Source organism: Salmo salar, chromosome ssa25 (assembly GCF_905237065.1).
Source record: "Salmo salar chromosome ssa25, Ssal_v3.1, whole genome shotgun sequence".
NCBI lineage: Eukaryota > Metazoa > Chordata > Actinopteri > Salmoniformes > Salmonidae > Salmo > Salmo salar.
Window position 1 is genome coordinate 36,876,958 of NC_059466.1, and position 144,179 is coordinate 37,021,136.

General features: G+C 44.4%; 2 protein-coding genes across 5 annotated transcripts; both read left to right on the forward strand.

Annotated features, from left to right (window-relative positions):
• The first annotated feature begins 13,762 nt into the window (after positions 1 to 13,762).
• LOC106586707 (SUMO specific peptidase 7) lies at positions 13,763 to 31,723 on the forward strand. 4 transcript variants are annotated; one of them, XM_014174259.2, is made up of 23 exons: positions 13,763 to 14,046; positions 15,712 to 15,873; positions 15,996 to 16,067; positions 16,303 to 16,418; positions 18,602 to 18,853; positions 19,075 to 19,160; positions 19,486 to 19,634; positions 19,783 to 20,188; positions 21,876 to 22,006; positions 23,270 to 23,401; positions 23,515 to 23,548; positions 23,799 to 24,023; positions 25,656 to 26,110; positions 26,250 to 26,380; positions 26,989 to 27,105; positions 27,192 to 27,311; positions 27,429 to 27,521; positions 27,595 to 27,812; positions 28,233 to 28,288; positions 28,400 to 28,443; positions 28,530 to 28,598; positions 28,669 to 28,819; positions 29,075 to 31,723. In XM_014174259.2, exons 2-23 carry the CDS (start codon positions 15,811 to 15,813, stop codon positions 29,237 to 29,239), a joined length of 3,285 nt encoding a protein of 1,094 aa, XP_014029734.2. In that variant the 5' UTR covers positions 13,763 to 14,046; positions 15,712 to 15,810; the 3' UTR covers positions 29,240 to 31,723. The 4 variants fall into 4 exon arrangements, with proteins under 4 accessions (XP_014029734.2, XP_045563447.1, XP_014029736.2 ...); XM_045707491.1 differs by having other exon boundaries at positions 25,656 to 26,008; XM_014174261.2 differs by having other exon boundaries at positions 15,712 to 15,858.
• Positions 31,724 to 32,385: 662 nt separating this feature from the next.
• impg2a (interphotoreceptor matrix proteoglycan 2a) lies at positions 32,386 to 93,581 on the forward strand. The gene is made up of 19 exons (XM_045707437.1): positions 32,386 to 32,443; positions 41,112 to 41,138; positions 41,228 to 41,476; positions 49,656 to 49,822; positions 51,631 to 51,656; positions 51,808 to 51,840; positions 54,743 to 54,780; positions 58,188 to 58,393; positions 62,967 to 63,025; positions 73,920 to 74,173; positions 77,768 to 77,826; positions 79,655 to 81,004; positions 81,239 to 81,493; positions 81,666 to 81,885; positions 85,856 to 86,066; positions 88,642 to 88,826; positions 89,641 to 89,846; positions 90,129 to 90,208; positions 91,061 to 93,581. Exons 1-19 carry the CDS (start codon positions 32,386 to 32,388, stop codon positions 91,119 to 91,121), a joined length of 3,744 nt encoding a protein of 1,247 aa, XP_045563393.1. The 3' UTR covers positions 91,122 to 93,581.
• The last annotated feature ends 50,598 nt before the right edge of the window (positions 93,582 to 144,179 follow it).

The window sequence follows — 144,179 nt, forward strand, 5'->3', positions numbered from 1 at the left end:
CTTAAGATAGCTAGGTGGGACAACCACATATCACAGGCAGAGAAAGTACATTTTCCTCAATAACGTAGCCGTCAGTAGAGTCAGGGGTCAAGTGCTGGTTTATTTAGTTATAAACAAAAAAAAGTGAGGAGGAGGATTGTTTAAGATACTGTTTGAAGAGGTAGGGTTTCAGATGTTTTCAGAAGATGGACAGGGACTCTCCTGTCCTAGCTTCAGTGGGAAGCTGGTTCCACCATTGGGGTGCCAGGACAGAGAAAAGTTTGGAGTGGGCTGAGCGGGAGCTGCCCTCCCGTAGGGGTGGAAGTGCCAAGAGACCTGAGGTGGCAGAACGGAGTGCTCGGTTTGGGGTGTACGGTTTGAGAATAGCCTGAAGGTAGGGAGGGGCAGTTCCTCTTGCTGTTCCGTAGGTAAACACCATGGCCTTGTAGTGGATGCGAGCTGGGTGACATGAGAGAACTTGGGAAGGTTGAAAACCAGGTGGGCTGCAGTGTTCTGGATAAGTTGCAGGGGTTTGATGGCAAAAGCGAGGAGCCCAGCCAATAGCGAGTTGCAGTAGTCCAGACGGGAGAAGACAAGTGCCTGGATTAGGACCTGCGCCCCTTTCTGTGTGAGTTAGGGTTGTACTCTACGGATGTTGTAGAGCATGAGCCTGCAGGAGCAGGTCACAGATTTGATGTTTGCAGAGAACGATCAGGTGTTGTCCAGAGTCACGCCAAGGTTCTTTGGACTTTGGGAGGGCGACAGAGTGTAGTGCTCAACCGTGATGGAGGTCTTGAGCATGCAATCCTTCCCTGGGAGGAAGAGCAGTTCCGTCTTGCCGAGGTTGAGTTTGAGGTGGTGGGTCGACATCCAAGTGGAGATATCTTCCAGGCACACGTAGATGTTTGTCGCCTCCTGGAGAGACCATGTGAGGATATGTCCGGTTTTTCACATGATTCCGTTGGGAGAGCTTTCCAGTTCTCTAATACTGAAATCAATGCCGCTTACTTCATAAGCAAACAACTAATAGAACACATTTCATATGAAATATAAGCTAGGTTTATACATTTTGCAGACTCATTTTTATGAATAAAAATAACACCATAATCTACAAACTAACCATTTTTGTCATGTAATGTTGATTGATTTCAAGATTTGAACCTTAGTTGTCTTCTTTCCTCCACAGTGCTTTAGCTCACTGCACCACAATGTGTTGACTTCTGTATAATGTCCTGATCTCATTATCATACTTTTTTTACTGTATGATGTATTTCTGTTTTTCTGTTTTGTATATAATGTTTCGATGTCTAGATGTTCACCTATGTCTAGATGTTTTTGGGACTACAGATGGAAATGAGCTATTGGCTAAATCTGGTGCTCCGCATGTTTTCAGTGCTCTGAGACTTAGCTTATGTTTTGTTGTGCATTATCCGATGGATAAGGGGGTGCTCCCTCTGCTATTTCCTGAAGTCCACGATCATCTCCTTTGTTTTGTTGATGTTGAGTGTGAGGTTATTTTCCTGACATCACACTCCGAGTGCCCTCACCTCCTCCCTGTAGGCCGTCTCGTTGTTGTTGGTAATCAAGCCTACCACTGTAGTGTCGTCTGCAAACTTGATGATTGAGTCGGAGGCGTGCATGGCCACGCGGTCATGGGTGAACAGGGAGTACAGGAGACAGCTGAGAACGCAACCTTGTGGGGCCCCAGTGTTGAGGATCAGCGGGGTGGAGATGTTGTTTCCTACCCTCACCACCTGGGGGCGGCCCATCAGAAAGTCCAGGACGCAGTTGTGCAGGGCGGGGTTGAGACCCAGGTCTTGAGCTTAATGATGAGCTTGGAGGGTACTATGGTGTTAAATGCTGAGCTGTATTCGATGAACAGCATTCTTACATTCTTACAGGTATTCCTCTTGTCCAGATGGGTTAGGGCAATGTGATTGCGATTGCATCATCTGTGGACCTGTTGGGGCGGTAAGCAAATTGGAGTGGGTCTAGGGTGTCAGGTAGGGTGTAGGTGATATGATCCTTGACTAGTCTCTCAAAGCACTTCATGATGACGGAAGTGAGTGCTTCGGGGCGATAGTCATTTAGCTCAGTTACCTTAGCTTTCTTGGGAACAGGAACAATGGTGGCCCTCTTGAAGCATGTGGGGACAGCAGACTGGGATAAAGATTGATTGAATATGTCCGTAAACACACCAGCCAGCTGGTCTGCGCATGCTCTGAGGACGCGTCTAGGGATGCTGTCTGGACCGGCAGCTTTGCAAGGGTTAACAAGTTTAAATGTTTTACTCACGTTTGCTGCGGTGAAGGAGAGCCCACAGGTTTTGGTAGTGGGCCATGTTAGTGGCACTGTTTTGTCCTCAAAGCGAGCAAAGAAGTTGTTTAGTTTGTCTGGGAGCAAGTGTGACGACCCTCCCACTCTGTCTGCCGTATTCTCTCTTTTTGTTCTTGTTTCCTTGTTGGGATGCCGGTGGGCGGAGCTGGGAGGGTCGTCAGCTACATGGGAAACACCTGGGTCCGGGTGTGTCCCAGGATAAAGGCACCTCTTCCACATTCATTGAGGAGACTTTCTCCACGCAGACACTTTGTTGATTTTGGTTGTGTAGTTTTGTGGCTTTTTGGTTATTTGCTTTGGCACCTTTCAACACCCTGCATTATTACATTCAGGTATGCAAAACACTCACTTACATTACTGATTACACACACCATTGTTAATTACTTTTACTTTATTTAATAAATATATATTTTGATACTCCTTGTCTCCACGTTGTCTCCCTTTTGTTGCGAACTCTGAGCCGGTTCGTAACAAGTGGGGGCTCATCCGGGATCTTGAACGGATTGTGTTTGGGAGAAAACGTGGATGTATGTTAAATTCTGTATGTGCTTTGTTTGTATATTTTGTTAGTTTGAGTTTGGTGCTCAGTACTGGTTGCTTTTGTTTGTTTGGTTTGTGTGTTGTGTTGGAGAGAGTACATTGGTTAGTTTCCAGGCCCCTGCCCAGCCTGGAAACGCTTGTTCTACTTGCTGTTGGGACATTGGTCTGAGGAGGTGAGTGCAATCAGCTGTGTACCTCAGTGGGAGATTTGGATAGGGTAGTGAACCTTACCACCCGGAGCTATAGCCTTTTTCCCCTGATAGGTTTACTGACATGTTTCATTTTGGAATATGTTGGGCATTGTTAATGTTTGTTATTTTTGTGTGGTGTCTGTGGACGGAGCAGTTGTCTCGGGGGCACATCCGTGGCTTGGTGGAATCTACCAGCGTGCTGGGGGGTTACTTCCTTGCCAGCGGGCTACAGTGCATAATTACCCACTGCAAATCTGCATAAAGATTAGGGTTGAGTTATTGTAGGTTTTGGGGAAGCTCCATATCTCATCTCTTTTCTGTGGTGCCCGGTGTGATTGTATTTTCTCTTGTGGACTGGTGTGCTCAGCAGAGGGGTTGAGTGAAAAAAAACTTCCTCCTCCCCAGACCTCAGCAACCTTTACACAGGAAGCAACTTTTAAGAGGAAAGAAGAAAACGAGACCAGGAGGGAACAGACAGGAAAGACAGAACATGACAACACCAAACAACGGTCAGTCCGTAAATATTCAGGAACAGGGCGCACGAGAGAGCGCATCAGCAATCACGTTATCAGTTGAACTATTCGGTCATTGAAAAAGAAGCGCTAGCACTCATTTGGGCGCTACAACACTTTGAAGTGTATGTTGGGTCGGGAGTAGTACCTATTGTGGTCTACACCGACCATAACCCTCTCACCTTTTTCGGGTCCATGATGTGTCCTAATCAGAGGATAATGAGATGGTGTTTATTTTCACAATCCTTCCATCTGCGGCACATCCGGGGAACTGATAACGTGATTGCTGATGCGCTCTCTCGTGCGCCCTGTTCCTGAATATTTAAAAGGACTTGAGTTCTTGTTTGTTGTTAGGATCACACCATGACTCGTTAATCATAAAGGCATACACCCCCGCCCTTCTTCTTACCAGAGCGATGCTTGAAGAAACCAGGTGGCTGTACCGTCTCTGATAAAGTATCCTGAGTGAGCCATGTTTCCGTGAAACAGAGAATGTTACAATCTCTTATGTCTCTCTGGAAGGCAACCCTTGCTCGAATTTCGTCTACCTTGTTGTCAAGAGACTGGACATTGGCGAGTAGTATGCTCGGGAGCGGTGGGCGATGTGCCCATCTACGGAGCCTGACCAGAAGACCGCTCTGTTCTACGGCGTCGTTGTTTTGGGTCGGCCTCTGGGATCCGATCCATTGTCCTGGGTGGTGGTCCAAACAGAGGATCCGCTTCGGGAAAGTTTTATTCCTGGTCATAATGTTGGTGAGTTGACGTTGCTCTTATATCCAATAGTTCCTCCTGGCTGTATGTTATAAGACTTAAGATTTCTTGGGGTAACAGTGTAAGAAATAATACATAAAAAAAAAATACTGCATAGTTTCCTAAGAACGCAAAGCGAGGCGACCATGTCTGTCGGCGCCATCACGTTTGTGTGCTTCACACCTTCTGTGTGAAGGTGTGAAGTTTAGGCTTGGTGTTTTTACTTTACAGTAATGTCGTTTTGTAAATTTTGTCAACTGTAATTCCGTGTCTTACAACAATATATCCCTTTATTGTATTCACCATAGAGCGGAGGATGCAGAGGGTTTGGATGATGCCGTTTGGGAGCCAGCCCTCCCCAGCTAGCACCCCCTGCCGGTCAAGGTCTTCATGCTATGTCAATCACCCCGTCTGATGGTTCTACATCCACCACTCGACAATGGCTCCACTCCTCTTCAACCACCCCCACTGCAAGCCCTGGCACCACTCCTCTTCAACCACCCCCACTGCAGGCCCTGCCACCACTCCTCTTCAACCACCCCCGCTGCAGGCCCTGGCACCACTCCCCTTCAACCACACCCGCTGCAGGCCCTGGCACCACTCCTCTTCAACCACACCCACTGCAGGCCCTGGCACCACTCCCCTCTCTGCAAGTTCATCTGGATGTGCGGGGGCAGGGATGAGATCTAGACCTCAACAGAGAAGAGGGAGAGGCAGTGGAAGCAGCACAATAGAGAGAGAAGCAGAGGGAGAGGCAGTGGAAGCAGCACAATAGAGGGAGAAGCAGAGGGAGAGGCAGTGGAAGCAGCACAATAGAGGGAGAAGCAGAGGGAGAGGCAGTGGAAGCAGCACAATGGAGGGAGAAGCAGAGGGAGAGGCAGTGGAAGCAGCACAACAGAGGGAGAGACAGTGGAAGCAGCACAACAGAGGGAGAGGCAGTGGAAGCAGCACAACAGAGGGAGAGGCAGTGGAAACAGCACAACAGAGGGCGAGGCAGAGGGAGAGGCAGTGGAAAAAGCACAACAGAGGGAGAGGCAGTGGAAGCAGCACAACAGAGGGAGAGGCAGTGGAAGCAGCACAACAGAGGGAGAGGCAGTGGAAGCAGCACAACAGAGGGAGAGGCAGTGGAAGCAGCACAACAGAGGGAGAGGCAGTGGAAGCAGCACAACAGAGGGTGAGGCAGCACAACAGAGGGAGAGGCAGTGGAAAAAGCACAACAGAGGGCGAGGCAGAGGGAGAGGCAGTGGAAGCAGCACAACAGAGGGAGAGGCAGTGGAAGCAGCACAACAGAGGGAGAGGCAGTGGAAGCAGCACAACAGAGGGAGAGGCAGTGGAAGCAGCACAACAGAGGGAGAGGCAGTGGAAGCAGCACAACAGAGGGAGAGGCAGTGGAAGCAGCACAACAGAGGGCGAGGCAGTGGAAGCAGCACAACAGAGGGCGAGGCAGCACAACAGAGGGAGAGGCAGTGGAAAAAGCACAACAGAGGGAGAGGCAGTGGAAAAAGCACAACAGAGGGCGAGGCAGAGGGAGAGGCAGTGGAAAAAGCACAACAGAGGGCGAGGCAGAGGGAGAGGCAGTGGAAGCAGCACAGCAGAGGGAGAGGCAGTGGAAGCAGCACAACAGAGGGAGATGAAACTGAGGATGTGCCATATGGTCCTTGAAGATGATGAGGAGACAGAACAATTTAAGTTTAAACCCAAACTACCTGAAGGCCCACAGTTGGTTAGTGATGAAACATACACCCCCTTACAGCTGTTTCAGCTCAACTTTACCACCTCTGTACTGGGAACACTATGCTCAACTACATTTCCTTGGTGGTTTACATGGGACTGGTAAAGGTATCAAGACTAGTTGACAACTGGAGAAAGTCCCCACTCTATCGGTTCGACTTCCCCACCTCCATCGTGAGTGAAAACCGATTCTTTGCCATCAACCATATTCTTTACATCAGTGACCCACAAAAGGATCTGGAGAATGACCAGAAGAAGGGGGCTGCAGGGTATGATCGTCTTGTAAGAGCCCCTTTATCATGACATGGTGGAGGCATGCAAAACCTACTTTCTGTTCAAAATCTATCTATAGTTGAAGCAATATATGAAAAATAAGCCAACCAAACGGGGCTACAAGCTCTTTGTGCTAGCTGATTCAGCCTCTGCCTACACATGGAACTTCTTCGTCTATGAAGGCAAGGCGATCACACCCACTGGGAAGGGCCTTGGTTATGACTGTCATGCAGCTGATGGACTTCCCCTTACATGGCAGTGGGCAATTTTTATACTTGTCCCATGCTTTTCAAAGACCTCTTGAAAACAAATAGGGGCTTGCGGCACCATTCGTCCTAACAGAATCAGTTTCCCTAAGACCAAGGTAAACGACTTGACAAAGACAGCAGAGAGGGGACCATATGTTGGATCAGGACTGACAAACTGCTTTTTGTGAAATGGAAGGACACTAGGGGAGTAACCATGCTCACCACACAGCATAAGGCATTCAATAACTACCAATGTCTCAAGGAGGGTGAAAAGTGCCAATGGGGCATGGGTGAGGAAGAATGTCCCTGTTTCTGTGATGGACTACTAATGCCAGCATGGAAGGTGTCGACCTATCTGATGCTCTGATAGGCTACTACCAGGTCCTCCACAAGACCAGGAAGTGGTATAAGACTTTTTTCTTACCACTTTGTGGACATTGCTACAGTAAATGCTTTCATTCTCCACAAGCAGATGGCCAAAGCAAAAGGTCAAACCCCTCTCTCCCAGTTGGCCTTCCGAGAGCAGCTGGTGTTGGAAATGGCTGAATTAGGGGCCCAAAGCAACCTCACAACCATCACAAGACCCCCCACTCAAGGTGAGCGCCACTATCCAACACATATGCCAAAAGACTTAAGGAAGAACTGAAAGCATTGCACAACACATAAGGGTGAAATCCCAGATCTTCTGTCCAAAATGCCAGTTTGCTTTTTGTTTCCTGGCAGAGAGGGACTGTTTCAAAGACTATCACAACATGCACAAGCTATGGTGAAAGTAATATCTAATAATCTACACCTGGGATGTAAAACCAACACGAATGCCATTTGTAAACAGTTCAGCTTTTTTTCAATTTTTGCACCTTTTATTGAAGGATACGTGTGTAACCAGGTTTGTGTTTGACAAGACATTTTTTATAATTTGTTTTATTTATATCTGTTGCTTTTATGTTGTTTTTGTAAACAGTTAATTTGTATGTGGGACCAATACATTGGATATGCCTAGGCTAAATGTTGAGGCACTTTGGAGACACCTCAATGTTTGAGAGAGATTGGTATTGTAGAAATTTAGGTTTTATAGTGAAAAAGAACTTTTAGGCACACCCAGTGTGCAAAAACAGTGGAATTACCATATTCGGACACATTGGAGAGGTTGAAAGGACACTTGAATGTACCCTGGATATCCCATAACTCCACTACAAAGTGTGAGTGAGGTTGATATGGTAGAAATTGTGTTTTTATACTGAACAAATAGCATTTAGGGATTGCAAATATGTAATAGCACTGGAATTATCTAACTTACAGACATATGCCAGTTTGGCGATGTTTAGGGACACTGGAAACGTCCCGTGACCACACCTGACACCACTTACTAAAACATCTGCCCATTTCTAGTTAGGTCTATCAATCCCATTTCTGAGAACTTGAAGCCCCACCTGAGGGACCACTGCTCAACTTCACTAATCCCTTCTTTAACTCTTCTAGCTGTATGGGTAATATGTCTCTCTCTCTTCCACAGAGCCCCATCATCCGCAAACAATGATCTCCAAATATCAGGTCTCACCTGGGAGAATACATCAATCATAATGGAGAACAAAAAAGGACTAATGACACTTCCCTGGGGGGTACCATTATCTACCTCATAGCTTTCTGACATAGAGCTCCCCACCCTCACTTGTATTGATTGCCCAAAAAGAAAATCCTTTATCCAGTTAAAAACCCTTCCTCCAACCCCCCATGATATCCAGCTTGATAAGTAGGCCTTCCTTCCACATCATATCATAAGCCTTATCTACATCAAAGAAAACTGCTACCACCACCTCCTTATTTGCCTGTGCCTTCCGTATGACTGACTCAAGGCACAGCATAGGATCCATCGTTCCCCTACCTTTCCTGAACCCACTTTGATCTGGTGTTATTAATCCTCTACTCTCCAGAAAGTAAGTCAGCCTTTCTGTCATCATCCTTTCCATAAGTTTACATACATGAGATGTCAACCCTATCGGCCTATAGCTTGAAGGACTAGTAGGGTCTTTCCCTGGTTTCTGTATCGGCACCACTACAGCCTGCTTCCAACTTCCAGGCAGTTTCTCTTCCTGCCTCACCTTAATGTAAAGGCCAAATACTTTCCCCATTGCAGTGTCACTGAGATGAGCCATAATGATGTAACATCTCATCCTTCCCAGGAGATGTTACCCCAGCTTTAGCTAATGCTCTCTTCATCTCAACCAATGTAAAAGGGGCATTCAATGTATCCCCCACCATCTCTCTTTAATCCAGGAGAGAGATGGTTCTCCTCAGACCCTCTCTCTCCCACGTTGCCCCTCTTCTGTCAGATTATTTGAGCTGTGCACCTTCACAAATGCCTGGGCTGACATCTCTGCCTTCTCCATATCTCTCACTGCAATCTCCCCACTTTTCAGCACAGGGAGATCCAAATCTCATCTGACCCCACTCATCCTCATAATCATCTCCCATACCTCTCCCACAGGAGTGGTTCTGCCTACGTTTCCACAGAACCGGCGCAAATACTTCCTCTTAGCTGTCCTAATGATCCTCCTTACTACTGCTTGTGCTTGTTTATACTGAATCAGGCGCTGGTAATTATGGAACCTTTTCAACATTCTGAAAGCCCTGTTCCTACAGTTCAATGCTTCTCTACACTCATCAGTCCACCAAGGAACTGAGTTACTCTTTCTCCCCCTTGTACCCATAGGAATCACCTGCCTTCATCTGAATTGAGATCAACCTGAGATGGCTCCTGTTCACTCAACTCCTGAAACTAACCCCACTCCGCTTCCCCAAATATCCATCTCCTCAATCCATTCCCTACTGAATCTTCCACCCTCATTCCTACAGTACACACAACGGGATAGTGACCACTACCCTCTGTAGATAACTCCAAAACCTCCCAACTACATCTGTCTGCCATCGAACTGGAGATCAAAGTAAGAGCCAGAGCAGATTAAAATTCAGTTACTGGGTCAGTCCTGGTTCCCCGGCCGTCATTAAGACTCACAAGCCCTTTCTCATCCAGTAGTTCCTCAAACACTTGTCCATTTACATCAGTCCGAAACCTTCCTCAGAGCGTACTGAGCATTAAAATCCCCACACCACATTACCTGTCTCCTATCTTGACCTTCTACATTTCCAATGGCCATCAACTCTAGTCTCTTACACAGGTTGTAAAAGTTCACTATTACCATATTCCCCCCCTCCCTATCACACCTCTACCGCTACACACTCCTGTTTCAACTCCCTCTCCCACACACTTATACGGGATCCCCCGCAGGTAGCCTAGTGGTTAGATCAAGTCACTGAGCTGACAAGGTAAAAATCTTTTGTTCTGCCCCTGAACAAGGCAGTTAACCCACTGTTCCCCGGTAGGCCATTGTTGTAAATAAGAATTTGTTCTTAACTGACTTGCCTAGTTAAATAAAGGTAAAATAAAAATAAAGGTAGCACACCACCCTATCTCTACGGACTGCAACATAACCTTGTAATACAACATCTAGAGTAGGTTTAAGCCATGTCTCCTGGAGACATATCACGTCATGTTTGGCTGGTAACTCCTCAATAAATGTTTTGAACTCTTGCCCATTAGCCATCAAACTTCTGGCATTCCATTGAAGGAGAAACACCATTGTGAAAATTAACCAATACATGATTCCTGGCAGGACTGATTCTCAATCTTATTGAGATCATCCTGTACATGATCCCAAAATACCTCACTGCCTGCTCCACTATGATCTGTATCTTCTTACTGTTCCATTGTCATTTTTCTGTGCAATTGATTGCTGCTGTCACAAATGTAACAGCCTTCCTCATGTCTACTAACATTGTTGTGTTCTCCCCCATTCTGCTCCCTACATCATGCCCAACCTGCATCCCAATCTGCCCTGGAATACCTGCTCTTCTAGGTGCCCAGATTGTTTCTCTGTGAACTACCTTCACTACTTCTGCATGCAAGAATTTTCACTCACTCCTCACCTTCTGCACTTCCGCCCGCTTTTCATCACTGAACAACCCCCATACCTACACTATGGGCTCCCCCACAGTTACAGCACTTTCACTGGACCCCATCTCCACATTCCCCATATGCATGTTCTCCCCCACACTTTGCACATATCCTTTTGCATTTACTCACCGCCGCAACTAGCCCAAACCTCGGCCAGTTATTGCAAAGCAATGGTTTTGGAACATATTATCGCACATAGTAACTCATATACCCAATCCTACTTTTTTCTGGCAGTACCAGATCCTCAAAGTTTAGAAGCACTGACAAGCTATCCACCTTCTTCCCATCTTGTGCTATCTGGATGCGCTTTGCTTCAATAAGAGAGCCTCCCTTCAAGTGGTCCTTTATTTCTTTCATGTTAACAATTTCTGGAACTCCTGTAATAACTCCCTTCACCCACTGCCGTCCAGTTTCATCCAGCATGCTACTATCAACCACACGTTTACATACCTGCTTGAGTTTGAGCGGCTTCTTATACTGTTTAGCATTGAAACACAACACCACCAAACTTCAATCACAAATAACTTTAGCATACACAACCTCTTCTACTTTACTGTCCAAATCCCTAGTCAACGCGATCTGACTCACCGCCATGACTCCACCTTGGTCCTTAAATTTCACCAACACCTTGAACTACACTTCTCTCAGTACAACACTGCGAACCGAAACTCCCTCATCAGCACTACCCTCCTCTGACTAGACCTGCGAAGGCTCCACAGGCTTCCTCTTCTTCTTAACCTTTACTCTTTCTACTCTACCTCCACCTTTTTCCACTCCACCATTACACTCCATCCTGTCCTCCTCAACTCCTAACCCCCTACATTTACATTCATTTCTGCTTCAGTCATAGCCCAGTGTTGCTCAAACTCCTCCACCGGATTTCTTCATGTTTAGTCAATACGAAAAGTAAACTCTGACTCAAAATGATATGTTAATAGAAAAACTGAAACTTGACTAAGCTTGTGTCAGCTGTTCGTAGCTACAAATGCACACCTTTGCCCATCCACGAGGATGATACCCAATAGGAAGCACTTTAAGTCAGCAGGTACAACACAGGAGCACTGGTCGCTGCCGGCTTACTATCAACTCGTAGTGCAGCCCAATCAGCCATACAAAACGGTCTTGAGTGGCAACAAATCTGCCCAATTAGCTGATTCGCTGTCCATACACTCACACCCACACCCACTCGCCCATACTCCGGTCGTCATATTGGGTTACAGCTACCCATGCTTTAATTGAATTTATTTTTATTTGAAATTCCATACATACAAAAATACAAATGTGTCACATTTTTTTAGAAGGATGTATAGATTTTTGTATCACAAAACATCACAAACAGATAAACAGAAACACATACAGGGTTTTTACATTCAAAGAAATGTGAAAATCTTAACAGTATCAATTGATTTCAATACCTTCTTATTCTTACAGAGCATACTAAGTCTACCTTAAAAAATATTGAATAAGATGTTTTTGTTTTCTTAAAAATATCATTTTATGGATGTGATATTTAGCAAGAACTTTAATAAAATGTATCACAATACTTTTCATTTGTGGAGAATCTTGGACTATCAAAAACAAGAAGAACATCACAAGCTTGCAGATGGATGTCCCCACTAAATATTTTACCCCAGTCCAGTCGAGGATCCATCCAGAACATATTCACAAACACATTGGAAAAACAAATGCCCAAGTGATCTTTTCGTTGGATGGGTATTCTCTGTGAGTTATTTAAAGTGTTTCCCTCACTTTGTTTGTGAGCGCATATTTGTGTGATAAAATCCATACCTTTGGCCAATTTACAACATATTGCAAGTTCCACCAACATTTTTGCTATTGGAACATCACTGTCATAAAAAGCTTCTCTTTGAATGAATTATATATATTTTTGTTTATCATTAACTGGGACACTGTTAATTGCTATGGTTGACGGTGATGGATCTGTATTGAACACAGTTTGTTTCAAAAGTGTTAGAACACCACCTGGTATTGCTTAAGACACCATGTCATATTCCTTTGGTGAGACAGGGAGTTCATACATTCTTAAAAACTCACTGTATGTATATAGGTGTCCATCTGAGTTCAGCAGCTGGCCCACAAGTAAAATGTTCTTTCTAAACCAATGTTCTAAAAACAGCGACTTGTTTTTATATTTTATGATAAGATTATTCAATATAACATACTTATGAGGGGGGAAATTATGTTTGTATAGAAGGAACCAACAATGAAGCATTTGTTTGTGGAAATCAGCCAGTTTAACAGGACGTTGTTCACCTGCTGGACATTGCAAAAGGAAACTTAAGCCACCAAATTCATTGAAATTAAGATTTGGTACTGTAAACCAAAAGCTGTTTGGGTCCTTAAAGTATCACTTTATCCATGAAATCTTTAAGACTTAATTAAAACACATTAGGACTGCCCACACCTTTTTTAAGAACATTTTTTTTCTTCTTCACATTGTGAGGTTTATTTTTCCATATAAAGTTAAACAGTGTCTTATCTAATTGGGAATGAATAGATTTGGGACTGTCAAGACAAGAGAACACATAAGAGGTTCTAGACATCTCTTCAGCCTTAGTCAGCAAAACTCTTCCTTGAATGGACAAATCTCGGCCTAACCATGAGTTGAATTATATATATATATATTTTTTATAGCTCAGACAACTGAGGAAAGATTAAGGTTCTTCCCTCTCAGCTACCCATACTTGATTAATTTCCAAATAGGCTTTCTCCAACGACCCATGGCGGAGTTTAAGCACAGATAGAACAATTAGACAGATATTTGGTTGGCGTTTCCACTTACTACCAAATATGGTGGTGAGAGCACAGCGGCCGGCAGTGGGGCAAGATGGATTTTGGCCGACATTCTGCTAATTTTGTAATCGATGAATCATTTAATCTCAATACAGTTTTCTGTTTCCAAAACTAGAATATGTTACGAACAGAGTGGACTACGTTTTGTAGACTTTACCCTTTGCCATTTTCTTTTAAAGATTGCGTTGTTTGGAAGGACTGCAAGGGCAAATTGATTTATTGCACATGCGTACTTCACAGAATAGGCGTTCCCTAATGGAAATATGCAAATATATGCTGAACGCACCAATAGGCTCACGCTAGGTCGTGCTTGGCTCTGCCTACTCTGATAAATTTTCTCCCATTGGAAATGACAGGCTGTGGTCTATCTTGGGTTAGTTATAAAAATCTTTGGTTTAAGTGCCTGCAAAAATATGGCATTATTATTCCTCTCTCTAGATCGTCCACTTCCGGAAACACCAGGATGTTCTTCTGTCCAGGAAAAGCGTGAAAACATCTACAACCTGTGCGAACAACGCAACGTGTAACTATTTATGAATTTATAGGCGTTACAGTTAATCAGCGAGATGATTTGGAGTGTACGGTAGCTGTTTACATTTCCCTTATCCTCGCTCTTTGGTCACGTTTGTGTATGTTGCACTAACTCGCTGTATTATTGAGTAAGTATGAGAATCGGGAACAAAAGTTGATGTCTGCTACTGAGCTAGCTAAATTAGCTAGTTTGCTGGCTAAATTTCAGGCAGGCAGGTTTTTGCCAGGTTTTATTAGCTAGCGTGTCTGTGCATAGCTGGATAATATTGTAGAATGTCAAAGGGCAACACGAAGATAACCATTACATGAGCAGTATTTAACTTCAGTGAAATGCAAGTGCAAATTCTAGCGACCTGAGGGCTAGCTAGAAATTGCTAGTAGCATAGCATGCAAATTCAGAAAATAAATGTGCACCAGTACCACGCGTGACAAGATGCTGCTATTCATGTGCTGCTATTACAAGCTTATAAACAATGTTTTTTTTTTTCCTGGCAAAAGCATTATGTTCAAAGTACAGAATAAAATAATAGCTCTTGCATGTTCCTAGTGATGCTACAGTCACCAATGTACACTATATTTACAAAAGTATGTGGACACCCCTTCAAATGAGTGGATTCGGCGATTTCAGCCACACCGGTTGCTGACAGGTGTATAAAATCGAGCATGCAGCCATGGAATCTCCATAGCCAAACATTGGCAATAGAATGGCCTTTCAACATGACACGTCATAGGATGCCACCTTTCCAACAAGTCAGTTTGTCAAATTTCTGCCCTGCTAAAGCTGCCTCGGTCAACTGTAAGTTCTCCTAGGTTGCAACACTCACTACCGAGTTCCAAACTGCCTCTGGAAGCAAAGTCAGCACAATAACTGTTAGTCGGGAGCTTCATGAAATGGGTTTCCATTGCCGAACAGCCGCACACAAGCAGAATGCCAAGCATGCGCAATGCCAAGCATGCGCAATGCCAAGCATGCGCAATGCCAAGCATGCGCAATGCCAAGCATGCGCAATGCCAAGCATGCGCAATGCCAAGCATCTGCTGAAGTGGTGTAAAGCTTGCAGCCATTGGACTCTGTAGCAGTGGAAACGCGCTCTTTTGAGTGCTGAAGCACGCTTCGCCATTTGGCAGTCCGACAGACAAATCTGGGTTTGGCGGATACCAGGAGAACGCTACCTGTCCCAATGCATAATGCCAGTTTTGTGGAGGAGGAATAATGGTCTGTGGCTGTTTTTTATGGTTCGGGCTAGGCCCCTTAGTTCCATTGAAGGGAAATCTTAACGCTACAGCATACAATGACATTCTAGACGATTCTGTGCAACAGTTTGGAGAAGGCCCTTTCCTATTTCAGCAGGACAGTGTCCCCGTGCACAAAGCGAGGTCCATACAGAAATGGTTTGGCGAGAATGGTGTGGAAGAACTTGACTGGCCTGCACAGAGCCTGATCTCAACCCCATTGAACACCTTTGGGATGAATTGGAACACCGACTGCGAGCCAGGCCTAATCGCCCAACATCAGTGCCCGACCTCACCAATGCTCTTATGGCTGAAAGGAAGAAAGTCCCCACAGCGTTGTTCCAACATCTATTTGAAGGTCTTCCCAGAAGAGTGGAGGCTATTATAGCAGCAATGGGGGGGATCAACTCTATATTAATGCTAATGATTTTGGAATAAGATGTTCGGCTTGCAGGTGTCCACATACTTTTGATCATTTAGTGTATGTGGGATTGTGCGCTTGTAAACTGACAGGTATGAAAGTGAATGTATACTGTACATATCATGTGTGTCTGCTGCAGAGCTTGTTTGCTGCGTCACAATCGCTGCCTGGATTGGTGACAGGAGGCCCTGGAGAAGGAGTGGCCTGAGGTCAAGCCCTAAAGCCCCAGAGCCTGGTCATGATGGACCATAAGAGAGCTCTAACCATTTCACTGGCCGTTGACAAGGTGGATAACTCTCAAGTATGTCTGGCCTGCCTGGCTATATTAGTCCATTGTGATTCCTAGTCTTTTTCTCAGCCACTATGCAATTACTATAATCAACAACAGTGAGAATTTTAACAGTACCACCTTCTGCTTTTAAGATGGGAAGTCCACTAAAAATTCCCAAGACCCTTCTTTCTTCAGAGTTGAGATGTGGGAATGAAGAGTCACAGGTAAATGTTATTCTCTACAGGTCACCTTTCTCTTTCTCCTCTTGAATGTGCAACCAGTAACTTTTCTTGCCCCCTGTGGCCTCCCTACGAAGTGTACAACACACGCATACACCCAAATATTAAAATGATAGAAAAGTAAAGAAATGACAGATTGCGCCTTTAACCTTGTTCCCTGAGGTTTGTTATTGTGATCTGGGTAGTGGGTCAGTAACTCTACCTCCATTTCTCCCAACAGATTCACTGGACCCAGATCGCTGGAAACAGAATCAAACTCCAAAAGTCTTGTCAGCAGAATGGATCCATCTCTATGGATCACGGCCAAGCGGCATTAGGCCAAGCGGCAATGGACTGGTGAGGAGCAGTATTTATGGAGCCACAGATGGAGTTATGTTAGGAAGCAAACCTAATTAGTCTGGTTAGGTTAGACTTGTTGACGGTTCATAGATGATTTTGCTCCATAACACGGTCAGTTATTAAAGCTGCAATATGTCACTTTTTGGGCGAACTGACCAAATTCACATAGAAATATGTTATAGATCTGTCATTCTCATTGAAATGAACTCTAAAAAGCAGTAGATTTGTTCTTTGTGCACCATTTCTATGCTTCCTGTTCTGAAGTTTGGTTTTGTACACCAGCTTCAAACAGCTGAAAATACAATATTTTTGGTTACGGAAAATATATTTCACATCGGTTTAGATGGTACAATGATTTTCTACACCATACTTGCTTGTTTTGTCACATAAACTGAAATTAGAATTAGAATTTTAGCAACCAGGAAATGGTGGAGCGATTTCTGCGTAGTGCATCTTTATCTGTGAACTTATTCGGTCCCATTGCAAGGTAAGGATGAATTAATCCACTGTCATTGAGTGCAGTTTTCCGAACATTCACCAGATGGAGCTCTTCCCCTAAGCACTTTTCTCAGAGGTACAGTGCATTCGGAAAATATTCAGACCCCTTGACTTTTTCCACATTTTGTTTTGTTACAGCCTTATTATAAAATTGAGTAAGTAGTCCCCCTCACCAATGTATACGCAATACCCCATAATGACAAAGCAAAAACAGGTTTTTAGAAACTTTTGCAAATTTATTACAAATAAAAAATGGAAATATCACATTTACATAAGTATTCAGACCCTTTACTCAGTACTTTGTTGAAGGACCTTTGGCAGCGATTACAGCCTCGAGTCTTCTTGGGTATGATGCTACAAGCTTGGCACACCTGTATTTGAGGAGTTTCTCCCATTCTTTGCAGATCCTCTCAATCTCTGTCTGATTGGATGGCGAGCGTCGCTGCACAGCTTTTTTCAGGTCACTCCAGAGATGTTCGATCGGGTTGAAGTCCGGGTTCTTCCTGAGCCACTCAAGGACATTTAGATACTTGTCCCAAAACCACTCCTGTGTTGTCTTGGCCGTGTGCTTAGGGTCGTTGTCCTGTTGGAAGGTGAACCTTCGCCCCCAGTCTGAGGTCCTGAGTGCTCTGGAGCAGGTTTTCATCAAGGATCTCTTTGTACTTTCCTCTGTTCATCTTTCCCTCGATCCTCACTAGTCTCCCAGTCCCTGCCGCTGAAAAACATCCCCACAGCATGATGCTGCCACCACCATGTTTCACCGTAGGGATGGTGCCAGGTTTCCTTTCTCCTAGGCTGAGAGGAGACTCAGCCTAGGAGAAATAGTTAAATATCAGTGCTTGTGTGAAATGTATTTTGTCTGAGTCCAGCTGTATCGAACCTTTGGGAAGAATTAAACTGGGTTAAGCTTCTCTAGTGTCCGTGAGTTATTTACTCTGAAAATTAGAACCTAACACAGGTGACTACCTAATGAAGCTGGTTGAGAGAATGCTAAGAGTGCAACGCTGTCATCAAAGCAAAGGGTGGCTTCTTTGAAGAATCTCAAATATAACATATATTTAGATTTGTGTAACACTTTTTTGGTTACTACATGATTCCATATGTGTTATATCATAGTGTTTATGTTTTCGCTATTATTCTACAATGTAGAACATAGTAAAAAATAAAGAACCCCTGGAATGAGTAGGTGTCAACTTTTGACTGGTACTGTATGTAAATAAGTTCTTTTAATTATTATAATTTGTTTAAACATTTGCAATCATTTCTAAAAACCTGTTTTCACTTTGTCGTTATGGGGTATTGTGTGTAGATTGATGATACATATTTTATTTAATCCATTTTAGAATAAGCCTGTAACATAACAAAATGTGGAAAAAGTCAAGGCGTCTGAATACTTTCCGAAGGCAGTGTAGCTGACATGCCCAGTGTACCCCCACTACTGATACTGTTGAGCTATAGCTGCAGCAGCAGTGCTTATCTTTATCACACACACACTGCCTGGTCCTATCAACCCCATTCCTCCCCCTGTAGTCTCACGAGCCGTTTCCCTATTGGTTAACTTTAAAAGAGATGACCCAGAATGGCCATCAAGATATTACATTTAAGTCATTTAACAGATGAGGTCATGATGACACATATGGGTCGTAGGGATCTAAAGGTTCTGACTGGTTCTGTTCCTTCAGCACGCAGCTCCAGTTGGTTCTCACGGACGTCCTGAAGACGGAGCAGGGGCAGGCCTACCTGGACAGGAAGATGCGTGGCAAGATGACAGGAATTGGAGAGAGGAAGAGAGAGTCACGGATGGGGAGCGGGCAAAGGAGGGTGTCTCAGAGCAGCAGAGAGGGGAGGGAGGATTGTAGAGATTTTACAGCACACAGAACGAGACCCCATGACCACCCCACTCCCACCTCGACCCCGATCCGCAAGGAGAGGAGGTAATGCTTGGTTAAATGTTGCTGAATTCCGCTGGGCTGTTGGAGAGTGGACGCTGTATGCAGATTAATTTATGTAGATGATTACTGTGGAGTCTTAAGTGTAGGGAACATGTCTTCCCTTTTAGGATGTCAGTGAGCGATTTTAAGAGTTAAAACACAGCACAAGGTAAGCATGCAGTGGAATAATTGTTTCTCTGTGACTTTCTTTCTCTCTTGTTTAGGTCATACCACAGTTGGGGATCAGAGGAAGACGAGGAGGTGAAGGAACTTTTAATAGGAGAGGAAAACATCAAGGACCAGAGATGCAGTGAGTCCTCCATCACACACATACACTCCCCCTGCTACTGCGTTCCCTATCCCTGCCTCTCTGAAGGTTTTCCTTATTGGAAAGGATCTGCGGTATTCCTGGCCTCAATCCTGCTGTACATAAACAAACCCTTTTACTTTTATAGAGCTGTAAAACAAAGACCTGCTGAATGTGCTTTTCACCTCTTACTAACACATACACACATACACACACAGGCAAAGTTGATTTAATTCTATGTTATGGTAATTTGTTTTCCCCTATCTGCTGCACTACTTTCTGGAGAGTAGTAACACGTTTATTGTTTCACCGTCTCTCTCCTCTGCAGACAGTAGTGTGTCAGGGAGGCACAGTTCACGGGAACCCCTGGAGGAGGTGACCTTTACTGAGGGGGACATGCACCAGGAAAAGCCTTACCCACAATCCACCAGGACTAGGAAGGCAGAGTCAGGTTCACGCGAATCCACACATGTTGAGGTAGAGTCTTCGGGTAGAAGTTACTTAAATACTGACATTAAAGTTGACTGACTTTAAGGCTGAAGCCAAGAACCTGCAAGCTGCTAACCAAACCATTAGACAACCTGCCCTGGGGCTAAAGTAACACCCTATCTCTCCTTGTTTCTAGAGGGAGAGTCGGAGGAGGGAGTCTGGGCTCTACAGTAATGGACAGGTGAAGGCTGGAGGGATGAAGGATGGAGTGGCGGAGGGCTTGACCACAGACGCCTCCAGGAGCTCCAGAGGGAGCGTGCTGCGCCTCTCCAGAGATGCCAGAGGCGAGGGAGGACTGCCCCCCAAACAGCTGTGTCTGGAGGGGATGAGGGGCATAGACACTAATGTAGCATCCATAGAAGTAGAGGTGGACCCCTCAAACTTTGACGGGACCCTGATGGTAGTCACTGTGGGGGAAGACAGGGAAGTTGCCAGCCCCTCTAACACCAGCTGTGGAGGGGTTAAGGAGAGGAGAGGAACCCTGAGGCTGGGCATGTCCTCCAGCCAGGATAGGACGCCCAAACTCAGTCCTGTTGAACCCAGTGAGTATAGAGCTACGTATAGGCTATCATATTGTACACTGCATATCTGCACTCCGTGTGTGTGTGTGTGTGTGTGTGTGTGTGTGTGTGTGTGTGTGTTTCTCCTGACTCTCTCATTGAAACAAACATACACAAATAAACCAACACACAGATCCCCCAGCCTTCCCTCCTCCTGGAATGGCGTCATCATAATATAGTCTATTTCTCTGCCTCGGGCACCGACCCTAACATGCTGACCTTGCCGCTCGCGTTGCAAAATAAATGTACACATACATGTTATTCAATCATTTCACCCACACTGCTAGTGAGCTTCTACGTAGCTTGGCGCTAAAATATAAATTGATTCTATTTGTGACGCTTGACACGCTGCAAGTCCTGCCTCTCCCATCTCCTCATTGGTTTTTATGAGCATATACCCACCTGGGTGATTGAAAGATGAATTGAGGTCCACACTCCAGTCCAGTTGGTGGTGGTAACGCACCTTAAAGTTGGTTGCCAACCTCCATATAAAGTCCACAGAAGAAGAAGACTGAAGGAGGAGGGATTACTAGAAACTAACTAGGTTTACCGTTTTATCTGTGGATTCATTGTTGGAGTAGAGGACCTTGTGCATTTCAGGTAAAATAACAACTTAATGTTTATATCCCAGGACAAATTAGCTAGCAACAGCAAGCTAGCTGGATAAATTGCCCTAAATGTTTAATGCTTTTCGACCTGTCCCCAAATTAATATAGTTGGTTCAGAGTTACATGCTGACCAGATCACTCGCATGTTCATATTGTCCACCCACACCAGATGCCATCAGGACACGCAGGTTGAAACATCTGAAACAGCTATATTCATTTGGGGACAGGTCGAAAAGCATTAAACATTTATGGCAATTTATCCAGCTAGCTTGCTGTTGCTAGCTAATTTGTCCTGGAATATAAACATTAAGTTGTTATTTTACCTGAAATGCACAAGGTCCTCTACTCCAACAATTAATCCACAGATAAAACGGTAAGCCTAGTTAGTTTCTAGTAATCTTTCCTCCTTCAGTCTTCTTCTGTGGACTTTATATGGAGGTTGGCAACCAACTTTAAGGTGCATTACCACCACCAACTGGACTGGAGTGTGGACCTCAATTCATCTTTCAATCACCCACGTGGGTATATGCTCATAAAAACCAATGAGGAGATGGGAGAGGCAGGACTTGCAGCGCGTCACAAATAGAAACAAGTTCTATTTTAGCGCCTGGCTACGCAGACGCTTGCGAGCAGTGTGGGTGCAGTGATTGAATAACATGTATGTGTACGCGACGCTAGCGGTGTGGTCAGCATGTCAGCCCCCTCACACACAAGCACACATACTGTCTGTCTGTAACACTGGCCGCTGGGTCTGTGCTTGTGACTGTCTGTGTCAGTATGCCCAGTGTGTTGAGTGCATTTCTGTGTGTGTATCTGACTCTGCCAGTATTGCCTATTTAACATTTTAATTTGTTTGTGTACAGTACATGTCTGAAATAGCACAAGCTGTGCCTTACAACACTGGCATTGCTATGGTTACTGCCCCCCCAACATAGCAGGATTACTGCTGTCCCCGTCTTTCCTTCACAGTGCATTACACTACGGTCATCGTGTGAGAGAGATTATAATTGGGCTGATATATACAGTATTTCACTGCAACGTGTTTAATGTGTGTATTCTAGTCGTTCTCTCCAGTGATGAGGAGGTAGTCACCCCGTCCCACAGTTCAGTCCTTTGGCCACAGACTAGTGAGTCGGAGTCCCAGAGAAACCATGCTCAGGAAGACAACGTGGTGGAAGAGACGGACTTTCAGGTGGGCAAAAACAACTTCTTACATATGACATCATAAAGGACAGAATAATCTCGCAATGGATGACACCACAAAGGACAGAATAGGGGTCTCACAGTAGATGCAGCAAAGAGATCAATCGAATTTTACCAAATCAATGGAAATTCCATGGCAATGCCACTCAGGTGTCCTCCCGTGGGGGAAAGATTAAGAATGTCCTCATTGCCCCCATCAAAATGAACCTAGGCTACATTTAGGCTATTGGTTATATGTGCATTTCACACTATTTTGGGGTAAAAATCTGTATAAAGCTTGTATGGAGGTCAACCCTAATACATGTTCTGTTATCGTCACCAATCAACTGCATTACACTTAAAAACATCTTAAAGTACCACCACCAATATCTATATGGCTAGCTATGCTACCAGCTTATATGAACAGGAGTTAGGATATAGCAGATATTTTTTTCTAACCCCGAAAAAAAACATTTTTCTAAATATTATGCAGCGAACATAGCGAACATAACATCATTTTAGTAATCACCTGTTAGAACACAGAAATCATGACATATTTGACGAATATCCACTTTGTGCACCAATGACGTTCTTTCCCCCACGCTCTGCGTTCCATTGACCTCGTTACTGCATGTATGGGTGACATCACAAAGGGCAGATCAGGGAGCGCTCACAATAGATGACGTCACAAAGGGTTGGGAACTGGGCAGATTCTGTGACATAAAGGGCTTAACCTGGCCTGGATGATTTCACAAAGAAAAGCACAGATGGATGGGATGTCACAAAGGGCTGACTAGGTTAAAATATGTCATAAAAGAAAGCAAATAGATACGGGTGATGTCACATAGGGCTGCTCACAGAGGAATCTGGGTAGAGGCAGGTGGTGGGAAAAGGGAGGGTGTTTCATGATTAGACTGGCCCTATGGGGCAGAACCACCACCTGATGCCTGTCAGGCTTTATAGGCCAGAGTGGGGATACTGTAGCTCCCACGTACTGCAGTCAGCCAAAACATAGGAGGACAAGCCAAATGCCTTCTGCTGCACTACATACAAGTGAACACACATCATTTAAACCTATCCGCTGATTAACTAAGTCTCTCACACGAACCCCTTCTATGTCTCATTGCTTATCCGGATTCTCTTGTGTCCTCGTTATCAGAAAGCATGTTTGTTGTGTGCTTGCATGCATACACACGTGTTTGTGTGTCATTCATCAATGTGTGTGTTGCTCATCAATGTGTGTGCTACTCATCTGTGTGTGTGTGTGTTCCAGGTGATGCCTGTGGTGGTGACAGGGTTTGGGGTGGCCAATTTCCCCAGCACTGAGGACTCTGAGGGTATGGCCCTAACCTTCTCTGCCCTGCACTGTGGGGGGGTCCGAGGGGAGGCCAGCGGAAACCTCATGGTAAGGTTCTGCACACTGTGCTCCAACTGAGGAGAATGGGTACAGTACATTCTAGAATAGGCATGCAATACACTGGTTATGTGACATGGGAGCCTTTCTTTCATCCTCTGCAGATCACAAACCACAGAATCATCATACCAATTAAAGGTAACCAGCACCCCTGGACTTTGCTTGTGTTCTCGCCACACTGTTGACCATACAGTCCTGGTCCTCTATTTAAACTTGAATCATTAATCATTTTCAATTATTACTTGGTCCAACCTGAACATGACCGTGTGTGGTCGCTAGCCCATCTGTGCCCTGTCTGTGACCCAGGGCTGGCGGTGGTGGTGTGGGGTGATTGTGTGGTGGCCTAGATTGTTAACCCCTCTCTCCCCTCTGTCTCCTGCCCCCTCAGGCCAGGTAGAGGTGATGGTGACTGTGGAGCGCTGTCAGTTGTGGAAGTACAGCGTCTGGGACAGGGAGGAGCTACAGGAGAGAGGGCTGGGGTGGGAGGTCAAGGGAGAGATGGGGCAGCCTCCCCCCGCCCTCCTCCTCCTCTACGTTTCAGACGCCCAGGCAGTCGCCGTCCAAGAAGACCTGAGGGAGCTGTCAATCAAACAGGCCTTAGAACCACCCACTGGTGAGAGCCTGCCTTTTGGAACCAAATTGTGTGTTAGTGTTGCACGGTATACCAAAACTTTTTTGATAGTAGAACGTGAAAAAAATGGTTCAGTACTAGAATCGTCACAATGTGTCTCACGTCGTCTATTGATTGAGAAAGGATCATGCGTGTCATCGTAGCCGATGTCCCCTCTCATACTGACTCTAGTCTGTCCTGAGGAACCACTGGGAGTCTGGACTGTATCATGTTATCTCCTCTCTCATACTGACTCTAGTCTGTCCTGAGGAACCACTGGGAGTCTGGACTGTATCATGTTATCTCCTCTCTCATACTGACTCTAGTCTGTCCTGAGGAACCACTGGGAGTCTGGACTGTATCATGTTATCTCCTCTCTCATACTGACTCTAGTCTGTCCTGAGGAACCACTGGGAGTCTGGACTGTATCATGTTATCTCCTCTCTCATACTGACTCTAGTCTGTCCTGAGGAACCACTGGGAGTCTGGACTGTATCATGTTATCTCCTCTCTCATACTGACTCTAGTCTGTCCTGAGGAACCACTGGGAGTCTGGACTGTATCATGTTATCTCCTCTCTCATACTGACTCTAGTCTGTCCTGAGGAACCACTGGGAGTCTGGACTGTATCATGTTATCTCCTCTCTCATACTGACTCTAGTCTGTCCTGAGGAACCACTGGGAGTCTGGACTGTATCATGTTATCTCCTCTCTCATACTGACTCTAGTCTGTCCTGAGGAACCACTGGGAGTCTGGACTGTATCATGTTATCTCCTCTCTCATACTGACTCTAGTCTGTCCTGAGGAACCACTGGGAGTCTGGACTGTATCATGTTATCTCCTCTCTCATACTGACTCTAGTCTGTCCTGAGGAACCACTGGGAGTCTGGACTGTATCATGTTAACTTCTGTGCAGCCTGAGAGGGGAGTTAACACACTTGAGTAATGCAACACAGCATGTAGAAATGTTGAAACTGTTCGCCAAACAATGTCCATTACAGGCTAGAACACTTTACAATGCAAGAAGATACTGCTAGCTTCCAACTTTGTAGGCTAGCTTTCCTTGCTGGGCTAACAGCTGAAGCTAACGTCAGTTCACTACCTTAGTACCATCACGCAAAATATGCTGATTGTCGCCAAAAACCATAGTCAATGTTGGAAACGTTGTTCATTCACATCTCTCCTGTCTCTCACTGTGTGTGTGTGTGTGAGTGATGTCATTAGGTCTTAAAGAGACGCGCTCTTTTATAAAAGACATTGCTTTGTCTATGCAAATGTTGTTGATCAGTAGAGTAAAATAAGTCCATTCAATGATGACCATTTATGTTATGTGCTTAGATTGATTGTATAGTTGATTCATTAATGCATACATGGCTGTCTATGAAAAATGGACGTCAACATTTCAAGTGTGGTATTGAAGTCTACAGATCGTCTGGAATAAGTGCCTTTCTAATACGCCAGCTTTTTGTTGTTGCAGTGTTATTGTTTTGGTGTGGTGATACTGAACCTGGTATCAAAGTCAAAGTTCTGGTCTTGTGACAACACTAGTATGTGGGTAGGTGGGTGTTTGCTCAAGCTGGTGTATGTCCATGTGCTATTCAAGTGTGTGTGTGTGTGTGTGTGTGTGCTGATAGGACCGGCCAGCCCCTTCCTCCTGCTGACTCTGCATGCCCCTCTAGAGGGGGTGGAGGGGGCTTTACTTCGCTCCATCCTCGACATCATCTGTCTCAACAACGCCCAGCGCGTCGACGCTGCGTGTCTCTGGGGGAACGCTCCCATCAACGGGGCGGTGGACCTCCACAGTCCTCTCCTGTCATTGGATGACAGTCTGGCGCTGATCGGTAGAACCGGACTGGACCACCAGCTGCTCTCCCTACTGGGACAGAACAATGCCGAGCCTGTCACAGAACCCGACCAGGACAGAGACACACCCGGGCCAAATCTGGACGCTGTGGAGAGAGAGTCACAGACACCACCAGAGACAGAGGTACAGGCAGAGGTACAGGCAGAGGTACAGGCAGAGGTACAGGCAGAGGTACAGGCAGAGGAGGAGGAGCAGAGGGAAGCAGAGAGCGTACCCCTCGCTGAGGTTGGTAGTACTTTGTGTGTTTGGGTGTGGAGACTGATGTCATCAAGCTCAACCATAACAAACCCTAAGCTCTACATGAATGATCAAATGAACAACATGTAACCTATTACACTTCCTCTGTCGTTTGTCCCCCCTCCAGGAGAGTCCAGTCCAGCCCAGACCCGTGTACACAGTGTGTCACAGCAGAACCAGAGGCTCCTACTCTGTGTCCCTGGGCCCGAAGCCAGGCTCCAACTGGACCCGATACAAGCACCAGGGTCCCACACGCAGGCAAGCTACACAACTCCCATGATTTGTTGATTCTTTGAAACAGGTGTGTAAGTGCAGGGCTTGAACAAAAGCCTGCACACCATATTGGTCTACAGGACCAGAGATGGAGACCCTTGCTGTAGAGTAGTGCTTCCCAAACTGTGAGGTCGGCAGGGCAGGCGCATAAAATAATAATAAGGAACTTAGTCCGGCTTTAAACTTGAAAGTTGTAATGTAGAATGCACAAGGTGAAATTGGTAGTGCATCATCAGTTCCTCTTGTCATGTTAGTCATTGCATAGCTTAGAGAGCTATTTATAACTGGTCAGAATTGTCCAGATCAACTAGCCCATGTCAGCTAACGTTTTTTTATCACATGAATACACATTAGACATGGCAAAATGTGTAGTATTGCAGGAAATGAGCTTTAAACCTGCAACATTCTCTCCACCAACAAGAGGAGTGTGAACAGTTTGTGTCATGAACAGAGCTTCTGCCCATAGAAATAGATGCGGGGGGAGGATGTTCCCCAATGCTGGAGAGGGAGCCGGAGGGAAAACGTTTGGGAACCCCTGATGTAGACCATCGTTAGTGTAGATATGTGGTTTCACTCTCTCTGATCCTTCTCAGGTTGATCCAGTTTCCTCCACCGCCTTCCAAAGGAGGGATCACCGTGACAACAGAAGATCTGGAGTGCCTTGACAACGGCCAGTTTCTGAATGATGTCATCATCGACTTCTACCTCAAGTGAGTGACATCGTCAGTTTGGTGCATGGAGGACAGTTTCAACAACATGGAGGAGTTTCAACCTGTGCATGTCTCTGTCCCAACAGGTATCTGCTTCTGGAGAGGGTTCCGCAGGATGTGGCTGATCGCTCTCACTTCTTCAGCAGCTTCTTCTACAAGCAGCTCACTCGCCGAGACAATGCCAGTGAGGACAGTACCAGCGTCTCGTAAGTGTGTGTGTGTCTATTTTAGTTGATCAATTATGGATTTGTATCTTTGTGTTTTGTGTGTTTTTGTTTGTATGTGTGTGTCTCTTGACGTGTGTTTGTGTTGTCTGTCCCCAGAGCGCAGCGGAGGCGGCATCAGCGGGTGAAGACGTGGACACGACATGTGGACATCTTCAAGAAAGATTTCCTGTTTGTGCCTGTCAATCAAGAGTGAGTGACACAGACACACACACATCAATAAATAAACTGTGTGGCTCATAGTGCTTTCTTCCTTATATGACAGAGCCCACTGGTACCTGGTGGTGATCTGCTTCCCTGGCCTGGAGCAGCCCCAGTGTGAGGAGGGGAGCAGCCCAGCCTCGCTGAGGGGAACAGGGGGAGAGAAGCCAGACGAGGCCCAGGCTGAAGAGGAGGCCTCTGGGTACAAAAAGCTAAATGGCATCAGTGAAGTCACCCCTGAATCAACTAGCACTGACAACCAGGACAAACGGACAGTTACAGGTATGTGTGTCTTAAGTCCTCTCATCCTGTCTCTCAGGATGTTACATGTCTTTATGTCAAACTGACATAATAGTCAGACATTAGTGAACATGTGCGTAGGTTTAGGAGTATAACTGTAATATATGTTTTAGATAGATACGCAGGGTAGGATGGAGTCAGAACCGTGAGGGGAGAGCTGCTCAGAACTCCAGTCACAGACAGAAACACAGAATGAGGCTGGAACTCAAGAGGCTTTCATCTACATGGTTTTTTATGATGCATTCCATTCTTTATATCACTGTGTTGCAATAACATCCACAATGACAATAGCAACAACTACAATAGGAACAGGGCTGCTGTTAGGAAATACTAGTGCTGAAGTCCTGGGATTTAGCAGCAGGAGGAGGATAGTTGCTGATCCTGCTGCTGTTTTCTCTCTAGTTTCAGATGGTGTGGTACAGAGTGACTCAGTACTCCAGCCACCTCCTGGTCCTCTGGTAAGACATCACTCTCTTTAGGAATCTCTGTTACTTCTCTATTTCTCACATTCAGTTGGTTTCCTTCTCTCTCACTCTGTCGTCTTTCTTACATTCTGTCCTTCTCACTAGGACTGCACTGAGAAGACCTGTCACAGAGAGACCATCTGTAAACGGTGAGTGGATGACCACACACACACAAAGAAGGTGTGTTCTAGAGGTCTTAACTATATGTTTATATGCACATCTCTTCTCTCCTTAGACCCTGTATTCTCCTCATGGACTCCGTCAAGTTCTCCCTCCATGAGCGCGTCTTCAAACTCTTACGGGAGTGAGTCTACTATTAAATGGAATGTTGTGTGTGTTGTACACTTAATGTACCAGCTATCTCTGTGTGCCAGGTACCTGCAGTCGGAGTGGGAGCTGCGTCGGGGCTCTGTGCGCGAGTTTAGTTCTGAGCAGATGCAAGGCTCTCACTGTAAGGTCCCCCTACAGGACAACAGCAGCGACTGCGGCCTCTACCTGCTGCAGTACGTCGAGAGCTTCCTGCAGGTAACCGTACACATGGAATAAGAACATGCATGCATAGGAATTCACACGCTCCCACCTGTAACCAGCCTGGTATTGAACTCTTGTCGTATCTGATCAACTCATGACTCCGTTATCCAACGGAGCTTAAGCTTGTGTCTTCAGGTCTCAGACAAGGTTGAGTGTTTCTCTTATGAGACCATACTCACCAAACACATACGCTGACGTACACCTACATAAGACTTTTCTCTCTCTCTCTCCTACCCTTTCTCCCTTTAGGACCCTGTGGTGCACTTTGAACTCCCCCTGTGCCTAGAACGCTGGTTCCCACGGCAACAGGTGAGGAGGAAACGAGACGAGATCAGGGACCTGGTGCTACACCTGTACAGACACCAGAGGGGCACGGTGGGGAGTATAGGAAATATGGGAAATTTAGTCAGTTAGGGCATGGTGGGTAGTATTATGACTGTGACGATACCAGTATCCCAATATTTTTTCCATGGCAAAAATGAAAACACGAAGCAGACCAAACACTTTGGACCTTTAAAAACCTGCTGTATGTAAAATATTGTGTTCTATATCTTGGAAAATGAATAAATGTGACTCTGGGTGACAACATAATGATGTTTGTTTCCAACATTGGGGCTGTTTTCCTAAAGAAGTTAAATCTGCTTCGTGTTTTGTTTCTTTGACACGATACTAACGAGTGTCACGATACTGGTATTATCCTGGCCCTAGGTAGTATAGGAAACATGGGAAATGTAGTCGGGCACGGTAAGCACCTTGGCTGCATTCCAAACACTTAACAGACACACCCTCTCCCCTCAGCCCTCAAATTAAGTGGACACTTCTGATGGCGTGTCATGACGTCTGGCGAGTTTACACTTGCAGGCAAGGGTCGAGGGAGGGAGGAAGGAATGAATTTTAAGTGGACTGCCCTTGCCCGAAAATTCGTCACTCGTTTGTCCCACAACAATTGTGTTTTCAGCCACCGGTGGCTTGTGGGTGCTTTTATATGAGCTACAGTCAATTATGATTTTATGTCTACTTATATTAACTATATAATTATTAATATACGCCTACTGTATGATAGCTAGCAAACTAATTAGCAAACTAAGGTTAGCCTGTCTTGCTGGGACTTCTGAAGAAAGAAAATGTTCTATTTCTACAATTTCCAAAAGATAACCAAACAAAAACAGATGTACTTTTACTAGACGTGTTTGTGCCATCATGTGCATTAGTAGCACCATTTCTAACTTATTTACATTCGTTTTTACTTACACTTGTATGTTGACTTCTCCATATTGACGTTGAGGTTTTAAGTTTTGGCTGACTTTTCTTAGCGGATGTGCAATCATCGCAAATTTAATTATGGGGCGTTACAGGCCCGAAGTGAACATAATTGTACACTTGCAAACTCAATTAAAAACGAGGGCTTACGTTTTGAACTTCCCTTGCTTGGCTAATCGTTTGGGCCGAAGGCCAAGAAGGTGACGGGGATTCCCCCGAGGGCATAAGGCAAGGGTAAGTGGAGGAGGGTGTTTCTTTTATGAGTTTGAAACGCAGCACTTGAGATTCTGCTCATGCTGAGCAACCAGTAAATTTACATTTCAGCCTGATACATTAAAATATTATTTAAGCTTTTATAGTTGTATCACTGGCCAGCTGGGCCATTCAAATTACATGCAGATGTCTCATGTCAACCTGTAATTTGTCACTAACGTCAAAGGCTGTTGCATTAATGATTTAAATCTCTCCTAGGATGAATATGAAGGACTTTCTGCAGTAGCTGTAGAGTGTCTGCTAAATATGAAGGACTTTCTGCAGTAGCTGTAGAGTGTCTGCTAAATATGAAGGACTTTCTGCAGTAGCTGTAGAGTGTCTGCTAAATATGAAGGACTTTCTGCAGTAGCTGTAGAGTGTCTGCTAAATATGAAGGACTTTCTGCAGTAGCTGTAGAGTGTCTGCTAAATATGAAGGACTTTCTGCAGTAGCTGTAGAGTGTCTGCTAAATATGAAGGACTTTCTGCAGTAGCTGTAGAGTGTCTGCTAAATATGAAGGACTTTCTGCAGTAGCTGTAGTGTCTGCTAAATATGAAGGACTTTCTGCAGTAGCTGTAGAGTGTCTGCTAAATATGAAGGACTTTCTGCAGTAGCTGTAGAGTGTCTGCTAAATATGAAGGACTTTCTGCAGTAGCTGTAGAGTGTCTGCTAAATATGAAGGACTTTCTGCAGTAGCTGTAGAGTGTCTGCTAAATATGAAGGACTTTCTGCAGTAGCTGTAGAGTGTCTGCTAAATATGAAGGACTTTCTGCAGTAGCTGTAGAGTGTCTGCTAAATATGAAGGACTTTCTGCAGTAGCTGTAGAGTGTCTGCTAAATATGAAGGACTTTCTGCAGTAGCTGTAGAGTGTCTGCTAAATATGAAGGACTTTCTGCAGTAGCTGTAGAGTGTCTGCTAAATATGAAGGACTTTCTGCAGTAGCTGTAGAGTGTCTGCTAAATATGAAGGACTTTCTGCAGTAGCTGTAGAGTGTCTGCTAAATATGAAGGACTTTCTGCAGTAGCTGTAGAGTGTCTGCTTCGGTGCTTCTTTTAAGCAGAGGCATTAAAGGGGCCTTCCACTGAAATTCAACAGTTTAACAGGTTCTTCTTTACTGTTTCAGTGGAACGTCTCTTTAAAAAGTCTGTCCCCTCTGCACCTTATAGATAGGCCCTACATCCCACCACTATAGCCTCGTTTAACATGAGATCAGACTGAGTCTCGCATTTATTATTTTACCCGTGTTTTACTATTTATTTGTCCCCTAGGTGATTTTATTGTAACTTATGTCAGTTAGATTTTTACGTGTGGATTTTGTTTCTAAAATGTACGTTTTGATAACTGTGTTTTGAATATAAAATGTAATAAATACATTTGTAGACTGAATTACAGCAATTCATTTTCTGTTCATTTACCACCGATTCTCTGCAATACTCTGACATGTTGAGTCGCCACTGTTCCTCCACACCCAGCAGAGGGTCTACTGCGCTTGGCTGAAGTACCCTCAGGGTAGAACCTCCACATACACACATGCACATACACACATGGATGCCAAGAGACCTAAGATTTCAGTGTAATGCTGGGGGTAGGGATTTTGTAGGATTTAGGAAAGAGACTGGCTTGTCCAGAAAGAACCCTTAGCCATAAGCAATTGTTGGTCTGATTTATGTGGTGTGTGTGTGCAGGTGTATGGGGTATGATACTTCAACATTTTGCAGGATCCCCTGCTGTCTTGTAAGATGGTTACACAACCTCCTGGTTAGTGTGAGATCGCGCTCACATTTAAACAACACTACAGCCCGAACTGGACGGACTGAGGGCGGGCGGATATAAATATCCAGGAATAGTATTGTTGCTTGCCGGGAGTTGAATGGCGATTCCAGGTCAAAGGTTAGCAATCTTAGTTTGTTTAGTGCTACTGTAAGTGTTTGTGTCAGTAAGGGAACGTAAGAGGAAAACCTGATTGGAAAGATGATTAGACATTGAGTTCTACATGGGTTCCAACTGTCCCAATCACCCCCATTCACTGGGAGGTCCCTCTAGTCCTTATGCAGATAGACTTCCTCAAGATTCTTAGGAATTATGACATCACTGTCTACTTTGTTGGTAACATCCCAGATTGTTGTTGACATGAGGCTGTCCAGACACCAGTCAAGGTCTCATTGTCTCTCTGAGAAGGTGAAAGGCTCTATTTGGTTAAATCTCTGTTAGAGTTTAGACCAGTGCTCCTGTTGATGGTCCCAGGCAGCTCTAGAGTGGGTGAACCAGATAAGAACCACAATGTTCCAAACCTCTGTTAGAAAGATAAAGAACAACAAACATTAAACAGTCAGAAAGAGTTAACATTCAACACTAATTTGATTCAGTGACGCGTTTGTTATTCCTTTTCTAGTTTTAGTCAGTTTAGCGACTGTGGCTACGTCATTGTATGGGGTAACCGGTCTCATACACCACAGATCTGTAGCACTTAACTCAGTGATCCATGGCAGTCATTTTGTGCCAAAACACTGTCCACATGCCAGCTATCAATGCAGGATGCTGTGCTTCTCAATTGCTGCCCAGCTAGATCTCAGGTTACAGGGTAAGGAGCTCAGGGCATTACAGAGTGAGTCACCATGTTGCAGCAGAATGGTCCTGGCTCTCCAGCTATTTGTTTGGCCCACAGCCTGGGACACAATTGGAGACTATTTAGCCACTTGGCACTAAAGAGTTCAAAGACGCGGAACCTGAGGTGACCTGATAAGATCAGAGTCAGCAATATAAAATAGCTCCACTTTGCTCTCTGATTGGCTAGATGGAATTCCTGCCAAGTTGGCAATGGAGGTTCCAAAACAATTGCATTGCAACTAACGAGCTTATCTATGGTGAAACAAATCCTCCCCAAAACCAAAGATTTCTATATACGTCACACACAGGTGATGGCCTAGTAGGTTACTGTTGTACAGCAGAGTGGTTGCGTGCAACAGTAAGTGCTACAGTAAGTTGATTAGCTGAAGTTCATTTGTCTGTCCACCCACTGGGCAGCAAGTAGCCTAGCGGTTAAGAGTATTGGGCCAGTAACCGAAAGGTCGCTAGTTTGAATCACCAAGGTGGAAAAATGAGCAAGGCAGTTAAGCCCCAACCACAACTGCTCCCTGGGTGCTGATGATGTTGATTATTTTCAGGTCTCTCCAGAGATGTTCGATCAGGTTCAAGTCCGGGGTCTGGCTGGGCCACTCAAGGACATTGACTTGTCCCGAAGCCACTCCTGCATTGTCTTGGTTGTGTGCTTAGGGTCGCTGTCCTGTTGGAAGGTGAACATTCACCCCAGTCTGAGGTCCTGAGTGCTCTGGAACAGTTTTTCATTAAGGATCTCTCTGTACTTTGCACCATTAATCTTTCCCTCGATCGTGACTGTCTCCCAGTCCCTGACACTGAAAAACATCCCTAGGGTGGTGCCAGGTTTCCTCCAGAAGTGACGCTTGGCATTCAGGCCAAAGAGTTCAATCTTGGTTTCATCAGACCAGAGAATCTTGTTTCTCATGGTCTTAGAGTCTTTAGGGGCCTTTTGGCAAACTCCAAGCGGGCTGTCAAGTGCCTTTTACTGAGGAGTGGCTTCTGTCTGGCCACTCTACCATAAAGGCCTGATTTAGTGTAGTGCTGCAGAGATGGTTGTCCTTCTGGAAGGTTCTCCCATCGCCACAGAGGAACTCTGGAGCTCTGTCAGAGCGACCATCGGGTTCTTGGTCACCTCCCTGACCAAGGCGCTTCTCCCCCGATTGCTCAGTTTGGCAGGGTGGCCAGCTCTAGGAAGAGTCTTGGTGGTTCCATACTTCTTCCATTTAAGAATAATGGAGGCCACTGTGTTCTTGGGGACCTTCAATGCCTCGTCACAATCCTGTTTCGGAGCTCTACGGATAATTCCTTCGACCTCATGGCCTGGTTTTTTTTCTCTGACATGCACTGTCAACTGTGGGACCTTATATAGACAGGTGTGTGCCTTTCCAAGTCATGTCCAATCAATTGAATTTACCACAGGTGAAACATCAAGGATGATCAATGGAAACAGGATGCACCTGAGCTCAATTGTGAATCTCATAGCAAAGGGTCTGAATACTTATGTAAAAGCTATTTCAGTTTTTTTTTTATACATTTGCAAAAACTTCTACAAACCTGTTTTCACTGTCATTATGGGGTATTCAAATCAAATTGTATTAGTCACATGCGTCGAATACAACAGGTGTAGACCCTAACCGACAATGCAGTTAAAAAAAGGATAAGAATAAGAGATTAAAGTAACAAGTAATTTAAACAGCAGCAGTAAAATAACAGTAGCAAGACTATATACAGGGGAGCACCGATGTAGAGTCAATGTGCGGGGGCACCAGTTAATTGAGGTAGTATGTACATGGAGGTAGAGTTATTAAAGTGACTATGCATAGATGACGACAGAGAGTAGCAGTGGTGTAAAGAGAGGGGGGGGGGGGGCAATGCAAATAGTCTGGGTATCCATTTGACTAGGTGTTCAGAAGTCTTATGGCTTGGGGTAGAAGCTGTTTAGAAGCCTCTTGAACCTAGACTTGGTGCTCCGGTACTGCTTGCCTTGCGGTAGCAGAGAGAACAGTCTATGACTAGGGTGGCTTGAGTCTTTGACAATTTTTAGGGCCTTCCTCTGACACCGACTGGTATAGAGGTCCTGGATGGCAGGAAGCTTGGCCCCAGGGATGTACTGGGCCATTCGCACTACCCTTTATAGTGCTTGCAGTCAGAGGCCGAGCAGTTGCCATACCAGGCAGTGATGCAACCAGTCAGGATGCTCTCGATGGTGCAGCTGTAGAACCTTTTTGAGGACCTGAGGACCCATGCCAAATATTTTCAGTCTCCTGAGGGGGAATAGGTGCTTGGACCATGTTAGTTTGTTGGTGATGTGGACACCAAGGAACTTGAAGCTCTCAACCTGCTCCACTGCAGCCCCGTCGATGAGAATGGGGGTGTGCTCAGTCCTCTTTTTCCTGTAGTCCACAATCATCTCCTTTGTCTTGATCACGTTGAGGGAGAGGTTGTTGTCTTGGCACCACACGGCCAGGTCTCTGACCTCCTCCCTATAGGCTGTGTCATCGTTGACGATGATCAGGCCTTCCACTGATGTGTCATAGGCAAATTTAATGATGGTGTTGGAGTCGTGCCTGGCCGTGCAGTCATGAGTGAACAGGGAGTACAGGAGGGGACTGAGCACGCACCCCTAAGGGGCCCCTGTGTTGAGGATCAGCGTGGCGGATGTGTTGTTACCTATCCTTACCACCTGGGGGTGGCCCGTCAGGAAGTTCAGGATCCAGTTGCAGAGGGAGGTGTTTAGTCCCAGGATCCTTAACTTATTGATAAGCTTTGAGGGCACTATGGTGTTGAACGCTGAGCTGTAGTCAATGAATAGCATTCTCACATACAGTTGAAGTCGGAAGTTTACATACACCTTAGCCAAATACATTTCAACTCAGTTTTTCACAATTCCTGACATTTAATCCTAGTAAGAATTCCCTGTCTTAGGTCAGTTAGGATCACAACTTTATTTTAAGATTGTGAAATGTCAGAATAACAGTCGAGAGAGTGATTTATTTCAGCTTTTATTTCTTTCATCACATTCCCAGTGGGTCAGAAGTTTACATACACTCAATTAGTATTTGGTAGCATTGCCTTTAAATTGTTTAACTCTATTTCAGGTAGCCTTCTACAAGCTTCCCACAATAAGTTGGGTGAATTTTGGCCCATTCCTGCTGACAGAGCTGGTGTAACTGAATCAGGTTTGTAGGCCTCCTTGCTTTTTCAGTTCTGCCCACCAAATTTCTATTAGATTGAGGTCAGGGCTTTGTGATGGCCACTCCCAATACCTTGACTTTGAATGTGTTTAAGCCATTTTGCCACAACTTTGGAAGTATGATTGGGGTCTTGTCCATTTGGAAGACCCATTTGCGACCAAGCTTTAACATCCTGACTGAGGTCTTGAGATGTTGCTTCAATATATCAACATAATTTTCCTGCCTCATGATGTCATCTATTTTGTGAAGTGCACCAGTCCATCCAGCAGCAAAGCACCCCCACAACATGATACTGCCACCCCCGTGCTTCACGGTTGGGATGGTGTTCTTCGGCTTGCAGGCCTCCTCCTTTTTCTTCCAAAAATAAAGATGGTCATTTTGGCCAAACAGTTCTATTTTTGTTTCATCAGACCAGAGGACATTTCTCCAAAAAGTACGATCTTTGTCCCCATGTGCAGTTGCAAATCGTAGTCTGGCTTTTTTATGGCGGTTATAGAGCAGTGGCTTCTTCCTTGCTGAGTGGCCTTTTCAGGTTATGTCGATATAGAACTTATTTTACTGTGGATATAGATACTTTTCTACCTGTTTCCTCCAGCATCTTCACAAGGTCCTTTGCTGTTGTTCTGGGATTGATTTGCACTTTTCGCACCAAAGTACGTTCATCTCTAGGAGACAAAACACGTCACCTTCCTGAGCGGTATGATGGCTGCGTGGTCGCATGGTGTTTATACTTGCGTACTATTGTTTGTACAGATGAACGTGGTACCTTCAGGCATTTGGGAATTGCTCCCAAGGATGAACCAGACTTGTGGAGGTCTACAATTCTTTTTCTGAAGTCTTGGCTGATTCCTTTTGATTTTCCCATGATGTCGAGCAGAGGCACTGAGTTTGAAGGTAGGCCTTGAAATACATCCACAGGTACACCTCCAATTGACTCAAATGAGTCTATCAGAAGCTTCCAAAGCCTTTATATCATTTTTTGGAATTTTCCAAGCTATTTAAAGGCACAGTCAACTTAGTGTATGTAAACTTCTGACCCACTGAAATAATCAGTCTGTAAACAATTGTTGGAAAAATGACTTGTGTCATGCACAAAGTAGATGTCCTAACCGACTTTCCAAAACTATAGTTTGTTAACAAGAAATTTGTGGAGTGGTTGAAAAACAAGTTTTAATGAATCCAATCTAAGTGTATGTAAACTTCCAACTTCAACTGTAGGTGTTCCTCTTGTTCAGGTGTGTAAGGGCAGTGGTAAGTACAATAGAGATTGCATCATCTGTGGATCTGTTGGGGCGGTATGCAAATTGGAGTGGGTCTAGCGTTTCTGGGATGATGGTGTTAATGTGAGCCATGACCAGCCTTTCAAAGCACTTCATGGCTACAGACGTGAGTGCTACGGGTCAGTAGTCATTTAGGCAGGTTACCTTAGTGTTCTTGGGCACAGGCATTATGGTGGTCTGCTTAAAACATGTTGGTATTACGGACTCTGACAGGGAGAGGTTGAAAATATCAGTGAAGACACTTGCTAGTTGGTCAGCATATGCTCGTAGTACTCGTCCTGGTAATCCGTCTGGCCCTGCGACCTTGTGAATGTTGACCTGTTTAAAGGTCTTACTCACATCGGCTGAGGAGAGTGTGCTCACACAGTCTTCCGGAACAGCTGGTGCTCTCATGCATGTTTCAGTATTATTTGCCTCGAAGTGAGCATAGAAGTAGTTTTGCTCATCTGGTAGGCTCGTGTCACTTGGCAGCTCTTGGTTGTGCTTCCCTTTGTAGTCTGTAATGGTTTGCAAGCCCTGTCACATCCGATGAGCATCAGAGCCGGTGTAGTACGATTCGATCTAAGTCCTGTATTGACTCTGCATGTTTGATGGTTCATCGGAGGGCATAGCGGGATTTCTTAAAGCTTCCAAGTTAGTGTCCAGCTCCTTGAAAGTGTCAGCTCCTGCCTTTAGCTCAGTGCAGATGCTGCCTGTAATCCATGGCTTCTGGTTGGGGTATGTACGTACAGTCACTGTGGGGATGACGTCATCGATGCACTTATTGATGAAGCCAATGACTGATGTGGTGTACTCCTCAATGCCGTTGGAGGAATCCCGGAACATATTCCAGTCTGTGCTAGCAAAACCGTCCTGTAGCTTAGCATCTGTTTTATCTGACCACTTTTTTATTGATCTAGTCACTGGTGCTTCCTGCTTTCATTTTTGCTTGTAAGCAGGAATCAGGAGGATAGAATTATGGTCAGATTTGAGAAATGAAGGGCGAGGGAGAGCATTGTATGAGTCTCTATGTGTGGAGTATACCAGAGTATTCCTCTGGTTGCACATTTAACATGCTGATAGAAATTTGGTAAAACGGATTTAAATTTCCCTGCATTAAAGTCCCTGGCTACTAGGAGCGCCGCCTCTGGGTGAGCGTTTTCTTGTTTGCTTATGGCGGAATACAGCTCATTCAATGCTGTCTTAGTGCCAGACTCTGACTGTGGTGGTATGTAAACAGCTACGAAGAATACAGATCAAAACTTTCTCGGTAGGTAGTTTGGTCTACAACTTATCATGAGATCCTCTACCTCTGGCGAGCAATAGCTCAAGATTTCCTTGGATATTGTGCACCAGCTGTTATTTACAAAAATACATAGTCCTCCACCCCTTGTCTTACCAGACGCCGCTCTTCTATCCTGCCGGTACACACAGTATTGTGTGTAGATAGATGAGGAAAAATGTTTATTTCATACATTTTAGAAGAAGGCTGTAATGTAACAATGTGGAAAAAGTCAAAGTGTCTGAATACTTTCCAAATGAACTTTATGCATAGCATGAAGCCATGGCATCTATGGGTCAAAGGTTCACAGTGCGATGCTAATCTAATTCTAATTTCTGTGTGTGTGTACCCAGGTTGTGTATTTATAACATATGTGGTAATACTGGGACCTGAATTGCTTGACCTTATCCGCGGTGAGGCTCCGTAAATACAGACAGCACCTATTTCGCCACTGATAATTTGTTTTTATTTTTATTTAACCTTTATTTAACTAGGCAAGTCAGTTAAGAACACATTCTTATTTACAATGACAGCCTACCAGAAGTCAAAAGGCCTCCTTCGGGGGCTGGGATAAAATAATATAGGACAAAACACACATCACAACAAGAGCGACACCGCAACACTACATAAAGAGAGAGCTAAGACAACAACATAGCATGGCAGCAACACATGACAACAGAGCATGGTAGCAACACAACATGACAACATGGTAGCAACACAACATGGCAGCAGTACAACACGGTAGCAGCACAAAATATGGTACAAACATGATTGGGCACTGACAGCACAAAGGCCAAGAAGCTAGAGACAACAATACATCACACAAAGCAGCCACAACTGTCAGTAAGAGTGTCCATGATTTGGTCTTTGAATGAAGAGATGGAGATAAAGCGGTCCAGTTTGAGTGTTTATTGCAGCTCGTTCCAGTCGCTAGCTGTAGCGAACTGAAAAGAGGAGCGACCCAGGGATGTGTGTGCTTTGGAGACCTTTAACAGAATGTGATTGGCAGAACGGATGTTGTATGTAGAAGATGAGGGCTGCAGTAGGTCTCTCAGATAGGGGGGAGTGAGGCCTAAGAGGGTTTTATAAGTAAGCATCAACCAGTGGGTCTTGCGATGGGTATACAGTTTACAGAGGACTATAGAGTGCAGTGATGTGTCCTATAAGGAGCATTGGTGGCAAATCTGATGGCTGAATGGTAAAGAACATCTAGCCGCTCGAGCGCACCCTTACCTGCCGATCTATAAATTGATGTTTCCGTAATCTAGCATGGGTAGGATGGTCATCTGAATCAGGGTTATTTTGGCAGCTGAGGTGAAAGAGGAGCAATTACAATAGAGGCTACTAAATTTTTTTCGTAAATGCTTCTCCAATTTCATTGTGCAGTGAACCAACTTTACTGGACCAGTCTCGTTGACACAACAATGAATGATCAAGGGGTTGGCTAAAGCACAAACAGATCTGGCCATGGCATTATGGGCACGATCTCAATTGCATACCCCTTGTGTCCTCTCTCCTCGTCTCCTCAAAACCCATCGGATGAGAAAACCAGAGGTCCCTTCCCTCTAACCTTCTCCTCCAATGGGTTTTGAGGAGATGGCGAGGAGAGAGGACGCGAGGAGTATGCAATTGAGATTCTCCCATGGTTGAGCTCAGTTTCCTGGTCTAGGTCACATGTTCAAGAAGAACGCCTGACCCTATAGGCTATATGAGGGATAAAAACAGCGCTGAGCGGCTCAGATCATAAAGTAAGAATTAATATTACCCCCAGATTTTGTCCGCAGGATGATTCTTAATTGAACCACTGGTGATGTAGGCTATCCATTAGTTCTAATGACAGTCTGAAAAAAAAGGCCTCAGCCAGCCCCAGCCTTGAGTTGAGGTTAATTTTGACCAGGATTGTCTGCTACCTGTCTTCATTAATGGAGGAGCCTATCTTTGCACTTAAAGCCATATCTCTCTGCGGGTGGCCTCTTCTCTCTTCACTCCTCCCCCCTTTCCCCTCTCTCCTTCCACATTCCCCTCACACTAAGCACCCTTTCCAGTATTACACCAGTATCTTCTTGACAAGCTGCTATAAAGGGCTTAGCAAACAAGATTAGATAACAAAATCTCTCTCAATGGGCCATCTGCCTAGCTGAGCCTGAGCCCTGGCCGGGAGCTGTTCTGTAGCACCACGGGACACACCTTCCTCAGCCGACGTAAGCAAGGAGGAGAGAATCACTTCAGAATGACTGGTTAAAAAAACAGATACATTTTCTGGATTCTGAACTATGCAAACTCATAAGGAGGGCCAAACATTGTTGTTGTACGATTCCAAAGGAAGTACCTGTCCTGTCAACGTGACCCCTTTTCAACCCTTCGGAGTTAAAACTACTAGGGATTTAAGATGTTGGACTCTTCATTGAAATTGCTTTTGTGTACACTTTCTTTCATTTTAGCGTTTGAACTCTTGGGAATAAGAACAGGTATGTATGCAGGCCTAACAAACAGTCAAGCTACACTTTCACAATTAAGATGGAGTTGTTGTCTAATGTGTTTTATCGTTTTATCACAGACGCTGCATCTGGGCAAGGACCTCTTCCTGACGGACAGGATCTATATTACAAAACAGTTAGAATATCACCTATTCTATCGGTTCCTCAAAGCATAGTTCAGTCACCTCTCCTCAAGGTCTCTCACAAGGACCATGGCGCTATCCCTCGGCAGAAGCGCAACGTGCTTTTCCCCAGCGGGGTCAAACTTTGTGCTGAAGAGAGCATGCAACAATCCATCGCAAATCACCTCAGCTACTTTCACCTGCGAGGTAAGACCACCACCACTCACCTGTATGTATAATGATGGAGGAAGAAGTGGCCCTCCCCAAATCCGAGGTGGCAAGTCTGCGCGTGGCCCGTTCCGTCAACCCTTACCCAGACCATAGAGAAGGCCTACAGAGGCTTCAGAAATTATTCACACTCCTTGACTTTTCACACATTTTGTTGTGTAAACAGCCTGAATTTAAAATAGATTAAATTGAGATTTTGTGTCACTGGCCTACACACAATACCCCATAATGTCAAAGTGGAATTCTGTTTTTATACATTTTAACAAATGTATTTAAAATGAAATGTTTAAATGTCTTGAGTCAATAAGTATTCAACCCCTTTGTTATGGCAAGCCTAAATAAGTTCAGGAGTAAAAATGTGCTTAACAAGTCACATAATAAGTTGCATGGGCTCACTCTGTGTGCAATAATAGTGTTTAACATAATTTTTTTATGACTACCTCATCTCTGTACCCCACACATACAATTATCTGTAAGGTCCCTCAGTCGAGCAGTACATTTCAAACACAGATTAACCCACACACCAATGACTGTTTCCAATGCCTCGCAAAGAAAGGCACCTATTTGTGGATGGGTAGAAATAAAAAGCAGACAATTAAATATCCCTTTGATCATGGTGAAGTTATTAATTACACTTTGGATGGTGTAACCATATACCCAGTACAGGTGTCCTTCTTAACTCGGTTGCGGAAGAGGAAAGAAACCGCTCAGGGATTTCACCATGAGCCCAATGGTGACTTTAAAACAGAGTTTCATTGCAGTCATAGGAGAAACTGAGGATGGATCAACAACATTGTTACTCCACAATGCTAACCTAAATGACAGAGTGAAAAGAAGGAAGCCTGTACAGAATATTTCAAAACATGCATCCTGTTTGCAATAAGGCGCTGAAGTAAAACTGTGGTTCAGGAGTGAAATAACTGTATGTCCTGAATACAAAGTGTTGTGTTGGATTTGCCTTAAACATAACACATCACTGAGTACCACTCTTCATATTTTCAAGCATGGTGGTGGCTGCAACATGTTATGGGTATGCTTGTCATTGGCAAGGACTAGGGAGTTTAAATATTTTTTAAATAAATGAAATAGAGCTAAGCTCAGGCAAAATCCTACAGGAAAACCTGGTTCAGTCTGCATACCAACAGACACTGGGAGAGCTCAGGCAAAATCCTACAGGAAAACCTGGTTCAGTCTGCATACCAACAGACACTGGGAGAGCTCAGGCAAAATCCTACAGGAAAACCTGGTTCAGTCTGCATACCAACAGACACTGGGAGAGCTCAGGCAAAATCCTACAGGAAAACCTGTTTCAGCCTGCATACCAACAGACACTGGGGGACATATTCACCTTTAGGCAGGACAATAACCTAAAAAACAAGAATAAATATACACAGGAGTTGCTTACCAAAATTACATTGAATGTTCCTGAGTGGTCTAGTTACAGTTTGACTTAAATCGGCTTGAAAATCTATGGCAAGACATTAAAATGGCTGTCTAGCAATGATCAATAACCAACTTGTCAGAGCTTGAATAATTTTTAAAGGAATAATGTGCAATTATTGTTCAGTCCAGGTGTGCAAAACTCTTAGAGACTTACCCAGAAATACTCACAGATGTAATTGTTGCCAAACGTGATTCTAACATGTATTGACTCAAGGGTGTGAATACTTAAAGTACCAGTCAAAAGTTTAGACACACCTACTCATTGCAGGTTCTTTTTTTGACTATTTTCTACATTGTAGAATAATAGCGAAGACATCAAAACTATGAAATAACACATATGGAATTATGTAGTAACCAAAAAAGTATTAAACAAATCAAAATATATTTTATTTTTGAGATTCAGGCTGTAAGACAACAAAATGTGGAATAAGTCAAGGGGTATGAATACTTTATGAAGGCATTGTATATGCTATAGTCACCAGCCCTAAAAACAGGTGTGTGTCATCACCGTATTGATATTTGGGTCTCAACCTAAAGTATTTTGCCTCTCCAACATCCAATTTTCAGGCAACATCTGCTCTACTTTAGATTAATTTCCTGGCAAAAAGTATGTCACACTGAAGGTTGCACTGTATGTCACACTGTATGTGAGGATAAGCCCATTTAGAGACTTGAGCCAGGTAGCAGCACCTACACAGAGGGGGAGGGAGAGACATTCCTGACTCTGAGAAGGATGTTGGGCGTGAGCAGGCAGGTTAAAAGTAATTCTCAGAACATGTGTCCAGCCACTCAAGGTGAGAGAGAGAGAGAGGCTTAGGGTTTTGAGAGGGAGGAGCTATTGAGTTGGTGGAGTGAGTGAGTCTGTAGGGCCTGTAGTTGGACTAATCAGTGGTCAGTGTGCAGGATAGTTCTGTATGGGATTTCAGTCTTGTGGGCTACCTGGCTGGACTAAGTTAGAGGGTTGTTAACATTCCCTCCTTGGCTTTTTGGCTAACTCTGGAGTCTCCAGTCTCCGCACTTTACAACTCTACATAATAAAGCATTTATAAAGGATTAGTAAATCATTTATTCATCATTTATTTATTAATTACTCTCATAATTGTAAATGTTGGTAACCTAGTTATTCATACATTTATAAACAACTTTTAAAGTATTTAATAACGATTCATAAGATCATTCACAAGATGTTTAATATACAAGTAACTTCCAGAATAATGGAAACACGAGAGTAAATGAGGGATACAAAGTATATTGAAAGCAGGCGCGTCCACACGGGTGTGGTTCCTGAGTTAATTAAGCAATTAACATTCCATCATGCTTAGGGTCATGTATAAAAATGCTGGGCAGGCCATTATTTTGGCTACCGTGGCTATACCCCCATAGCAGGATAATGCCCCCATCCACAGGGCACGCGTAGTTACTGAATGGTTTGATGAAAGTGATGTAAACCATATGCCGTGGCCGTCTCAGTTACCAGAGCTTAACCCAATTGAACACTTACAGGAGATTCTGGAGCGACGCCTGAGACTGTCACGTCCTGACCATAGTAAGTTGTCATTGTCTATGGTAGAGTGGTCAGGGCGTGACAGGGGGTGTTGATATGTTTTTGTATGTCTATGTTCAGGTTCTAGTTGTTGTATTTCTATGTGGGTTGTTGTTTGGCATGACCTCCAACTAGAGGCAGCTGGTTGTCATTGTCTCTAATTGGAGGCCATACTTAAGTTGATGTTTGTCCCACCTGTCCTTGTGGGTGATTATATTTTGAGTCGTGTGTTTTTTTTCCTCTCTGCGTCACGGTTTGTTGTTTTCTGGTTAGTTTAAGTATTTATGTATTGCATCACGTTTCACTATTAAATAAAGATGTGGAACTACGAAAACGCTGCGCTTTGGTCCGCTCCTTATAACAGCCGTGACAGAGACAGCGTGTTCCACCACCATTAACAAACTCCAAATGATGGAATTTCTCGTGGAAGAATGGTGTCACATCCCTTCAATAGAGTTCCAGACACTTGTATAATCTATTCCAAGGTGCATTGAAGCTGTTCTGGCTCATGGTGGCCCAATGCCCTATTAAGACACTTTATGTTGGCATTTCCTTTATTTTGTCAGTTATCTGTCGGTCCTTATGAACCATTTAATAATCATTAGTTACGTTTTTTTTTGTAGGGGCTATTTACACTTTAGAAATATTTTATAAATGTTTTGAGTGTCCAGTGTAATTTCTCACAAAAAGATGGACATGCCGTTGGTAGACATTCCAGCAGTATCTGATGCTCAAAATGGCCCTTAGAACATATCAATGGTTCAACAATAAGCACACAAAATATATTGAAACTTTTATTCCAAAACAGTCCCACTGTTGTAATAGTGTCATACGTACCTTCAGACACACTGAGTATGCTGAGTAAAATACAGTTTTTAGTCCAAAAATGCTAACATAAGTGTTTCTTGGCAGCAGCGGATGGGGGCATTGTCTTAGGGCCTAGCCTTTTGTGGGCCCCAAGATGCATTTAGTTGGGGAGCCCCCTGGAAGTCAGGGCCCCTGGGCAGGTGCCCTGCGTGCCCGGTTGGTAATTCAACCATGATCACTACAAGTTAGTTTACTAGACTACTTTACCAATTTATTAAAAAGCTTTAGCTGACATGGCAGTGTTAATCTCGTAAACAATAACTGATGAAAAATACTCGCCAACGACCTACTATAGAGATGAGATGCTCTGGGGAAAAAAAGCATAACTATTACAAATTACTTTTCATTTTAGTTTACGAAAATGGGATGAGACAAGAATTCCATGTGATACTAATGAACATTATATTTGACATGAAGCTCCTATTCATCAGTTTTGTTCAATGCTTAGCATGCATACAGAATAGTTTATGCAATCCTCTCATTTGGAAAAATGTACATTTTTCAGTTGTGTTGTCTAATTGAGCTGATCTGCCCGGCTCTCCCTCAGAGCTCCCAGGCGGTCACTTCTGTCACTCGTCAATCTTTTGAACTGATGCAAACCCAGAACACTTGACTTGTAACTAACCTCAACTAGAAACAATGTTTACTCTCTTACTTTCATATAGGATATTTTTGCTTTGATCACAACAGAAGCTCTATATTCCCATGTGCGCTGTTATTCATTCATCTGTGTTGCTGCTCTTGCAAGTTGCAGTGTCTTTTTGTTGCTATTTGTCTGCGGTTAAAAGACTGAAGCACTGGAAGATTTAAAGGTTGTATACAGTATGTAACATTTCTACCTGCAAACCATACATTAAACATGTATACCTCAATCACATATCAGTAGTAATGAAATAACAAAAACCCACTAGAGTAAAACGATCCGGTCCAGCCAGCTGTTGTGTGTAGGCTACATCTCCCTGTTGTATGATTAGTTCGCGGTCGCGAGGTGGCCAACTTTAGCAAAACATTAACGTTACAACTCTTCCTCAAGTCCTTGCAACAGTTGTTTCACAACAGTTTTTGTGAATAAAATGTTAGATATATTTCCTTCAACGTCCTGTCCTGTGTGCTTATTCTTTTACCATTGACATGTTCTAGAATATTTTGAGACCTTATTAAGGAGCATCTGGTATTGTTGGAATGTCTACCAACGACATGTCCATCTTTCTGTGAGAAATTACACTGGCCACTCAATACAGCACACAAAATACTTAACTAATGATTAGTAGTAAATGGTTTATAAGGACCTATAATAAACATCAATGCCGTTCTGACGTTGCTCGCCCTAATATTTATATATTTCTTAATTCCATTATTTTACTTTTAGATATGTGTGTATTGTTGTGTATTGTTAGATACTACTGCACTGTTGGAGCTAGGAACACAATCATTTCGCTACACCCACAATAACATCAGCTAAAAATGTGTATGTGACCAATAAAACTTGAATTCATTAGATTTTATTTGAATGGAGCACCGATGAATAAATTATTTACAAATCCATTATGAATGCTTTATTATGTGCAGTTATTATAAAGTGCTACCAAGCTATTCCAGGATGTTTTCTTTGTACAGTAAATAAATTAATAAATAAAATAATGACTTTCAAGAGATTGGTCCAATTTGGCAACCAAGACTTTAGTTTCAGCCCAGCACTAACTAACAGACCTGATTCAACTAAACATCTGCTCATCAAGACTTTCCTCCAGCTGGACTGGAACAAATCCCACCCTGTAGCTCTTTAGACCAGGGCTGTGGTTGGTGAATGTGAGAGTATAGATGCAGGTAGGTGAGGTAAGCACAATGATTGATGAAATATAGTGCAATATTATATAGGTGCACGGCCCCTCCCATGTAGATGAGTTGAGTTGGGAAGAGAATAGTTGGGACAGCATTATGGTTTTGGGCAGATACTTTGCTGTATGAACTCATCTTTATCCGTATTAACCCAGGGAGAAGGTTGATGATATGGGGATGGGGGAAATACACTGCTAAAAAAAATAAAGGGAACACTTAAACAACACAATGTAACTCCAAGTCAATCAACCTTCTGTGAAATCAAACTGTCCACTTAGGAAGCAACACTGATTGACAATAAATTGCACATGCTGTTGTGCAAATGGAATAGACAACAGGTGGAAATTATAGGCAATTAGCAAGACACACCCAATAAAGGAGTGGTTCGGCAGGTGGTGACCACAGACCACTTCTCAGTTCTTATGCTTCCTGGCTGATGTTTTGGTCACTTTTGAATGCTGGCGGTGCTTTCACTCTAGTGGTAGCATGAGACGGAGTCTACAACCCACACAAGTGGCTCAGGTAGTGCAGCTCATCCAGGATGGCACATCAATGTGAGCTGTGGCAAGAAGGTTTGCTGTGTCTGTCAGCGTAGTGTCCAGAGCATGAAGGCGCTACCAGGAGACAGGCCAGTACATCAGGAGACGTGGAGGAGGCCGTAGGAGGGCAACAACCCAGCAGCAGGAACGCTACCTCCGCCTTTGTGAAAGGAGGAGCACTGCCAGAGCCCTGCAAAATGACCTCCAGCAGGCCACAAATGTGCATGTGTCTGCTCAAACGGTCAGAATTAGAATCCATGAGGGTGGTATGAGGGCCCGACGTCCACAGGTGGGGGTTGTGCTTACAGCCCAACACCGTGCAGGACGTTTGGCATTTGCCAGAGAACACCAAGATTGGCAAATTTGCCACTGGCGCCCTGTGCTCTTCACAGATGAAAGCAGGTTCACACTGAGCACATGTGACAGACGTGACAGAGTCTGGAGACGCCGTGGAGAACGTTCTGCTGCCTGCAACATCCTCCAGCATGACCGGTTTGGCGGTGAGTCAGTCATGGTGTGGGGTGGCATTTCTTTGGGGGGCCGCACAGCCCTCCATGTGCTCGCCAGAGGTAGCCTGACTGCCATTAGGTACCGAGATGAGATCCTCAGACCCCTTGTGAGACCATATGCTGGTGCGGTTGGCCCTGGGTTCCTCCTAATGCAAGACAATGCTAGACCTCATGTGGCTGGAGTGTGTCAGCAGTTCCTGCAAGAGGAAGGCATTGATGCTATGGACTGGCCCGTCCGTTCCCCAGACCTGAATCCAATTGAGCACATCTGGGACATCATGTCTCGCTCCATCCACCAACGCCACGTTGCACCACAGACTGTCCAGGACTTGGCGGATGCTTTAGTCCAGGTCTGGGAGGAGATCCCTCAGGAGACCATCCGCCACCTCATCAGGAGCATGCCCAGGCGTTGTAGGGAGGTCATACAGGCACGTGGAGGCCACACACACTACTGAGCCTCATTTTGACATGTTTTAAGGACATTACATCAAAGTTGGATCAGCCTGTAGTGTGTTTTTCCACTTTAATTTTGAGTGTGACTCCAAATCCAGACCTCCATGGGTTGATAAATTGGATTTCCATTGATTATTTTTGTGTGATTTTGTTGTCAGCACATTCAACTATGTAAAGAAAAAAGTATTTAATAAGATTATTTCATTCATTCAGATCTAGGATGTGTTATTTTAGTGTTTCCTTTATTTTTTGAGCAGTATACTTTGGGTCCAGGGATGAGACAGAACACTCTTAGAAAAAAAGTGCTATCTAGAACCTAAAAGGGTTTGCGGCTGTCCCCATAGTTGAACCAATTATTTGCTTCCAGGTAGAACCCTTTTGGGTTCCATGTAAAACCATTTCCATAGAGGGTTCTACATGGCACCCAAAAGGATTCTACCTGCAACCAAAAAGGGTTATACCTGGAGCCAAAAAGGGTTCTCCTGTAGGGACACACGAAGAACCCTTTTGGAACCCTTTTTCGTAAGAGTGTAGATGTAGGGGCAAAGTAGTGAGGGTTGCGTAGGTAGCTGCAGGTCATTGGGTTGGTGACATGTAAGCTGATTTATGGAGAAGGGTTACATCACTGGTTTGGCAGTGGCATGACAGTGGAAGAGTGATACTGGGGTCAGGCAGATAGGCACACAGCATGCCTGCATAACCACAACCCTGCTATGGCAGGGCTAAACATGGAATCAGTTAACTCTGACCTGGCGGGGGGGATGTACTGTAACACTTATAGTCACACTGTGATCGACACATGAGCTAATATGCCAGCTAAGATTTACCTCAGGGGTCACAGCTCTAGAACTAGATGGCCACAGCCTGCGTACTGTAGTTTTCATCAATGCCCCTTGTAATCCTCAGAGACAGAAAGAATGGGTTCTTTCGCCAATATGTGACCTGTGTGTGGTGTGTGTGTTCAGTGTGCCAGGAGACGGTGTGGGAGGCCTTCAAGATCTTCTGGGACCGCCTCCCGAACCAGGAAGAGTACCAGATCTGGATGAGCCAATGCCTGGACGGCACAGCCACCGCTCTGGCGATGGGCAACAACTTTAGCCAATCAAAGGAGCTCCTGGCCCTGGTTGAGAGTGTGAGTCTCCAGTTTCCATGAAATTACCATCATCATGTACAGTACCAGTCAAAAGTTTGGACACACCTACTCATTCAAGGGTTTTTCTTTATTTTTGCTATTTTCTACACCGTAGAATAATAGTGAAGACATCAAAACTATGAAATAACACACATGGAAACATGTAGTAACCAAAAAAGTGTTCAACATGTCAAAACATATTTTAGATTCTTCAAAGTAGCCACCCTTTGCCTTGATGACAGCTTTGCACACTCTTGGCACTCTCTCAACCAGCCTCATGAGGTGGTCACCTGGAATGCATTTCAATTAACAGGTGTGCCTTGTTAAAAGTTAATTTATGGAATTTCTTTCTTAATGTATTTGAGCCAGTCAGTTGTGTTGTGAAAAGGTAGGGGTAGTATACAGAAGATAGACCTATTTGGTAAAAGACCAAGTCCATATTATTGCAAGAACAGCTCAAATAAACCAAGAGAAACGACAGTCCATCATTACTTTAAGACATGAAGGTCAGTCAATTCGGAAAATGTGAAGTTTCTTCAAATGCTGTCGCAAAAAGCATCAAGCGCTGCGATGAAACTGGCTCTCATGAGGACCGCCACAGGAATGGAAGACCCAGAGTTACCTCTGCTGCAGAGGATAAGTTAATTAGAGTTACCAGCCTTAGAAATTGCAGCCCAAATAAATGCTTCACAGAGTTCAAGTAGCAGAGACATCTCAACATCAACTGTTCAGAGGAGACTGCGTGAATCAGGCCTTCACGGTTGAATTACAGCAAAGAAACCACTACTAAAGGACACAAATAAGAAGAAGAGACTTGCTTGGGCCAAGAAACACGAGCAATGACATTAGACCGGTGGAAATCTGTCCTTTGGTCTGATGAGTCCAAATTTGAGATTTTTGGTCCCAACCGCCGTGTCTTTGTGAGATGCAGAGTAGGTGAACGGGTGATCTCTGCATGTGTGTCATTCCCACCATGAAGCATGGAGAAGGAGGTGTGATGGTGTGGGGATGCTTTGCTGGTGACACTGTCTGTGATCTATTTAGAATTCAAGGGACACTTTACCAGCATGGCTACCACAGCATTCTTGCACACGCCATCCCATCTGGTTAGTGCTTATTGGGACTATAATTTGTTTTTCAACAGGACAATTACCCAACACACCTCCAAGTTGTGTAAGGGCTATTTGACCAAGAAGGAGAGTGATGGAGTGCTGCATCAGATGACCTAGCCTCTACAATCACCGACCTCAACCCAATTGAGATGATTTGGGATGAGTTGGACGGCAGAGTGAAGGAAAAGCAGCCAACAAGTGCTCATCATAAGGGAACTCCTTTAAGACTGTTGGAAAAGCATTTCAGGTGAAGCTGGTTGAGAGAATGCTAAGAGTGTGCAAAGCTGTCATCAAGGCAAAGGGTGGCTACTTTGAAGAGTCTAAAATATATTTTGATTTGTTCAACACTTTTTTAGTCACTACATGATTCCATATGTGTTATTTCGTAGTTTTGATGTGTTCATTATTATTCTACAATGTAGAAAATACTCAAATGTGGAATAAGTCAAGGGGTAGGAATGCTTTATGAAGGCACTGAATATGCTACAGTCACCCGCCCTATAAACATGAGGTGTGTGTCATCACTGCATTGAGTATGTGTGTCCAAACTTTTGACTGTCTGCAACTTCTACATCATTATTCATCCAAATTGTGATGGCTTTCAGCTGTTATTTTGTGTGTGTGTAACTACTATATTCACGCTTCAATCATTACTTACTGTTGTGTCATTTCTGTCTTCCATCTTTGCCATTTCAGAGAATGTTGCTGACAGGGTTAAAAAGGTAAAGTATGTAATCCTGTCATAGTTACTTTCATTGCTATTGTAACATTTCTTGGAGCGTATTCACTGTGCATTACTCTTGTCTTACATGTGTGTCATTCTTTTCCCCATTACTGCTCTCTCTCTCTCTACTCCTGCTCCACCAACCGTAGTGAGCCCAACAACTCACGGCTACATACGTGCAGGTAAAGTTCTGAAGGTTCTTCAAACTTACCTGGCCATATTACTCCTCATCCTCTCCCCCATTGCTGTGGCCGTACATTTCATTCGGGAAAATATTCAGACCCCTTGACTTTTTACACATTTTGTTATGTTACCACCTTATTCTAAAATGGATCCAACAAATAATAATCCTCATCAATCTACACACAATACCCCATAATGACGAAGCAAAAACAGGTTTCTAGAAATGTTTGCAAATGCATTCAAAATTAAAAACTGAAATATCACATTAACATAAGTACTCAGACTCTTTACTCAGTACTTTGTTGAAGCACCTGTGGCAGTGATTACAGCCTCAAGTCTTCTTGGATATGACGCTAAAAGCTTAGCACATTGTATAAACAGATAAACGGTTTGTACTGTATCTCTATGGCTGCAGATACATGGTATCTATCTCTGTGGCTGCAGATACATGGTATCTATCTCTATGGCTGCAGATACATGGTATCTATCTCTATGGCTGCAGATACATGGTATCTATCTCTATGGCTGCAGATACATGGTATCTATCTCTATGGCTGCAGATACATGGTATCTATCTCTATGGCTGCAGATACATGGTATCTATCTCTATGGCTGCAGATACATGGTATCTATCTCTATGGCTGCAGATACATGGTATCTATCTCTATGGCTGCAGATACACTGTATCTATCTCTATGGCTGCAGATACATGGTATCTATCTCTATGGCTGCAGATACATGGTATCTATCTCTATGGCTGCAGATACATGGTATCTATCTCTATGGCTGCAGATACATGGTATCTATCTCTATGGCTGCAGATACATGGTATCTATCTCTATGGCAGCAGATACACGGTATCTACAGTTGAAGCCGGAAGTTTACATACACTTAGGTTGGAGTCATTAAAACTCATTTTTCAACCACTTCACAAATTTCATGTTATCAAATCAAATGTAATTGGTCACATACACATGGTTAGCAGATGTTAATGCGAGTGTAGCAAAATGCTTAGTTTTGGCAAGTCGGTTAGGACATCTACTTTGTGCATGACACAAGTAATTTTTCCAACAATTGTTTACAGACAGATTATTTCCCTTATAATTCACTGTATCACAATTTCAGTAGGTCAGAAGTTTACATACACTAAGTTGACTGTGCCTTTAAACAGCTTGGAAAATTCCAGAGAATGATGTCATGGCTTTAGAAGCTTCTGATAGGCTAATTGACATCATTTGAGTCAATTGGAGGTGTACCTGTGGATGCATTTCAAGGCCTACCTTCAAACTCAGTGCCTCTTTGCTTGACATCATGGGGAAATCAAAAGAAATCAGCCAAGACCTCAGAAAACAAATTGTAGACCTCCACAAGTCTGGTTTATCCTTAAGAGCAATTTCCAAATGCCTGAAGGTACCACATTCATCTGTACAAACAATAGTACGCAAGTATAAACACCATGCGACCACGCAGCCGTCATACCACTCAGGAAGGAGACGCGTTGTGTCTCCTAGAGATGATTCTACTTTGTTGCGAAAAGTGCAAATCAATCCCAGAACAACAGCAAAGGACCTTGTGAAGCTGCAGATACAAAGTATCTACCTCTATGGCTGCAGATACATGGTATCTATCTCTATGGCTGCAGATACATGGTATCTATCTTTATGGCTGCAGATACATGGTATCTATCTCTATGGCTGCAGATACATGGTATCTACCTCTATGGCTGCAGATACATGGTATCTACTTCTATGGCTGCAGATACATGGTATCTACCTCTATGGCTGCAGATACATGGTATCTACCTCTATGGCTGCAGATACATGGTATCTACCTCTATGGCTGCAGATACATGGTATCTATCTCTATGGCTGCAGATACATGGTATCTACCTCTATGGCTGCAGATACATGGTATCTACTTCTATGGCTGCAGATACATGGTATCTACCTCTATGGCTGCAGATACATGGTATCTACCTCTATGGCTGCAGATACATGGTATCTATCTCTATGGCTGCAGATACATGGTATCTACCTCTATGGCTGCAGATACATGGTATCTACCTCTATGGCTGCAGATACATGGTATCTATCTCTATGGCTGCAGATACATGGTATCTACCTCTATGGCTGCAGATACATGGTATCTATCTCTATGGCTGCAGATACATGGTATCTATCTCTATGGCTGCAGATACATGGTATCTACCTCTATGGCTGCAGATACATGGTATCTATCTCTATGGCTGCAGATACATGGTATCTACCTCTATGGCTGCAGATACATGGTATCTACCTCTATGGCTGCAGATACATGGTATCTATCTCTATGGCTGCAGATACATGGTATCTATCTCTATGGCTGCAGATACATGGTATCTACCTCTATGGCTGCAGATACATGGTATCTACCCTCTATGGCTGCAGATACATGGTATCTACCCTCTATGGCTGCAGATACATGGTATCTACCTCTATGGCTGCAGATACATGGTATCTACCTCTATGGCTGCAGATACATGGTATCTACCTCTATGGCTGCAGATACATGGTATCTACCTCTATGGCTGCAGATACATGGTATCTACCTCTATGGCTGCAGATACATGGTATCTATCTCTATGGCTGCAGATACATGGTATCTACCCTCTATGGCTGCAGATACATGGTATCTACCCTCTATGGCTGCAGATACATGGTATCTACCTCTATGGCTGCAGATACATGGTATCTATCTCTATGGCTGCAGATACATGGTATCTATCTCTATGACTCCACTACAAGTAGAACACCTGATAGTTTTGTGCTTCTTAACTATTATAAGAAAACATTTTTATAATTTGATTTGATTGGATCTCTGAGTGAAAGCTCTTAACTGTGAGTGACTGTTGTTGTTCCACAGCACCCCGACTACAGCCACAGAACAGGAGGCCCAAGGAGGTCAGTGTCACACACACACACCTTTTATACCTTCTTTATCCCTCCATCCTTTCTCTCTCTGTTACCTCTTTCTCTCTCTCTCTCCATCTCCTTCTCTCTGCTCTGTGACGTGCTCAGACCGGTAATAGCCCACTATAGCTGTCTAATCCACATTAGTAAGCAGCGCCCCACATTACGGGCTCAAGCCAAGCAATGCCTCTGACTATCGATGTCTTGTGGTACACATAGTGCTGTGGCAGTCATTACATTTCATCAGCTGGTTATTGTTGTGCAAAAGACTGTCGGTCTCATGGTCATTTTACTTTTAATTAGCATAAACACACGTTTAGCATCTCCAGTCCTCCATGCATACAAACCGCATACAAAAGTCTAATATATCAATTTAATATACACCATCACAATAAATCCATTATTTATTTTAGTCAGGTCTAAAAAACATTATGATACGAAGAAAATGTATTTCAGAAGAACAGAATATGAGTTGGCCTACTGTATGTTATCTGGCTATGCTCCGTGCCATTTAGCTGACAAGATCATCTTAGAAGTCCCATGCTATTGTATTATGTTATATGATTATATAGTAAGAAGAATATAATTCAACTTAGCTGAATAAAATAGAAAGGATATTTTCCCATTCCAGAGCGAGTGCACATATGAAGTGGTTATGTTGAGGTAAAAGTGATCATTTGAAACAGGTTCTATAAGATAGATTTAGAGTTATTAGGTAACTTTAGTTTTGAATGATACAAACCTTAGAAATAAAAACATATATGGGCTGCATGATGCGACTACAGGCTCTTGATGATTTGAGAAAGTCGCAAAAAAAGCTTGTGCTCTGTTCCTTGCCTCAGGCTGCACAGCTCTTCTCTCATCAAGTGCTCATATTTTCATCCATCAGACTATTCTCAATTGAGTCTTGTCTTTACTAATATGTAAAATTAGTTTAGATTTAGAATGGCCCATTATGAAATGGGCAGGAACAGGAACAAGGGCAGGGGTAAAAAGACATGTCATCCATATGCACTGGAATAGTGAATGGAGGCCACTTTCCTGCTGGTTCGTTCTCAATCATGCTGGGTAGGCTACTCTGGTTATTTCACTCCACGCATCAACCACTGTTTGAGGAGCATACAGCCTCTTGCTGCATAACAGGTGATATTCTGCCCAAACTCTGCATGCCATGGGCTCTCCGAACCTGTTCATCAATAGTAAAAATGTTTCACAAGAAACATATTTAATTCAACTGTTGACAGACCCTCTTTCTGCGCGCTTGAGAATGGAATGAAGAGATAGGGGAGGAGATGGAAAACATGTTGGTGAGATATTCTGTAGCTAAAGGTAATGTGTCAGCCTATTAATTATGAAAATATAAAAAATGCCCTCAAAGGCGATTACTAGAATTTGTTCAATTTTGAAGTATACAGTGCATTCAGAAAGTATTCAGACCCCTTGACTTTTTCCACATTTTGTTACGTTACAGCCGTGTTCTAAATTTGATTACATAATTTTTTCCCTCATAAATCTAAACACAATACCCCATAATGAAAAAGACTTGACTGGAGTCCACCTGTGGTAAATTCAATTTATTGGACATGATTTGGAAAGGCACACACCTGTGTATATAAGGTCCTACAGTTGAAAGTGCATGTTGGAGCAAAGAACCTGATGGTTACTCTGACAGAACTCCAGAGTTCCTCTGTGGAGATGGGAGAACCTTCTAGAAGGACAACCATCTCTGCAGCATCCCACCAATCAGGCTTTTATGGTGGAGTGGCCAGAAGGATGCCACTCCTCAGTAAAAGGCACATGACAGCCTGCTTGGAGTTTGCCAAAAGGCACCAAAGTACTCAGGCCATGAGAAACAAGATTCTCTGGTCTGATGAAACCAAGATTGAACTCTTTGGCATGAATGCCAAGCGTCACATCTGGAGGAAACCTGGCACCATCCTACGGTGAAGCATGGTGGTGGCAGCGTCATGCAGGGACTGGGAGATTAGTCAAGATCGAGGGAAAGATGAACGGCACAAAGTACAGAGAGAAAACATGCTTCAGAGTGCTCAGGACCTCAGACTGGGGTGAAGGTTCACATTCCAACAGGACAACGACCCTAAGCTCACAGCCAAGACAACGCAGGAGTGGCTTCAGGACAAGTCTCTGAATGTCCTTGAGTGGCCCAACTGGAGCACGGACTTGAACCCGATCGAACATCTCTGGAGAGACCTGAAAATAGCTGTGCAGCTCCCCATCTACCCTGACAGAGCTTGAGAGGATCTGCAGAGAAGAATGGGAGAAACTCCCTAAATACAGGTGTGCCAAGCTTGTAGCGTCATACCCAAGAAGACTTGAGGCTGTAATCGCATCCAAAGGTGATTCAACAAAGTACTGAGTAAAAAGTCTGAATACTTATGTAAAGGTTTTTGCTTTGTCATTACAGGGTGTTGTGTGTAGATTGATGAGGTGAATAAAAATCCATTTTAGAATTAGGATGTAACGTATCAAAATGTGGAAAAAGTCAAGGAATCTGAATATTTTTCGAATGAACTGTAGGCTAAACCAATTCTGTACCAAAGACATCTTAAATCAGTTTTAAAATAAATACAAATCTGCTGTGCGTAAACTGCGGTAGGCTATGTATTGTATAATGGCACAATCATTATTTTAATTCAACAGAGCCCTGAGTACCAGGCCATTAGGACATGATGGAGGGACAATAGAGCGCTGAGTATCAGGCCATTAGGACCTGATGGAGGGACAATAGAGCCCTGAGTACCAGGCCATAAGGACCTGATGGAGGGAGAACAGATCCATGAGTACCAGGCCATTAGGACCTGATGGAGGGACAACAGACCCCTGAATACCAGGCCATTAGGACCTGATGGAGGGACAATAAAGTGCTGAGTACCAGGCCATTAGGACCTGATGGAGGGACAGTAGAGGCCTGAGTACCAGGCCAATAGGACCTGATGGAAGGACAATAGAGGCCTGAGTACCAGGCCATTAGGACCTGATGTTTGTGAGTGAGTTGGTTAATACCAACACATGTCCTGAGTGCATAAAATAAGATTACCATGAACAGTCACATGGAATTTCACTGCGGCCATGACTCATGACTCTCTTTGTGGCGGTAATATGGTCACCTCAACAGCCCTAGGTACACTTACCAGGATTTGTCTGAAGAACATACTGATCTGGGTCTATGCTACTGGTCTGAATTCTGAAGTTGACGATAATCCGTATTTTTCAATCCCACAACTTTGTGCAGGCTTTTGTTCCAGACCATTACCAATGTACCTGAGTCGGCTAATTAACTAAATATAAAGAGCTTGATTAAGTTGAATCAGACATCAGTGTTGTAAGAAAAGTGTTGCTTTCTTAAAAACACCAACCTTTCTCTCCCTAACCCCCAGAGGTCATCATAGAAGGGGCAGAGGTGGAGCTTCCCACAGAACCCACCAATGACATAGAGATGGAAGTGTTGGTGCGGCCCACGCGGGCCCAGTTGGAGCAGGTGGTTGAGCTGAGTATCTTGCTGAAGGGAGAGAGGTACAGCGATGCTCTAAGAGACACTGCCAGCTTCCAGTACCAGACACTCAACCAGCAGTTCATTGACAAGGTAAGACTCAGAAATGTCTGTTTCCCTCTTTATCTCTCTCCTTCTCCCTACCTCCTTCACTCATTCCTACTTCACATTCTTTCCTCCCAACATGATATCATAGGAAATCGTTATCCTGGCCCGTTTAAAAAAAAAATAGAAGAGGGGTAATGTTTTGATGATGTTTTTCTCAATACAGTGCAATCAGTGGGAAAGATGAGTTTCACAGGGTTGACAATTTTCTTGTTATTCTCCTCTCTCCCTCCTCTCTCTCCCTAACCTTCCTTCACCCTCTCCCTCTTTCTCTCCCCGTCCCTCACTCACTCTCCCTTCTCTCTCTCCCTCCTCCCCCTCCATTCTGTCTCTCTCTTTCCCTCCCTCCCCTTCCTCTCATCTCTCTCTATCCCTCCTCTCTCCTACCTCTGGCTGTATGTTGACTCTCTCTCTCCCCCTTCTGCTTTCTCTCCCCCTCCTACCCCTCTCCCTCTTTCCCCTCTCTCCTCATCCCTCACTCTCCCCCTTCTTTCTCTCTCTCATCGCCCTCCATTTTCTCTCCCTCCTTTCCCTCCCTTCCTCCCTCTCCTCTCATCTCTATCTTTCTCTCTCTCCCTCCTCTCTCTCTCCCACCCTGTCTGTCTGTAGACAGACATAAAGGCAGACAGACACAGACAGTCAGACAGGTAATTAGGCAGACAGGCAGGCAGACAGACAGACAGGCAGACAGACAGACAGTTTCAAGTTTTCAAGTCGATTGAAAAAATGTGACCAAAATCCTCCTCAGAATTAATTCAATAATTCATAATAAGGATCTTTGTTTCTGGATCTGCAAGACCATTGTGTCCAATGGAGGTCAGAAATGATTTTGGGTCGATTGACTTCAAATTACATATGCTGGGTCATGATAGTCCCCTGATCCCAAATATGTACAATTTGGGAAGATTAAACCTTTTTAACCCTTTGAAACCACCCCTATGATCCCCAATTAAATACTTCCCTCTAGTCGCAGGAAGCTGAAATTCAATGTACGGCCTCCGTGGGACACTTTTTAACGATGCCCTGTGTTTCAAGTGTTTACATTAAGAATTTACCATTCTACAGAGGATGGAAGACTGTGTGTTTGTGTAACTGCAGGGAGAGTGAAGGACCATGTTGAGGATTCCTGTTGCCACAGGAAGCTGAACCTCAACACAGGGCATCCCTATAAGGTCACGATTGGATGTGTACAAGGACGGTTAGCTAGCGCAATCGCAGGCAATGGGGGCATTATGGTTATGGGAGGGGTGTAGGTAATGCTTTTCTATGGAAGAAAGCCCTTAATCTCACTGGGACAAAGTTTTCACTGTGAAGAGTAAATTTCGCATGGTAGGCTTGCGTTCATCGGAAGCGTCTGTTGAACGAGACCATACATGAATTTTGCTTCTGTCCTCAACTGTTCTGCCAATGTCACTCAAAAACACATTACCTCTAGGCCAGGCTTCAAGTGAGGCCTACCTTTCTGCCATATAGTGGGGAGAGGGGCAAATTAATTGAAATTTTTATTACGGTTAGGGTTATGTCTAGGATTGAGGCCCTAACCCTCGCTTCATGTCCACTCCCAGCTCAACCCTAACCCTAGCTTCATGTCCACTCCCAGCTCAACCCTAACCCTAGCTTCATGTCCACTCCCAGCTCAATCCTAACACTAGCTTCATGTCCACTACCAGCTCAACCTTAACCCTAGCCTCAACCTAATCCTAGCTTCATGTCCACTCCCAGCTCAACCCTAACCCTAGCCTCAACCTAACCCTAGCTTCATGTCCACTCCCAGCTCAACCCTAACCCTAGCCTCAACCTAACCCTAGCTTCATGTCCACTATCAGCTCAACCCTAATTCTAACCCTGACCCTCACCTTCGCTTCATCTCCACATCTTGGCTCAACCCTAATGCTAGCCATAAGCCAACACTAACTTCATCTCCACATCTTGGCTCAACCCTAATGCTAGCCATAACCCAACACTAACTTCATCTCCATATCTTGGCTCAACCCTAATGCTAGCCATAACTCCACACTAACTTCATCTCCACATCTTGGCTCAACCCTAATGCTAGCCATAACCCAACACTAACTTCATCTCCACATCTTGGCTCAACCCTAATGCTAGCCATAACCCAACACTAACTTCTTGTCCACACCCCAGCTCAACCCTAATGCTAGCCATAACCCAACACTAACTTCTTGTCCACATCCCAGCTCAACCCTAATGCTAGCCATAACCCAACACTACTTCTTGTCCACATCCCAGCTCAACCCTAACTCCAAAAGCTGAGCCAAGATGTGAAGGCCAATGTGTTATGGGTATGGTTGGGGTTGAGCCAGGATGTGGACAGCTAGGGTAAGGTTTAGGGTTGAGTTTAGAGTTTGTCTGTCTTTCTTCCTGCCTGTCTCTCTGTCTGTCTGAGTGGATATGTGTCTGTATGTCTGTGTATGTCTGTGAGTTTATATGCCTGTCTATCATTTATTTATTTATTTATTTATGTCTGTCTGTCTGTCTGTCTGTCTGTCTGTCTGTCTGTCTGTCTGTCTGTCTGTCTGTCTGTCTGTCTGTCTGTCTGTCTGTCTGTCTGTCTGTCTGTCTGTCTGTCTGTCTGTCTGTCTGTCTGTCTGTCTGTCTGTCTGTCTGTCTGTCTGTCTTTTTTGCCTTGAATGCAATGTATTGACTTACGCTCCAATACCCTTGATGCATATCTATGCGTCAATATCCTGTCTGTGAAGGTGGGAAAGTGGATAAAAAGTTGGAGGTGGGAGTGAGAGGATGGGGGAAAGAAGGAGGGAGATAAAATGGAGAGGGGGAGGAGGGAGAGAGGAGGGAGAGGGTGAAGTTAGGAGGGGGAAAGAGAGAGAGAGTGGAGAAAGAGGGAGGTAGAGAGCAAGAGAGGAGCGTCATGTCTCTGAAGTCTTTCTCTATGTGTCCATTTTGGGATGTTAATCTCCTCATTAAATGCAAGGTATTCACTTACACATCAACCATCTGACACTCATCTTTTCCAATTGACTGCAATTTGTTGATAAACATCAACCCTGTGACAATCTTATTTTCCCAATGACTGTAACGTATTGAGGAAAACATAAACACTGTGACACTCGTCTTTTCCCATTGACAGCAATGTACTGAGAAAAACGTTAGCTGCATTTGACCTTTTTTGCAGAAAATGTGCCAGAATGAGGTTTTAAGGCTGCTAATGGGCTGTTCCTTTCTCTTTCAGCATTCCTTCTCGCATTTCTCCACTTCACTCCTTTACAGTACTCCTCTTATTTCTTCCACTCTTTCCTTCTCCTCACTATCCTTTCATCTTGCTCCATCTGTCATCTGAATCTCCTCTAAATCTTCTCTCTCATCCTCCCTCAACCCTTTTCGACTCTCTCCATCCCCTTTCTCCTCTTCTGGCATCTTCTAATCCATCACTTTGTTTGTAGGCTCTGAGGCTATAGTTATTCATTGTTAATTTCAACACACAGTCAGGGCACTATAAAGAACCCACACAGTTTCAAATTCCCTTTATTTGACTGTTTGTATACACTAGGCATACTCTGTGTGAAAAGATGCTGAAAGTTAAAGTTTATGATGTGGCTTGAGGCCGCAAGAGAGACTGGAATAGAGAAAGCAGGACACACACACACTCACACACATATAACTTTCCTCCACCATCAAGGCTTTTTGACTGAGAACAAATGGGTCAGACATTTTACTGCTGCTGGGAAAATAAGATGTTTTTGACTATCCCCTGGAAGCCGTTAATGTGCTCATTATTACTCTGTCCATAGCCACTGGAAGTAGTTCGAAGGTTGGGGTGCTGACAATTTTTTTGTTGCCATGGCAGGGGGCTAATACAGGACTATTAAAAGCCCAGTGCACGGTGCAGCACCTTCAGCACCCCTAATTCCCACGGCTATGACTCTGTCTTGAACTTTTATCACTCTGTGTATGGAAAGGGGGAGGGAGATAGACGATGAAAGAAGGAGAGAGACAGAAGACGGAGGAGGAGAGAGACGGACATGTTCGGAAAAACACAATCTGACGATTAAAGAAGTTGGCTGTGTTGCCAAGTGTGTCAGAATAATATTGATTGCAAAAGCTGGGTATTTGCCACATTGATTGGGAAAGGTAGAAGAGGGTGTTATGGCAGGGTTGTTGGCACACTATTAAATGTAATTCAACTTTATCACTGAGGAGGTATTCCACAATGCTGGGTCCATGAGTCAGCAAAACCATGGTTCTCTTCACAAAACAGATCTAGCAACAAGGTTTAATCAGAGGTCTGAGTGAGTAGTCACTAGATGGCCATGCTAGAAATCAAATCAAACCAAATTGTATTGGTCACATACACATATTTAGCAGATGTTATAGTGAAATGCTTGAGTTCCTAGCTCCAACAGTTCAGTAGTATCTGACAATTCACAACAATACACACAAATCTAAAAAGTAAAAGAATGGAATTAAAGTAAAATAATGGAATTAAAGAGCTTAAAGGGTTAAATAAATAAAAAGAGGACATAAACTAGCAATATCCTCAGAATGAACTGTTGAACTCACGTTGTCCTCGTTGTGTTTGCAGATAGAAGATGCTCTGGGGGGACTGCCAGGCTTGAAGAGTGTGACTGTGCTGGAGTTCAGGTCAGTCTCTACTGTAGTGGTGTATTAGCCTGGTCCTGGTCACATTTGGATGTGATTTAGTTTAGCCAACTCCCTTAGCTATCATTGGAATGCTATACTGTACATATGTATGGCATGACAGCAATAATGGTGTAGGCCATTGATTTGATACACTGACCTGACCTTCTCACCTGATCTTTGTCAAACATAATTTCTTTAGATAAAGTGTGTTTAGTTGTCCCCCTCCATGAAATCAGGGAGGGGACTGTGGATCGGTCTCAGTCCATCTGTCCGTCCGTTATTCACAAGCGATATGTCATACATGACTGGCCTGATTTTGACAACATTTGGGTGAATGATGTGTCTTGTCATAGAGATCCAGCATTTACAAAGCAAGAGGAATAACTGGGCCCAAAATCTGTCTTCTACAGCAGGTGGCGTTATTTCTTTGGCACATGACGTGGAGTAGCCTACAGGGAGTGGATTAACTCAGGAGGCTGGCTGGCCTGGCAACATCTGCCGAGCTCACCAGGCCAGTTAATCAAGTTTTTATATGGTCCGCTTGGGTCAGTAGGCTACATGTTAAAACTCCAACACAACAACAAAAAATGTATTGGTATTTAATCCAGCATTTTGTTATCAACCAGCATTCGGTTTCCAAGCGGAGGTAAGAACGTCAAAACCTTCCCTCTCAGTCTCGAGTAAGCCCGCCTTGCGGCGGGAAGCGTATCAAGTCAGAGTTGAACATCGGCACGCGCATTCAAAAGTCCTCCACCTGCTTTAGTCTTTTTTCATATCAGACACAGAAAGATTTACACAGGCCTACACTATGGAGCTGCTTGCTTGTCAAGACAAAAACATTATTTACACAAATCTCTTGTTGGCCTAGTAATACTATTATGTAGTCTAGGCCTATATAATTATTTAGAAACCAGATGAATTCCGAAGCTGTTCATGAGATATGTTGTTTATTTATCAGCTTAATATAACCTGTCTGGTAGCAAGTGTATGCAACTCCGCACACACCTGATTGGTGCAAGGGAAGACATGTGTTCTAATAAGCCCAGTCGCTGCACAATATTCCCAAATGCAATCTTGGGAAAATACAACAGTTTTTGACTGCAATTATTGAAAGGAGCAGGATCCCAGCTTTTCAGTGCTGTATGATTTATTCCTCAACTCAAATTGTTGTGCAATTGCCAGCGTTTTACAATCTTGAGTGTCTGGCATTACAATAAAAATATTGAATGGAGGGAAGCGCATCAGCCATTCGAATGCATAAACGGTAGGGCTATAGAGTACACAGGAGGTTGGTGGCATCTTAATTGTGGAGTACGGGGTCATAGTATTGGCTGGAGTTTAAAGATAGGAATGGTATTAAATACATCAAACACATGGTTTCCTGTGTTTGATCCCATTCCATTTACTCCATTCCAGTCTTTATTATGAGCCCGTCCTGCCTTGATAGAGTACCACAGTATGAGTTATAATACCCATAAAACCTAGAGGTCAAACGGGGAGGTCATATTTAGAGTGTGATCTATTTTTATTTATTTAATTTTGTGTATTTTACCTACTTTTTCTCCACAATTTCTATCTTGTCTCATCGCTGCAACTCCCCAACAGGCTCGGAAGGCGAAGGTCGAGTCATGCGTCCTCCGAAACATAACCCGCCAAACCACACTTCTTAACACCCGCCCGCTTAAACCGGAAGCCAGCCGCACATGACGACCGGCGTCAGCCTGCAGGCGCACAGCCCGCCACAAGGAGTCACTAGAGCGCGCTGAGCCAAGTTAAGCCCCCCCCCAGCCAAAGCCTCCCCTAAACTGTATGACACTGGGCCAATTGTGCACCGCCCTATGGGACTCCCGATCACTGCCAGTTGTGATACAGCCCGGGATCGAACCCGGGTCTGTAGTGACACCTCTAGCACTGCGATGCAGTGTCTTAGACTGCTGCTCCACTCGGGAGGCCTGTGATCTAGTTTTTATTTGTTTTCAGGTTTCAGAAGGATGCCCAAGGGTGAGTATAGACCCTTACCCATAGTCCTGGATGTGTATTGTCAGTAGGCTAGTAATCTGACCCTAGGTCTGTGGTTAAGGATAACCTAGTCTTGAGTGTTTGTGTGTGTGTGTGTGTGTCCATACTTGCGAACATAAGAAACTATTTCCATTTAAACAGATTCTCTGGCACAAAATGCATATCAGCCATTTCAATTCGTTGACTTACTTGCAGGCAACAGAAAGCTAAATTGAAGCTGTTTCCATCAGATAACATGGCACACGTCAGCCATATGCTAACCTCAACAGGTGGAACTGATCATATCCTGGCACAAATTCTTCATCAGCCTATCAAAGATCTTAGACTTTGTATCCATGGCATTACTTGAAATAAGTCACTAGCCACTACAGGGATATTTTAAACCTAAAAATTCAAGGTTTACTTTTGTTCCGTTGATCTGTGACAAAATGCTATGTGCCAATATTGCATTGATGCATCCTTGACTAGGCTACTAGCTACTACTAACATTAGACAACGTTTTCAAATATGACAAAATCCTACTTGTTTATCTGTTTCACACACATCCATGTGCTTTTATGGAAAAAAACATGTACATTTAACATTCATTTAAAAACAAAAAAAAACAAAGAGCCTTATGGATTTGTCAAACAACAGTCATCTAGGCCAGGGGGTTCTCACACTTTTACCACATCTATTTCTATGGGCACAGGCACTGTGACACAAACTGTTCACACCCGCCTCGTTGGTGGAGAGAAATGTGCAGGTTTTAAGCTTATTTCCTGCAATTCTACACATTTTGGCATGGGTTGCAAAGAACATTTAGCCATTTTAAAGCTAAATGTATTGCAATTCTATACATTTTGTCATATCTAATGTGTATTCATGTGATAATTCAGTGACCAAATAATTACAACAATATCTATCTACTAAAAAAAAAACATTAGCTGACATGGGCTAGCTGATCTGGACATTTCTGACAAGTTATAAATATCTCTCTAAGCTATGCAATGACTAACATGACAAGAGGAACTGATGATGCACTACCCAATTTAGAAATGTCACCTTGTGCATTCTTGTGCACCTTGTGTATCCAATTGGTAGTTACAGTCTTGTCTCATTGCTGCAACTCCCATACGGACTTGGGAGAGGCGAAGGTCGAGAGCCGTGCGTCCTCCGAAACACAACCCAATCAAGCCGCACTGCTTCTTGACACAATGCCCACTTAACCCGGAAGCCAGCCGCACCAATGTGTCGGAGGAAACACTGTGCACCTGGCAACCGTGTCAGCATGCACTGCGCCCAGCCCGCCACAGGAGTCGCTAGTGAGCAATGGGACAAGGACATCGCTGCCAGCCAAACCCTCCCCTAACCTGGATGACGTTGGGCCAATTGTGCGCCGCCCCATGAGTCTCCCGGTCGCGATCGGCTGCGACAGAGCCTGGACTCAAACCCAGAATCTCTAGTGGCACAGCTAGCACTGCGATGCAGTGTTTTAGACCACTGCGCCACTCAGGAGGCCCTCAAGAGTAAGTTTAAAGCCAGACTGAGTTTCTTTATAAAGGTATAAAAGGTGTACACATCCATGTAATATTGCTTATTAATAATATTATTAGCTTATCGAAAAAAAATGGTGTTTGTCACATGCTTCATAAACGACAGTGAAATGCTTACTTATGGGTCATTTTCCAACAATGCAGAGATAAAGAAGATCAAATAGAAATAGTGACACGAGGAATAAATACATAGTGAATATTGAATAACAATAACAAGTAAAAAATAACATAGCTATACACAGGAAGTACCAGTACCGAGTCGATGTGCAGGGGTACGAGGTAATTGAGGTAGCTATGTACGTATAGCTAAGGGTAAAGTGACTAGGCAACAGGATAGATAAGACTGAGCAGTAGCAGGAGTGCATCTGGAGCAGCAGTAGCAGCAGCGCATGTGCAGTGGCGGTTCTAGACCATTTCAACTGGGGGGGGCCAAGCTGGGGCCAGTTGTACTGTTAGAGGGGCCAGTTACATTAGACATTATTGTTGTCATATCGTTCTCTTCACTGCATTGCAGGCATTAGCAGGCAAAAGACCATGTTCATAATCATCATCGTTGCCACTGTCTAATAATGGATGTAAAAAAGAACGATAGCAAAAATTAGTTATGTAAAAATTATTTCATACTCCACATTTAGGGGGGCCACAAGGGGGTCCAAAATTGTTGTCACATGTGGTGAGTGTGAAAGTGTGTGTGTGTGTGTGTGTGTATCAGTATGCTTGTGTGCGCATGTTATGTATGTGTGGTCGTATGTAGTGTGTGTGTGTGTGGTCGTATGTAGAGTGTGTGTGTGTGTGGGTAGTGTCCAGTGTTTGTGCATAGAGTCAGTGCAAGAGAGTTAGTAAAAAAATAAAAGGTAAATGCAGGCAGTCCGGGTAGCCATTTGATGAGCTATTTAGCAGTGTTGTTGAGCAGTCTTATGGCTTGGGGGTAGCTGTTCAAAGGTCCTGTTGTTTCCAGATTTGGTGCCCTGGAACTGTTTGCTCTGCGGTCGCAGAGAGAACAGTCTATTGCTTGGGTGGCTGGAGTCTTTGACAATTTGATGCCAAGGCAGCAGCTACTCTTCCTGGGGTCCAGCAAAATTAAGGCAATTATACAATTTTAGAAACATTACAATACATTCACAACAGATTTCACAACACATTAATAAATGTGTGCCCTCAGGCCCCTACTCTACTACCACATATCTACAACACAAAATCCATGTGTACATGTGTGTATAGTGTATATGTTATCGTGTGTTTGTATGCATGTGTCTGTGCTTATGTTTGTGTTGCTTCACAGTCCCCGCTGTTCCATAAGGTGTATTTTTATCTGTTTTTTTAAATCTAATTTTATTTTACTGCATGCATTAGTTACTTGATATGGAATAGAGTTCCATGTAGTCATGGCTCAATGTAGTACTGTGCGCCTCCCATAGTCTGTTCTGGACTTGGGGTCTGTGAAAAGACCTCTGGTGGCATGCCTTGTGGGGTATGCATGGATGTCTGAGCTGTGTGCCAATAGTTCAAACAGACAGCTTGGTGCATTCAACATGTCAATACCTCTCACAAATACAAGTAAGAATGAAGTTAGTCTCTCTTCCACTTTGAGCCAGGAGAGAGTGACATGAATATTATTAATGTTAGCTCTCTGTGTACATCTAAGGAACAGCCGTGCTGCCCTGTTCTGAGCCAATTGAAGTCCCTCTTTGTGGCATGTAACCACACGACTGAACAGTAGTCCAGGAGCGACAAAACTAGAGCCTGTAGGACCTGCTTTGTTGATAATGCTGTTAAGAAGGCAGATCAGCGCTTTATTATGGACAAACTTCTCCCCATCTTAGCTACTGTTGTATTTGGACCATGACAGTTTACAATCCAGACTTACTCCAAGCATTTTAGTCACCTCAACTTGCTCAATTTCCACATTATTCATTACAAGATTTGGTTGAGGTTTAGGGTTTAATGAATGATTTGTCTCAAATGCAATGCTTTAATTTTTTTATATTTAGGACTAACTTATTCCTTGCCACCCATTCTGAAACGAACTGCTTTACTCAAAGACAGTGGCATGTCGTTAGTCAAGATTGAAAAACGTAAGGGGCCTAGACACCTGCCCTGGGGAATTCCTGAATTTACTGGATTATGTTGGATAGGCTTCCATTAAAGAACACCCTCTGTGTTATGTTAGACAAGTACAGTAACTCTTTATCCAGAATATAGTAGAGGGTGTAAAGCCATGACACATATGTTTTTCCATCAGCAGACTATGATCGATAATGTCGAAAGCCACACTGAAGTTTAACAAAACAGCCCCCACAATTTTTTTATCATCAATTTGTCTCAGCCAATCATCAGTCGTTTGTGTAAGTGCAGTGCTTGTTGAATGTCCTTCCCTATAAGTGTGCTGAAAGTCTGTTGTCAAGTTGTTTACTGTAAAATAGCACTGTATCTGGTCAAACTTTTTTTCCAGAAATTTACTAGGCATTGGTAACAGGCTGATTGGTAAGCTATTTGAGCCAGTAAAGGGGGCTTTATTATTCTTAGGTAGGGGAATGACTTTTTGCTTCCCTCCAGGCCTGACGGCACACACTTTCTAGTAGGCTTAAATAGAAGATATGGCAAATAGGAGTGGCAATATCATCCGCTATTATCCTCAGTAATCTTCCATCCAAGTTATCAGACCCCGGTGGCTTGTCATTGTTGATAGACAACAATACTTTTTTCACCTCTTCCACACTCACTTTACGGAATTCAAAATTACAATGCTTGCCTTTCATAATTTGGTCAGATATACTTGGATGTGTAGTGTCAGCATTTGTTGCTGTGATGTCATGCCTAAGTTTGCTAATCTTACCAATGAACAAAATCATTAAAGAGGTTGGCACTATCAGTGGGTTTTGTGATGAATGAGCATTCTGATTCAATAAATAATAAAAATTGCCTTTTTACCCAAAATGTTATTTAAGGTGCTCCTAAGCTTTTTACTGTCATTCTTTGTCATTTTCCTTTGTTTCATAGCCTGTTGGGGCTAGGGGGGAGTATTTGCATGGCCGGATAAAAAACGTACCCAATTTAAACTGGTTACCACTCTTGCCCAGAAACGAGAATATGCATATTATTAGTAGATTTGGATAGAAAACACTCTAAAGTTTCTAAAACTGTTTCAATGGTGTCTGTGAGTGTAACAGAACTCATATGGCAGGCCAAAACCTGAGAAGATTCCATACAGGAAGTGCCCTGTCTGACAATTTGTTGTCCTTCAGTTGCATCTCTATCAAAAATACAGCACCTCTGCTGTAACGTGACATTTTCTAAGGTTTCCATTGCCTCTGGGCGAAGAACAGCAGGAGAATTTGTGAGTGGTCAGCCTGGGAACAGTGACACTGGAGATGCGCGTTCATGAGAATTCTCCATTTTCTTATTTCAGCCTTTGAATGAATACAACGTCGCCCGGTTGGAATATTATCGCTATTTTACGAGAAAAATAGCATAAAAATTGATTTTAAACAGCGTTTGACATGCTTCGAAGTACGGTAATGGAATATTTTGAATTTTTGTCACGAAATGCGCTTGCACATCACCCTTCGGATAGTGACCTGAACGCACGAACAAAACGGAGGTATTTGGATATAACTATGCATTATTTGGAACCAAAACAACATTTGTTGCAGAAGTCCTGGGAGTGCATTCGGACGAAGAACTGCAAAGGTAATCCAATTTTTCTCATAGTAATTCTGAGTTTGGTGAGGGCCAAACTTGGTGGGTGTCAAAATAGCTAGCCGTGATGGCCGGGCTATGTACTCAGAATATTGCAAAATGTGCTTTCGCGAAAAGCTATTTTAAAATCTGACACTGCGATTGCATAAAGGAGTTCTGTATCTATGATTCTTAAAATAATTGTTATGTATTTTGTGAACGTTAATCATGAGTAATTTAGTAAATTCACCGGAAGTTTGTGGGTATGCTAGTTCTGAACGTCACATGCTAATGTAAAAAGCTGGTTTTTGATATAAATATGAACTTGATTGAACAAAACATGCATGTATTGTATAACATAATGTCCTAGGAGTGTCATCTGATGAAGATCATCAAAGGTTAGTGCTGCATTTAGCTGTGGTTTTGGTTTTTGTGACATATATGCTTGCTTTGAAATGGCTGTGTGATTATTTTTGGCAGGGTACTCTCCTGACATAATCTAATGTTTTGCTTTCGCTGTAAAGCCTTTTTGAAATCGGACAATGTGGTTAGATTAATGAGAGTCTTGTCTTTAAAATGGTGTAAAATAGTCATATGTTTGAGAAATTGAAGTTATAGCATTATTGAGGTATTTGTATTTCGCGCCACGTGATTCCACTGGCTGTTGACTAGGCGTCCCACCTCGCCCAGGGAGGATAGTGTAGTTTCTTCTTCTTTTTATTCAGTTTAATCACATGATTTCTCAATTTGCAGAACATTTGCCAATCAGTTGTGCAGCCAGAATTATTTGCCATTTATTTTGCCCCATCCCTCTCAAACATACCATTTTTCAATTCCTCATCAATCCACAGGGATGTAACCATTTTTACAGTCATTTTCTTAATGGGTGCATGCTTATTAGTAACTGTGATTCGCAATTTCGTAAATGTGTGAAGTGCAGCGTCTGGTTGCTTCTCATTACACACCACAGACCAACAAATATTCTTTACATCAAACACATTGAAATCACTACAAAACTTATTCTATGACCTCTTATACACTATATTAGGCCCAGCCTTTGGAACTTTGGTTTTTCTAGATATGGCTACTCTATTGTGATCACTACATCTAATGGATTTGGATACTGCTTTCAAAGCTATTTTCTGCAGCATTAATAAAGATGTGATCAATACATGTTGATGATTTCATAGCCTGAACCAGGTTAACAGCCTGAACCAGGTTGCAAGCACTAGTTAAAGAAGCTTTCTCTTGAGTGGGCAGCCTGATGAAAGCCAGTCAATATTTAAATCACCCAGAAAATATACCTATCTGTTGCTGTCACATACATTATCAAGCATTTCACACATGTTATCCAGATACGGACTGTTAGCACTTGGTGGTCTATAGCAGCTTCTCACCAGAATGGGCTTTAGCTGAGGCAGATGAACCTGTAGCCATATTACTTCAACAGTAATTAACATGATATCCTCTCTAAGTTTTAGTTTTTTTTGTAAGCAGGAAGCAGAAAGATAGAGTTATGGTTTTACTTGCCAAAAGGAGGGCAAGGCAGAGCCTTGTGTGTGAAATAAGTGTGGTCTAGAGTTGTCACCTCTAGTTGCACAGGTGACATGCTGGTAAAAACGAGCTGAAAAGGATTTCAATTTCCCTGCTTTAAAATCACTGGCCACAAGAAACGCAATAGCAGTGTGTTGTGTGCAAGGCTGAAGAAAGAGAGAGATTTGAATTTGCTGATACTCATTTTGTGCCGGAGAACCTATTTACATTTGTGTGTTTGTGTGTGTGTTTGAGGGTCATGTGAGATCCATGCTGGCTTTATCTGTAAGTGTGCGTAGGTTTGTGTGAAGTTGTGATGATACCCGTAGACTTCCAGTCATTGGCTCGAGAAACTACCTCTAACTTCCTTCATACTGGACACAGAGACATACAAATAGTATCCACGAGTTCATCTGACTGTGGGGAAGTAGATCAAGGGCCTCATTGCCAAAATCCCAAAGTATCCCTTTAATGGTGTTAGGGCGGTCGCTCACCTAGTAAGAAGGATAAGGGCAGGGCTTGACAATGAACCAGCTGCTTCGAAACCCCAAACCAGCAGAGGAGCTTATCTCTAAGGCTTTATGGCTGCTACCTAACCCCAGCCCAGAAGAGGAGCTCATCTATGGCACTTTATGCCTGCTACCTAACCCCAACCCAGGAGAGGAGCTCATCCCTGAGGCTTTATGCCCACTGCAATCAGCTTCCTGGCCTGTCACTGTCAACAGACTGGTATGGAGAGATGTACACACACACACACACACACACACACACACACACACACACACACACACACACACACACACACACACACACACACACACACACACACACACACACACACACACACACACACACACACACACACACACACACACACACACACACACGAGTCATGCAGCAGTCCTCTGGTCATGCAAATACGTGGGACTTTACTAAGAAAATCCTTACTCTCTTCTGAGTGGCGATCCCAGATTCCCAGGTCAGCAGCGCTACAGTATGGATCTGACCGGAGCTCCGCAGTTGGGCCAACAGCAGAAGAGTATAAAAGAATATCAACTAGTTTCAAGTGTCATTAAACACTTGGATTCTGAAAGTTGTCGTACCGTTTTCCCAGTGTGAGCTGTCAGCAGGAAAACTGGGATCTGGGATGTGGTGGTGCAGTGGGCCGATTACAGGCACGTGCCTCATACTGGGCCAAGCCAAGCCTGCTGAGAGATCTAGGTCACAGGGAGAAGAGAAGGGCTCTCTGAAACCATATGAAGTCTGATAGATGGCTTTTTCCACACAGTCAGGTTCCACATCAAGAGTCTGTTGTGGGGTGTTTGTCGTGTTTATGACCATATTGATCACTCTGGTGGCTGGGCTGATTGGATGGAAGTCATGGAAGTTATAAACGATGCTCCAGGCGGGTGTAAATCTGCCGTAAATCTATCACACAACCATCTATCATTTCAGAATAGTCAAATAAAGTACTGTGTTTGGAACTCTACTCTTCCCAGGGAAACTGTTTTCCTATTAGAGACTCTGATTCTAGCTAATCATATTATATACAGTAGATTCATAAACTGATCAATAAAATTATGTATCAATTGATAGTGAAATTTGATGGGTTTTGTATGGGTGGATAGATGTTGATGGTGGAGGAATGCATGGATATACACTACCGTTCAAAAGCTTGGGGTCACTTAGACATTTTCTTGTTTTTGAAAGAAAAGCACATTTTTGGTCCATTAAAATAACATCAAATTGATCAGATCAATTAGCCTTTTAAAATGATAAACTTGGATTAGCTAACACAACGTGCCATTGGAACACAGGAGTGGTGGTTGCTGATAATGGGCCTCTGTACGCCTAAGTAGATATTCCATAAAAAAACAGCTGTTTCTAGCTACAATAGTCATTTACAACATTAACACTGTCTACACTGTATTTCTGATCAATTTGATGTTATTTTAATGGACAGAAAATGTGCTTTTCTTTCAAAAACGAGGAAATGTCTAAGTGACCCCAAGCTTTTGAACGGTAGTGTATATTTACTAGATTGCTAGATTGATATATTGATAGATTGATTGACAGATCAGCTGACAGATTAACTGACTGATGTATCTGTACATGTATTGCCTGTGCAGGTTGGATGGCGTGGTGGTGGTCTATGCGGTGACGGTGGAGGTGGAAGCGGAGGGGGTGAGCAGTGAGCAGTTGGACTACCTGACCCTGCAGTCCAACCTGGTGGAGAACTCCTACAGAGAGCTGAAGGAGAGGCCCACAGTGGTCTACAACATCACTGACTTCAGGAACAACGTCAGTGAGGCCCTGCAAAATGACAACATCATCAGAGATACAACCCTGGCCCTGGACCCTGACTTACTGCAACTAAAGAGTGGTAAGACACACAGCACTACCCAACACTGCCGTGCAATACACTGCCTATACACTACCATACACAGTAAAACGACTATACACAGTACTCTGGCACTGTAGCCAGACTAACTATGAGTGGTAAAATATACATTATGAACCAGGTGGTTTGAGCCCTGAATCCTGATTCGCTGAACGCCGTGATATATTTAAGTGATAATGCCCAAGATGCTGGTGTTTGGAGGATATATTGGCATGGGTGTTGTTAGACCCGAGACAAAGTCGAGGGCCGGCAAACCATGCCAATATATATCCTCCAAACATCGGCTTCAAGGGCATTATCACTTTTAACGGGTTACCAACCTATTCAAATAATGATTTAAATATTTTAATTGAAAACGTTATTTTGATGAATTTGTTCATACTATTCCATCCTTCAACGAGATATAGTCCCGACACAAATCTAGGGTTTCTAAATCTATGGATGCGACACAGTCATTCGTTCTAAATGTTCCATTGCCATGATGGCTGGCAACATTCTTATCCCTTGCTTGCTAGATAGCCAACTTTGGTTAAAACAGTCACGTAACACGAAGTGGTGTTAAAGGGCCAGTAGGAGGCACCCTTTCCTCTAGTCTAATAAATATCCCAATGCCCCAGGGCAATGATTGCCCTCTGTAGGGTGCCGTCTTTCGGATGGGACGTTAAACGGGTGTCCTAACTCTCTGTGGTCAGTAAAAGATCCCATGGCACTTATTGTAAGAGTAGGGGTGTTAACCCTGGTGTCCTGGCTAAATTCCCAATCTGGCCCTCATACCATCATGGTCACCTAATCACCCGTTTCCAATTGGCTCATTCATCACCCCTCCTCTCCCCTGTAACTATTCCCCAGGTCGTTGCTGTAAATGAGAATGTGTTCTCAGTCAATTTACCTGGTAAAATAAGGGTAAAATATATATTTTTTAAAACAGAGCAGCCAGAGTAACAGCAAAGTAGCTGCATTTGTGTTTGTTTAAGATGTTTTCTAGTGATTTTTTGGGATACATTCATAACAATGAGCTCATGACATGCGATTTCACCTGGCATAGAAAATCTGCTCTCTCGCCAGGCCACTGTTCAGCGAACACATTTTTTGTATTTTGGTATTTTATCAGGAGTGGTAAGACATACAGCACTACCCAACACTACTGTACAATACACTGTATATATACACTACCATACACAGCAAAACCACTATAATTAACTGTTGTGATAGCAGCAGCTACTCTTCCTGGGGTCCACACAAAACATGAAACATGACATAATACAGAACATCAATAGACAAGAACAGCTCAAGGACAGAACTACACAATCACTTCAAACTGAAGCTGTAATGACAGCAAACTATCTGCATTTCATTTATTTCTTTTTTATATACCATAGAAATGATGCTGATTAATGATTTTGACTGGCTGAGAAAAGCTGCCAGCCTGTCTGTCTCATCCTGGCTCCCAACACATTCATTACCACAGGACAGCTGAAGATTGACTTTCAATGTTGAAACAATGTTGCAAATGTCTGAGAGACAGACGGCAAGGTTATTACAAATCTCCGCTGTTGAAAACCAAATGCCAGTCTAAAAGAAGTACAAGATAATGTATAGATGCTTTTTACAGTGTAGATCTAGTTTATAAATTGCCTGGCTGGGCTGACGAGACAGTGGATTGCGCAGTCAGATGGAACAGAGTAAATAGGCATTTCAACGTCATACATTTAGCCTGAGCTAACTTGTGGAATAGACACCGCCTGGAATGCGGTTTTAATCAATCAGCATCCAGGATTAGACCCACCAGTTGTATAACAGACCGTATACCATGGGTATGACAAAAAATGACAATTTACTGGTCTAATTACGTTGGTAACCAGTTTATAATAGCAATAAGGCACCTCTGGGGTTTGTGGTATATGACCAATATACCACAGCTAAGGGCTGTATACAGGCACTCTGTGTTGCGTCTTGCTTAAGAACAGCCCATAGCTGTAGTTTATTGGCCATATACCACGCCTGCTCGGGCCTTATTGCTTAAATATACAATACAATTACATGGGACCAAACACAGTACAATAAAGCCAACAACACCAATTGGGTCACTGTGTCAGATTGTAAGACAACCAGTTCCACCATAGCCAGCTCCAACTTACCTTAGTTGTCCCACCTCCACCTATCCTGTCACTGGCTCTCTGGGGCCTCATTTCCTTCATTCTATTAAACAGCGCTTTGTCTTACACAGTGTTTTGTGGTGATTTCTGTTCAGAAGTGGGTCCTTGTTGATGAACAAATAACAGGCATAATTTATAGGGACTATGTATTTACTCTGCAACAGTTAAATCTTGCTCATTAAACAGTCTTTGATAGAAGTGAGACAACTGGATTTGAAAAATCAGAGCCCTTACCTCTCTCTCTCTCTCTCTCATCTATTATTTTTGCTGGGTTCCAGTGCTTTAGTTACACACACGCACGTACACACACGCACGTACACGCACGTACACGCACGCACACACACACACACACACACACACACACACACACACACACACACACACACACACACACACACACACACACACACACACACACAGAGAGAGAGACTAGATTTAGCTAGCCAGTAAGTAGGTTAGCTCTAACTTAGTTACACACACACACACACACACACACACACACACACACACACACACAGAGAGAGAGACTAGATTTAGCTAGCCAGTAAGTAGGTTAGCTCTAACTCCTGGCAGGGGTTCTTCCAGCGAATGGAACACGTTCTATGGTAATGATGGTAATACCATCTCCCTGGTCTATTGGAATTCTTCCTGACAGTGTTGTAAAAGAGTTGCTGTCATTAGTTTACTGTGTTTCCCTGAAGATGGATGCCATCTGACGGCCTGATTCATTATGTGCCGAGACATCTGATATGAGGGGTAAATAATGTCAGATGCCTGCCTGGCACAGTGTGTGGTGACTTACAGGCACTGCTTGGTTCCAAGCTGTCGCCACCAGGCTCCAGTCCCAGGCTCCAGTCCCAGGCTCCAGGCCTGATGGTAATGCAGTAATGGTCTTGGCCCATAGTGGCAGGTATAGGGGCTAGATCTCTAGGGTGATTAGTAGGGCTCCCCTTAGGTAAACACATAGTCGGCACCACCGCTGTCAGGACTGGGGAGAGGAAAAATGGATTGTACAGAAAAGATGGAGAGTGTTTAAACGTCATTCCTCCAGTACATTATTAGAGAAAGTTTGACTTATTATGCAGTTAAGTTTGGTTTCCAACTGCCATCTTTGTTGGGTGCATGGACTCAAGTGTGGGAAGGGAAAGGGGATACCTAGTCAGTTACACAACTGAATGCATTCAACTGAAATGTGTCTTCCGCATTTAACCCAAACCCTCTCAATCAGTGGACATCATGGGCGCCCAGGGAGCATTTGTTGAACCAACGACCTTTCGGTTACTGGCCCAACTCTCTTAACCACTAGGCTACCTGCCGCCGCTATAGGGAAGAACCTGTTGTTGTTTTAATGATCAGGTTTGATTGAATAGGCCTCCCTATGACTCACAGTATTGACTCTGTCTCCTCTTTGACTCTACAGTGTCCAGTGTTCCTGAGTCCATTGAGTCCACGGCTGGAATTACCAAGGATGACTGGGTGGTAAGTCACAGTCATCAGAGTCATCCCCATGACAACAACCCTTGACCTCCAGTCGGTCCAGAGGTTATTTCTGGGAAACAGTGAGAGGCACAATCCTATATGGCTGTGATGATGTATGCTGAGCGTTCAGCTATATAAATATCAAAACAAATCCACATAGGAGTGCTTGTCAGCATGGAATATATTACAATGCTGTGTTTGAGGTAGTGTCTTACTGAGACTGCTGCTAGGTGGTGTTAACCAGGACTCTCCTGTCTAGTGGTGAGACTGCTGCTAGGTGGTGTTAACCAGGACTCTCCTGTCTAGGGGTGAGACTGCTGCTAGGTGGTGTTAACCAGGACTCTCCTGTCTAGTGGTGAGACTGCTGCTAGGTGGTGTTAACCAGGACTCTCCTGTCTAGTGGTGAGACTGCTGCTAGGTGGTGTTAACCAGGACTCTCCTGTCTAGTGGTGAGACTGCTGCTAGGTGGTGTTAACCAGGACTCTCCTGTCTAGTGGTGAGACTGCTGCTAGGTGGTGTTAACCAGGACTCTCCTGTCTAGTGGTGAGACTGCTGCTAGGTGGTGTTAACCAGGACTCTCCTGTCTAGTGGTGAGACTGCTGCTAGGTGGTGTTAACCAGGACTCTCCTGTCTAGTGGTGAGACTGCTGCTAGGTGGTGTTAACCAGGACTCTCCTGTCTAGTGGTGAGACTGCTGCTAGGTGGTGTTAACCAGGACTCTCCTGTCTAGTGGTGAGACTGCTGCTAGGTGGTGTTAACCAGGACTCTCCTGTCTAGTGGTGAGACTGCTGCTAGGTGGTGTTAACCAGGACTCTCCTGTCTAGTGGTGAGACTGCTGCTAGGTGGTGTTAACCAGGACTCTCCTGTCTAGTGGTGAGACTGCTGCTAGGTGGTGTTAACCAGGACTCTCCTGTCTAGTGGTGAGACTGCTGCTAGGTGGTGTTAACCAGGACTCTCCTGTCTAGTGGTGAGACTGCTGCTAGGTGGTGTTAACCAGGACTCTCCTGTCTAGTGGTGAGACTGCTGCTAGGTGGTGTTAACCAGGACTCTCCTGTCTAGTGGTGCGACTGCTGCTAGCTGGTGTTAACCAGGACTCTCCTGTCTAGTGGTGAGACTGCTGCTAGGTGGTGTTATGGGATGAGGTGAAGGCTTTGAAGATTAGCTTGGCTGTTGATATAATAATCCATTACTATTCTGGGGCAAGAGTTACAGCGAGATAGGTAGAGGTAGAGAGAGAGAGGGAGGGAGGTTATCACTCAGTTTGTGAATGCAGTACCCTATGATCTTTGTGGATTCTGCCAGTAGACTAGCAGCTGTATTGTGATAAATAGAGCAGGGAGCTCCAGTCTTAGTCTTGGACAGTAACTGGGTCTGCTGGTTTACTTGCTTGCTAAGGCCCTACATGATTAATTGGAGTAATTACATGGACTGGAAGAGGTTGGAAAACTACCAGTCAGTAACTGGCATTTACAGCTAACTACACATAACAGAAGCACCAGGCATCGAGCTGCCCAGAAACAGACTACAATATCTTAGACTTTAGAGTTCTCTCTATCAGACAGAAGCTAGGTAGTATTATGCCCTGGAGTAGCTGTCACCACCATGTAGGTAGATTCAACTTAATAACAATATGCACAGCATGTGTATGTAAGTAAATCCTTTTTGTCAGTCATTAAGGCATGGAAACCTATATTCCCAATTTTGATTATAATTGTATGGAGTTCAGGGTTGGGGTCAATTCCATGTCCTGAATTGACTGAAATGGAATGGAACTCCAACCTAATTGTGTGACAGTTTAGGTTCTAATGTGTTTCTCTAATGTCCTGGAGGAAATCTTGGCTGCTGAGATGACCCCAGATGCCCCCGAGGTTAAAGCTGAGGATGTGACGATGGGGGAGAATGATGTCATCATTCTGGAGGAGAGCGTGACCCTCCCCCCTAAGCCTGAGGTGACCATCAATGACACAGGCATGGAGGAGGAGGGTCTGCTGTTGGGGAACACTGTGGCTATAGAGAGCCCTCCCCTGGAGCACCTCCCCGCAGACCCTATCTCCCCCGAGCAGCCAGAGGGCACTACGGTCCCCAAGCCTCCTCTGGAGATAGAGGCCTCTGGGTCAGGTGTTGACAGACTTGAGGACCTGCCCTTCCAGTCCAAGGAAGAAGAAGAGTCAGCATCGGCTGCAGAAGAGGAACATACCATAGAAGAAGAGGTAGTTTTGGAAGAGGTGATCATAGAGGAAGAGATCTTAACAGAGGAAGCAGAAGCGGAGGTCCCTGAGGAAGAGGAGGTAGAGGAGGAAGCAGTGGAGGTCCCTGAGGAAGAGGAGGTAGAGGAGGAAGCAGTGGAGGTCCCTGAGGAAGAGGAGGTAGAGGAGGAAGCAGTGGAGGTCCCTGAGGAAGAGGAGGTAGAGGAGGAAGCAGTGGAGGTTCCTGAGGAAGAGGAGGTAGAGGAGGAAGCAGTGGAGGTCCCTGAGGAAGAGGAGGTAGAGGAGGAAGCAGTGGAGGTCCCTGAGGAAGTGGAGGAAGCAGTGGAGGTCTCTGATACTGCAGAGGTTCTAGAAGAAGAAGCTGAACCCTCAGAAAACCTTGAGTACTCCATCCTAGAGACAGAGACCATAGAAGAGTTGGAGGAAGAGAACCCTGCCTTTGTCCCTGTGGAAACGATGGAAGCTCCCGAGCCAGCGGAGAACCTTAATGTCCCCGAGAATGCCATGGAGACTGTATCCCCAGATGAGCCTGAAGAAGAGGCTAATAAGGTGTTGGCCCATCCAGAAATATCAGGATATGGAGAGGAAGTTAAGAGCTTAGAGGAGGGACCAATCATCGAGGAGCCAGTAACTGGAGAGGATGCCTTGGAGGTGGAGGAAGAGGTGGCAAAAGAAGAAGTGGTGATGGAACTTCTGGATATGACTGAGATCTCGGTGGACAACCTGGTAGAAGACGAGATGTTATTGGTCGACGAGGCTGTTCCAGAGGCCGCTCACCCCACCACTCTTTCTGCAGAGAAGGAGTCGCCCTTCACCCAAGACTCTGATGCCGTAGTAGAAGAAGAGGCTACAGAGGCCACAGGCCTAGACACAGCCCCAGAACCGGAGGCAGAAGCAGAGGACCAGGGGGTCAACCCAGCTCTCACACCCGCCAAATATTACCCTGGCCCAGACATTTCCATCACTCTGGAGGTAATAAAAGATGACGGAGAGATGATGGTTGTAATGGACATTAGTCAGGGCCCTGAGTTTTTCCTGTCTGAGTGACCATGTGACCTGACTAGGAAAAACTCCCCTTGTTATAGTACTTTACTTAATCTATTCATCTGTTAGCGCAGACATTTCCTTGTTGTATCATAAAAACTACCAAATGTTGTTCCACATTGACCAATTGCACCATGAATTGTTTCATGTCTGTTAAACCAGCTGCAGACGATAGGCCCTATGACAGACTATGACCTGGTCCCCTTCGGTGGCACCAACCAAACAGAGGAGGGAAGCAGCGGGTACCCCTCTGGAGGGGTACATGGTGTGGACCACAGCGTTGCCATGCCAATCAACCCTGGGCGGGCGCTGATGGTGTTCTTCAGTCTGAGGGTAACCAACATGAAGTTCTCAGATGACCTCTTCAATAAGAGCTCCCCGGAATACAAGGCCCTGGAACAAAGGTTCATAGAGCTGGTGAGCTATTCATTTTTAGCCTTTATTCCCCCTTTCCCATTGTAGACAATTAGAAAATACACGTTTTACTTGATGTGTGATACTATATGTAGAGGGTGCTCACTCTCTGTATCTCTCTCTCTCTCTCTCTCTCTCTCTCTCCATCCCTCCGTCTCTGCCTGCCCCCCTCTAGCTGCTCCCCTACCTCCAGTCCAACCTTAGTAACTTCCAGAACCTGGAGATCCTGAACTTCCGGAACGGGAGTATTGTGGTCAACAGCCGGATGAAGTTCGGGAAGCCGGTGCCTCGCGGCGTCAACAATGCAGTCTACCTGATCCTGGAAGACTTCGCTAACACAGCCTACAAGACCATGAACCTGGCCATCGACAAGTACTCACTTGACGTAGAGTCAGGTAAGGTTGACAACTATCACATATTTCACCAGAGACACAACGGAGGGTTCCTAATTATTCCTAAACACTCCTCCTTTAGGTTTTGGGGAGTTCAAATGCATTAAAATGTGCATATCCACATGGATTATCAATTAAAAGCATGGCACATGGATTGTCAGTTAAAAGCATGGCACATGGATTATCAGTTAAAAGCATGGCACATGGATTATCAGTTAAAAGCATGGCACATGGATTGTCAATTAAAAGCTTGGCACATGGATTGTCAGTTAAAAGCATGGCACATAGATTATCAGTTAAAAGCATGGCACATGGATTGTCAGTTAAAAGCTTGGCACATGGATTATCAGTTAAAAGCATGGCACATGGATTATCAGTTAAAAGCATGGCACATGGATTATCAGTTAAAAGCATGGCACATGGATTGTCAGTTAAAAACATGGCACATGGATTATCAGTTAAAAGCATGGCACATGGATTGTCAATTAAAAGCATGGCACATGGATTGTCAGTTAAAAACATGGCACATGGATTATCAGTTAAAAGCTTGGCACATGGATTATCAGTTAAAAGCATGGCACATGGATTGTCAGTTAAAAGCATGGCACATAGATTGTCAGTTAAAAGCATGGCACATGGATTGTCAGTTAAAAGCATGGCACATAGATTGTCAGTTAAAAGCATGGCACATGGATTGTCAGTTAAAAGCATGGCACATGGATCCATTTAGGCATGAAAGCTCTCTCCAGGGAGGTTCTAATCTAGACTGAAGACAAAGAGAGTCACTTTTCAAAATCAGAGACTGAGGATGTGTGCGTGTGCGTGCATGCGTGTGTGTGCGTGTGTGTGTGTGTGTGTGTGTGGGCTAGGTGTTAAATGTCTCGGGCGTTCTCAGGCGTTCCTTCCATTACTCAATGTCTTGGTCACACTGATTGTGTAACTACAGCAGTGCTTCTCAATTATTTTCTGTTAAGTCCCCCCTAGGAAGAAGTAAACATTTCGCGCCCCCCAACTCTCCGCCGCGACTGTAAATAGTATAATTTGTCTATAAAATTGTTATAAGTACACCTCTGCATAACATTGTATCCTTATTAACATTAAAGAAAACCAAAAAAGAAAAAAGAAAGAAATATAGATCAACTTACGAAAAGAATAACTTTTTTAACGTTGTTTTTTATTCTGTAACAGAAAAGACTTAAAGTGCATCAATTTGCCTGAAATTTAAAAAAAATTCAAACCTTATTTAAACTGTAAACATTTTTTGACCATTTGATACTGAAAAATTAAATTAAATATTATCAATAAATAATAATACATTCAAATTGATCAGCAACATTAACTCAGGAGCACAATATATGAAACACTTTGACCTATAAAACAAAAATGAATAAAACAATTTGTGCAGATTTTTTTTAAATCAAAATGAGAAAGTCAGGATTAATGGCTACAATGAGCACGTTTTGCAGAGCACAGCTTTTCGAAGCGGGGTTTGAAGCATGATACTGCAACTCTCAGCTCCAGCTCAATGTTTAGCTGGGACCTGTAGTTGGTCTTCAGTGCAGCAACAGCAGAGAAGCCAGTCTCACAAAGATAAGATGTTGCAAAAGGAAGAAGAATGCCCATGGCCCTCTGCCCTAAGAGTGGATACTGCCTCTCTACACTCAGCCAGAATTCACTCAGTGTCTGTGATGTGAACCTCAGTCTCAATGTGGACTCAGACGTCATATCAATGAACTGGTCCTCCTCTGCAGAGCTGAAACCAGTTGGAGCTGGTGCATTGAAAGGATCTCTCACCCAGTCATATTGGGAACGGTTTTCAGGGAAGTACTTTTTAAAGAATCCCATCAGTGATGAAATATGCTCCTTAATATATGGAATCACTGAGGTGGCATCATAGTCAGTAGTGTCAACAAATTCATGCAGGTTCTCGAATGAATCAGTATTTCCTTCATCAAGTCGCCTGCCCCACATTGCAAGCTTTCGAGTGAAAGAGCTGATCTTGTCTGTGACCTGAGGGAGGTGTTTATCTTTCCCTTGAAGCTGTAGATTTAGTTCATTTAGCTCTCCAAATATGTCACTCAGGTAGGCCAGTTTTGCCAGGAAGTTCTCATCACTAAATTTTTCTGCGAGGTCATACTTGTGCTCCTGCTCCGAAAACATTCTTATCTGCTCTCTGAGCTCAAAAACTCGGGACAAGACTTTTCCTCGTGACAGCCACCTTGCTTCACTGTGAAACAGCACAGCTTGATGTTCAGCTCCCATCTCCTCACAGATAGCAGAGAAGACTCTTGTTTTTAGTGGTATGGTCTTTATAAAATTGACTACACCTACAATGTCAGTCATAACCTCACTTAATTCAGAGGAAAGGTGCCTTGATGCCAGTGCTTCTCTGTGTATAACAGTGTGTCCACTCAGCATTAGGTGAGGCCTTCTTGATGAGTGCCCAAAGTCCTTTTCTCATCCCTGCCATGGTCTGTGCACCATCAATGCCAACACCAATGCAGTTCTCCCACTTTAGCCCATTCTCAGTCAGGAAGCAGTCCAGCATTTTGAATAGCTCTTCAGCTGTGGCTCTGTCTCTGACATATTTACAAAAAAGTAGATCCTCACACCGGGAGTTTGTCATGTCAAAACGTACATAAGCGATAAACAAACAGTCTTTGTTGCTGTCAGTTGCTTCATCGAACTGTAAGGCAAAACGTTTGCCTTTGAGTTTATCTACCAGCTGTTCTTTAAGATCGTTAGCAATGTCATTTATACGTCTGGCGACAGTGTCATTGGACAGAGGGATAGTTTTTATTTTTGCGGCACTTGCGTCATCCAGCATGTCAGAGACCATGTCTAATGCTGCAGGCAGTATCAGCTCCTCTGCTATGGAGTGTTTTTTTTGTTGCACTGAGCAATTTGGTACGCCACCTTATATGATGCTAACAGTGCTCGCTGGTTTACTGAAGTAGCATTCACAAAGCGGGACGATTGTTGGCAATATTCGGCACGTTTTCGCTGAAAAAACTCTGTCGGCTTATCAGCGTGATTGGGGTGTAATGTCTTTAAGTGACGCCTTAATTTATTTGGCTTCATGCTGTCCGCTGCCAACATTTTTAGACACAGTAAACATACCGGTCTTTCCTCGTCTCCCACCGTAGTCACAGTGAAGCCAAGCGCTACATACGCTTCATCATATTTCCTCGTCTTAGCTTTCGGGAGACTTACGTTTATCTCATTATCTCCGTCTTTCTTTTCATCCCTGTTAAATATTTTTCCATGGTGTCTCTTAAGGGTTTGTTATCTGCACTTCATATCTCCTGCTCTGTGCTGTGTGCTCTTGTTCGGTGCAAAAAAACCCTACTCCCTGAGGCAAAAAAAACCCTACTCCCTGAGGCAAAAAAAACCCTACTCCCTGAGGCAAAAAAACCCTACTCCCTGCGGCAAAAAACCCTACTCCCTGAGGCAAAAAAACCCTACTCCCTGAGGCAAAAAAACCCTACTGCCTGAGGCAAAAAAACCCTACTCCCTGCGGCAAAAATGTTCCCTGGGGTCACACGCGCCCCCCCTGGCATCGTGGTTTGTGGTTGTGACAGTATGGGATCATATGAGGCCGTAGATAATATAGAACTGATGACTGTTTTTGTCTCATCATGACAGATGAGCTGTCATAATCTGTCTGAGCCAATCACAACAAAAATAGCTAAGCCTTATGATGATTATATCCCAACATGACATTTCTAGGATTATATTATGTTCTTATAATAACCTTTTACCTCTACTAATTGTTATATCCCCCCGTTGTAATGCAATAAGAAACTATGTACTATATACTGTATGCTATGACTCAGGACTAAACTTCAAATAAATATCCAGAGCAATTGAAAATAATGTATTTGAATTGGAACTGGTGATCTGGATTTATCCAATGTGCACTTACCAGGAGTTGACTGTCTCTACCCTAACATTTCCTGTGTGTTGTTGCCAGGTGACCAGGCCAACCAGTGTAAGTTCCAGGCGTGTAATGAGTTTGCACAGTGTTCTGTGAACCGCTGGTCTGGCGAGGCGGAGTGTGTGTGTAACGCTGGATACTTCAGCGTGGACGGACTGCCCTGTCAGAGCATCTGTGACCTACAGACAGACTTCTGTATGAATGACGGGAAGTGTGACATCATACCTGGACAGGGGGCCATCTGCAGGTAGGTGTGTGTGTGTGTGTGTGTGGGGGGGGGGGGGGCACTGATCCCACTCTTTATTAAATTCCAATACATTTCCATATTGTAAAGCAGACTCTGACATAATGAACATGCTCACATTCATGTACACACACAGTATGTATAAACATATTTGTGTGCCAACATGAGTGTGAACCCTCTGTTTCACACCCACCATCACAAGTTCACTCACCCTCTATGGAACGTTTAATTTCCAGTTCACACACCCTCTATGGAACGTTTAGTTTCCAGTTCACACACCCTCTATGGAACGTTTAGTTTCCAGTTCACACACCCTCTATGGAACGTTTAGTTTCCAGTTCACACACCCTCTATGGAACGTTTAGTTTCCAGTTCACACACCCTCTATGGAACGTTTAGTTTCCAGTTCACACACCCTCTATGGAACGTTTAGTTTCCAGTTCACACACCCTCTATGGAACGTTTAGTTTCCAGTTCACACACCCTCTATGGAACGTTTAGTTTCCAGTTCACACACCCTCTATGGAACGTTTAGTTTCCAGTTCACACACCCTCTATGGAACGTTTAGTTTCCAGTTCACACACCCTCTATGGAACGTTTAGTTTCCAGTTCACACACCCTCTATGGAACGTTTAGTTTCCAGTTCACACACCCTCTATGGAACGTTTAGTTTCCAGTTCACACACCCTCTATGGAACGTTTAGTTTCCAGTTCACACACCCTCTATGGAACGTTTAGTTTCCAGTTCACACACCCTCTATGGAACGTTTAGTTTCCAGTTCACACACCCTCTATGGAACGTTTAGTTTCCAGTTCACACACCCTCTATGGAACGTTTAGTTTCCAGTTCACACACCCTCTATGGAACGTTTAGTTTCCAGTTCACACACCCTCTATGGAACGTTTAGTTTCCAGTTCACACACCCTCTATGGAACGTTTAGTTTCCAGTTCACACACCCTCTATGGAACGTTTAGTTTCCAGTTCACACACCCTCTATGGAACGTTTAGTTTCCAGTTCACACACCCTCTATGGAACGTTTAGTTTCCAGTTCACACACCCTCTATGGAACGTTTAGTTTCCAGTTCACACACCCTCTATGGAACGTTTAGTTTCCAGTTCACACACCCTCTATGGAACGTTTAGTTTCCAGTTCACACACCCTCTATGGAACGTTTAGTTTCCAGTTCACACACCCTCTATGGAACGTTTAGTTTCCAGTTCACACACCCTCTATGGAACGTTTGGTTTCCAGTTCACACACCCTCTATGGAACGTTTAGTTTCCAGTTCACACACCCTCTATGGAACGTTTAGTTTCCAGTTCACACACCCTCTATGGAACGTTTAGTTTCCAGTTCACACACCCTCTATGGAACGTTTGGTTTCCAGTTCACACACCCTCTATGGAACGTTTAGTTTCCAGTTCACACACCCTCTATGGAACGTTTAGTTTCCAGTTCACACACCCTCTATGGAACGTTTAGTTTCCAGTTCACACACCCTCTATGGAACGTTTAGTTTCCAGTTCACACACCCTCTATGGAACGTTTAGTTTCCAGTTCACACACCCTCTATGGAACGTTTAGTTTCCAGTTCACACACCCTCTATGGAACGTTTAGTTTCCAGTTCACACACCCTCTATGGAACGTTTAGTTTCCAGTTCACACACCCTCTATGGAACGTTTAGTTTCCAGTTCACACACCCACTATGGAACGTTTAGTTTCCAGTTCACACACCCTCTATGGAACGTTTAGTTTCCAGTTCACACACCCTCTATGGAACGTTTAGTTTCCAGTTCACACACCCACTATGGAACGTTTAATTTCCAGTTCACACACCCTCTATGGAACGTTTAATTTCCAGTTCACACACCCTCTATGGAACGTTTAGTTTCCAGTTCACACACCCTCTATGGAACGTTTAGTTTCCAGTTCACACACCCTCTATGGAACGTTTAGTTTCCAGTTCACACACCCTCTATGGAACGTTTAATTTCCAGTTCACACACCCTCTATGGAACGTTTAGTTTCCAGTTCACACACCCTCTATGGAACGTTTAGTTTCCAGTTCACACACCCTCTATGGAACGTTTAGTTTCCAGTTCACACACCCTCTATGGAACGTTTAGTTTCCAGTTCACACACCCTCTATGGAACGTTTAATTTCCAGTTCACACACCCACTATGGAACGTTTAGTTTCCAGTTCACACACCCTCTATGGAACGTTTAATTTCCAGTTCACACACCCTCTATGGAACGTTTAGTTTCCAGTTCACACACCCACTATGGAACGTTTAGTTTCCAGTTCACACACCCTCTATGGAACGTTTAATTTCCAGTTCACACACCCTCTATGGAACGTTTAATTTCCAGTTCACACACCCTCTATGGAACGTTTAATTTCCAGTTCCTGTGTGTGTGTGTGTGTGTGTGTGTGTGTGTGTGTGTTTATATATATTTTATTGAGTTGCTCTAACAGATCATTCTTACTATTCTAGCTGTCATTTAGTTGAGTACCGGTAGTGTTCTAGGTGTGTGTGAGTGGCACTGACTGTTGTTCTTTGTGGTTCTAGATGTCGTGTAGGGGAGAACTGGTGGTACCGTGGAGAACACTGTGAAGAGTACGTGTCAGAACCGCTGGTAGTCGGCATAGCGATTGCCTCCGTAGCCGGTTTCCTATTGGTGGCTTCCGGTGTGATCTTCTTCCTGGCAAGGACACTACGGGATCAGTACGATAAGGATGAGACAGAAGACCCCTTACGGTGAGAGTCAACACACACCACTCCTTTGTAATAGCCTCTCAGAGGGATGGTACAGTCAGAGTGTTGTGTGTACAGTACGTGTGTGTGGAGGTCCTGTGTGACTCAGTTGGTAAAGCTTGGTGCTTGCAATGCCAGGGTTGTGGGTTCAATTCCCACGGGGGACCAGTATTAAATTGTATGCGCTCACTATTGTAAGTCGCTCTGGGTAATGACAAATGACAAAAAAATAGTGAAATAAATCATGTTTGTGTGCTAGTAGCTGAACAAAGTGTAGGTGTCTCAAATCCTGTCAGGAACGCCCCTGGCCTCTACGTTACACTACAGTACAATACAGCAGCTTTAGAGGTGTCATGTTAGTTGTAAGTACCACCACAGACTGAACCTGTCTGAATATTTACTGTAAGAAGGACATGGAATATTCAAGCCTGGGTCAGACAGGATTAAATCAGAAGACTTGTCGGTCTCGGTCTCCTGTTAGTAGACTAAGCTGTAGCTCTCTTTGTCTCGCTCTCTCTCTTTCTTTCTCTCTCGCTCTCTCACTCTCTCACTCTCTCTGTCTCTCTCTCGCTCTCTCTGTCTCTCTTTGTCTCGCTCTCTCTCTTTCTTTCTCTCTCGCTCTCTCTCTCGCTCTCTCTCACTCTCTCTGTCTCTCTCTCGCTCTCTCTGTCGCTCTCTGTCACTCTCTGTCTTTCTCTCTGTCTCTCTCTCTCTGTCGCTCTCTGTCTCACTGTCGCTCTCTGTCTCTGTCACTCTCTGTCTTTCTCTCTCTCTCTCTCTTTCTTTCTCTTTTTCTGTCGCTGTCTGTCCCCCCAGGCGAAGGGGAGAGTATCCCGTCTCTAGAGAGGGCCACTAAGTACAACCCCATGTATGAGAGTGAGGCTACGACTGGCTATAGCCACTACTACCGCCGCTACCCAGAAGCCCCGGTCTACAGCAGCGCCAGCGCAGAGGCCTCCACAGACTTCAGCAGCGAGGAGATACGCCACATCTACGAGAACAGCGAACTGACCAAGGAGGTGTGTGTGTGTGTGTGTGTGTGTGTGTGTGTGTGTGTGTGTGTGTGTGTGTGTGTGTGTGTTGTTTTTTTTTTTTTGTTGTGTGTGTGTGTGTGTGTGTGTGGGGTGGAGGGACGGTGATAACCAATGTGTGGGATCCCGTCTCATACTTATCTTATACGTATCGTTGCCTTCCTTAATCTAATCTGTACTCTCTGGACATAGACCTACCGATTGGACACAACGTCTGTCTGTCATGTAACATTTCTCCCCCTGTTAACCCCACCCACCCTTCTTCCACAGGAAATCCAGGACAGGATACGCATCATCGAGCTCTACGCGAAGGACCGGCAGTTTGCAGACTTTGTGCGGCAGCATCAAACGTGAGTGTGGCTCAATTCATTCTGTCAGCTTTAACTTGAGATCTGAGAGTGTAAATCAGACTTTAATCAGAATGACGTTGGCTGGGAAGACAATTCCAATCCCAGAAACATCTAACAAGCTACAGTATGTCTGTCCCAGAGAGACAGTCACTCTGGTGTCACTTTGACTGGCAGCGTATGTCTGTCCCAGAGAGACAGGCCACGTTAGTGGAGACAGACAGTCACTCTGGTGTCACTTTGACTGGCAGCGTATGTCTGTCCCAGAGACACAGGCCACGTTAGTGGAGACAGACAGTTACTCTGGTGTCACTTTGACTGGCAACGTATGTCTGTCCCAGAGAGACAGTCACTCTGGTGTCACTTTGACTGGCAGCGTATGTCTGTCCCAGAGAGACAGGCCACGTTAGTGGAGACAGACAGTCACTCTGGTGTCACTTTGACTGGCAGCGTATGTCTGTGTCAGAGAAAAGAAGTCTGTGAGGTGTTGGGTTGCATGAGTTGGCATCGCGTGGTGATTTTGCAGTCGTATTAGTGTGATCATGTACGACTGCGTGTATATGTGTGTGTGTGCGCGAATGTGTGTCACTGTGTGTGCGTGTGTGGTCTAGTCTGTGTGTGAGGTACTGTATTTAGTTGCTTGGAAACCATGCACAGTTAGAGTGCCAAGTGTCTGCTGCTCAGTATCCACACTGCTCAGTCTAATCAGTGTGTGTGTGTGTGTGTGTGTGTGTGTGTGTGTGTGTGTGTGTGTGTGTGTGTGTGTGTGTGTGTGTGTGTGTGTGTGTGTGTGTGTGTGTGTGTGTGTGTGTGTGTGTGTGTGTGTGTGTGTGTGTGTGTGTGTGTCTTCCACAGTGCCCTGGATACACGCAGAGAGAGCACTCTTGATACACGCAGAGAGAGCGTGTCCACGTAGACCTGTTCGGGACTCTCAGCTGTATGCTGTGAAGAACAGGGTGCCCTATTCTCTTGTCCCGTCCTGCTTCCTCCTTTCTCAGTGCCTTCTCTCGATTGGGTGAGCTCTGCTGGAATGGCTGTGGTGGCTGTGGGCAGATCTTCTGCTCATTGGATGTCTTCCTTTTGGGGGAAGACCTGCCTCCCTCCATTTAGAATTATATTTGTTACCTGAAATGATGACAAACAAAATGCAATGCTGTCTAGGATACCTGTTCTTCAGGTAGCAGATAAGACATGATAAAGTCTTTCCTTTGCATTTAACGTCATATCTCAGCCCGTAGATGTTAAGGGAAGAACGTAGCGCTCTGAAAGTGTAAATATTGATCCATTGGAATGTTGGATATGTACTATAAGGTGTCATTGTCACTGTATCTGCTGTTGTACATATTATGTATGAACTAGAGCCAGTTCTCAAAGGAATGGTTTATACCAGCGGTGCACAGCTCAGGCCTTCAGGTAGCTCAGGCCTTCAGGTAACTCAGGCCTTCAGGTAGCTCAGGCCTTCAGGTAGCTCAGGCCTTCAGGTAGCTCAGGCCTTCAGGTAGCTCAGGCCTTCAGGTAGCTCAGGCCTTCAGGTAGCTCAGGCCTTCAGGTAGCTCAGGCCTTCAGGTAGCTCAGGCCTTCAGGTAACTCAGGCCTTCAGGTAGCTCAGGCCTTCAGGTAGCTCAGGCCTTCAGGTAGCTCAGGCCTTCAGGTAGCTCAGGCCTTCAGGTAGCTCAGGCCTTCAGGCATCTCAGGTCCTCTGCAGGGACTAAAACCAGCAGGCATTGTTGCCCTCTGGACCAGAGCTGTGTGCCCTTGTACTATACCCAGCTGTAGGTTGTGGGAGATTGAGAGCAGCTGACTGGCCAGTGTCTGTGCTGTCCTTGGTGCTATGGGGCCTGTCTCTGTTGTCTGGGTTTCTGGCCAGTAGTAAGCCTGGGTAGTGTTCTCCTGAAGTTGGGCAGAAGTTTGCTGGATGCACTCTGTTGGCAAATCTCAAGTCTCAGCCCTACATGGTGCTGGTGAGAAGTAGTCACTTTCTTTCAGGAAAAGTGGAAAATGTAGGGTAAATCTTCAATTTTTATTCTGCTGCAATAAATTCCCTTCTCTCTCTCCCTTTCTCTCTCACTCTACATCAGGAATCAGTTTGTTTTCTGTCGAAAAAAAAAGTGTTGAGAGAGCGAGCGCGAGAGAGAGAAGAGAGAGAAAGACAGGGAGCGAGAGACAGGGAGCGAGAGACAGGGAGCGAGAGACAGGGAGCGAGAGACAGGGAGCGAGAGATCGAGAGAGAGAGGAGAGAGAGGGAGAGAGGGGAAAGAGAGGGGAAAGCGAGGGGAGAGAGAGGGGAGAGGGGAGAGGGAAGAGAGAGCACGGAGAGAGAAATATTTTGCCTGAGGACCAAAATATAAAAGAAAACACATTTAGAATGGAAACAATCTTCAAGGGAAAAGAAAGCAAACCAAAGATTTTATCAGGCAGTCTGTTTTCAGATATAATGCGATAGAAAAGAGCATTAAATGTGAATGGGTACACAACATGTGCTCTGTGGATAAGCAAACTCTTAACTGCAGCTTTTACTTCAATTGAATTCACCAGCAATGTGAAAAAGGTCCATTCTGTAACCACTAGTTTGGCCATTATCCATGATTTTCAACCTGTAAGCATTTCACATTGAGAAGAGTGGTTTCCATGTTGTTCGTTTGGTATTTTCATCTGTTCCTCCACGGGTCACATGCTTGACCCTTCTTATGTTCGGAGTGAATCCTCAGTTGCAACTCTTCAAGCTATAGATTTCCTTTATCACGTTTGTTTTGAATGTGAATAGTCATAGGTCATAAGAATAGACAGGATGAATCTCAAATGGCAGCCTATTCCCTATATAGTGCGCCACTTGCCTAAAGTAGTGCACCATATAAGGTAAAAGGTCCTATTTGGGACGTAGCTACAGAAATTTAGGAGATATTTCATGTTTTAGGTTCATGTTATCCTGTCCTCTTCTCTCAGTTCTCTGTATGGCTCCACGTAAGTGAAAACACAGGTTACTCTGGTAAAGCATACGCTGACCTTCCACTTATGACAACGTCATGCCTTTGCAATCTGTGTGTGCATTTTGAAATAAATCTTCTCGTGTGCATAAAGTGGTTTTCTCGACATTCTCCACCTCCATCGGGACATAAAGCCAACGGTTGGATTCAGAACTCTGTGATGTAAATACTATCTAAGAGTTATGGTATGTAATTTACACTAGAATGTCAATTTGAATGTGCTTGAAATGTTGACATGTTTCATTGTACAAAGTTTGTTTATTTTTTTACATAAGCTCTGGTTTAATATTTTTACAATATTACATTACTACTTGCAGTTTTGTCAATGTTTATTCTTAAAAAATAAAGATTTAAAACAAAGCAATGATTAAAAATACATGTTTTATACTAAATTATGACTCGTGCTATGTTTGTTACAGAAGTCTCCCGTTGACATACTTGTATCAAGAACTGAACTTGTGTCAAGGATTGCTCATATTTTTCTGTAAGGTCTGTGGAAACGTGGTTTGTTTACAGCAGTTTCACTGAGAGCTTCAATTTAGGGCTATATTCATTCAGATTGACATCAGCATAGCGGTTGTTTCGCTAGTGTCGGAGGTGGAACTGCGTTAGAACTGTCAAATTCACAAGTGGCACGTTGCGTTACCTTATCGAGGACACTACCATTAGATGCAACGAAACCACACCCGACTACGATCCGGCACGATCCGTGTTACAAGTTCAAACACTCAAATTAGACTGATAGGCCAAAATCCCTCCATCCAAATGAACATGAAAACATGCATCAGCCTAACATCAATGGTTTTACATTTGACAGTCATTATTTCTATTATCAATAGAGCCTTCACTTTCTAGTGCTGTTTTCAACTTCTAACACGATAGGGACAATAGAGGATTGGTTTGTGACACACGAGGAGCTGCCCACCAACATGTCAGCTCATACCGCAGTTACACTGCCAAAACATCTGATATGCTGGTCAATGCTGGTCAACTCTGGTCAACTCTGGTCAACTCTGGTCAACGCTCAACCTGATTGAATCTATTGGAGCTGTTCAGCTCGTCAATCTGTTCATCGATTGATCCAGTATTGACGGGTTGATGAGCGCTAATCCAAAAAAGTGATCAGCATTAGGAGCTGTGGATTGGGCCAGCCAGCTTAAGGCCGGGACTGGTACATAAAATAATGTGTGCCAGTAATCACACACACTGCCATTACCAGGGCCCGCCTATCTTTAGTATGGTTGTATGGTCTCTCTCTCTCTCTCTCTCTCTCTCTCTCTCTCTCTCTCTCACACACCATAATGCATGCAAGATGTATGATCTGTAATTTGGTGGAACCTCTACTGAACTTTAGGCATCATGTTCAGTCACCTCTAATAGAAAATAAATTTGTTGGGTCAGTCAATGTGAATAAGTCCAGTGTTCGTGTCAGAGAGAAGTCTTGGCATTAAGGCCTAATGTGCTGAAGGTGAGTGGCTGATGCATTGTGACAGCTCACATTAGGGAAAAGAGCTTCACTTCCTGGAACAGCCTTATCCGCCTGATGTCACCAGAGGAGGGAAGACAGAACCACAAAGAGGAACTCTGATTCGTCTTGGTTCACCCCGCATTTGGAAATGGTTGAGTCATGTGAGTGTTATTTGGAGGCTATCTGTCTTTAGCCTCAGTAGTATACAGGGGGAAAAAGTACAATTACAGCACAATATTGTCCTGAAGACCTTCTCAAACCTTGTTCGTGTAGAGAGTGACTCATCTTGGATCAGATGCATGAGACCAAGATGACTTAATACCGTTTGTAGACATTATGCCCCTTCACCATCTTGCCTTAGGCACACATACACACACACATGCACACACACACACATACATGCACACACACATGCACACGCACACACACACACAACTAGACCGCTCCACTACACCTGCCATCCGTGTGGGACTTCTCCGTGACCACAGTGTGTGTATACATCATTAGACCAACACACTGAGAGCTCCTCCAGATGTCTCAGTCTGGGCTCAGTTCTCTGGCTATAGTCACTCTGGGTGATCACTGGCACTCTGTCACACACACACACACACACACACACACACAGAGTGAGATTGGCTCACAATAGGAGGGTCCCCATAAACACTGACCTGGTGTCGGTTAGGATTTTGAGAAGGTAAACTGATCCTAGAAATGTGTCGATCTTCTACCCACCCTGCTACAGCAGGCAGTGATGTCAGGACAGGACATCACAGTTCCTTGGGCTTTGTCATTGTGTCTGGGACATGAGCATACCTGCTGCCTACTGCAGCTGGGTAGTGGATAGTGCAGTGACTGGGTCTGAAGGAGCAGACAGAGGGGTGCGTAGGAAGGACAGGAGCTCACAGGAAACCCCATGGAGCAGCAGTGCATTCTTTGACCTTGAGGAGCTTTGCAGGATCATGAAGGCCCCTCACATGGCAATTATCTATCCTTTCCTATCCCTTTCTCTCTCTCTCTCTCTCTCTCTCTCTCTCTCTCTCTCTCTCTCTCTCTCTCTCTTTTGTCTCTCTCCCTCTCTCTCTAAATTTCACTCTCAATGTTCTGCTTTCTGCCAGGCTATCGTCTCCTCTAGATCTGTCTTCTTCTTCTACATGTCTACAGCTAAATTCTGAGAAGTTGAGCTGCTCTCATCAGGTTTTAACACTGTGGGGTTCTGCAGCCCTCGTCTGCTCTGCTCTGCTCTGCTCTTATGGGGGACCGAGTGGCGCAGTAGTCTAAGGCACTGCATCGCAGTGCTAGAGGCGTCACTAGAGACCCGGCTTTGATCTCCAGTTGTATCACAACTGGCCGTGATCAGGAATCCCATAGGGCAGCGCGCAATTGGCCCAGTGTCGTCCGGGTTAGGGGAGGGTTTTGTCGGGGTAGGCCATCATTTTAAATAAGAATTTGTTCTTAACTTACTTGCCTAGTTAAATAAAGGTTAAATCAAATAAAAAACTGCTCTACTCTCATTTGTCCCCTATCCTCCTATTTCACATCATCCACATTGTTTTTCTCAGCATTGTCAAAAGCAATGAAAAATCTGTGTTGCTCAACAGATCAACTGATCAATATGAGGAGTGATGAGAGATGTTTACTGCCAGGTGTAAGGCCTGGTCTCAGTGAGCTGTTTACTGCCAGGTGTAAGGCCTGGTCTCAGTGAGATGTTTACTGCCAGGTGTAAGGCCTGGTATCACTGAGATGTTTAATGTCAGGTGTAAGGCCTGGTCTCAGTGAGAGAGGTTTACTTCCTGGAGCAAGGCCTGGTCTCAGTGATGGATGTTTACTGCCAGGAGTAAGGCCTGGTCTCAGTGAGAGATGATTTCTGCCTACAGTAAGGCCTGGTCTCAGTTAGAGATGTTTAATGCCAGGTGTAAAGCCTGGTCTCAGTGAGAGATGTTTACTGCCTAGAGTAAAGCCTGGTATTAGTGAGAGATGTTTACTGCCTAGAGTAAGGCCTGGTCTCAGTGAGAGATGTTTACTGGCTAGAGTAAGGCCTGGTATTAGTGAGAGATGTTTACTGCCAGGTGTAAGGCCTGGTCTCAGTGAGAGATGTGTAATGCCAGGTGTAAGGCCTGGTCTCAGTGAGAGATGTTTACTGCTAGGTGTTAGGCCTGGTCTCAGTGAGAGATGTTTAATGCCAGGTGTAAAGCCTGGTCTCAGTGAGAGATGTTTACTGCCTAGAGTAAGGCCTGGTCTCAGTGAGAGATGTTCACTTCCCAGAGCAAGGCCTGGTCTCAGTGAGAGATGTTTAATGCCAGGTGTAAAGCCTGGTCTCAGTGAGAGATGTTTAATGCCAGGTGTAAAGCCTGGTCTCAGTGAGAGATGTTTAATGCCAGGTGTAAAGCCTGGTCTCAGTGAGAGATGTTTACTGCCTAGAGTAAGGCCTGGTCTCAGTGAGAGATGTTTACTTCCCAGAGCAAGGCCTGGTCTCAGTGAGAGATGTTTACTGCCTGGAGTAAGGCCTGGTCTCAGTGAGATATGTTTACTGCCAGGTGTTAGGCCTGGTCTCAGTGAGAGATGTTTAATGCCAGGTGTTAGGCCTGGTCTCAGTGAGAGATGTTTAATGCCAGGTGTAAAGCCTGGTCTCAGTGAGAGATGTTTACTGCCTAGAGTAAGGCCTGGTCTCAGTGAGAGATGTTTACTTCCCAGAGCAAGGCCTGGTCTCAGTGAGAGATGTTTACTGCCTGGAGTAAGGCCTGGTCTCAGTGAGATATGTTTACTGCCTGGAGCAAGGCCTGGTCTCAGTGAGATATGTTTACTGCCTGGAGCAAGGCCTGGTCTCAGTGAGAGATGTTTACTGCCTGGAGTAAGGCCTAATCTCAGTGAGAGATGTTTACTTCCCAGAGCAAGGCCTGGTCTCAGTGAGAGATGTTTACTTCCCAGAGCAAGGCCTGGTCTCAGTGAGAGATGTTTACTGCCTGGAGCAAGGCCTGGTCTCAGTGAGATATGTTTACTGCCTGGAGCAAGGCCTGGTCTCAGTGAGAGATGTTTACTGCCTGGAGTAAGGCCTAGTCTCAGTGAGGAATGTTTACCTAGAGTAAGGCTTGGTCTCAGTGAGAGATGTTTACTGCCAGGAGTAAGGCCTGGTCTTGGTGAGAGAAGGCTCTGGACGGGTCCTGTCCACAATCCCAGGGTTTACTCAAGCTGTTAGCTAATGTTAGGGTTGGCACTTACTGTGGTATCAGACAGCTTTTTCCACAGCATGACTTCCCATAACAAATCCTGGCACCCCCAAGTTTGATCTCTTAATGTGGAAACCCCCATAATAATTCAGAATACTGTGGCAATGTTGGACCAGCTCACTATTTGTCAGGAACCACCGAGAATTAATGTGGACTTTGAACCCTGAATGTGACCACACGTTATAATGTGAATATTGACATTCTCTTTGCCACCCCTGGGGGGCCCTGTCTGTGTTTGGAGGTCCGAGATTGACGCCTCCATCTCCGTACAAGTAATGTAGGATGAAGTTTACCCTGGACACAGATCTGAGGTGAGTTTTGTGTTTCCCCTGTTATGGTTAGGTTTGGGGTTTGGAGATGGTAAGCTGATCCTGTATCTGTTTTAATATATGAGTGCAACTTCCGAGCCCTGGAACGCTGGGTAGCTATGTGTTTTCCAACCTAGAATCCTCTCTACACCCTCATTGTTATATTTGGGTATTTTCAGAGCAAATTTCAGAGACATGCTATTACATTGTGGCTTTTTATGACCCCTACAAAAAGGTTATTCGGCTGTCCCTATAGGAGAACACCTTTTTGGTTCCATTTAGAACGCTCTGTGGAAAGAACCAAAAGGGTTCTACCTGGAACTCAGAAGGATTCTTCACAGGGTTCTCCTATGGGGACAGCCGAAAAACCCTTTTAGGTTCCTTTTTTTCTAAGAGTGTATCTTACCCAGACATAGATACAGAAATGGGTACTGCCTGGAGGGGGAAACATTTGGCTTGGAGGAACTCCAAAACCTGTTAGAGATGAATTAGCCTGTTGATCGATGTTTTCCCTGGTACTGGATATTAAACTGTATGTAGGAACTTCATTGAATGGCTGCGTGCCCGGGGGACTCACTTCCCTGACGGACATTGCAGATAAATCCAACCAATCCAACTCCTTCATCACCCACATGTGCTTAAGGAAAAGGCCTGGTCCGCTGGTGCCTCTGATGAATGGAACACAAAACAGTACAGCAGGAAACGCTGAGTCAGGTAGACATGGAGCCCATGCATCATGTACGCACGCACGCACACACGCACACGCACTCACCCAAGATTTGATGGTACATGGCCCCGTCCATCGTCCCTTTGATGCGGTGAAGTTGTCCTGTCCCCTTAGCAGAAAAACACCCCCAAAGCATAATGTTTCCACCTCCATGTTTGACGGTGGGGATGGTGTTCTTGGTGTCATAGGCAGCATTCCTCCTCCTCCAAACACGGCGAGTTGAGTTGATGCCAAAGAGCTCCATTTTGGTCTCATCTGACCACAACACTTTCACCCAGTTGTCCTCTGAATCATTCAGATGTTCATTGGCAAACTTCAGACGGGCATGTATATGTGCTTTCTTGAGCAGGGGGACCTTGCGGGCGCTGCAGGATTTCAGTCCTTCACGGCGTAGTGTGCTACCAATTGTTTTGATGGTGACTATGGTCCCAGCTGCCTTGAGATCATTGACAAGATCCTCCCGTGTAGTTCTGGGCTGATTCCTCACTGTTCTCATGATCATTGTAACTCCACGAGGTGAGATCTTGCATGGAGCCCCAGGCCGAGGGAGATTGACAGTTCTTTTGTGTTTCTTCCATTTGCGAATAATCACACCAACTATTGTCACCTTCTCACCAAGCTGCTTGGCGATGGTCTTGTAGCCCATTCCAGCCTTGTGTAGGTCTACAATCTTGTCCCTGACATCCTTGGAGAGTTCTTTGGTCTTGGCCATGGTGGAGAGTTTGGAATCTGATTGACTGATTGCTTCTGTGGACAGGTGGATTTTATACAGGCAACAAGCTGAGATTAGGAGCACTCCTTTAAGAGTGTGCTCCTAATCTCAGCTCGTTACCTGTATAAAAGACACCTGCTCAAAAACCAGCTTTTTACATTAGCATGTGACGTTCAGAACTAGCATACCCCCCGCAAACTTCCGGGGAATTCGCTAACATTTTACTAAATTACTCACGATAAACGTTCACAAAAAGTATAACAATTATTTTAAGAATTATAGATACAGACCTCCTCTATGCACTCGATATGTCCGATTTTAAAATAGCTTTTTGGTGAAAGCACATTTTGCAATATTCTAAGTACATAGCCCAGGCATCACGGGCTAGCTATTCACCTTATCTCAGCTCACTGGTCACCATAGCAGCACCCACCCGTAGCACGTGCTCCAGCAGGTATATCTCACTGGTCACCACCAAAGCCAATTCTTCCTTTGGCCGTCTCTCCTTCCAGTTCTCTGTTGCCAATGACTGGAATGAACTGCAAAAATCTCTGAAACTGGAGACTTACCTCCCTTACTAGCTTTAAGCACCAGCTGTCAGAGCAGCTCACAGATCACTGCACCTGTACATAACTCATCTGTAAATAGCCCATCCCATCTACCTCATCCCCATACGGTATTTATTTATCTTGCTCCTTTGCACCCCAGTATCTCTACTTGCACATTTATCTTCTGCACATCCTACCATTCCAGTGTTTAATTGCTATATTGTAATTACTTTGCCACCATGGCCTATTTATTGCCTTACCTCTCTTATCCTACCTCATTTGCACATGCTGTATATAGATTTTTCTACTGTATTATTGATTGTATGTTTGTTTATTCCATGTGTAACTCTGTGTTGTTTTATGTGTCGAACTGCTTTGCTTTATCTTGGCCAGGTCGCAGTTGCAAATGAGAACTTGTTCTCAACTAGCCTACCTGGTTAAATAAAGGTGAAATAAAAAAAAATGAAATTTAGGAGTACACCACACCACATCAGTCACTGGATTTATCAATAAGTGCATCGATGATGTCGTCCCCACAGTGACTGTACGTACATACCCCAACCAGAAGCCATGGATTACTGGCAACATCTGCACTGAGCTAAAGGGTAGAGCTGCCACTTTCAAGGAGCGGGACTCTAACCCGGAAGCTTGTAAGAAATCACGTTATGCCCTCTGATGAACCATCAAACAGGCAAAGCATCAATACAGGACTAAGATCGAGTCGTACTACACCGGCTCCGACACTCGTCGGATGTGGCAGGGTGTAACGTCCGTCGTCAAAGGTAGACCAAGGCGCAGCGTGAGTTGGGTTCATCTTTCTTATTTATTTAAAGAAAGACACTGTGAACAAAATAAACAAACAAACGACGAAACAGACTCTCAACCAGCAACAACGATCTACACCTGTTCCTGATTGAGAGCCATACACGGCCGAAAAAAAGAAAACCACCAACATAGAAAAAGAAACCTAGAACGCCCACCCATGTCACACCCTGGCCTAACCTAAAATAGAGAACAAAAACCCCTCTCTATGGCCAGGGCGTTACACAGGGCTTGCAAACCATTACAAACTACAAAGGGAAGGACAGTCAAGAGCTGCACAGTGACATGAGTCTACCAGACAAGCTAAATTACTTCAACGCTCGCTTCGAGGCAAGTAACAATGAAACACGCATGAGAGCATCAGCTGTTCCGGACAACTGTGTGATCATGCTCATCGCAGCCGATGTAAGACCTTAAAGCAGGTCAACATTGACAAAGCCGCAGGGCCAGATGGATTACCATGTACTCCGAGCATGTACAGACCAACTGGCAAGTGTCTTCACTGACATTTTCAACCTCTTCCTGTCTGAGTCTGTAATACCAACATGTTTCAAGCAGACCACCATAGTGCCTGTGCCTACCAAATGACTACCAACCCACAGCACTCACATCTGTAGCCATGAAGTGCTTTGAAAGGCTGGTCATGGCTCACAACACCATTATCCCAGAAACCCTAGACCCACTCAATTTGCATACCGCTGAAACAGATCCACAGATGATGCAATCTCTATTGCACTCCACACTTCCTTTTCCCACCTCGACAAAAGGAAGACCTATGTGAGAATGCTACGCATTGACTATAGCTCAGCGTTCAAAACCATAGTGCCCTCAAAGCTCATCACTAAGCTAAGGACCCTGGGATTAAACACCTCCCTCTGCAACTGGATCCTGGACTTCCTGATGGGCCGCAACCAGGTGGTAAGGGTAGGTAACAACACATCCACTCTGATCCTCATCACGGGGGCCCCTCAGGGGTGCATGCTCAGTCCCCTCCTGTACTCCCTGTTCACTCATGACTGCACGGCCAGGCAGTTTTTGTCTCGACAACGTCGAGACAGCCTATAGGGAGGAGGTCAGAGACCTGGCCGGGTGGTGACAAGACAACAACCTCTCCCTCAACGTGATCAAGACAAAGGAGATGATTGTGGACTACAGGAAAAGGAGGACCGAGCACACCCCCATTCTCATTTACGGGGATTTAGTGGAGCAGGTTGAGAGCTTCAAGTTCCTTGGTGTCCACATCACCAACAAACTAACATGGTCCAAGCACGCCAAGACAGTCATGAAGAGGGCGCAACAAAACCTATTCCCCCTCAGGAGACTGAAAAGATTTGGCATAGGTCCTCAGATCCTCAAAATGTTCTACAGCTGCACCATTGAGAGCATCCTAACTGGTTGCATCACTGCCTGGTATGGCAACTGCTCGGCCTCTGACTGCAAGGCACTACAAAGGGTAGTGCATACGGCCCAATACATCACTGGGGCCAAGCATCCAGCCATCCAGGACTCTGTACCAGGCGGTGTCAGAGGAAGGCCCTAGAAATTGTCAAAGACTCCAGCCACCCTAGTCATAGACTGTTCTCTCTGCTACCACATGGCAAGCGGTACTGGAGCACCAAGTCTAGGTCCAAGAGGCTTCTAAACAGCTTCTACCCCCAAGCCATAAGACTCTTGAACAGCTAATCAAATGGCTACACCCCCCCCCTTTTACACTGCTGCTTCTCTCTGTTATTATCTATGCATAGTCACTTTAATAACTCTACCTACATGTACATACTATACCTCGACTAACCGGTGCCCCTGCACATTGACTCTGTATATAGCCTCGCTATTGTTATTTTACTGCTGCTCTTTAATTATTTGTTACTTTTATTTCTTATTCTCTTTTTTGACTGTATTTTTTTGTCAAATTTTTATTTTTAATCTGCTTTGTTGGTTAGGGGTTGTAAGTTAGCATTTCACTGTAAGGTCTACACTTGTTGTACTCGGCTTATGTGACAAATGCAATTTGATTTGATTTGATTTACTGCTCCATTCAGCCCACGTGCCTCGCCAGCAGAGCAGCGGTCTCAGGGTGAGAGTGAGTTCATTGGCTGATAGAGCTCTTGAGGTCATCATCATGGGACAAGGGTCTATTGGTCTTTCTGTCTTATATCATCAGGCCAGGACCACTTTAACCATCTCAAATCCTTATCTTTACCATTGAGTTGAAGAGGTTTAAGTGTGGGTAGACATTCTGAACATACAAAGAATAGGTCTGAACCCCAGCCAGTGGCCATGTTGTGTCTATTCTATTCTGACATGGCACAAATAGTGTCAATATAGCAGTTTGCAACAGGCTGTGTTCTCCTCGTTGACTCCACATTGATACATGAGTTCTTCCGGTACATTTCTATGGAAACCCCCCACAGTGCATGGACAGATAGTGATATACAGACAGTACAGCATATGATCTGACTGCTGATGTGAGCACAGCGACCTTAAAGGCACATTCACATTGACCGTGTAACAACACATGATATCAGCCACAGTATGCAGCAGCAAGTCAACGACTCCCCTGCCTCTCGTGCCAGAGCTCCTCATTCTCCTTAAACTTTATGTTTTGGCCCTTAAAAAGCAATTTATATCTCTTTATGATGATTCAATTCCCCTGTCGTCCTCCGGGATGCTGCCAAGTGGCTTCTCCCTGTCACTCAGAGGCCTAGTGGCTGGTGAGGTAACTGTTCTCTAGTGCTCTAAACCAGACAGATGTTCTCTCTCTCTCTCTCTTTGTGTGTGCATGTGTGTATCTGTGTTTGGGTGCATGTCAGTTGTTCATCTTAAACATAGGGGTTTGGCTCTGATACAAGGCTGCCCAACAGAGTTAGAGTAAAATAAGTTAAAGAGACATTCCCTTTCAAACAACATTCCAGGTAATGTACAACAGATTGTTGAGATGAGAAGAGATGGTTTATACCATGCGTATGACTGACTGTTGAATCAGGGTTGTGTACAAACCACAAAACTCCCCCTGGGCACCCACATGTTGAATCAATGTTGTTTCCATGTCATTTGAATGAAATTATGTTGAGCCAACATGGAATAGGCGTTGACGTCTGTGACCAGTGGCCTTTTTTACGTTGAGGTAAAGACTAGGCATTGGTTTGGGGACCTAACATAACTCGTCAGGTCTTAGACAATGTTACACATCATGAAAACTTCACTACTTCATCCACTGACACTACAAGTCTTTACCTCACCTGTGAGATTGCCATTGATCATCATCACCATTGATCATCATCGTCAATGACGTAAATATATTTTTAACCTCAGAAATTAGTTTAAAGAGAGACCACCTCTTGCTTTTATGTATTGGTGTATCTGTCCCTACAAATCACATATTGTCTTGTTCTCTCTGCCATTAGCAGAGTGATTGAGACTGAGTATCATCCAGATCCTCTTTCTAACTGACTCTGAGCCGTGCTATGTCAGGAGGGGGAAAAACATGATCTGAACCTGTCAGATATGACCCTGCCAACCCCACTGTCAGCAAGGCTCTCAGCTCAGTGGTTTTGTGTAGGAACCATTTTTCACAGATTTTCAGTGAACCATCCTCTGGTGCGTCAGCAGCCCAGCTGTTGTGTCTCTGACTGGGGGAGACAGGTGTGTCCAGGTCCTTCCTGGATCAGGCCTCTCAAATATCCAACCAGTCTGATCTCACTGAGGGAATGAAAGGACGTTATTTTTCAATGGCTGGGTGAGCTTGGATGTGCTTACAGTACAGTACCACAGGTCTCTCTTTTGGGACAAGCCTATATCCAATGCTCACGCTCTCTCTCTCTCTCTCTCTCTCTCTCTCTCTCTCTCTCTCTCTCTGTGACATGAGAATGCACGTGTTTTCTCCCTCTATGAAATCAAATATTTGGGTTTAGGTATAATGCCAAGAAATGCCTTATGATTTGACAGCTCTAATGTAGTCCCACCTCCGACAGCAGCAAAACAACCGCTATGCGGATGGCAGCTATTGAGGGTCTGATTGAATAGAGCCCTTAGAGTTTAAGGCCGCGATTCAATCAGATCGCGCTTTGTCGTCAATGCAGTCATTTCCGATAAAGCCAACATATGCAATGTTTATCGTGAATGCAGTCTCAACAAACACGGGAACAACAAGGCCTTTAATAGGTGCATTACCCCTGTGTTGGTTGACACGGCGCCCTAGTAACAACCTAAGCAGAGAGCTCCTGTAAATATGTACATATTTAGTTATTTTGTTGTTTCTAAGTGTTTTTTTTTCATTGGCTGTTTTGTTTTTTAAAAACATTGCATTTTATTGCATATTTGACCCACAGATTTGCAGATAGACTGGCAGGTCAACTCTTTTGGGTTTGGCTAGCTAGCTAGCTGGCTTATCGTTTTTGTTCGAATGATACAGCTGGACATTGTGCCAGCTTTTTTTATTCACCTGGCTGCTGGTTCATGATCTTTTGAAAACATAAATTGAAGAGTCACCTGAAGCTTGAGAGGAATGGGAGTTGCAGTAGAGGAATGCAGTGCTGAGGCAGAGGGCTCGTAATTAGGACGACTGGCTACTACTCTGAACTGTGTTTGGTGAGCTTTCTGGTGCCCAGAGCTGCTGAAGCATCACCCAAGTGTGCCATAAATTGTCCAGTGGCTACATGACTCAGGCTTGTTCCCAGAGAAGCCTTCTACAAGAACATCACCAGACTACATCTTCATCAAACATCTCCCTGACCACCTTCCTCTGATCAATCAATGAACTGTCCCTCTCCAGCTTTGGAGGATGCATGCACTCAAATACTTGGCTTCTATTGGTTGACCTAGCTAACTATAGCTAAGCTACTCATGATGATGTATTGGTTGACCTAGCTAACTATAGCTAAGCTACTCATGATGATGTATTGGTTGTTTGTTTTTTGCTTTTGGAGCGCTTTGAGATTGTTATGAAAAGCGCTACAGAAATTGTATAAATTATTATTATTAGTTTTATTTTTGTGACATCACAGTTTTAGATTACAAGTACAAGTTAAATTTCTGCCTTGGTGGTTTTAGGGCCCTATAGATGCAGTTGTCATGTCCTGACCATAGAGAGCTCTTATTTTCTATGGTAGAGTAGGTCAGGGAGTGACTGGGGGGGGTTTATCTAGTTTATTTAGTTCTATGTTGTTTGGTACTAGTTTCTTTTTTCGATGTTGGGGTTTTTGTATGGTCCCCAATTAGAGGCAGCTGGTCATCGTTGTCTCTAATTGGGGATCATATTTAGGTAGTTGTTTTTCCCACCTGTGCTTGTGGGAGATTATTTTGAGTTAGTGCATGTTGCACCGCTGTCGTCACAGTTTGTGTTTTGTTTATAGTTTATTGTTTGTCTTGCAAAGTTTCACATTAAAATAAAAGATGTGGAACGATACCCACGCTGCGCTTTGGTCTCCTTCCTACGACGAACGTGACAGCGGTAAAGGAATCAATGGAATACAGACGTTCCCTTGAACAGGTTGGCGCGCATTCATCAAATCTGATCTAACACAGTGGATATTCGTCAAATCTGTCATGATTTATGTATTCTAACAGGCCTACAATTGGATGTAGTCTATCACAGTGCCATCTGTTTTGTCAACAAAGCTCCATATACTACCCACGACCTGTGTGCTCTCATTGGCTGGCCCTCACTATATATTCATCGCCAAACCCACTAGCTCCAGGTCATCTATAAGTCTTTGCTAGGTAAAGCCCCGCCTTATCTCAGCTCACTGGTCACCATAGCAACACCCACCCGTAGCACACGCTCCAGCAGGTATATTTCACTGGTCATCCCCAAAGCCAACACTTCCTTTGGCCGCCTTTCCCTCCATTTCTCTGCTGCCAATGACTGGAACGAATTGCAAAAACTTCTGAAGCTGGAGTCTTATATCTCCCTCTCTAACTTTAAGCATCAGCTGTCTGACCAGCTTACCGATCACTGTTCCTGTACACCGCCAATCTGTAAATGGCACACCCAACTACCTCATCCCCATATTGTTATTTATCCTCTTGCTCTTTTGCACCCCAGTATCTCTACTTGCACATCATCATCTGCACATCTATCACTCCAGTGTTAATGCTAAATTGTAATTATTTCGCCTCTATGGCATATTTATTGCCTACCTCCGTACTCTTCTACATTTGCACACACTGTACATTGACTTTTCTATTGTGTTATTGACTGTACGTTTGTTTATGTGTAACTCTGTGTTGTTTGTTTTTTGTCGCACTGCTTTGCTTCATCTTGGCCAGGTCGCAGTTGTAAATGAGAACTTGTTGTCAACTGGCCTACCTGGTTAAATATAGTGAAGGTGGAAGAAAAAAAAGAGAATACTAAGTCTATTTAATTTACTAAGGTCTTCAATAAGAGTTCATTGATATCTGTTTAGCTGTCAACGTTCTCTGTGTGAAGCTGGGCTGCCCAGGAGTTGCATAAGTTAGAGCCTCTGGCTGTCTCCTCTCTCTTTTTGGATTCTGTGACCTGCGTTCTGCCAATCTTCAGGTTCAGAGTCCTCCGCTGTATCCTGACTGTCATCCATGTCTCTGCAGCCAGCACCCTTTCCCCTCCTTCTCTAGCTAAGTTTGACTCCTGTTCCTCTTCAGCCATTTGTGGCAATTGACACCTCTCCTGTACTTCAGGTGTGCTCTGAGAATGGAACTCATGCGCTGTGGGGTTCAGTGTGGTGGCTCGGTAGATGACCAGGTAAGTAGTCCTGTCTGGAACTTGTCATCAGACTCGTCCTCGCTGTGTCACATGGGGTCTCTGTTTTGTTCTGTAACTCTGTCTTGTTTTTACTCTGTATTTGCTCTGAGGTTGTTCTGGGGTTTCAGCTAGAGGTAGGAAGTCACATGGCAACAAAAGATTTCGATGGAGTGCTTTTATCCTTATCCTGGATTGTCCTCTCTTTCTATCCCAAACAGGAGATTGATGGGGAGTCGTGGAGGCGTGTCGAACAGTAAGTAGAATGGTGAGTAGCCTGTAGCATCACTTGAAGTACAGTTGCAGACATAAAGGCCCTTGGGTAAGTAGCTTTTCCAGTCTTCTGTTCCTATGTTAGTGTTCTGAGCATGGAGGCAAGAGTACAATTAAATCTCCTGTGGGTGAAACTGAGTGGTGTGACCCTTATATTCCACAGAGCTCTTTCAGTCAATGTAACAGTTGGTTTTCAAGTTATCTTCCCTGGTCATGGTGTATTTTCCCTTGAAATTCACATTTCAGTGCAAAGTCATTGAACAGTTTGTCTGCCGCTGTCTTGGCTGACTTGTTTGTGGTTGCATAGGCTTGGGAAAAGTGTGTGTAGTGGTCCATCACAACAAGAATGTACTCCTAACCTCCAGGTGAAGGAAGTCTACAGAGACTACCTCAAAGGGCTGAGTGGTTTAGATGCTCTTCATGGGTGCTCGTGTTGGTCTGTTTGGTTTCCTCTTCTTCAGGCACTCGCACAATTATTTTCACAAAGTGTTCCACATCATGCTGCATTTTGGGCCAGTAGAACCGGTCTCTGATTAAGCTCAATGTTCTTTCTGTGCCCAGATGTCACTTGAGGATGATAGAGCTTGGGAAGAACGAGTTGACATCTGGAATTACTTCTCCTGTGTAGTGTTCCATCTGGTTTGATCTCTAGTTTTCCCCATTCCCTAGCAAGGCTCTCACTTCACTGTCCTCTGTGTGAATGACATCGCACTTGGCCTCTGGTTTTTCATCTTGTACTCCCACACTTTTCCGATCGCTGGATTTTCCTGTTGAGCCTCCCATATCTCATCTCTGGAGATTGGCTGTGCTGTGCTGAGTAGTCTCTCCTTCTCTGCTTGCTCTGCCTCTGCTTGTTCTTGGGGGGCGTAAAATGTGATGTAGCTGAACAGTGGAGTAGGCTCTACCTTGCTTTGTGGCACTGACAGTGCCTTATTCGCTCTGTACACTGTGTCATGAACGTCTCCGTATCCAATTGGCATCCTTGATAGGCCATCTGTCTCCGTTTGCCTTTCCAGGTCTGTACTTTATGGTGAAGTTGAAATCAGCCAATTCAGCAACCCTCTGTCCTGTTGCATTCAACTTAGCAGTGGTCAGTGTAACCGGTGTGAAATGGTTAGCGGGGTGCGCGCTAATAGCGTTTCAATCGTTGACATCACTTGCTCTGAGACCTTGAAGTAGTTGTTTCCCTTGCTCTGCAAGGGCCACAGCTTTTGTGGAGCGATAGGTAACGATACTTCAAGGGTGTTAGTTATTGATGTGTGCAGAGGGTCCCTGGTTCGAGCCCAGGTAGGGGCGAGGAGAGAGACAGAAGCAAAACAAATTACATCAGCACATATGTGAGGGAGTTGTTGTTCGTATACACCACAAAGGAAGGAGCGTGGAATAGGTAGTCTCTGAAATGATCACAGATAGCACACTTCAGACCCAGGAACTCTAGCTTGCCAGAGTGCAGATTGTAGTTCTTCTCTGGAGGAGTGAGTGTTCTGGACCCATAGGCTATTCATCTCCACTTGCTCTGTCCACACTGGTAGAGCACTGCTCCAAGTCCTACTTGTGATGCGTCAGTGTGTAGTTGAAGTCTGGGTAGGCTAACACTAGAGGGTTGGACAGCCTGTCAGCGAGGTTGTTTAACACTTCCTGGTGCTCCTCTGTCCTTTGGATGGGGGTTGCACTCTGTAGCTTGAGTACTTTTCCTGCTGTTCCTGCTTTCCGTGCTTTTGCCTTAGCTTTGACTTTCCATGCTGAAGCTGGGTGTCACTCCTTCAAGGCCTAGACAGGAGCCACCTCTGCAGGGCCCATGGTGTAACCGTCTTTTTACACCATCCTGTTTAGGAACCTCACTTTTGCCCTAAACTGTTCACATTTCTTAGAAGTGAGTTTGATAGAATGTTGTTGGTATCGACGTAGGACAGTTTGGATGTGTCTGATATGTTCATCAAAGGACTGACTGTGAACTAGCTTGTCGTCTAGATTCTTTCTCTCTCTCTTTCTCTCTCTCTCTTTCTCTCTTTCTCTGTCTGACTCTTAGTCTCTCTGAGTCTCTTTGTCTCCTGCTCTGTGTGATACAGTAGCTTTTGTTTAGCACACAGGCTGATGTCCTCTAGTATGCGAGTTGAGGCCAAGGTCCAGTCAATTCCATTCAGTCAGAACATCTTCCAGAAGCTCCTGCTCTTCCCACCTGAACTATTTTCTGTCTCTGTGGAAATCAGCGAGACCGCTGGGATCCTGCTCCTCATCCCGTGTGCGTGAGGACTGTGTTTACACACTGTTGTGACAGCCGCCCAACCTGTGAACAGACAGACAACATGTGCCGTGGAAGAGGGAAGACATTCTGTGTAAGAGCTGACACCTACCCTGGGAGACAGTGTGCAACTGGAGAGGGAAGGGGCTCCAAGGGCCTGGGCTCGTGTGAGCGAGAGAGACAGAGAGAGACAGACAGAGAGAGACAGCAGGACAATGAGTGAACCTGTGCCAGTGGATACACATGTGCCAGGGCTTTGCTGTGAGAAAGTGCACTTCGATACCATTGTTAGTAGGTCTGTAATGTATTGTTGTTGTTGTAATCGTCATCTTGTCGATTTAAATTGTCATCTTCATCATCATCGTGACAAGGAAGGCCGTCGCCTTGTTCACTTAAAATATTAAAAAGTAGACTGAGAATAAAACTGCATAAAACAATTATTGATTTATTGTCCAATACAGCAAAATAAAACAACAAAACAGATTGGCTGTTCAAAGATGCTAAAACCAACCTTTGACCTTTCAGACATGGCTCTAGAACATACTGAACACACCTGTTTTATACTCAGGTTTGACCAATAACTAATTAGGTACACCTGACGTGTGGCCATGCAAAATTGAACCAAACACAGTAAAGACAATTAAGACATTTAGGGCAATTCAATCTAAATGCTGAAGCGTTACAGATTCCGTAATAGAAATGTGAAGGTAATTTCTGATTGCACCAGAATATACAGCGTTTACCATGAATGCAGTCTCCACTAAAGCGGGAACATTGCCTTTAAATTTTACACGTAGGTTGTAATATGGCTTTTTTTTCTGGCTTGGCCCTCCACAGTGAGTTTAACCCACGCACCGCTAGTGTAAATCAATGAATAAAACACAACAAACACATCTTGCACTTGAATAAATACTTGCATACACATTTAAAATAGTCCAATGTCATCATCATCCTCATCACCATCATTTTTACCATCATCCCACCATAAACATCATCACTATCACCATCATCCCCATCATCATCACCATTACCACCATTACCATCATCACTATTACCATCATCATCACCATTACCATCATCACCATTACCATCATCACCATTACCATCATCACTATCATCACCATCGTCATCGTGAACCATGCCAACCATGTGCCCATCTTCTGATTCCAATCCATGGTTTCCACATAATGCACAAAATAGTGAGAACCCTTTTCATTGGATCATCTATTCCCATTGAATGGTCATGTAAGAGTGGATGCTGATCTACAGTGCCTTGCAAAAGTATTCATCCCCCTTGGCGTTTTTCCTATTTTGTTGTGTTACAACCTTTAATTTAAATAGTTTTTATTTGGATTTCATGTGAAGTGAAATGAAAAAAATAACTTGTTTCAAAATATTAAAAAAACAAACAAACTGAAAAGTGGTGCATGCATATGTATTCACCCCCTTTGCTATGAAGACCCTAAATAAGATCTGGTGCCACCAATTACGTTCAGAAGTCACATAATATGTTAAATAAAGTCCACATGTGTGCAATCTAATTGTCACATGATCTGTCACATGATCTCAGTATATAAACACCTGTTCTGAAAGGCCCCAGCGTCTGCAACACCACTAAGCAAGGGGCACCAGCAAGCAATCGGCACTATGAAGACCAAGGAGCTCTCCAAACAGGTCAGGGACAAAGTTGTGGAGAAGTACAGATCAGGGTTGGGTTATAAAAAAAATCAGAAACTTTTAACATCCCACAGAGCACCATTAAATCCATTTTAAAAAATTGAAAGAATATGGCACCACAACAAACCTGCCAAGAGAGGGCCGCCCATCAAAACTCACAGACCAGGCAAGGAGGGCATTAGAGAGGCAACAAAGAGACCAAAGATAACACTGAAGGAGCTACAAAGCTCCATAGTGGAGATTGGAGTATCTGTCCATAGGACCACCTTAAGCCGTACACTCCACAGAGCTGGGCTTTACGGAAGAGTGGCCAGAAAAAAGGTAATTCCATGAAGAAAAAAATAAGCAAACATGTTTGGTGTTCGCCAAAAGGAATGTGGGAGACTCCCCAAACATATGGAAGAAGGTACTCTGGTCAGATGAGACCAAAATTCAGCTTTTTCACCATCAAGGAAAACTATGTCTGGCGCAAACCCAACACATCTCATCACCCCGAGGAGAACATCCCCACAGTGAAACATGTTGGTGCCAGCATCATGCTGTGGGGATGTTTTCATTGGCAGGGACTGGGAAACTGGTCAGAATTGAAGAAATGATGGATGGCACTAAATACAGGAAAATTCTTGATGGAAACCTGTTTGTCTTCCAGAGATTTGAGACTGGGACGGAGGGTCACCTTCCAGCAGGACAATGACACTAAGTATACTGCTAAAGCAACATTCAAGTGGTTTATGGGGAAACATTTAAATCTCTTGGAATGGCCTAGTCAAAGCCCAGACCACAATCCAATTGAAAATCTGTGGTATGACATAAAGATTGCTGTACACCAGCAGAATCCATCCAACTTGGAGGAGCTGGAGCAGTTTTGCCTTGAAGAATGGGCAAAAATCCCAGTGGCTAGATGTGCCAAGCTTATAGAGACATACCCCAAGAGACTTGCAGCTGTAATTGCTGCAAAAGGTGGCTCTACAAAGTATTGACTTTGGGGGGTGAATAGTTATGCACACTCAAGTTTTCCGTTTTTTTGTCTTATTTCTTGTTTGTTTCACAATTAAAAATATTTAGCATCTTCAAAGTGGTAGGCATGTTGTGTAAATGAAATGATAGAAACCCCCAAAAATCAATTTTAATTCCAGGTTGTAAGGCAACAAAATAGGAAAAATGCCAAAGGGGTAAATACTTTTGCAAGCCACTGTACTTCACTTCAATATGAACTGTATGGGGAGGCTGCGCTGGGGCTGGGGCTTGGTCTGTGTTGTCTCCGTGCCCTACCAACATTTTTGTTATTCCACCCCTGTGGGGAAAGGAGGGAGGGGGATAGAACATGTTTTATATTTCTTACTTTTACCATACATCCTCCTCCTCATACCCCCTTCAATACTTCACACATTACCTCATCATTTAGGAGTGCAGCACCGGGCCATCCCTCCTGTCTGATTGGTTGGACGGTATAACAGATCTCCCCTTGATTGGTTGGTTTGCCAACTCTCTTCTGGCTTGGGAATGGAAGACACAAATGAGCGACAACAACCAGATTTTATGGCTGTCCGGGTGGCTGTCGAAGAACGGGAATGCTATAGTAGACGTTGCTGATATAAAATAGCATTTTATTTATGATGGTAAAAATAGAGACTCCCTGCTATGTTGCATATTGAAACAGACTATTGTGTAACTGTGGAAGAGCAGAAGGTTTGGACCTGTCAGCCTCAGCCTGTTCCCGTCTCTTCTTCTGGTGATTTTTTTATAATCGTTTTATTTCACCTTTATTTAACCAGGTAGGCCAGTTGAGAACAAGTTCTCATTTACAACTGCGACCTGGCCAAGATGAAGCAAAGCAGTGCGACAAAAACAAACAACAGAGTTACACATGGAATAAACAAACATACAGTCAATAACACAATAGAAAAGAATATATGCAGTGTGTGCAAATGAGGTAAGATAAGTGAGGTAAGGCAATAAATCGGCCGTAGTGGCTAAATAATCACAGTTTAGCAATTAAACACTGGAGTGATAGATGTGCAGAAGATGAATGTGCAAGTAGAGATACTGGGGTGCAAAGGAGCAGTCCTCTGGGGCTCCAATGCCCACTGAACACACAAAGACATGGAAAATGTGTAGAATTGCAGGACATTAGCTTTAAAACTGCAAAACCTTAACTTTGATCCATGGCATAATGTGTAGAATTGCAGGAAATTAGCTTTAAAAATGCATTTTTTTCCTCTCTGCCAACAAGAGGGGTGTGAACAGTTTGGGACCACATGGGTGGCAGTTTGGGATCACACTGAAGCCAATCGTAACTTGGAGCAAGAAGCTTACGCGTCCTTTTGGGCTCATAGGGAAGTTGATGTTGTTGTGCGATGACATGTTAGCCATCTGGTACACATGCTGTACACTCACTATAAACTTATGTGCACTTGTCAGTAATCAGCTGTACAATACAGTCCTGCACCAAAAACAAACAATTTCCATTTACATACAGTGCCTTTGGAAAGTACTCAGAACCCTTGACTTTATCCACATTTTGTCACGTTACAGACTTACTTTAAAATGGATTAAAAAAAATATCCTCAGCAATCTACACACAATACCCCATAAAGACAAAGCGAAAACAGAAATACCTTATTTACATAAGTATTCAGATCCTTTGCTATGAGTCTCGAAATTGAGCTCAGGGCATCCTGTTTCCATTGATCATCTTTGAAATGTTTCTACAACTTGATTGGAATCCACTTGTGGTAAATTCAATTGATTGGACATGATTTGGAAAGGCACACACCTGTCTTTCCTCTTACATCTAGACGTTCCGCTAGCGGAACACCTGCTCCAATATCCAATGATAGGCGTGGCGCGAATTACAAATTCCTCAAAAATACAAAAACGTCCATTTTTCAAACATATTACTATTTTACACCATTTTAAAGACAAGACTCTCCTTTATCTAACCACACTGTCCAATTTCAAAAAGGCTTTACAGCGAAAGCAAAACATTAGATTATGTCAGCAGAGTACCCTGCCAGAAATAATCAGACACCCATTTTTCAAGCTAGCATATAATGTCACAAAAAACAAAACCACAGCTAAATGCAGCACTAACCTTTGATGATCTTCATCAGATGACAACCCTAGGACATTATGTTATACAATACATGCATGTTTTGTTCAATCAAGTTCATATTTATATCAAAAACCAGCTTTTTACATTAGCATGTGACGTTCAGAACTAGCATACCCCCTGCAAACCTCGGGTGAATTTACTAAATTACTCACGATAAACGTTCACAAAAAACATAACAATTATTTTAAGAATTATAGATACAGAACTCCTTTGTGCAATCGAGGTGTCCGATTTTAAAATAGCTTTTCGGTGAAAGCACATTTTGCAATATTCTGAGTACATAGCCCGCCATCACAGGGCTAGCTATTTAGACACCCAGCAAGTTTAGCCTTCACCAAACTCCGATTTACTATTAGAAAAGTTTGATTACCTTTGGTGTTCTTCGTCAGAATGCACTCCCAGGACTGCTACTTCAATAACAAATGTTGGTTTGGTTCAAAATAATCCATTGTTATATCCAAATAGCGGCGTTTTGTTCGTGCGTTCAAGACACTATCCAAGGGGGACGAAGGGTCACGCGCACGACGCATTTCGTGGCAATTTTTTAAATAAATATTCCATTACCGTACTTCGAAGCATGTCAACCGCTGTTTAAAATCAAATTTTATGCCATTTTTCTCGTAAAAAAGCGATAATATTCCGACCGGGAGTGGTGGTTTTCATTCAAAGATAAAACATGGAGTCAACTCATGCACGAGCCTGAGTCTCACAGTACTGTGACCAGCCACTATCCAAACGCGCTAATGTTTTTCAGCCAGAGCCTGCAAAGCCACGATTCAGCTTTTTGCCGCCTTCTGAGAGCCCATGGGAGCCGTAGGAAGTGTCACGTAACAGCAGAGATCCCCTGTATTGGATAGAGATAATCAAGAAGGGAAAAAAATTGTCAGACAGGGCACTTCCTGCATGGAATCTTCTCAGGTTTTGGCCTGCCAAATGAGTTCTGTTATACTCACAGACACCATTCAAACAGTTTTAGAAACTTTGGAGTGTTTTCTATCCAAAGCTAATAATTATATGCATATTCTAGTTTCTGGGCAGGAGTAATAATCAGATTAAATCGGGTACGTTTTTTATCCGGACGTGAAACTACTGGGGGGTATGCTTTTGGCAAGTGGCCGATCAGAGTACTATGGGCTTAGGCGCGTGCCCGAGTCGACCCCATTCTTTATTTTCTTTCGTCTGTTTACCTAAACGCAGATTCCCGGTCGGAATATTATCGCTTTTTTATGAGAAAAATGGCATAAAAATTGATTTTAAACAGCGGTTGACATGCTTCGAAGTACGGTAATGGAATATTTAGAATTTTTTTGTCACGAATTGCGCCATGCTCGTCACCCTTATTTCCCCTTTCGGATAGTGTCTTGAACGCACGAACAAAACACCGCTGTTTGGATATAACTATGGATTATTTTGAACCAAACCAACATTTGTTATTGAAGTAGAAGTCCTGGGAGTGCATTCTGACGAAGACAGCAAAGGTAATAACATTTTTCTTATAGTAAATCTGACTTTGGTGAGTGCTAAACTTGCTGGGTGTCTAAATAGCTAGCCCTGTGATGCCGGGCTATCTACTGAGAATATTGCAAAATGTGCTTTCACCGAAAAGCTATTTTAAAATCAGACATATCGAGTGCATAGAGGAGTTCTGTATCTATAATTCTTAAAATAATTGTTATGCTTTTTGTGAACGTTTATCGTGAATAATTTAGTAAATTCACCGGCAGTGTTCGGTGGGAATGCTAGTCACATGCTAGTCAAATGCTAATGTAAAAAGCTGGTTTTTGATATAAATATGAACTTGATTGAACAAAACATGCATGTATTGTATAACATAATGTCCTTGGGTTGTCATCTGATGAAGATCATCAAAGGTTAGTGCTGCATTTAGCTGTGGTTTGGGTTTATGTGACATTATATGCTAGCTTGAAAAATGGGTGTCTGATTATTTCTGGCTGGGTACACTGCTGACATAATCTAATGTTTTGCTTTCGCTGTAAAGCCTTTTTGAAATCGGACAGTGTGGTTAGATTAACGTTTTTGCATTTTTGCATTTTTGAGGTTTTTGAATAACGCCAGTCTCTGTTCTCTGATCGACCACTATCTAAATACGCTGGTGTTTTTCAGCCAGGGCCTGCAAAGACATCATTCAGCTTTTTGCCGCCTTCTGATAGCCTATGGGAGCCGTAGGAAGTGTCACGTTACAGCAGAGATCCCCTGTTTTGGATAGAGATGATCAAGAAGGCCAAGAAATGGTCAGAGAGGGCGCTTCCGGTTTGGAATCTTCTCAGGTTTTGGCCTGCCAAATGAGTTCGGTTATACTCACAGACACCATTCAAACAGTTTTAGAAACTTTGGAGTGTTTTCTATCCAAAGCTAATAGTTCTATGCATATTCTAGTTTCTGGGCAGGAGTAATAATCAGATTAAATCGGGTACGTTTTTTATCCGGCCGTGAAAATACTGCCCCCTATCCATAACAGGTTAATGAAGACCACCATAGTCCTTGTGCCCAAGATTACTAAGGTAACCTGCCTAAATGACTACAGACCCTTAGCAATCACGTCTGAAGCCATGAAGTGCTTTGAAAGGCTGGTCATGGCTCAAATCAACACCATTATTCCAGAAACTCTAAAACCCACTCCAATTTGCATACCTATGTGAGAATGCTATTCATTGACTACAGCTCAGCGTTCAACACCTTAGTGTCCTCAAAGCTAATCAATAAGCTAAGGACCCTGGGACTAAACACCTCCCTCTGTAACTGGATCCTGGACTTCCTGACATGCCGCCCCCAGGTGGTAAGGGTAGGTAACAACAAATCAGCCAAACTGATTCTCACACAGGGGCCTCTCAGGGGTGTGCGCTCAGTCCCCTCCTCTACTCCCTGTTCACTCATTTTTATGAATTATTTTATTTCACCTTTATTTAACCAGGTAGGCCAGTTGAAAACAAGTTCTCATTTACAACTGCGACCTATCCAAAATAAAGCAAAGCAATGCGACAAAAACAACAACACAGAGTTACACATGGGATAAGCAAACGTACAGTCAATAACACAATAGAGAAATCTTTGTACATTGTGTGCAAATGTGGAAGATTATGGAAGATAAGCTAATACATAGGTCATAGAGGCAAAATAATTACAACTTAGCATTAACACTGGAGTGATAGATGTGCAGATGATGATGTACAAGTAGAGATACTGGGGTGCAAAAGAGCAAAAAGATAAATAACAATATGTGAATGAGGCAGTTGGGTGTGCTATTTACTGGTTGGCTGTGTACAGGTACAGTGATCGGTAAGCTGCTCTGACAGCTGATGCTTAAAGTTAGAGGGATATAAGACTCCAGATTCAGTGATTTTTGCAATTCGTTCCAGTCATTGGCAGCAGAGAAATGGAAGGAAAGGCGGTTAAAGGAAGAGTTGGCTTTGGGGATGACCAATGAAATATACCTGCTGGAGCGCATGCTATGGGTGGGTGTTGCTATGGTGACCAGTGAGCTGAGATAAGGCAGAGCTTTACCTAGCAAAGACTTATAGATACCTGGAGCCAGTGAGTTTGGCGACGAATATGTAGCGAGAGCCAGCCAACGAGAGCATACAAGTCGCGGTGGTGGGTAGTGTATGGGGCTTTGGTGACAAAACGAATGGTACTGTGATAGACTGCATCCAATTTGCTGAGTAGAGTGTTGGAGGCTATTTTGTAAATTACATCGCCGAAGTCAAGGATCGGTAGGATAGTCAGTTTTACGAGGGTATGTTTGGCAGCATGAGTGAAGGATGCTTTGTTGCGAAATAAGAAGTTGATTCTAGATGTAATTTTGGATTGGAGATGCTTAATGTGAGTCTGTAAGGAGAGTTTACTGTCTAACCAGACACCTAGATATTTGTATTTGTCCACATATTCTAAGTCAGAACCGTCCAGAGTAGTGATGCTAGTCGGGCGGGCGGGCGGGTGTGGGTTGAAGAGCATGCATTTAGTTTTACTAGCATTTAAAAGCAGTTGGAGGCCACAGAAGGAGTGTTGTATGGCATTGAAGCTCATTTGGAGGTTTGTTAGCACAGTGTCCAAAGACAGGCCAGATGTATACAGAATGGTGTTGTCTGTGTAGAGGTGGATCAGAGAAACACCAGCAGCAAGAGTGACATCATTTATACATACAGAGAAAAGAGTCGGCCCGAGAATTGAACCCTGTGCACCCCCATAGAGACTGCTAGAGGTCCGGACAACCGGCCCTCTGATTTGAAACACTGAACTCTATCTGAGAAGTAGTTGATGAACCAGGCGAGGCAGTCATTTGAGAAACCAAGGCTATTGAGTCTGCCGATAAGAATGCGGTGATTGACATACTCGAAAGCCTTGGCCAGGTTGATGAAGACGGCTGCACAGTATTGTCTTTTATCGATGAGGGTTATGATGTCATTTAGGACCTTGAGCAAGGCTGAGGTGCACCCATGACCAGCTCGGAAACCAGGTTGCATAGGTACAGTGGGATTTGAAATGGTTTGGCTTTCGAAGATTTTAGAAAGACAGGGCAGGATGGATATAGTTCTATAACAGTTTGGGTCTAGAGTGTCTCCCCCTTTGTAGAAGGGGATGATCACGGCAGCTTTCCAATCTTTGGGGGATCTCAGACGATATGAATGAGAGGTTGAATAGGCTAGTAATAGGGGTTGCAACAATTTTGGCGGATCATTTTAGAAAGAGAGGATCCAGATTGTCTAGCCCAGCTGATTTGTAGGGATCCAGATTTTGCAGCTCTTTCAGAACATCAGCTGTCTGGATTTGGGTGAAGGAGCAGGGGGGGCTTGGGCAAGTTGCTGTAGGGGGTGCAGAGCTGTTGGCCGGGGTAGGGGTAGTCAGGTGGAAGCATGGCCAGCCGTAGAAAAATGCTTATTGAAATGTTCGATTATCATAGATTTATCAGTGTTTCCTAGCTTCAGTGCAGTGGGCAGCTGGGAGGAGGTGCCCTTATTCTCCTTGGACTTTACAGTTCAAATTTCTGTTAGGAAAGCTAAGGCTAGCTTTTCCAACTGCCTGTGTATATTGGTTCCTGACTTCCCTGAAAATTGCATATTGCGGGGGCTATTCGATGTTAATGCAGAACGCCACAGGATGTTTTTGTGCTAGTCAAGGGTAGTCAAATCTGGGGCGAACCAAGGGCTATATCTCTTCTTTGTTCTACATTTTTTGAATGGGGCATACTTATTTAAGATGGTGAGGAAAACACTTTTAAAGAGCAACCAAGCATCCTCTATTGACAGGATGAGGTCAATATCCTTCCAGGGCCAGGTCGATTAGAAAGGCCTCATGACTGCACAGCCAGGCATGACTCCAATTTCCTCGACCAACTGGTGCCCCTGCAGATTGACTCTGTACCGGTACCCCCCTGTATATAGTCTCGCTATTGTTATTTTACTGCTGCTCTTTAATAACTTGTTACTTTTATTTCTTATTCATATTTTTTTCCTTTTTTTCTTTAAACTGCATTGTTGTGTCTTGTCTGTGACTATCATTAAATGTGAAGACGTGTGTTATTTGTGTGTTATGTGTGTTATTTTGTCAAATTAATTCTCTAGGTTTAATGTTACGTGATTAAACTAATCATTTAAACATTAATTAACTAGGAAGTCGATTAGTCTTCTATTAATTAATTATTATTATTACCTCAATTCTCATTACTGAACATCGCAAACCCTTGGATATCTGCACGAACCCTAGCCAAAATTATGAATCAGCGATATACAAATTGGCTTCATTATTTATTTACAATCTAACTAAATAATCACACAGAATTACATAACAAACAGTAGATATTGGTTACAAACAATGATTGAAAAGTCCCTAGTGGTCTAAGCCGATATGACGGCGTGGTAGACAAAGGAAAGGGGTGGGGACTGAGAAAGAGCAGGAAAGACAAAATGGATTCACTACACACAGTCAATAGTTTTATTCATTGAAATGCAAATCCTTTGCACATTAATGGCCGCTGTCCTGTCTTTGGGGTACCATTCAACTGAAGATATGTTTATCAATTAGCTCCCTGTAATTATTATCACGCGATTAAACTGATTAATCGTTTAATTGTAATTAACTAGGAGATCGGGGCACCAAGGAGAATATTCAGATTACAAAGCTATAATTTTCCTAATATAAATTTCCTGTACTATAATATTATATTCTATTATAGTATAGGCCGATTATCTTCTGGTTTAAAATGGTGTATTTTACCTCTAGTCCAGTCTCATTCCAAACGTCGTAAATTGTTGTATCTGCACGAACCCAGTCTTTACTAAAATCATCCATACATCAATTGTCTTAAAATCATTTATTTACTACACTAAGTAATTAACAGAAAAACATACAAACAGTAATTATCGTCACAAAGGATTGGTAGAGGAATGTGCCCTTGTGGGCTAAACAGGCAGGTCGGCCTGTTGAACAATGGGTCATAAACGGTCAACTGAGAAGTTACACAGAGTTCATTAATATTAACAATTGACAATTGAAGGCTCACTCATTCGGGAACAATTGCAATCAATATATATTTACGCTCATGTGTCGTCGTGATCCTTGTTCGAGAGTTCTGTTCTGTTGGGGAGTTTTGTCCGCGTTCTCTCTCTCTCTCTCTCTCTCGGTTAGAATGGATCTTTCAGAGCGACATTCATTAACCTCTCTAGGCTAGGCGGGACGAATTCGTCCCACCTACGTAACAGCCACTGCTATCCTGTGGCGCGATTTTCAAAACCTTAAAAATCCTATTACTTCAATTTCTCAAACATATGACTATTTTACAGCCATTTAAAGACAAGACTCTCGTTAATCTAACCACACTGTCCGATTTCAAAAAGGCTTTACAACGAAAGCAAAACATTAGATTATGTCAGCAGAGTACCAAGCCAGAAATAATCAGACACCCATTTTTCAAGCCAGCATATAATGTCACCAAAACCTAGAAGACAGCTAAATGCAGCACTCACCTTTGATGATCTTCATCAGATGACAACCCTAGGACATTATGTTATACAATACATGCATGTTTTGTTCAATCAAGTTCATATTTATATCAAAAACCAGCTTTTTACATTAGCATGTGACGTTCAGAACTAGCATACCCCCCGCAAACTTCCGGGGAATTCGCTAACATTTTACTAAATTACTCACGATAAACGTTCACAAAAAGCATAACAATTATTTTAAGAATTATAGATACAGACCTCCTCTATGCACTCGATATGTCCGATTTTAAAATAGCTTTTTGGTGAAAGCACATTTTGCAATATTCTAAGTACATAGCCCAGGCATCACGGGCTCGCTATTTAGACACCCGGCAAGTTTAGCACTCACCATAATCATATTTACTATTATAAAAGTTTCATTACCTTTTGTTGTCTTCGTCAGAATACACACCCAGGACTGCTACTTCAATAACAAATGTTGGTTTGGTCCAAAATAATCCATCGTTATATCCGAATAGCGGCGTTTTGTTCGTGCGTTCCAGACACTATCCGAAATAGTAAAGAAGTGTCACGCGCATGGCGCAATTCGTGACAATAAAATTATAAGTATTCCATTACCGTACTTCGAAGCATGTCAACCGCTGTTTAAAATCAATTTTTACGACATTTTTCTCGTGAAAAGCGATAATATTCCGACAGGGAATCTCCTTTTCGGCAAACAGAGGAAAAAATCCCAAAGGCGGGGGCGGTCGGGGTCATGCGCATAAGCCAGTGTCCCTTGATCGGCCACTTGAGAAAGGCGATAATGTGTTTCAGCCTGGGGCTGGAATGACGACATTCTGTTTTTCCCGGGCTCTGAGCGCCTATGGACGACGTGGGAAGTGTCACGTTAGAGCAGAGATCCTTAGTAAATGATAGAGATGGAAAAGAAGTTCAACAAATGGTCAGACAGGCCACTTCCTGTAAAGGAATCTCTCAGGTTTTGACCTGCCATTTGAGTTCTGTTATACTCACAGACACCATTCAAACAGTTTTAGAAAATGTAGGGTGTTTTCTATCCATATGTAATAAGTATATGCATATTCTAGTTACTGGGTAGGAGTGGTTACCAGATTAAATCGGGTATGTATTTTATCCAGCCGTGTCAATACTGCCCCCTAGCCCTAACAGGTTAATGTCGTCATCGAATGGTTGTTTCGTTGGTCTTCGCGTTCAATGATATAATTTACTTAGCTGCAGACTAATAATTAATATCAAAGACTTGTTCTTATTCTGTCAGTATCGATAGTCTAAAAGTTAACCACGTGGTATGGTTCACTTTCAGTAGAGGAATTGGAAGGTAAAACCTATTAGCCAACGGAGTGTAGGCCTGGTCTGAAGAAATGTAAATCAGGGGGTGTTTTATAGTGCCCATAGAACAGGCTTGTCAAATGACGCCTGGTCCTGTATGGGTCCCTGGGGGCGTGCCTATGACTGAGTTAGATTTGGTTACAGAAATACGATTCTATCACATTACATCAGTACAATAGCATCTCAATGTCTTACAAAAGCTTTATCCTTATTAATACATTCCATATACCCATATGATGCAAGTCTTAAGCTGAGTCTATTATATAAACAGTTTTATCGTAATATGGCTATATTGTCTCTTCTGAGTATCACAAAATTGTACCAAGCGGATCAGTTCGTAGCTGGATTCTTCACCAATCTTCCATACCTTCTCCAGAACACAAAATGTCGCTTGGCTCTCCAATTCTATGAGTTGGAAGAATTTCCTGTGTCTCTCTATGGGCCATGTGGCCAGAGACTCTCCTGGAATTTTAGAGTTTTTACGACCCTTTACACACAGGGTGGATTGGGGGGGAGGTAGGTTGGGTGGTGGTGCAACAGGGAGGGGGTCAACTGTCCTCCCTGTACCAAAAGAGGCCAATGTCATGACACCGCTCATTCGAGAATAATTGCAATTTATATATTTACGCCCGTATGTCATTGTGGTCTTCTCTGTTGGAGTCCTCGATCATCCTGTAATGTTCATCAGAGTCTCTGGTTAACTTTCCCTGAAGTCACAATATCTTTCGTGGTTGTAGGTGGTTAGTATGGATACCTCCGAGTACCATTCGGAAATGTTTCTCATAGATAGATGCTTCGGCGGTTGTCGGTATTCTCGTCCTAGATTTGCGTAATTTCTAGCTGCAGACTAGTAATTATGCGTCTAAGATTTGCTCTTACTCTGTAGTGATCGATAGTCTCAGAGTTTAACCTCTTGGGGCTAGGTGGGACGCTAGCGTGCCACCCGTGGTGCACTCCATCAACAGCAGGTGCATTTCAAGAGCGGCAAATTTGAATCCAAATAAATGTCAAAATTCAAATTTTTCAAAAATACAACTATGTTACACCATTTGAAAGATAAACATCTCCTTAATCTAACCACGTTTTACGATTTCAAAAAGGTTTTACGGCGAAAGCATAAATTTAGAGTATGTTAGGACAGTACATTTACAAGAGTTGTGTGTAATGTTTTGTCAAGTCAAAGACAGGGTCACCAAAACCATAAAACCAGCTAAAATGATGCACTAACCTTTTACAATCTCCATCAGATGACACTCCTAGGACATTATGTTAGACAATGCATGCATTTTTAGTTCTATCAAGTTCATATTTATATCCAAAAACAGCGTTTTACTATGGCATTGATGTTGAGGAAATCGTTTCCCTCCAATAACCGGCAGTCAAGTCAGCGTAACAAATTAAATAATTAAAATTAGAAAACATTGGTAAAATATTATATTGTCATTTAAAGAATTATAGATTTACATCTCTTGAACGCAATCAACTTGCCAGATTTAAAAATAACCTTACTGGGAAATCACACTTTGCAATAATCTGAGCACTGCGCCCAGAAAAATACGCGTTGCGATACAGACTAGACGTCATGTTGGGGAGATCTAAAATCGAAAATACTATGTAAATAATCCATTACCTTTGATTCTCTTCATCAGATGTCACTTCCAGGTATCACAGGTCCATAACGAATGTAGTTTTGTTCAAAAAAGCTCATCATTTATGTCCAAAAATCTCCGTCTCGTTAGCACATGATGTAAGCCAGCCGGACTTCGTCATGAACGAGGGAAAAAATATATTTCCGTTCGTTCAAACATGTCAAACGTTGTATAGCATAAATCATTAGGGCCTTTTTAACCAGAACATGAATAATATTCAAGGTGGACGAATGCATACTCTTTTATAACGTATTGGAACGAGGGTACCCAACATGAACTTGCGCGCAAGGTGTCTAATGGGCCATCATCGTTCCATGGCTCTTGTTCGGTCAGATCTCCCTCCAGAAGACTCAAAACACTTTGTAAAGGCTGGTGACATCTAGTGGAAGCAATAGGAAGTGCCAAAATATTCCTAAACCCCTGTGTTTTTCAATGGGATAGGTTTAAAGTCAATACAACACATCAGGTATCCACTTCCTGTCAGAAAATGTCTCAGGGTTTTGCCTGCCAAATGAGTTCTGTTATACTCACAGACACCATTCAAACAGTTTTGGAAACTTTAGAGTGTTTTCTATCCATATATAATAAGTATATGCATATTCTAGTTACTGGGTAGGATTAGTAACCAGATTAAATCGGGTACATTTTTTTTATCCAGACGTGCAAATGCTGCCCCCTAGACCCAACAGGTTAACCATTTCCAGCCGTGTTGCCAAAACTATAGCTGTATGGTCTCCGATGGCCAATAGAATTGAAACACTCCAACATGGGGACTCTGTCCCAGTGTTCTCTGACTTCTTAACCATTTGACAGGTCCGGCTTACCGTGGGTCTCTTTGGCATGAAATGCAAATTTCATCACTGGTGGTTTTATACTCTGGAGTAGAAAAGGGCGGTTCCATGACGCTGACCTAATGTCTATGCTCATGTGGGCGTGGCCATTGATTTGGATAACGTTATATGAAAACCCATACTCTCATTTAAAAGGTTAACATCAAATTACATCTTTTCACAAATAGTTTCATGTTTAATCACATATGTTTCACAATATTTAGATGTAAACCTGACAGCTGGGAAATGTACACTTTAACCTGTTGGGGCTAGGGGGCAGTATTTGCACGGCTGGATAAAAAAATGTACCCGATTTAATCTGGTTACTAATCCTACCCAGTAACTAGAATATGCATATACTTATTATATATGGATAGAAAACACCCTAAAGTTTCTAAAACTGTTTGAATGGTGTCTGTGAGTATAACAGAACTCATTTGGCAGGCAAAACCCTGAGACATTTTCTGACAGGAAGTGGATACCTGATGTGTTGTATTACCTTTAAACCTATGCCATTGAAAAACACAGGGGCTGAGGAATATTTTGGCACTTCCTATTGCTTCCACTAGATGTCACCAGCCTTTACAAAGTGTTTTGAGTCTTCTGGAGGGAGATCTGACCGAACAAGAGCCATGGAACGATGATGGCCCATTAGACACCTGGCCGCGAGTTCATGTTGGGTACCCTCGTTCCAATACGTTATAAAAGAGAATGCATTCGTCCACCTTGAATATTATTCATGTTCTGGTTAAAAAGGCCCTAATGATTTATGCTATACAACGTTTGACATGTTTGAACGAACGTAAATATAATTTTTCCCCTCGTTCATGAAGTGAAGTCCGGCGGGCTTAGATCATGTGCTAACAAGACGGAGATTTTTGGACATAAATGATGAGCTTTTTTGAACAAAACTACATTCGTTATGGACCTGTGATACCTGGAAGTGACATCTGATGAAGAGAATCAAAGGTAATGGATTATTTACATAGTATTTTCGATTTTAGATCTCCCCAACATGGCGGCTAGTCTGTATCGCAACGCGTATTTTTCTGGGCGCAGTGCTCAGATTATTGCAAAGTGTGATTTCCCAGTAAGGTTATTTTTAAATCTGGCAAGTTGATTGCGTTCAAGAGATGTAAATCTATAATTCTTTAAATGACAATATAATATTTTACCAATGTTTTCTAATTTTAATTATTTAATTTGTGGTGCTGACTTGAATGCCGGTTATTGGAGGGAAACGATTTCCTGAACATCAACGCCACAGTAAAACGCTGTTTTTGGATATAAATATGAACTTGATAGAACTAAAAATGCATGCATTGTCTAACACAATGTCCTAGGAGTGTCATCTGTTGGAGATTGTAAAAGGTTAGTGCATAATTTTAGCTGATTTTATGGTTTTGGTGACGCCTGTCTTTGAATTGGCACAACATTACACACAACTCTTGTAAATGTACTGTCCTAACATACTCTAAATTTATGCTTTCGCCGTAAAACCTTTTTGAAATCGTAAAACGTGGTTAGATTAAGGAGATGTTTATCTTTCAAAGGGTGTAAAATACTTGTATGTTTGAAAAATTTGAATTTTGATATTTATTTGGATTCAAATTTGCCGCTCTTGAAATGCACCTGCTGTTGATGGAGTGCACCACGGGTGGGACGCCTAGCCCATAGAGGTTAAGCGTCCACGGACCATTCCCACATTCTCAAAAATATAAATATTGTTTAGTTCTCGTATTTTGGGGATTAGGAGTTTTGAACAAAAGGTCTTTGTTCTCTCTCCCTCAACGCTGCATGGCAGTTTCTACCAGGTATTTATGACCTGTCTTCAAGTAAAAAAAACTGTGGGAAGAGAGAGAGAGAGGGAGGGGGGCTATGATCCTCCCCCCAGGGCACGTCATGACAGTTGGTTAGGGGCTCGTAAGTAAGCATTTCACTGTAAGGTCTGTTGTATTCAGCGCATGTGACTAATACAATTTGATTTGATTTGAAATAGCTGTGCAGCTTAGTCCCCATCCAACCTGACAGAGCTTGAGAGGATCTGCAGAGAAGAATGGGAGAAACTCCCCAAATACAGGTGTGCCAAGCTTGTAGTGTCATACCCAAGAAGACTCAATGCTCTAATCACTGCCAAAGGTGCTTCAACAAAGTACTGAGTAAAGGGTCTGAATACTTATGTAAATGTGATATTTTATTTTCTATTCTTTAATAAATTTGCTAACATTTCTAAAAACCTGTTTTTGTTTTGTCATTATGGGATATTGTTTTAGAATGATGAGGGGAAAATACAATTTAATACATTTTAGAATAAGTGTAACGGCTTGTCTGTTGTGTGGCGGAAAGAAGCGCAGGAAGCAGCGAACACTGTGTGGTAATTTTAATAAACCACAAGCACAAAATAAAAGGTCTCCCAACAACAGGGAAAATACACTCGACAAGCACAGTCGAACAAAACGCAGTCGACACACAGAAAGACAATCCTGCACAATAGGGAGCGGGCCAGCTGAACTAAATAGCCCTCTTAATGACTAACTCAGGGCAGGTGAGAAAACATAAAAAAAGGGAAAAACAAAAAGGGAATCGGTGGTAGCTAATAGGCCGGTGACGACGACCGCCGAGCGCCACCCGAGCAGGAGGGGGCGCCACCGTCGGTAGGAATCGTGACAGTACCCCCCTCCTGACGCGCGGCTCCTGCAGCGCGCCGACACCGGCCTCGAGGCCGACCCGGAGGACGAGGCGCAGGGCGATCCGGACGGAGGCGGTGGAACTCCTTCAACATGGATGGGTCCAAGACGTCCTCCACCGGCACCCAGCACCTCTCCTCCGGACCGTACCCCTCCCAGTCCACGAGGTACTGCAGGCCCCCCGCCCGGCGTCTCGAATCCAGAATGGCCCTTACGCTGTACGCCGGGGACTCCCCGATGTCCAGGGGGGGTGGAGGGACCTCCGGCACCTCATCTTCTTGTAGGGGACCAGCCACCACCGGCCTGAGGAGAGACACATGAAACGAGGGGTTAATACGGTAATAGGAAGGGAGTTGCAACCGATAACACACCTCGTTTATCCTCCTCAGGACTTTGAAGGGCCCCACACACTGCGGCCCCAGCTTCCGGCAGGGCACGCGGAGGGACAGGTTCCGGGTCGAGAGCCAGACCCTGTCACCCGGTGCGAACACCGGCGCCTCACTGCGGTGGCGGTCAGCACTCCTTTTCTGCCTAGCACTGGCCTCCTTCAGTGAGTCCTGTACTGCTTTCCAGGTCTCCTTGGAGTGCTGAACCCAGTCCTCCACCGCAGGAGCCTCGGTCTGGCTCTGGTGCCATGGGGCCAGGACCGGCTGGTACCCTAACACACACTGGAAGGGTGACATGTTAGTAGAGGAGTGGCAAAGTGAGTTCTGGGCTAACTCTGCCCAGGGAATATACCTCGCCCACTCCCCTGGCCGGTCCCGGCAATACGACCTCAGGAACCTGCCCACCTCCTGGTTCACCCTCTCCGCCTGCCCATTGCTCTCGGGGTGATAACCGGAGGTTAAACTGACCGAGACCCCCAGCCGCTCCATAAACGCCTTCCAGACCCTGGATGTGAACTGGGAACCCCGATCAGAGACAATATCCTCCGGCACCCCGTAGTGCCGGAAGACGTGGGTAAATAGGCCCTCCGCAGTCTGCAGGGCCGTAGGGAGACCGGGCAAGGGGAGGAGACGGCAGGACTTAGAAAACCGATCCACAACCACCAGAATCGCAGTGTTCCCCTGAGAAGGGGGAAGATCTGTCAGGAAGTCGATAGACAGGTGCGACCATGGCCATTGTGGAACGGGGAGGGGCTGTAACTTCCCTCTCGGTAAATGCCTAGGAGCCTTACTCTGGGCACACACCGAACAGGAAGAGACATATGACCTCACGTCTTTAGCCAAGGTGGGCCACCAATACTTCCCCCTTAGACTCCGCACTGTCCTCTCTACACCAGGATGACCCGCCGCAGGTAGCGTGTGCGCCCACCGAATCAACCGATCGCGAACATCGAGCGGCACATACATGCGCCCCACGGGCACCTGCGCAGGAGCAGATTCCAACACCAGTGCCCGCTCGATGTCCGCGTCCTCCTCCCACACCACTGGTCCCACCAGCCTAGACGCTGGAATGATGGGAGTTGGATCGATGGGTCGGTCATCCATGTCATACAGACGGGACAGCGCGTCAGCTTTAGTATTAAGGGAACCCGGTCTACATGAGATGGTAAACCTAAACCGGGCGAAGAACATGGCCCACCTTGCCTGACGTGGATTCAGTCTCCTCGCTGCCCGGATGTACTCCAGGTTTCGGTGGTCGGTCCAGATGAGAAAGGGGTGCTTAGCCCCCTCAAGCCAGTGTCGCCACACCCTCAAGGCTTTGACTACCGCTAGCAACTCCCTGTCCCCCACATCGTAGTTACGCTCCGCCGAACTGAGCTTCCTTGAGAAGAAAGCGCAGGGGCGGAGTTTCAGTGGCGCACCCGAGCGCTGTGATAGCACGGCACCCACCCCAGCCTCGGATGCGTCCACCTCTACTATGAACGCTAAAGACGGGTCCGGGTGCGCCAACACGGGCACGTCGGTGAACAGTGTCTTCAACTTCTTGAAGGCTCCGTCCGCCTCCGTCGACCATCTCAAACACGCCGGCCCCCCCTTCAGCAGTGAGGTAATGGGAGCCGCTACCTGGACAAACCCCCGGATAAACCTCCGGTAGTAGTTGGCAAAGCCCAAGAACCGCTGCACTTCCTTCACCGTGGTTGGAGTCGGCCAATTACGCACGGCCTTAACGCGGTCACACTCCATCTCCACCCCCGTGGTGGAAATGCGATAACCCAGAAAGGAGACCGCTCGTTTGAAAAACTCACACTTCTCAGCCTTAACGTATAGGTCATGCTCCAGCAGTCTACTAAGCACCTTGCGCACCAGGGACACATGCGCGGAGCGGGTGGCGGAATATATATCAGAATGTCATCGATATAGACAATCACACCCTGCACGTGCAGGTCCCTCAGAATCTCGTCAACAAAGGATTGAAAGACGGCTGGAGCATTTTTCAACCCATACGGCATGACGAGGTACTCATAATGGCCTGATGTGGTACTAAAGGCGGTTTTCCACTCATCTCCCTTCTTGATACGCACCAGGTTATACGCGCTCCTGAGATCCAATTTTGTGAAGAACTGTGCTCCGTGAAATGATTCCACCGCCGTAGCGATAAGAGGTAGTGGGTAACTAAACCCCACCGTGATCGCGTTTAGACCTCTATAATCAATGCACGGACGCAGACCTCCCTCCTTTTTCTTCACAAAAAGAAACTCGAGGAAGCGGGTGAGATGGAGGGCCGAATGTACCCCTGTCCCAAGGATTCCGTGACGTATGTCTCCATAGCCGCCGTCTCCTCTTGTGACAAGGGGTACACATGACTCCTGGGAAGCGCAGCATTAACCTGGAGATCTATCGCACAATCCCCTTGTCGATGAGGTGGTAATTTAGTCGCTCTCTTTTTACAAAAGCGATCGCCAAATCGGCGTATTCAGGGGGAATGCGCACGGTGGACACCTGGTCTGGACTCTCCACCGACGTGGCACCTATGGAAACTCCTAGACACCTCCCTGAACACTCCTCCGACCACCCCTGGAGAACCCCCTGTTTCCACGAAATGAGGGGATTGTGACCAGCCAGCCAGGGGACCCCAGCACCACCGGAAACGCAGGTGAATCAATAAGAAAAAAGTTAATGCTTTCCTTATGATTCCCCAGCGTTACCATGTCCAGCGGCACCGTAGACTCCCTGACTAGCCCTGACCCTAATGGTCGGCTATCTAAGGAGTGCACGAGGAAGGGGGAATCTATCGGCACCCGTGGAATGCCCAGCTTAATGGCAAGTCCACGGTCCATAAAGTTCCCAGCTGCGCCTGAATCGACTAGCGCCCTATGCTGGGAAGAGGGAAAAAATGTAGAAAATGAAACAGGCAAAAACACATGACCAACAGGGGGTTCTGGGCGAATCTGGTGCTGACTCACCTGAGGTGACCGAGAAGTGTTCTGCCTGCCTTCTCGACTCCCAGACTGGCTCCTCCAGCACCGGTCGGCCGTGTGTCCTCTCCGACCACAGCTGGTGCAGGAGGAGCCACCTCCTCCGGTGCCCCTTGGCACGGCCCCCCTACCTCCATAGGGGTAGGGGCGGGGTGCACGGGGTGGAACGGGCAGGACCCTCTCCGAACGCCCGCGGGCAGCCAGCAAATTGTCCAACCGTATGGACATATCAATGAGTTCGTCCAGGGATAGATTGGTGTCCCTACAGGCCAGCTCCCTGCGGACGTCCGCCCGGAGACTACACCGGTAGTGGTCTATGAGGGCCCTGTCATTCCACCCCGCTCCAGCAGCCAAGGTCCTAAACTCCAGCGCGAAGTCTTGAGCGCTCCTCCTCTCCTGTAGGAGCAGGTCTGACGGTGGCTAGGTACAACTCTAACTGGAGAAGAAACCCCTTGCACCCAGCCGCCGTCCCATCGTACTCCCTCGGGAGTGCCAGGCGAAGCGCGCCAGAGCCAGACGTCGTAGGAGGAGGAGATGGTTGTATCGGGGGGGGGTGAAGGTGGAGAGAGGATACCACTCCTCTCCCATCGGTCCATCCTCTCCATCATCTGGTCCATGGCGGATCTGATGCGATGCAGGACCGATGTATTATGAAGGACACGTTCCTCCATCGAGGGTAGTGGAGTGCCCGCTGCTCCCGCTGATTCCATGCTCTTTGTGGTGCGGGATTCTGTAACGGCTTGTCTGTTGTGTGGCGGAAAGAAGCGCAGGAAGCAGCGAACACTGTGTGGTAATTTTAATAAACCACAAGCACAAAATAAAAGGTCTCCCAACAACAGGGAAAATACACTCGACAAGCACAGTCGAACAAAACGCAGTCGACACACAGAAAGACAATCCCGCACAATAGGGAGCGGGCCAGCTGAACTAAATAGCCCTCTTAATGACTAACTCAGGGCAGGTGAGAAAACATAAAAAAAGGGAAAAACAAAAAGGGAATCGGTGGTAGCTAATAGGCCGGTGACGACGACCGCCGAGCGCCACCCGAGCAGGAGGGGGCGCCACCGTCGGTAGGAATCGTGACAATAAGGCAGCAACGTAACAAAATGTGGAAAAAGTCAAGGGGTCTGATAACTTTCCGAAGGCACTGTTCGCAGTGATCTACTCATTCAAGGCTTTTTCTTAATTTTACTATTTTCTACATTGTAGAATATTGTAGAGCAACCATTTATTTTAAACAAATCAAAATGTATTTTATATTTCAGATTCTTCAAAGTAGTCACCCTTTTTCTCAATGACAACTTTAAACACTTGGCATTCTCTCAACCAGCTTCATGAGATAGTCACCTGAAATTAAATTCAATTAACAGGTGTGCATTGTTAAAAGTTAATTTGTGGAATTTCTTTCCTTCTTAATGTGTTTGAGCCAATCAGTTGTGTTGTGACAAGGTAGGGGTGGTATACTGTTTGGTTAAAGACCAAGTCCATACTATGTCAAGAACTGTCATGCCCTGACCTTAAGAGATCCTTTTATGTCTCTATTTTGGTTGGGCATTCTATGTCCTTTTTTCTATGCTTTGTGTTTCTTTGTTTTGGGCTGGTGTGGCTGGGACAGCTGTACTTCGTTGTCGCTGATTGGGAGTCATACTTAGGCAGCCTGTTTTCCTTTGGGGTTTGTGGGTAGATCATTTCTGTTTAGTGTTTTACACCTGACGGGACTGTTCGCTTCTTCTTTTGTTTTGCTTGTCGGATTTAGTGTTCAGTTTTATCATTAAAAATGACGAACACTTACCACGCTGCATTTTGGTCTGATTTCTCTTCCCCTTCATCTGAGGACGACGAAGACCATTACAGATCTACCCACCATAAGAGGACCAAGCAGCGTGGGAACAAGGAGCAAAGGGTTCAGGATTCGTGGACTTGGGAGGAAATTCTGGACGGAAAGGGACCATGGAGACAAGCTGGGGAATATCGCCGCCCGAAAGAGGAACTGGAGGCAGCAAAAGCTGAGAGGCGGTGGTATGAGGCAAGGGAGCGCAGTAGGCACGGGAGGCAGCCCCAAAAAATGTTTTGGGGGGGCACACGAGAAGTTGGACTGAGTCAGAAAGGAATTCTGAGCCAACTTCCCGTGCTTACAGGAGGCAGCGTGGTACTGGTCAGGCACCGTGTTATACGGCAGAGCGCACGGTGTCCCCAGTACGCGTTGAGCACCCGGTGCGCTACATCCCAGCTCCTAACATCTGCCGGGCGAGAGTGGGCATCGAGCCAGGACGGGTTGTGCAGGCCGTGCGCTCCAGACCTCTAGTGCGTTTCCAGGACCCGGTCTATCCTGTGCCTGCGCCCAGAACCAGGCCTCCTGCATGTCTCCCCAGCCTGGTGAGTCCTGTGCCTGCGCCCAGAGCCAGGCTTCCTGCATGTCTCCCCAGCCTGGTGAAGCCTGTGCCTGCTCCCAGAGCCAGGCCTCCTGCACGTCTCCCCAGCCTGGTGAGTCCTGTGCCTGCGCCCAGAACCAGGCCTCCTGCATGTCTCCCCAGCCTGGTGAGTCCTGTGCCTGCGCCCAGAGCCAGGCTTCCTGCATGTCTCCCCAGCCTGGTGAGTCCTGTGCCTGCGCCCAGAGCCAGGCCTCCTGCATGTCTCCCCAGCCTGGTGAATCCTGTGCCTGCGCCCAGTGCCAGTCCGGAGCCGCCAGAGCCGCCCGCCAGTCCGGAGCCGCCAGAGCCGCCCAGTGCCAGTCCGGAGCCGCCAGAGCCGCCCAGTGCCAGTCCGGAGCCGCCAGAGCCGCCCGCCAGTCCGGAGCCGCCAGAGCCGCCCGCCTGTCCGGAGCCGCCAGAGTCGCCCGCCTGTCCGGAGCCGCCAGAGTCGCCCGCCAGCTGGGCGCAGCAAGAGTCGCCCGCCAGCCGGGCGCAGCCAGAGTCGCCCGCCAGCCGGGCGCAGCCAGAGTCGCCCGCCAGCCGGGCGCAGCCAGAGTCGCCCGCCAGTCCTCCGGCGCAGCCAGGGTCGCCCTCCAGTCCAGGGCCTGCTGCGAGGGTCACCAGTCCGTGGTCGGCGGCAGGAGATCACGCTCTAGGGGAGCCATTGAAGTGGGGTGAGCCAGTGGTGGAGCGGGGTCTGCGTCCCGCTCCAGAGCCTCCACCGCGGAGAAATGCCCACCCAGACCCTCCCCTATAGGTTCAGGTTTTGCGGCCGGAGTCCGCACCTTTGGGGGGGGTACTGTCACGCCCTGACCTGAGAGAGCCTTTTTATGTCTCTATTTAGGTTTGGTCAGGGTGTGATTTGGGTGGGCATTCTATGTCCTTTTTTCTTTGTTTTTGTATTTCTTTGTTTTGGCCTGGTATGACTCTCAATCAGGGACAGCTGTACATCATTGTCGCTGATTGGGAGTCATACTTAGGCAGCCTGTTTTTCCTTTTGGTTTTGTGGGTAGATATTTACTGTTTAGTGTTTTGCACCTGACGGAACTGTTCGGTTGTTCTTTTGTTTTGCTTGTTGCTTTAGTGTTCAGTTGTACATTAAAATGATGAACACTTACCACGCTGCATTTTGGTCTGATTTCTCTTCCCCTTCATCCGAGGACGACGAAGACAGTTACAGGAACAGCTAAAATAAGCAAAGAGAAATGACAGTCCATCAATACTTTAAGACATGAAGGTCAGTCAATGCGGAAAAAGTCAAGGACGTTTCTTCATGTGCAGTCGCAAAAACCATCAAGCGCTCTGATGAAACTGGGACAAGAAAGTTTCTTCAAGTGCAGTCGCAAAAACCATCAAGTGCTCTGATGAAACTGGGACAAGGAAGTTTCTTCAAGTGCAGTCGCAAAAACCATCAAGTGCTCTGATGAAACTGGCTATCATGAGGACTGCCACTGTGGTGCTCAGCCCAATTAAGATGGTTTTGGATGAGTTAGACCGCAGAGTGAAGGAAAAGCAGCCAACAAGTGATCAGCATATTTGGGAACTCAAGACTGTTGGAAAAGCATTCCCGGTGAAGCTGGTTGAGAATACCAAGAGTGTGCAAAGCTGTCATCAAGGCAAAGGGTGGCTACTTTGAAGAATCAAAAATATTAAATATATTTTGATTTGTTTAACACTTTTTTGTTTACTACAGGATTCCATATGTGTTATTTCATAGTTTTGATGTTTTCACTATTATTCTACAATGTAGAAAATAGTACAAATAAAGAAAAACCCTTGAATGAGTAGGTGTGTCCAAACTTTTGACTGGTACTGTACATCAAGCATCCATCTTATTCAGGGCTGATATTACAGATGCATAACTTTCTATTTTCTTTTCATGTGGGAGTCCTCTGGCCAATCAGTGGTATTGGTTGGTGTCCAGCCAATCGCATGACTTGTCTTGGACAACAATATGGTTACCAGATGGTTTTCAGCACCAACAAATCCGCTAAGCTCCAAAACGGTATGTGTGTGTAAAAAAACAATTTTGAGGCTTACACACCAACCTGTGACCTCAAAATTAATGTGACACACTTCAACTCACTGCACACACTTTTTTAAGTGTGTGTGTTCATGTGCATATCTGCCAGAATATGTGTGTGTACTGCATGTGTGTGTATATGCCTGGCCCTGTGTGTATGCATACCTTTCATCCTCCTTGCAGCCCTTACCATACCACCTCAATGATGACCAATGGCTTTCTTGGATGAAGTGCTGTTTTTGGTTATGTGTGTATCATGCATTTTGGCGGTGCCCTCCTGTTGGTCATGCGAGGTGTGTGTTTCTGTGTGTCTGTGTGTGTGTGCGTGCATGCATGTGTATGTGGATTAATAAGGAATTAAATTAGCTTCGTAGGGAATGTGGTCGTAAGGACCGCCATCGCAGTTGGAATGGCGGGCGGGTTTTTCCGATCTGCCCGTAGCGCTGTGCATGCTGCTGGTCACCTGTTCACAATTAAGACTGGATCTGGATATCTCCCCTGCTCTCCCCTCACTGGCCCCTGCAATCACTGCCTGGACTGGACCGAACCTCTCCATCACTGGTCTGGGAACAGTTACATTGACACAGTGAGTTCTGAGGAGGTGTCAAAGAGGCAGATCAAATTACCAGATATAAGTCACGTTACTCAGTGATATCTAGTTTTTAAAAACCTCACAGTACATAGATGCTGTTGACCGTCAGGCTTTTAACCATTTTACAATGGGTGCAAATTTGACCAACTAGAATAGCTTGAATTTCCCAGTGTTGCGTAAGTCCTACACCTACCACAACGTGATATACTTCTGGGTTTTTTTTGTATAATTTTGACGACAATTATCCCCAATTCCCCTAAATGCACGGCTATTACACGCCGAGTGATTTCATCTCTTGTGTGTTTTGGAACAAAAAAGACGTACAAAACAGCAGTATAGCAGGCCCGGCTCTTGGCTGTGGAGTGGAAAAGGGAGAATTCAAGGAATCTGCTTGGTGAGAGGCCAGCTCTGGAGTCAGGGGCCACTGCGGTGAAACCAAACTGCAATCTGGCAGTGGCTATAGCAGGTACTACCTAAGGCCGGCTGTTTCAAACCCCTATTTCCACTGGCTGAAACTATTTTAATGAGAAATGCAGAGATGGATAATAAAGAGAGAGAGAGAGAAAGAGCAAGCGAGACAAAGAAAGAGAGAGAGAGAGCAAAAGAGCAAGCGAGACAAAGAAAGAGAGAGAGAGAGAGAGAGAGAGAGAGAGAGAGAGAGCGAGAAAGCAAAATTAGCCGATGAGGTGTTTTTGTCAAGAACCTTTCAGCGGGCGTTCAGGGAGCCATACTTAATTACACAACTACATTGTCTAACCCTTGAAACTTTGACACCCTGCCTGTGGAAACTAAGGTCTTTAGGGAGGTGGAGAGAGAAGGGGTAGGGAGGGAGGGATAGAGAGAGAAAGAGAGAGACGGCTGGGGTATGGAGGGTTAGAGAGAGTTAGAGAGAGGGAGAAAGAGAAAAATTGATTGGGTGAGAAAGTGTAGGAAGAGAGAACAAAACTGAGTGAACAAAGGAGAAAGAGGTCTATTTAATAATATATGACGTATTTTGAGAGATTGACAGTTGTGTGTGATGAAATACCAGGTGTATATTTCCTCCTCCATCTCTTAGTATTAACAACAGATGTTAGGTAATAATAATTGCACCCGGTAAATTACCGGATATATCACAAATGAAGTGCAATCAGGCGTGTACGTACGCTCATCACAAATCTGGCCACGACTGCTGGCACTGACTATATCCTAAATACCTTCTCTCCCTGTGGCACCTCAACTTGTTGTTGTTGTCTACACATTTTATTTAATCATCTGTCAACTAACTTTATGTTGACTTTCCCACAGTCTGTCTAAGCAACAGCTGCAGTGTGATCCCAGTAGGATGCCCAACAGTGTGTGTGTGTTTGTGACTCTATCGCTCTCTGTGTGTTTCCACATCTTTCTCTCTGTCCTTACACAGTGGGGATCCCAGATGGATATTCTCTGTAAGAACACAAGACTGAGGAATCATGGATGTGTTTCAGGTGTGATCCGTGCTATGGACTTGAGGGAGATTACTGTTTCATTACAAATTTACCAAAGATTTACATTACCAGTCAAAAGTTTGGACACACCTACTCATTCAAGGGTTTTTCTTTATTTTTACTATTTTCTACATTGTAGAATAATAGTGAAGACATCAAAACTATGAAAGAACACATATGGAATCTTGTAGTAAACAAAAAAGTGTTACAAATCAAAATATGTTTAATATTTGAGATTCTTCAAAGTAGCCACCCTTTGCCTTGATGACAGCTTTGCACACTCTTGGCATTCTCTCAATCAGCTTCATGAGGTAGTCACCTTGAATGCATTTCAATTAACAGGTGTGCCTTGTTAAAAGTACATTTGTGGAATTTATGTCCTTCTTAATGTGTTTGAGCCAGTCAGTTGTGTTGTGACAATGTAGGGGTGGTATACAGAAGATAGCCCTATTTGGAAGAAGACCAAGTCCATATTATGGCAAGAACATCTCAAATAAGCAAAGAGAAATGACAGTCCATCATTACTTTAAGACACGAAGGTCAGTCAATCTGGAAAATGGCAAGAAGTTTGAAAGTTTCTTCATGTGCAGTCGCAAAAACCATCAAGCACTATGATGAAACTGGCTCTTATGAGGACTGCCACAGGAGAGGAAGACCCAGACTTACCTCTGCTTCATTAGAGTTACCAGCCTCAGAAATTGCAGCCCAAATAAATGCTTCACAGACTTCAAGTAACAGACACATCTCAACATCAACTGTTCAGAGAAGACTGCGTGAATCAGGCCTTCATGGTCGAATTGCTACAAGAGGAGGTGTGATGGTGTGGGGGTGATTTGCTGGTGACACTCAGTGATTTATTTAGAATTCAAAGGCACATTTAACCAGCATGGCTACCACAGCATTCTGTAGCGATATGGCATCCCATCTGGTTTGTGCTTAGTGGGACCATCATTTGTTTTTCAACAGGACAATGACCCAACACACCTCCAGGCTACGTAAGGGCTATTTGACCAAGAAGGAGAGTGATGGAGTGCTGCATCAGATGACCTGGCCTCCACAATCACCTGACCTTAGCCCAATTGAGATGGTTTGAGATGAGTTGGACCGTAGAGTGAAGGAAAAGCAGACAACAAGGGCTCAGCATATGTGGGAACTCCTTCAAGACTGTTGGAAAAGCATTCCAGGTGAAGCTGGTTGAACGAATGCCAAGAGTGTGCTACTTTGAAGAATCTAAAATCTAAAATATATTTGTTGGTTACTACATGATTCCATATGTGCTATTTCATAGTGTTGATGTCTTCACCACTATTCTACAATGTAGAAAATAGTAAAAATAAGAAAAACCCTTGAATGAGTAGCTGTGTCCAAACTTTTGACTGGTACTGTATCTCCAACATGTTGTGCCAAAGAATCACTCAATGATTCTTTACTCACTTCATTGCCAGATGGAAGAGTATGTGAGGGCTTTTCCAAGAGCAAGACCAAACTTGTGTTTGTGTATCCAGAGTTAACAATGGTCATAGAGAGAAAATAGATTGATGTTACTGTCCTCAAGAGGATTGCTGTTTTCCTAACACATTGAACTGTACAAATGCAACACAATGTAACGTGGAACAGTAAACATCAGAGAATCAATATTGTATTTTCTACCTTCAGATGTATCCTGTTTTCTCCAACATGATCTCAAAGGGATTCCCCTGCGTGCTGAGAAAGGCCTCATATTGACTTGCTTTGAAGCATTGAGGGAGCAGATTTGAAAGATGGTCTTTCCATGTAGCCATGGTACCAATTTCAACTGTGTTCCTTTAAAGACACAAACGTACATCTCACAGAGAGTTTGAGCTTCGATACGTGAAACCTCCTTGTTCCCCATAGCTTTTGATACACAACGACTAACTGACGTGTGAGGTACCACACTTTTCCTTCCAACTCATTCCAGCTGTTATTATGGCTGGAGTAATTTGTCACCAGTGTCACCAGAACATGAGAGGGCTCGGTTCCCATAGGGTTTCAATGTCACCAGACTACAAATCAAATGTTATTTGTAATATGCTTGGTAAACAATAGGCGTAGACTAACAGTGAAATGCTTCCCTATGGGTCCTTTTCAACAATGCAGGGTTAATGCAGGGTTAATGCTGAGTTAATGCAGAGTTATAGATAAAATAGGACTAGAAATAAAATAGAGACACGAGGAATACATACACTGTGAATAATACATACCAATAACGAGTCAAAAATAACATGGCCCTGTACTGGGAGTACCAGTACAGAGTTGATGTGCAGGGGTACGATGTAATTGAGGTAGCTAGGTACATATAGGTAGGGGTAAAGTGACTAGGCAACAGGATAGATAATAGACAGTAGCAACAGTGTATGTGGTGAGTATGACAGTCAAATCAAATTGTATTAGTCACATGCGCCGAATACAACAGGTACAACCTTACAGTGAAATGCTTACTTACGAGCCCCTAACCAACAGTGCAGTTTAAAAAAAAACATGGATAAGAATAAGAGGTAAAAGTAACAAGTAAATAAAGAGCAGCAGTAAAAAAAATAACAGTATATACAAGGGGTGCAGGTACAGAGTCAATGTGTGGGGGCACCAGTTAGTTGAGGTAGTATGTACATGTAGGTAGAGTTAATGTGACTATGCATAGATGACAAAAGAGAGTGGCAGTGGTGTGGAGAGTGGGGGGGGGGGGGGGGGGCAATGCAAATAGTCTGGGTAGCCATTTGACTAGATGTTTAGGAGTCTTATGGCTTGGGGGTAGAAGCTGTTTAGAAGCCTCTTTGACCTAGACTTGGCGCTCCGGTACCGCTTGCCATGTGGTAGCAGAGAGAACAGTCTATGACTAGGGTGGCTGGAGTCTTTGGCAATTTTTAGGGTCAGTGTGTGTGCGTGCGTGTGTGTGTGTGAGAGTGTATGTGGCGTTTGTATGCATGTGTGTGCAAGTTATGTGTGTGTTGGCTGATGTAGTGTGTGTGTTCGGGTGTCAATGTAAGTATGTGTGAGTGTGTGGGTAGAGTCCAGTGCAAGAGAGTTAATGCAAAAAAGGGTGAGTGCAGGTAGTCTGGGTAACCAGTCATGGCTTGGGGGTAGAAGCTGTTTAGGGTCCTGTTGATTCCAGACTTGGTGCACTTGTACCTTTTGCTGTGCTGTAGTAGAGAGAACATTCTATGGCTTGGGTGGCTGGAGTCTTTTACCATTTTTTGGGCCTTCCTTTGACACTGCCTGGTATAGAAGTCCTGGATAGCAGGGAGCTGGGCCCCATTGATGTACTGGGCCTTACTCACCACCCTCTGTAGCGCCTTGGGATCGGGTGCCTTGCAGTTGCCTTACCAAGCAGTGATGCAGCCAGTCAATATGCGCTTAATGGTGCAGCTGCAGAACTTTTAAGGATTTGAGGACCCATGCCAAATATTTTCAGCCTCCTGAGGGGAAGAGGCGCTGTCGTGCCCACTTCACAACTGTCTGGGTGTGTGTGGATTATGTAAATTCCTTAGTGATGTGGACATAGAGGAACTTAAAGCTCTCGACCCGCTCCACTACAGCCTCATCGATGTGGATGGGGGCATGCTCGCCCCTCCATTTCTTGTAGTCCACAATCAGCTCCTTACTTGCTGACATTGAGGGAGAGGCTGTTATGATGGCACCACACTGCCAGGTCCTTGACCTCCTCCATATAGGCTGCCTTATCGTCATCTGTGATCAGTCTTACCACTGCTGTGTTGTCAGGTTGTTGTTTACACCTGTTTAAAGATCTTACTCACATCAGCTACGGAGAGCGAGATCAGACAGTCATTCGGAACAGCTGGTGCTCTAATGCATGGTTCAGTGTTGCTTGCCTCGATGTGAGCATAGAAGACATTTAGCTAATCTGGTAGGCTTGTGGTTTGGTTTCCCTTTGTAATCCGTGATAGTTTACACAACCTGATGAGCATCAGAGCCGGCGTAGTAGGATTTTATCTTAGTCCTGAATTGATGCTTTGCCTGTTTGATGGCCCATCGGATGTCGTAGCGGGCTTTCTTATAAATGTCTGGATTAGTGTCCTTCTCCTTGAAAGTGGCAGCTCTAGCCTTTAGCTCAGTGTGGATGTTGCCTGTAATCCATGGCTTCTACAGTGTAAACCCCAATGTGCTGTCATTACTCCAAACTTTTTAAGAAACCCGTTGCACTTAATATATCTGAGTGCAGTTACTTAAAGTGATTTTGTAGTCATTACGCAAACCAATTGTGAACATATAGGGGGTCCAGATTTGAGTTGTATCAGCTTAAAAATGATGAGTAACAACCCCACGAAGCCATGCCTCCAATATAATATCACAGTGTGCCTTGAATTTTTGAGTGAATTGTAGAGTTACCACCCATGACTGTATTTGTTAGTGACAGAGACATGGTTGTTGAATTGTGACCGACCGCCTTGATTCGGTCATATGTAGCAAAATTTGCAATGGTGTTTTTTACATTGGATAAAAGCAGAGACAGAGAGCAACAAAATGGTACATCATGCACTGTATTTGAGGAACAATGGGAAAGTAATTATGCTTTGAAAGTTCATAAACTTGCAAGCCCACTTTTGAGAAAATGGCCCTTGAATGTTTTGGTATACTGTCGTGTCTTTGGCTATGCCAGATTAAGTGATATGACATGCTATTCTATAAAATCCTTTCTCTGTAATTAATATTACCTGATTGAGCTAATCATGTAAATGTGATTAACTAGAAACTTGGGGCACCACGAAAGAGTGTTTATAGAGCTGTTGTCTTCCGAATAAACTCTTAAAGACCTATTAATATTTTACATCAATAGCAGTCAATATTAATCGTCACCTTATTTCAGTCTCATCTGAAAGTTGTAAATTCTTGGTTATCTTTACGAACCCTGGCTAACAAGTTGAATCAGCAATACAAAATTGGATTTAATTATTTATTTCCTAAATACCTAACTAATCACACAGAATTACATATACACAGAATGCAAATTATGTCATACAGAAAACGTCCCTGGTGGACGGAACCTGTATGATGGCTTGTTACACAAAGAGAGGGGGTTGGGCTTGAATGAAAGAGCAGGAAGACTGAGGAACAAAGGGAGAAGCTAAGCTTTCGTAAATACAGTATCTTATGCATTCTAAATTACCGCCCATTTGGAAAAGGGAAACGCAATAAATATTTACTCTGAGCTGCGCTTCGGTAGGTTGGTTGTAGATGCTGGTCGTGTTGCCCAACAGAGATCTTCCTGTCCTCGGAAGAATGTCTCTGGTGGTAAATTAGATACGTTGTAGTATCTTCGTTGTGTGTTAGACTGGATACGTCGTCCTTCCTTTCCTAGCCCACGTTTACAGCTGCTGTTGCTAACTCAACGGCTAGGATGTCTCACTTCTTTAGTGAATAAGAGTTCAAAGTTCATACCATTCACAACCAAAGCTCACGCTGAGGTTGGCTTAGTTCTGTAGTTGACATGTTAGTCCTTTTTAACGTATGGAGCGTCGTCCTATCGTCCTCGGAACAGAAGGTTACATTTTCGTCAAGGGCTTATATAGTGGATGGAGAGAAGGGTGTGTTTCATAGTTTATAACCCATGTCTCTTCACAGGGGCGGGCCACTGATTGAGCAGGGCTCTAACCTTATGAAAACCCAATTCTCTCATTTGGAAGCTAAAATTACATTTAATCTTTTCACAAATAGTTTCATTTAATTTTGCATTTAAATTGCACAACAATTCCGTGTGAATCTGATAACTTTAATGTGTAGACTTTCCCGGATACAGTTTATGTCGTCCTGTCATCAGTCATAATGTCTCAGATGACAACCGAACTGACATCATA

Bases quoted from the DNA above. Each gene is read 5' to 3' on its own strand.
- impg2a (XM_045707437.1), top strand. From the start codon at position 32,386: ATGCAGATAGACTTCCTCAAGATTCTTAGGAATTATGACATCACTGTC. The intron at 41,139-41,227 runs GTATGTATGCAG...GTTTTATCACAG, and splicing joins ACTCTTGGGAATAAGAACAG to ACGCTGCATCTGGGCAAGGA. The intron at 49,823-51,630 runs GTGAGTCTCCAG...TTGCCATTTCAG, and splicing joins TCCTGGCCCTGGTTGAGAGT to AGAATGTTGCTGACAGGGTT.
- LOC106586707 (XM_014174259.2), top strand. From the start codon at position 15,811: ATGATGGACCATAAGAGAGCTCTAACCATTTCACTGGCCGTTGACAAG. The intron at 26,111-26,249 runs GTTGGTAGTACT...TCCCCCCTCCAG, and splicing joins AGAGCGTACCCCTCGCTGAG to GAGAGTCCAGTCCAGCCCAG. The intron at 28,289-28,399 runs GTAAGACATCAC...CCTTCTCACTAG, and splicing joins AGCCACCTCCTGGTCCTCTG to GACTGCACTGAGAAGACCTG.